The sequence below is a fragment of the Mobula hypostoma genome, chromosome 4 (genome assembly GCF_963921235.1).
Source record: "Mobula hypostoma chromosome 4, sMobHyp1.1, whole genome shotgun sequence".
Lineage (NCBI taxonomy): Eukaryota > Metazoa > Chordata > Chondrichthyes > Myliobatiformes > Myliobatidae > Mobula > Mobula hypostoma.
In genome coordinates, this window is record NC_086100.1 from 189,485,600 (window position 1) to 189,629,778 (window position 144,179).

The 144,179-nt window shown below is 44.2% G+C and overlaps 1 protein-coding gene across 1 annotated transcript; it reads left to right on the forward strand.

Annotated features, from left to right (window-relative positions):
* The first annotated feature begins 12,485 nt into the window (after positions 1-12,485).
* Positions 12,486-106,639, forward strand: LOC134345005 (sperm flagellar protein 1-like). Its single transcript, XM_063045138.1, has 9 exons — positions 12,486-12,669; positions 27,545-27,656; positions 46,938-47,097; positions 65,568-65,607; positions 78,004-78,076; positions 88,738-88,840; positions 92,726-94,021; positions 100,335-100,438; positions 106,523-106,639. The coding sequence occupies exons 1-7, from the start codon at positions 12,573-12,575 to the stop codon at positions 92,825-92,827; spliced, it is 687 nt and encodes a 228-aa protein (XP_062901208.1). The 5' UTR covers positions 12,486-12,572; the 3' UTR covers positions 92,828-94,021; positions 100,335-100,438; positions 106,523-106,639.
* Positions 106,640-144,179: the final 37,540 nt, after the last annotated feature.

The following is a 144,179-nucleotide window of genomic DNA, read 5'->3' on the forward strand; positions in this document are numbered from 1 at the left end:
GTGCTGTAGAACAAAAAGACCTGGGAATACAGATCCATAATTCATTGAAAGTGGTGTCACAGGTAGAAAGGGTGGTAAAGAAAGCTTTTGGCACATTTGCCTTCATAAATCAAAGTACTTAGTACAGGAGATGGGATGTTACGTTGAAATTGTATAAGACATTGGTGAGGTCTAGCTTGGAGTATTTTGTACTGTCTTGGTCACCTACCTACAGGAAAGATGTAAATAAGGTTGAAAGGCTACAGAAAAAAATTACAAATATGTTGCTGGGTCTGGAGGACTAGAGTTACAAGGAAAGATTGAATAGGTTAGGACTTTATTCCTCGGAATGTTGAAAATTGAGAGGAGATTTGATAGAGGGATACAAAATTATGAGGGAAACAGATAGGGCAAATACAAGCAGGCTATTTCCACTGAGGTTAGGTGGGACTACAATCAGAGGTCATGGGTCAAGAATGAAAGGTGAAAAGTTTAAAAAGAACATGAGGGAAACTTCTTCACTCAGAGGGTCATAAGAGTGTGGAATGAGTTACCAGGACAAGTGGTGCATGCAAGCTCAATTTCAATGTTTAAGAGAAGTTTGAATAGGTACATGGATAATAAGGATATGGAAATCTGTGGTCTTGGTGCAGGTTGATGGGAGTAGGCAGTTTAAATGGTTTTGGCATGGATTAGATGGGCTGAAGGGCCTGTTTCTGTGCTGTAGTTTTCCATGACAATAATGATGCTTCCTCTGGCTGGAAAGCTTATAACAACACACACAGAATATTGGAAGAATACAGCAAGTCAGGCAGCATCTATAACAGGGAATAAACATCTATCGTTTATTCCTGTCACACACATGCTGCCTAACTTGCTGAATTCCTCTAGCACCTTGTTTGCATTGCTCAAACTTTTCATTCTCTGTAAACTCTAGAGACTGTAGACCAGGGGTAGCCAACCTTTTACATTCCATGCGTCAATTTTTTTCACGCACGAGGTCAGATGCGATTTTTTCACGCACAAGTTCTATGTTAACATATTTTTACAAGAATCAAATGGGGGTACAAGAGCTGCATGGCGCATCTGAACTCGTGAGTGGAAAAAATTGACGCATGGACTGTCAAAGGTTGGCCACCCCTGCTGTAGAGCTTGAAACTCTCAGGGGTTAAGAAGTTTCTGAGATACTCAACCCACCCTGTCTGACACCAACAATCATTCCACAGTCACAGTTACTTAGATCACATTTCTTCCCCACTCTGATGTTTGGTCTGAACAACAGCCGAACCTCTTGACCATGTTTTTATGAGTTGCTGCCACATGAATGGCTCATTAATGCAAATGTCTAATGAGCAGCTGTAAAGGGGTACTAAATAATGGTTCAAGCTGACAGGAAGGCGACAGTAACTTCAATAATCACACATTTACAACAGTGGTGTGCAGAAAAGCATCTCTGAATGCACAGCGTGTCGAAACTTAAAGTGGATGGGCTACAGCAACAGAAAACCACTTTGGGCTCCACTCCTCTTCCTATCCCTCGCACCCACCTACACACTGACGTGCCTCCGGATCAGCATTCTTTTCCCTCAGATTCTCAGAATTGCGGACATTGGAACGTGGAACTGGTCTCCTCAGCACCTGTGACATGACTCTTGTAGTACAGATACCTGGGGATACGAATTGACAATAAACTGGACTGGTCAAAGAACACTGAGGCTGTCTACAAGAAGGGTCAGAGCCGTCTCTATTTCCTGAGGAGACTGAAGTCCTTTAACATCTGCCAGACGATGCTGAGGATGTTCTACGAGTCTGTGGTGGCCAGTGCGATCATGTTTGCTGTTGTGTGCTGGGGCCACAGGCTGAGGGTAGCAGACACCAACAGAACCAACAAACTCATTCGTAAGGCCAGTGATGTTGTGGGGATGGAACTGGACTCTCTGACGGTGGTGTCTGAAAAGAGGATGCTGTCTAAGTTGCAAGCCATCTTGGTCAATGTCTCCCATCCACTGCATAGTGTACTGGGTGGGCACAGGAGTACATTCAGCCAGAGACTCATTCCACTGAGATGCAGCACAGAGCGTCATAGGAAGTCATTCCTGCCCGTGGCCATCAAACTTTACAACTCCTCCCTTGGAGCGTCAGACACCCTGAGCCAATAGGCTGGTCCTGGACTTATTTCATAATTTTACTGGCATAATTTACATATTACTATTTAACTATTTGTGGTTCTATTACTATTTATTATTTATGGAGCAACTGTAACGAAAACCAATTTCCCCCGGGATCAATAAAGTATGACTATGACTATGACTCCTGGAATTGCTGACATTCAACCGCAGAGCTCTTTGACCTGGACTCAAACTCCTGCCTAGACTCTTCACTTACCTCTAACACCCTCTCATCCCTGTTGCTAAACACCTAACAGCCAAAGCTGTCCCCAAAACCATCCCTATGAATCAAAACAAACAACCACGTCTGAGGCCCGACATCGACAGAGGCCTCACCTTGGCACCATCTTGACCAGGAGTGAAGGTCTACATGCCCCCTAAGGGTAACCACATGCAAGAACACATCTTCTATAGGTGTGTAGTGGAGAGTATATTGACTGACCGCATCACAGCCTGGTATAGAAACACTAATGCTCTTGAACGGAAAATCCTATAAAAAGAAGTGGATAGGACCCAGTCCGTCATGGGTAAATCCCTCCTCACCATTGAGCATATCTGCATGAAATGCAGTTGCAGGAAAGCAGCATCCATCATTAGGGATTTACCACGCAGGTCATGCAGTCTTCTTGCAGCTGCCAACAGGAAGAAGATACAGGAGCCTCAGGACTCCCAGCACCAGGTTCAGGTACTTTATACTTTATTGTCGCCAAACAATTGATACTAGAACGTACAATCATCATAGCGATATTTGATTCTGTTATTACCCTTCAACCATCAGGCTCGTGAACCAAAGGGTTCACAGCAATTCTTTCATCTTTACTTGCCCCGTCACGGAAATATTCCCACAACCACTGGACTCACTTTCAAGGACTCTTCTTCTCAAAGTCTCAATTATTCTTGCTTATTTATTTATTTATTATTGTTATTATTTCTATCTTCTTGCACTTACACGGTTTGTTGTCTTTTGTATACTGGTTGAACACCCAAGTGGGTGGTCTTCCATTGATCCTGTTATTGTTATTATTCTGTAGATTTAATGAGTATGCCCACAAGATAATGAACTTTGGGGTTGTATATGCTGACGTATATGGACTCTGATAATAAATTTACTTTGAACTTCAACCTTTTAGAATACATTGTTGAAAGTGGTGCAGCAGTTAAACAGAGTGCTAAAAATGGCATCTAGCATGCAGAATTTCATTAGTAAGGCCGGTATAAGTCACTAACTCCGCCGTGGATTATCCCAAGAGTGGCTGTGAAAGGGGTAGAATTGGGCACGGGGCTATCAACTCCATACTACAAAAACCCAGTGTTACGGAAACACCAAATGAAGCCCCAAAGACCTCACTTCTGGGTAAGGAAGGCCCTTCAAAGACGGGCTACAGCTGGGGACGACTTGCAAGACTGGCCCAGGACAGAGGACTCTGCTGAACTGCTGTTGGTGGCCTATGTCCCAGTAGAAACGATGGGCTTAATGAACCAATGGCGTAGGTTATTGGTGAAGCCACACTTAGAGCACTGTGCACAGTTTTGGTCACTCTGTTTCGGGAAGACATGGTTAAACTGGAAACCTTGCAAAAAAGATATGGGAGGATATTGCCAGGTTATAGGGAGAGACTGGAACTTAGGAGAATGAAGGCCAACCTTTTAGGAATATTTTTAAGTTTTGAGAGGCACAGATAAGGTGGATGGTATCAGTCTTTTCCCCTGGGGAAGTGAGTCTACAACTAGGTGGCATAGTTTTAGGGTGACAGGGATAAGATTTAAAAGGGACCTGAGGGCAACCTTTCCATGCAGAGAGCGATGGGTAACTGGAACGAGCTGCCAGAGGAAGTGGTTGAGGCAGGTACAATAGTGTCGTTTAAGAAGCACTTCATAAGTACATAGAGGGGGCAGAACTCAGAGGGATATGGGGTGGAACACAGGAAATTGGGACTAGCTGGGTGGGCACATGGACAACCTGGATTGTTCAGATAAATAACCTGTATTTGTGCTGTATTGCTCTATAACTCTATCCTATTCTTTCCTAGAGTAAAAAGAGGAATTAATGGCACCTTGTACAGCAATAATCATGGAGGATTTTAATCCTCACATAACCTAGATGAAGAGATTGTGGAATTGATTTTCAGATAGTTTCTTAGAACAACCTATTTCACAGGTAACTAGAAAACAGATTGTGTTGGACCCATGACTGTGCAATAGGACAGAATTTAAGGTTTTATAATGGGTGGCATGGTAGCATACTGTTTGTATGGTGGTTTTCCACCGTGTCTGACGCTGACAGGAAAACTGCGCAGGAGAACGTTTAAAGTGGAAAAGCTCTTGCACTGAAGTATTTCCACTCTCTTGACCTCAGAAGTCGAATTCCAGTGGTACAAACAAGTGCCACAATCTGGGGTCTTCCTTGGTTGCAGTAGATGACCATGATGTCTTCTGTGCCTTGTTATACCCTTTGCTCTCCACAGAGCGTTGTAGAACTGCCTTCCTGGCCATTGGATTTCACTGTAGATCTCATCACCCCAACCACATGCTGACTTTGCCTGTTAGGATAGGCATGTCACTATCTCACTGGGGTATGGGGCTGCCAGCTACCCTCACTTGGTTAAGCCCACCTGTTAAAGTGCTGTACTGGGGTGTGGCTGCTGTTGCAGGTCACAGCTATTTGGAGCCACAGGCGAGAGCTGAGCGTCCACTGGGGACCAAAGGTGAGTGAGAATGGACATGATAAGCCCCTTCACCTCCCTAACCACACCATACACCTCTGCATAAATGCTATTAGAGTGCCAGTGATCAACAAATGGAGCTTAATTCCCACCCTGTCTGTAAGAAGTTTGTACATTTGCCCCACAATCATGTGGGTTTCCTCCAGCTGCTTCAGATTTCTCCCGTGTTCCAAAGACATACAGGTCAGAGTTAGTAAATTATGACCATGCTATGCACGAAGCATGGAGACACTTGTAGGCTGACCCCAGCATGTATTCGGACTGCGTTGGTAATTGACACAAATCACACACTTCACTTGTCTGTTCTGGTGTACATGTGACAAATAAAGCTAACCTTCTTTAATCTTTTAATCTCATGAAGTGTGCTGAGGTAACATCTCTACCTCGCTGATAATCAACACCGGCACAACTCAAGGATATGTGCTTATCCCACTGCTCTACTCTCTCTACACCCATAACTGTGTGGCTAGGCGTCTCAAATACCATCTATAAATTTGCTGATGGCACAAATATTGTTGGCAGAATTTCAGATGGTGAAGAGAAGGCAAGGTATATCAGCTAGATGATTCAGAATCAGAATCAGAATCAGGTTTATTATCACCAGCATGTGATGTGAAATTTGTTAACTTACCAGCAGCAGTACAATGCAATACTGTGCATAATATAGAAGAAAAAATAAAATAACAATAATAATAAATAAATAACTAAATCAATTACAGTATATGCATATTGAATAGATTAAAAAAGTGTGCAAAAACAGAAATACTATAATACTATAATAAAAGAGTGAGGTGGTGTTCATGGGTCCAATGTCCATTTAGCAATCGGATGGCAGAGGGGAAGAAGCTGTTCCTGAATTGCTGAGTGTGTGCCTTCAGGCTTCTGTATCTCTTACCCAATGGCAACAGTGAGAAAAGGGCATGCCCTGGGTGCTGAAGGTCTTTAATAATGGACGTTGCCTTTCTGAGACACCGCTCCTTGAAGATGTCCTAGGTACTTTGTGGGCTAGTACCCAAGATGGAGCTGACTAGATTTACAATCCTCTGCAGCTTCTTTCAGTCCTGTGCAGTAGCCCCCACCATACCAGATACTGGTGCAGCCTGTCAGAATGCTCTCCATGTACATCTGTAGAAGCTTTTGAGTGTATTTGTTGACATACCAAATCTCTTCAAACTCCTAACGAAGTATAGCTGCTGCTTTGCCTTCTTTATAACTGCATCGATACATTGGGACCAGGTTAGATCCTCAGAGATCTTGACACCCAGGAACTTGAAGCTGCTCACTCTTTCCACTTCTGATCCCTCTATGAGGATTGGTATGTGTTCCTTCGTCTTACCCTTCCTGAAGTCCACAATCAGCTCTTTCTTCTTACTGACGTTGAGTGCCAGGTTGTTGCTGGGACACCACTCCACCTGTTGGCATATCTCACTCCTGTACACCCCATGCCCCAGTGAGTGCTGTTCCAGCAACAACCTCAACCTCAACATTAGTAAGACCAAAGAACTGACTGTGGATTTCAGCAAAGGTAAGACAATGGCACACACACCTGTCCTCACTGGAGGACCAGAAGTGGAAAAGTTGAGCAAGTTCAAGTTTCTGGGTGTCAACATCTCTGAAGATCTATCCTGGCCCCAACATGTTGAAGCAGTTACAAAGAAAGCACAACAATTGCTATATTTCATTAGGAGTTTGGGGAGATTTGGTATGTCAGCAAAGACCCTCGCAGATTTCCACAGATGTACCGTGGAGAGCATTCTAACTGGCTGTATCACCATTTGGTATAGAGGAGAGGAGCACCGCACGGGATCGAAATAAGCTGCAGAATGTCGTAAGCTCAGTCAGCTCCATCATGGGCACTAGTCTCCATAGCGTCCAGGACATCGTCAAGGAGTGATACCAGAAAAAGGCGCATCCTTCATTAAAGAACCGTATTATCCAGGACGTGCCTTCTTCTCATTGCTACCATCAGGGGAGGTACAGGAGCCTCAAGACACACATTCAATGATTCAGGGACAGTTTCTTCCCCTCTTCCATCAGATTTATGAATGGACACATTGAACCCATGAACATTACCTCATTACACACACCCACACTTCTTACTGTAAATCAGTTATAATTATGTATTGCATCGTACTGCTGCCGCAAAAACAACAGATTTCACAACACGTGCTGTTAATATTAAACCTGATTATGATTCTGATTCAACGTTCAGGTATTATGTCATAAAAGCAATGTTAGCTAAGGCAAATTAGCTTTAAGGTAGCGGTCTATCAATATTAAGCGGCAGGTACTTCAAAGAATCTTTCAGACTACTCAGAATGGATTCAGAGAGTTATGGAGTCATAGAATATTACAGCGCAGGAACAGGCCCTTCAGCCCATCTACGAACTATTATTCTGCCTATTTCAACAACTTGCACCCAAACTCCATACCCCTCGCATCCATACACATCCACATTTCTCTTAAAAGTTGAAATCAAGCTTGCATCCACCACTTGTGCTGCCGGCTCATTCCACACTCTCTCTACTCTCTGAAGAAAAGATGTTCCCCCCATGTTCCCCTTAAACCTTTCACCTTTCACCCTTAGCTCATGATCTCTAGTTCTAGTCTCACCCAACCACAATGGAAAAAGCTTGCTTGCGTTTACCCTATTTCTACCCCTCTTAATTTTTTATACCTCTATAAATCTCTCCTCATTCTCGTACACTCTAGGGCAGGGGTCCCCAACCTTTTCTGCACTGCGGACCGGTTTATTATTGACAATATTCTTGCGGACTGGTCGACCTGGTGGGGGCGGGGGGGGGGTAGGGTTGCCAACAGACAAGGGTAGCAGTCAAATATTATGTGTTTACCCCGAGAAAGACTGCGATGACCATGAAGCCTTGCGCGGGCACCTGTGTGCGCATGCGCGTACGTGCCGATTTTTTTCTACAAATCGTTTTTGGCAATTCTGTTCTGGGGGGGAGTGTTAATCACGACTGGAATACAGGTGATAAGTGGCTAATACACTCAATTTCGTTTCTAAAAGGGTTTATCTAACAAATTTAATATTAAACACACAGCGCATATTTTCCTCACATGAATACAGTGATAAGTCAATTATCACGGGAGGACAGGGGAGCTTGAAGTAAGTATTGAACGAACTTCCAGTAGAAGTGGTAGAGGCAGGTTCGATATTATCATTTAAAGAAAAATTGGGTAGGTATATGGACAGGAAGGGAATGGAGGGTTATGGGCTGAGTGCAGGTCGGTGGGACTAAGTGAGAGTAAGAGTTCGGCACGGACTAGAAGGGCCGAGATCACCTGTTTCCATGCTGTAATTTAATTGTTATATGGTTATTAAAGTCACTTATAAGTCAATAGCATCATAATATTTTAAGTAACATTTGGATATTAAACACATAGCACATATTTTCCCCGTATTAACATATAAAATGACCAATACACCAACACACCAATATCGCTGAATCAGGGAGCTTGTTTCCCTGCAACAAGATGGTCCCATCGAGGGGTGATGGGAGACAGTGATACTCAAAGGGGGTTCCTTATGTCCAGTCTATTCCGCAATTTAGTTTTCGTTGCATTCATTGCAGAAAACTCCGCTTCGCAGCGATATGATATTGGAAATGGAAGCAACGTTTTCAGTGCTTTCATGGCTATCTCAGGATATTTAGCCTTGACTTTGATCCAGAATGCCGGCAGAGATGTTATGTCAAACATACTTTTCAGCCCGCCATCATTTGCAAGCTCGAGGAGTTGATCTCCTTCCTGCACTGACATGGATGATGCGTGGGTAATGACCTCGCATGCGTAATGACCTCGCGTGCTTTCAAGCTCAACAGTGGGCGTGACAGGGAATGAGGAAAGGTGCAGCTGACCCATATCGTTTCATATCGCCAAATCATATTGTTTCCTCACGGGCCCGGTAGCACATATTTTGCGGCCTGATGGTTGGGGACTGCTGCTCTAGGGAATAAAATCCTAGCCTATTCAACGTTTCCCTATATGTAACTCAGGTCATGAAGTCCCGGCAACATCCTTGTAAATTTTATCAGTACTCTTTCAATCTTACTGATATCTTTCCTGTAGGTAGGTGACAAGAACTGCATGAAATACTCCTAATTAAGCCTATCATCTTATACATCATCAAAACATCCCAATGACAAGGGAAATTTCAAAGGCAAGGACCCCACGTCAAGGTTACTGAATAAAAGTATAAAGCTTAAAGAAAAAGCATATTATTATGCAAACATCAGTTGCAATTCAGATGACTGGACAGAAAATAAAAAGTTTACAGATTAATAAAGAAAGAAATAAATGGTGAATGAGATAAAGTTAGTAAAAACTGTAAAAGAGAGAGCAAGAGAGCATTAGAGTACCTGGTCCATTCTTCTTGGAACATAAGAGAATGAGGGGAGATTTGATGGAGGTCACAATTATGAGAGGTGTAGATGGGGTTAATGGAAGCAGGCTGAGGTTGGATGAGACTACAACTATAAAGGTATCCGTTAGTCTTGCAAGACCATGGATTTGCGCCTGGAAAGTCTTCACTCTCCAGGGTGCAGGCCTGGGCAAAGTTGTATGGAAGACCAGCAGTTGTCCATGCTGCAAGTCTCCCCTCTCCATGACGCCAATGTTGTCCAAGGGAAGGGCACTAGGACCCATACAGCTTGGCACCAGTGTCGTCGCAGAGCAATGTGTGATTAAGTGCCTTGCTCAAGGACACAACACGTTCCCTTGGCTGGGTCTCGAACTCACGACCTTCAGGTCACTAGTCCAATGCCTTAACCACTTGGCCATGTGCCCACAACCAGAGGTCATAGGTTAAGGGTAAAAGGTGAAATATTTAAGGGGAACTTGACAGGGAACAGCTACACTCAGAGGATAATGTGAGTGTGGAATAGGATGCCAGCAGAAATGATGGATGAGGATTTGATTTCAACATTTATGAGAAGTTTGGATAGGTACATAGATGCGAAGGGTATGGAGGGCTATAATGCAGCAAAAGTCAACGGGACTAGGCAGAATAACAGTCCAGTATGGACAAGATAGGCTGAAGGGCCTGTTTTTGTGCTGTATTGCTCTATGACTCTTTGAGTTTACTTAAATGTCAAAAGTTAACAAAGGTTCCTGAATAAATATGTTTGTGGAGTTATAAATAGAATCATAGAGCTCTACAGCATAGAAATGGGCTTTTCAGCCCTATTTGCCCATTGCAACCATGATGACTATCTGTGTAAATCCCACTTGACTACAATAATCCAATATCCCTCTGTTCCTGGTTGCTCCAAGTATCTTATTATAACCTATTCTGGAGTTAGGATATATAGCAAATATTAAGTTAACTGCAGCTATTCTTCAGATTTGAATGTGGATTTCAGATTGAATTTAAAATACAGCTCAGAACAATGTGTTTCCTGGAGGTGCAGGTTAGGGTCAATCACACTCAGACTTCAAATACCTGCATAAGCATAAATGTGGCCTGGTCGGTGGGAATTCACATTCATTTTTGGTGTCTGGATGAGAAGAAGGAAGTGTCTGAAAACTATATGTAATTCAAAGGAAGCATTGTAGATGCATTGTAATTGTAGAAGTGTCCTGCTTTTACCTTTGATCTTTAGGATATGAGAATGTGATGTAATATTGGGACGAATAGGCCTCTTCTTCCAAGAGTATCTCATATGATGCTAGCTGCTTGTTTTTGCTAAATAAATAGTTCTATATCCACTAGCTCCAGTGTCTCACTGGTGATTTTGTTTGCGTCACAACATACCTATCCAAATGTTTTTAATTATATCTACCTCCAACACCTCCCCTTCTTAATTCCAGATAACCACCCATTTCTCGGAAAACTTGATATTCAACTTGATATGAGCTGCAACACCCATTTCTTGAAAAACTTGATATTCAACTTGATATCAGTTGCAACGCTGAGCATCACAGGAAGTCATTCCTGCCTGTGGTCGTCTAACTTTACAACTCCTCCCTTGGAGGGTCAGACACCCTGAGCCAACAGGCTGGTCCTGGACTTATTTCCTGGCATAATTTACATATTACTATTTAATTATTTATGGTTTTATTACTATTTAATTTTTTATGGCGCAGCTGTAACGAAAACCAATTTCCCCCGGGATCAATAAAGTGTGATTATGACTATGACTATGACTTTAAACTTCTTCCCTCTGCTTTAAAGCTAAGACCTCTAGCTTTATAGTACCTTATCATGGGAAGAGACTGTAACCATCTCCCCTATCTATGCCTTAGAGTCATAGTAATAGATTAAAACAGGAAGGAAACAAGCCCCTACAGCCTATCTGGTCCATGCTGACAATTGTATCCTCTCTGCTAGTTCCAGTTGCGATGTTTGGCCCATAACCCTCCAGACCTTTTCTCTCTATATACCCATCCAAATGTCTCTTAACTGTTGCAACTATACAAAAGCCCACTTTATTTTTCTTTAACAGCTGCACCAACCAACCATTGCTCTGAGCAGGAAATTTTTGCATGGCCTGAAATCAGTGCAATACTTTAATAAAATATTATATACAGTAAAATTTAAAAAGCAAATCAAGTTTAATTATTATTCAACTACACATGGCTACAGCCAAACAAAATAGCATTCCTCTAGGGCCAAGATGCAAAACATATGCAGCACATTCAAAATAGCGAGCAAAAAAAATATAGATGCTCGCAAAAAAAAAGTATACAACCCAAGACCCTGAGCAACATGTCCCGCAAATTGATGGTACAGTTCCTAAGAATCCAGGGTGTCATTCCACTGATCAAAGACTGGAGGGCAGCACCAAAGGGAGAGGTCAGCCCCCAACTGATCTGGGACGCCATGCTGTGCTGCCTCTTGTGTCTCCTCTCCCAGACTGCAGCAGCAAGCAAGCCCGCGGCTTGAGGCCTAGTCCTTGCTACAACTGAGACTATGCAGCTCCCACACCGGCTGTTGCACCATCAAACAAAGGAAACAGGCCTGCAGCATCTTACATTTTCAATGTCCAACAGGGACGCGATTGAAAGAGAAACGTCAAAGACAATTACCTGTGTCTGCACTGCACACTGCCTTTTCACACCATCTCCATTGCCATGAGTTGGATAGACACACCTGAGCTTCGTGTTGCTTTATGAATATATTTTCAACCTAGGTGTAGAAGCTATGTTATGTATTTATATTTATTTCATTTATTATTGTGTGCTTTACCTTCTGGTGCTGCATCAGATCTGAAATAACAGTTATTTCGTTCGCCTTGTGTACTACTGGAAATGACATTAGACAATCTTGAAAACGCTCAAGTTCACTATCAGCTGTGACAGCAAAGTGATTGGCGTCATTTCGCTTGTTTTGCATGGAGGACATTGATGAGTTAATTAGTAGTCAAACATCGACTAGTCTAAGAGATGGGCTGAATGGCCTCTTTCCTTCCTGTTGCTATCTCCCCGAGAGCCGCCGCCCGAGAAACGCCTGCTGGGATTTGTAGTTTTATGGCCCATCTCTCCAGAGGTCCGAGCGAGATTAGCCCAAAAACTACAACACCGAAGTGTCAGCACAAGCGACGCTTCCGTCAGCCTGGATGGTTTCCAGGGCGACGCAAGGCAAACAACATGGCGCGGCTGTGCGACTTGGCAGCGCGGTAGCGACGGCGAGCCGAGGGGAGAGTCGAGCTCTGGACGCGCTGAAGGCCCCACGGGTGTTGAGATGGACGACGAGAGCCTGCGGGAGCTGTACGCATGGGTGGACACGCTGCAGCTGTCCAGGACCAAACGTAACATTGCCCGGGACTTCAGCGACGGAGGTGATTCCGCAGCTCTTTCATACAAGGCTCATCGACCCCTGACACAGGCACCTCAACATACATTCTATCCCTTGACCTGTCTCCTTGATTGCTGGCTCAGACTTCGGCAGCCCGTACACCCTTTTGCTTTTTGCTCTGAAGCCCTGACTCTGGCTTCTGAACCTCAATGCACCCTCTGCTCCTCGAACCCTCATCTGGGATCCCACACCCCACATAAACAGCTCTGCAAACTTTTGCCCTTTGACCTCGCTGCCTTGACCCACACACCCTTTATGCTTTGCTTGGGTCCTGACCCACACTCCTGCACTCCGCATAGCCACTGCTGCCTGACCCCGGGCTCCCACAGCCCACACACCTCTCTGCTTTTGACATGGACAAACAATGGAATCTATAATCCCATTCTGACATGTCTATCCACGGCCTCCTCTACTGTAAAGATGAAGCCACACTCAGGTTGGAGGAACAACACCTTATATTCCGTCTGGGTAGCCTCCAACCTGATGGCATGAACATTGACTTCTCTAACTTCCGCTAGGCCCCACCTCCCCCTCGTACCCCATCTGTTACTCTTTTTTATGCACACATTCTTTCTCTCACTCTCCTTTTTCTCCCTCTGTCCCTCTTACTATACGCCTTGCCCATCCTCTGGTTCCCCCGCCCCCTTGTCTTTCTCCCCGGACCTCCTGTCCCATGATCCTCTCGTATCCCCTTCTGCCTATCACCTGTCCAGCTCTTGGCTCTATCCCTCCCCCTCCTGTCTTCTCCTATCATTTTGCATCTCCCCCTCCCCCTCCAGCTTTCAAATCCCTTACTCACTCTTCCTTCAGTTAGTCCTGACAAAGGGTCTCGGCCTGAAACGTCGACTGCGCCTCTTCCTATAGATGCTGCCTGGCCTGCTGCGTTCACCAGCAACTTTGATGTGTGTTGCTTTAATGGAATCTATAATCTGTGATAGTTCTTACATCAATACTGGACAAACTATTCGAGAGGATTCTTAGAGATAGGATTTACAAACATTTGGAGTGTGGTTAGGAATGTTTTTGTGAAGGGCAGGTCATGCCTTACGAAGCAGATTGACTTCTACGAGGAAGTTCAAAACAATATGTTGAAGACAGAGCAGTGGTTGTGGTGTATATTGATCTTAATAAGGCATTTGACAAGGTTCTCCATGGCAGGCTTTTTCAAAAAATCAGGAGGCATGGGATTCAGGGAAATTTGGTTACTTCGAATCAGAATTGTCTTGCCCACTGCAGGTGGTTTTTACTCAGAGAGTATTCTGGCTGGAAGACTGTGACTTGTGGTATTCCTCAGAGATCAGTTCTGGGACCCATACTCTTTATGATTTTTATTAATGATTTAGATGAGGATGGGGAAGGGTGAGTAAGTAAGTCGGCAGAAAACACAAAAGTGGGTGGTATTGTGGATAGTGTAGAAAGTTGTCATAGATTACAGTGGTACATTGACAGGAAGAGGTGACGAGATAAAGATATGTCTCTATCAAAGAAAGTGTAAGATGCCCTTGGGCAAGGTGTAGCACCTGCTTTGGCCCACCGCTCCCCCCAAATCAGGGTCACGTGAAGCCTTGGGAGCAGGTCATGGATGGTCATATGAGCAGCTGGTGCAAATAACAAGTCCTGGTTATGCGACCACTGATGCCAGGCAGACAATCTCTGAAGAGTATTAATAATGGCCGGGGTCACCCGTCTTGTAAAGACACTGCCCAGAAGAAGGCAATGGCAAGCCATTTCTGTGGCAAATCACGTGGCACATAATGATGATCATGTGACATGGCACATAACGAACAAATGATTGATAGGAAGCAGAGCTGGGCTGAGAAGTGCCAGATAGAGTTCAGTCTGGTGAAGTGCATATGGATAGATTTATGGTGAGCTGGGGGAAGCTTTAACTATTAAGTTTCTTTATTACAAAGAGAGTGGATGGTGTGTGGAACATTCTGTCAAGGGAAGAGGGTAGAAACAGACACAATACCAGCATTTAGGAAGCATTTTGGCTGGCAAATGAGTAGACAGGAATGGTGGGATATAGATTATATGCATGCACATGAGATTAGTTTAATTTGAGGTTCATGTTGTACGTGTTCCTGGATTCTGGTTACTCATTTTTTTGCTGTTTTTGAGCGGTTTGATGTGGACCGGCTGGCTTCGGCGAAGAATGGCCTTGCGGCCTCATTATCTCGTGGTATCCTATGTGTTGTCTGTTCAGTTTTTACCATTTGCGCAATTTGTTCTTTTTTTCACACATTGGGTGTTTGATGTTTTCTTGGATGGGTTGTTGCATGGTGTTCCTTTGTTTTGTGGCTGCCTGCAGGAGAACAAATCTCAGAGTTGTATTCTGTATATACACTTTGATACTAAATGTACTTTGAATCTTCGAATCATAGAATAGACATCGTAAACTGTTTCTGTGCTACGCTGTTCTATGTTCTTCTCTCTCTGTTCGCATTGTTGGTGATGACTACAATGGATTACGCTACTTCAATATTGTGGAGTGAAGCAATTGTTCTATAGAGAGTGAAATTTGCAATGGGAGCACATTTAAGTAACAAACTAACTTCGATACACGCAAACACGGGGAATTCTGCAGATGCTGGAAATTCAAGCAACACACATCAAAGTTGCTGGTGAACGCAGCAGGCCAGGCAGCATCTCTAGGAAGAGCTACAGTCGATGTTTCAGGCCGAGACCCTTCTTCAGGACTAACTGAAGGAAGAGCTAGTAAGAGATTTGAAAGGGAGGGGGAGATCCAAAATGATAGGAGAAGACAGGAGGGGGAGGGATGGAGCCAAGAGCTGGACAGGTGATTGGCAAAAGGTGTATGAGAGGATCATGGGACAAGAGGCCCAGGGAGAAGGAAAAGGCGGGGGGGTGGGGAACCTAGAGGATGGGCAAGGGGTATAGTCAGAGGGACAGAGGGAGAAAAAGGAGAGTGAGAGAAAGAATGTGTGTATATAAATAACGGATGGGGTACGAGGGGGAGGTGGGGCATTAGCAGAAGTTAGAGAAGTCGATGTTCATGCCATCAGGTTGGAGGCTACCCAGAACGGAATATAAGGTGTTGTTCCTCCAACCTGAGTGTGGCTTCATCTTTACAGTAGAGGAGGCCATGGATAGACATGTCAGAATGGGAATGGGATAGACCTTTGTTGAATCAAGCTTGTTCACAGTAATATTTTAAAAGGTTCTGAGGGCAAAACTCGGTCGTGCATGACAGTAGTGTTAAGGGTAACTCTCTTGATACACAAATAGTATAGTCATAGTAGTCATAGTCATACTTTATTGATCCCAGGGGAAATTGGTTTTCGTTACAGTTGCACCAGCTGAAATCCGAGCTGACCAGACTGTAACCTTATTGTAATCCATCTGTTTCTCAGGCTGCAGTTTGAATTGGGAGGCTTCCATAAGTTCCATAAAGTTTACGTGATATATAAGATTAGATTAAACTATTTCAGTTTGATGATTATGGATTAGAGTCCTGATGAAGGGTGTCGGCTTGAAACGTCGACTGATAAAAAGTTCAAAGTAAGTCTATTAACAGTCACTACATACAATGAGATTCAATTTCTTGTGTGCATTCACAGTAAATACAAAGAAACACGGTATCATCAATGAAACACCACACACAACAAGATGTCCAAACAACCAATATGCGAAAGACAACAAACTGTTTAAATACAAAAAGAAAAAAAAAATATCAGGAACATGGGATGAAGAATTCTTGAAAGTGAGTCCATAGGTTGTGCAAACAGTTCAGTGTTGGGGTGAGTGAAGTTATCCCCTCTGGTTCAAGGGTTGTGTGCTTAGCCTACTGCTCTACTGCCTCTGTACCCATGACTGCGTGGCTTGGCGTAGCTCAAGTGCCATCAATAAATTTGCAGATGGTACAACCAATCTTGGTAGAATTTCAGATGGAGATAAGAGAGCATACAGGAGCGAGATATACCAGCTAGTTGAGTGCTGTCGCAGCAGCAACCTTACACTCAACGTCAGTAAGACCAAAGATCTGATTGTGAACTTCAAGAAGGGTAAGATGAGGGAACACAAACCAATCCTCATAGAGGGCAAAAAAAGTGGAGAGCGTGAGCAATTTCAAATGACTGGGTGTCAAGATCCCTGAGGATTTAACCTAGTCCTAACATATCGATACAGCTACAAAGAAGACAAGAGAGTGGCTATATTTCCTTAGGAGTTTGAAGAGATTTGGTTTGTCACCTAAAACACTCAAAAACTTCCATGGATGTACCATGGAGAGAATTCTGACAGGCCACATCACAGTCTGGTATGGGAGGGGCTGCTACTGTACAGGACTGAAAGAAGCTACGAAAAGTTGTAAAGTTAGTCAGCTCTATCTTGGGTATTGGCCTCCGTAATATCCAAGAGATCTTCGAGGAGCAGTGCCTCAGAAAAGCGGCATCCTTTATCAAGGACCCCCCATCATCCAGGATGTGCCCTCTTCTCATTGTTACTGTCAGGAAGGAGGTACAGAAGCCTGAAGGCACACACTCAGCGATTCAGAAACACCTTCTTCCCCTCTGCCATCCGATTCCTAAATGGGCACTGAACCCATAAACATTACCTAATTTTTTAGTATTTCTGTTTTGCATTATTTTTAATCTAACTATTTAATATACATATGTATATACTCACTGTAATTGATTAACTTATTTTTTTCTTTCTATATTATCATGTACTGCATTGAACTGCTGCTGCTAAGTTAACAAATTTCATGGCACATGCCAGTGATAATAAACCTGATTTTGATTCTGATACAAATGCGTGCTGGTTGCGAGGTGTAATAATTGTTTATTCAATTCCATAGTTGCTGGCTGATCTGCAGAGTTCCTCAAGCAGATTGTGTGCATGGACTTCCAGCATCTGCAGAATTTCTTGTGTTTAGATCAAACAATGATAGTATTGGATTATTCTACTTTGGCAATGTAATTTGTTGTGGAAGTTCAAATTCAAGGTCATGTTTATCGTATTAGGCTATAGCTGACATGAAAGTCAGCCTTTTGCAGCAGCAACAGAATATATTACAAGATGAGAACAAGTAATACGTACACATAGTGGCAGGTCTCAGTCAGGTACATCCTTTCCCTAATGAAGTGGCCACTGAGTACATGTTCTTGGTCTCCTGCTTCTGAAGATCATTCACTACAAGGTCCGACATGTTGCATGTTCAAAGATACTCTTTTGTAGTCCCTTTGACCCATCTACTCCATGCTGATCCATTCAAAGCGCCTATTGACCTGCACCAGGACCATAGCCCTCCATATCCCAACTATCCATGTACCCATCCAAACTTTGCTTAAACGTTGAAATTGAGCTCACGTGCACCACTTCCGCTGGTAGGTCGATCCACATCCACACCACCCTCTGAGTGTCCCCACATGTACCCCTTAAACTTATCACCTTTCGCTCTCAACCCAGCCAACCTCAGTGGAAACAGCCTGCTTGCATTTACCTTGTCTATACCCCTCATAATTTTGTATACCTCAATTAAATCTCTTCTCAATCTTCAATGTTCCAAGAAATAAAGTCCTAACTTATTCAATCTTTCCTTGTAACTCAGGTCCTCCAGACCCAGCAACACTTATAAATTTTCTCTGTACTCTTTATACCTTATTTACATCTTTCCTGCCGGTAGGTGACAAAAACTGCACACGATACTCCAAATTAGGCCTCTCGACTGTCTTATACAACTTCAACATAACATCCCATCTCCTGTACTCAGTACATTGATTTGTGAAGGCCAATATGCCAAAAGCTTTCTTTATGGCCCTATTAACCTGTGATGCCACTTTCAATTAATTGTGGACCTGTATTTCCAGATCATTTTGTTCCACTGCATTCATTAATGCCCTACCATTTACTGTGTAAGACCTACTCTGGTTGGTCCTATTGAAGTGCAACACCTTGCACTTGTCTGCATTAAGTTCCATCTGTCATTTTTCAGCCCATTTTTCCAGCTGGTCCAGATCCCACTACAAGCCATGATAGTTTTCCTTGCTGTCCACTACATCCCCAATCTTGGTGTCATCTGCAAATCTGCTGATCCAGTTAAGCATATTATCATTCAGATAGTTGATACAGATGACAAATGATAACAAATCTAGTACTGATTCCTGGGCCACACCACTAATCACAGGCCTCCAGTTAGAGAGGAAACCATCTACTACCACTCCGTGGTTTCTCCCACAAAGCCGATCTCTAAACCAATTTGCTACTTCAACTTGAATGCTGAGTGAATGAAGCTTCTTGACCAACCTCCCATTCGGGACCTTGTCAAATGTCTTGCTAAAGTCCATATAGACAACATCAACTGCCTTGCCTTTATCAATTTTCCTGGTGACTTCCTCGAAAAACTCTAAACGATTAGTTAGACACAACCTACCATGCACAAAGCCATGCTGACTATCCTTAATCAGTCCATGTCTATCCAAATACTCATATACCCAGTTCCTTAGAATAACTTACAATAACATTTCCACTAATGATGTCAGGCTCATGGGCCTAAAATTTCCTGGTTTATTTTTGGAGCCTTTCCTAAACAGTGGAACAAATTGGCTATCCTCCAATCTTCCAGTCCCTCACCTTTGACTAAGGATGACTTAAATATCTTTGCTAGGGCCCCAGCAATTTCTGCACCTGCCTCCCGTACGGTCCAAGGGAACAGCTTGTCAGGCCCTGTGGGTTTATACACCCTGATTTGGTTCAAAACAGTAAAAAAGTCCTCCTCTGTAATCTGTATAGAGTCCATGAAGTTGATGTCGTTTTACCTCACTTCTATTAACTCTGTGTCCGTCTCCTGAGTGCAAAAAATGGTGCAAAAATGCATTTAAGATCTCCCCATCTCTGTTGGCTCGACGCATTGGTTATCATTACCAAAGGACCAATTTTGTCTCTTGCATACTTAACATATCTGTAGTATCCCTAAGGGTTCTCCTTTACCTTGCCTGCTAGGACAACCTCATTCCTTCTTTAAGCCATCCTAATTACTTTCTTAAGTGTTCTCTTGCATTTCTTATACTCCATAAATCACCTCATTTGTTCCTACCTGCCTAAATTAGCAGACAAGCAAATGGCAGATGAACTTAATGGGTACTTATTAGATTATGAAGACATGCAGTCCTCTTTTATTGCCGGTTAGTAATGCATGCATTAAGAAATGATACAATATTTCCTCCGGTGTGATATCACAAAACACAGGACAGACCAAGACTGAAAAAAACTAACAAAACCACATAATTATAACATATAGTTACAATACCATAACTTGATGAAGAAGTCCATGAGCACAGTAAATAGTTCAAAGTCTCTCAAATGTCCAACATCTCATGCAGACGGGAGAAGGAAGAAAAACTCTCTCTGCCATTCCCGACTACGGTCCAACTCTGAGTCATCTGAAAACTTCAAGCTCTGATCAGCTCTCCGACACTGAGTACTGAGTGCCATCTCTATCCGAACGATTTGACCTCCATCTCGGTCGCCAAAAGCAGGCAAAGCCGGGGATTTTGAGGCCTTCCCTCCGAAGATTCCTGATCACGCAGTAACAATAGCAGCGAACAGGCGTTTCAGAAATTTTTCCAGATGTTCCTCTGTGCTTTCACATCTGTCTCCATCAAATCAGAATTGTCCACGGCCCCTGTTTAACGGATACAATATCATTTTTCACCGGAGGGCTGCGCACGCGCGGCGCGCTGCTCTCTTTCCTCCTGCCAGTCTTCACTGTGGAAGACACGAGCGTTGTACCAGAGGTCCATGAGTGTCATGGAACTGGAGTGAGTACCATTGCTATTACAAAGGAAAAAGTACGAGGCAAACCCAAAGGTCTTAAGATGGATAAGTCACCTGGGCCAGATGGACTACATACCAGAGTCCTGAGAGAGGTTGCTGAAAAGATAACAGACGCATTGGTCATGATCTTTCAAGAATCAGTTGATTCTGGCGTGGTCCTGGAGGACTAGAAGATTGCAAATGTCACTTCACTCTTTAAGAAGGGAGGAAAGCAGAAGAAAGGAAATTATAGGTTGTTAGTCTAACCTCAGTGGTTGTTAATGTGTTGGAGTCTATTATGAAGGATGAGGTTTCGAGGTACTTGGAGTCAGTCAGCATGGTTACTGTAAAGGGAAATCTTGCCTGACAAATCTATTAGAGTTCTTCAAGGAAGTAACAAGCGGGGTGGACAAAGAAGAGGGAATAGCTGTCACTTACTTAGATTTTCAGAAGGTGTTCAATAAGGTGCCACACATGAAGATGAGCTGCTTAACGAGATAAAATCCCGTGCTGTTACAGGAAAAATACAGGTTTGCTATCGCATTCTTACATGATGTTTTGCAGCAGTAGTACAGTGCAGGCATAAGAAATTACTATAACTTAAAATAAAAAGTAAATACTGTAATTAGTGGAAAAAAAGGAATAGTGAGGTTCATGAACCATTTATAACTATGATGGCAGAGGGGAAGAAACCACTCCTAAAATGTTGAGTGTTGGTCTTTAGCCTCCTGTACCTCCTCCCCAATGTTAGTAATGACAAGACGTTCTGGAACCCTCTGCAGCATTTTTTTGATGCTATGTCTTGACATTTCCTTACTAGATGGTGATGCAACTAGTCAGACTGCTCTCCATAGTACATCCGTAGAAATTCGCATGGAACTACAATATGCCTCTCTTTCAAAATTCTCCGTCATTGAGGGATACAAAACGGAACTAGGTCCTTCAGTTCACTACGTCCACATGGACCAATAAACATCCATGTTTTAATTAAACTAGTCCTGTGCTAACTCATTTTATTCTCCCCATAGTCCCATCAGCTCTCTTTACCTCTTTGTCAAGTTTCCATAGGATCTTTTATAAAATCTTTCCTTATTCTTCTAAACTCCGAGGAACATAGGTCTTTTTTATAAGCTGTGCTCCTGATAGGACAATCCTTTCATCCCAGAAATTAACCCTGTGAATCTCTTTTGGACAATCTCAAAGTTCAAAAATCAAATTACATTTATTATCAAAGTACCCACATATCTGCATGTTAAACCCTGACATTAATTTTCTTGCTGGCATACTAAATAAATCCAATAGTCATAATAGAATCAATGAAAGAATGCACAAATAGGACAAATAAAAAGAAGTGAAAAAGAAATAATGACCATAACAATAATAAATGAATAAACAATAAGTATTGAGAACATGAAGAATCCTTGAAAGTAAGTCTATAGATTGTGGCGCAAACAACAGGAATTCTGCAGATGCTGGAAATTCAAGCAACACACATAAAAGTTGCTGGTGAACGCAATTCCTCCGTCTCCGCCGCATCTGCTCTCAGGATGAGGCTTTTCATTCTAGGACGACGGAGATGTCTTCCTTTTTTAAAGAAAGGGGCTTCCCTTCCTCCACTATCAACTCTGCTCTTAAACGCATCTCCCCCATTTCACGTACATCTGCTCTCATTCCATCCTCCCGCCACCCCACTAGGAATAGGGTTCCCCTGGTCCTCACCTACCACCCCACCAGCCTCCGGGTCCAACATATTATTCTCCATAACTTCCGCCACCTCCAACGGGATCCCACCACTAAGCACATCTTTCCCTCCCCCCGTCTCTCTGCATTCCGCAGGGATTGCTCCCTACGCAACTCCCTTGTCCAATTGTCCCCCCCATCCCTCCCCACTGATCTCCTTCCTGGCACTTATCCGTGTAAGCGGAACAAGTGCTACACATGCCCTTACACTTCCTCCCTTACCACCATTCAGGGCCCCAAACAGTCCTTCCAGGTGAGGCAACACTTCACCTGTGAGTCGGCTGGGGTGATATACTGCATCCGGTGCTCCCGATGTGGCCTTTTATATATTGGCGAGACCCGATGCGGACTGGGAGACCGCTTTGCTGAACGTCTACGCTCTGTCCGCCAGAGAAAGTAGGATCTCCCAGTGGCCACACATTTTAATTCCACATCCCACTCCCATTCTGACATGTCTATCCACGGCCTCCTCTACTGTAAAGATGAAGCCACACTCAGGTTGGAGGAGCAACACCTTATATTCCGTCTGGGTAGCTTCCAACCTGATGGCATGAACATCGACTTCTCTAACTTCCGCTAATGCCCCACCTCCCCCTCGTACCCCATCTGTTACTTATTTTTATACACACATTCTTTCTCTCACTCTCCTTTTTCTTCCTCTGTCCCTCTGAATATACCCGTTGCCCATCCTCTGGTTCCCCCCCCCTTGTCTTTCTTCCCGGACCTCCTGTCCCATGATCCTCTCGTATCCCCTTTTGCCTATCACCTGTCCAGCTCTTGGCTCCATCCCTCCCCCTCCTGTCTTCTCCTATCATTTTGGATCTCCCCCTCCCCCTCCAACTTTCAAATCCCTTACTCACTCTTCCTTCAGTTAATCCTGACGAAGGGTCTCGGCCTGAAACGTCGACTGCACCTCTTCCTAGAGATGCTGCCTGGCCTGCTGCGTTCACCAACAATTTTTATGTGTGTTGCTTCTATAGATTGTGGGGACAGTTCAGTGATGGGGCAAGTAGGTTGAGTGAAATTATCTCCTTTGGTTCAAAAGCCTGATGTTTGAGGGGGATAACTATTTCTCTGAACCTGGTGGTGTCACTCCTGAGTCTCCTGTACGTTCTTTCTAATGGTAGGAATGAGGAGAGAGCAAGACCTGGGTGGTTGGGGTCCCTGATGATGAATGCTACTTTCCTGCGACAATGTACTCAATGGTAGCTTTACTCATGATAGATTATCCACTACTTTTTGTAGAATTTTCCATTCAGGGGCATTGATGTTTCCATACCAGGCTGTGATGCAGCTGGTTAATATACTCTCCACCATACATCTATAGAAGCTTGTCAAAGTTTTAGATGTCATATCAAATCTTCGCAACCTTCTAAGTGGAAGCGCTGCTGTGGTTTCTTCATAATTGCACTTACATGCTCGATCCAGGACAGATCCTTCTGAAATGATAACACCGAGGAATTTAAACTTGCTGACCCTCTCCACCTCTGATTTCCCCCCAGTGAGGACTGGCTCATGTACCTTTGCTTTCCTCCTCCTGCTGAGTCAATAACCAGCTCCTTTGTCTTGCTGACATTGAGTAAGAGTTCGTTGTTGTGACACCCCTCAGTCAGATTTTCATTGTCCCTCCTATTTGCTGATTCGTCGCCACCTTTGATTCGGCCTACAACAGTGGTACCATCAGCAAACTTAAATACGACATTGGAACTGTGCTTAGCCACCCAGTGTACAGTGAGCTGAGTCGTGAGTTAAGCACACCGATGCTGATGGAAATTGTGGAAGAGACATTGTTGCCAATCCAAACTGACTGGTGTCTGCAAATGAGGAAATCAAGGATCCAATTGCACAAGGTGGCATTGAGACCAAGGTCTTGAAGCTTATTGATTAGTTTTGAGGGGATAATCTCCAATGCCAGTATATCTTAATTGAGAGGACCAAACTGTGAACTCTGGTCTCTCCAGTAACTACACAACCGTAACAGTACGTACCTGTTTCTAAACTCCAGCTCACTTGCCCAAAAAGCCATTTGCCTTGCTGTCTTCTGCCCCCTGCCTTTCCAATCCTGTTGAAGGGTCTTGGCCCAAAGCATCGATTGTTTATTCCCCACCATAAATGCTGTCTGGCGTGGAGTTCCTCCAGCTTTGAGTGCGTGTTGCTGAGCATTTCCAGCAACAGCAGAAACTCTTGCGTTTACCTTTTGCCTTTCTAACCACATGCCTCAACGGCCCATGAAGCTTTTGTTTGTACTCTGCTCGTCTACAAACTTTTTCCATTTACCGCATGACTTCAGGTTTTCCCACATAAAATTCCATTTATAAATTTTTAATTTACCTATTCACTCAACCGAGATATTCTTGTCACAACTTAGCACAGCACCTCTTTTTATGTCTTTGCTATATCTGACACTCTTCCTCCTCCAGGCCATTAATATAAAGAGCAATAACTTCGGACTGAGAACTGATCCTTTGGGATTATTTACACTCTTCCAGTCTGCCAAATACCTATTTATTCTGACTGTCATCTCTGTGATAACTAATCTACAGACCATGTTAACACTAGTGAGTGATGAATAAATAGACAAAATAGCAAATCATGATTATCATGTCCATGCAACATACATCAAAGTTGCTGGTGAATGCAGCAGGCCAGGCAGCATCTCTAGGAAGAGGTGCAGTCGACGTTTCAGGCCGAGACCCTTCGTCAGGACTAACTGAAGGAAGAGTGAGTAAGGGATTTGAAAGCTGGAGGGGGAGGGGGAGATCCAAAATGATAGGAGAAGACAGGAGGGGGAGGGATAGAGCCGAGAGCTGGACAGGTGATAGGCAAAAGGGGATACGAGAGGATCATGGGACAGGAGGTCCGGGAAGAAAGACAAGGGGGGGGGGTGACCCAGAGGATAAGCAAGAGGTATATTCAGAGGGACAGAGGGAGAAAAAGGAGAGTGAGAGAAAGAATGTGTGCATAAAAATGAGTAACAGATGGGGTACGAGGGGGAGGTGGGGCCTTAGCGGAAGTTAGAGAAGTCGATGTTCATGCCATCAGGTTGGAGGCTACCCAGACGGAATATAAGGTGTTGTTCCTCCAACCTGAGTGTGGCTTCATCTTTACAGTAGAGGAGGCTGTGGGTAGACATGTCAGAATGGGAATGGGATGTGGAATTAAAATGTGTGGCCACTGGGAGATCCTGCTTTCTCTGGTGGACAGAGCGTAGATGTTCAGCAAAGCGGTCTCCCAGTCTGCGTCGGGTCTTGCCAATATATAAAAGGCCACATCGGGAGCACCGGACGCAGTATATCACCCCAGTCGACTCACAGGTGAAGTGATGCCTCACCTGGAAGGACTGTTTGGGGCCCTGAATGGTGGTAAGGGAGGAAGTGTAAGGGCATGTGTAGCACTTGTTCCGCTTACACGGATAAGTGCCAGGAGGGAGATCAGTGGGGAGGGATGGGGGGGACGAATGGACAAGGGAGTTGTGTAGGGAGCGATCCCTGCGGAATGCAGAGAGACGGGGGGAGGGAAAGATGTGCTTAGTGGTGGGATCCCGTTGGAGGTGGCGGAAGTTACGGAGAATAATATGTTGGACCCGGAGGCTGGTGGGGTGGTAGGTGAGGACCAGGGGAACCCTATTCCTAGTGGGGTGGCGGGAGGATGGAGTGAGAGCAGATGTACGTGAAATGGGGGAGATGCGTTTAAGAGCAGAGTTGATAGTGGAGGAAGGGAAGCCCCTTTCTTTAAAAAAGGAAGACATCTCCCTCGTCCTAGAATGAAAAGCCTCATCCTGAGAGCAGATGCGGCGGAGACGGAGGAATTGCGAGAAGGGGATGGCGTTTTTGCAAGAGACAGGGTGAGAAGAGGAATAGTCCAGATAGCTGTGAGAGTCAGTAGGCTTATAGTAGACATCAGTGGATAAGCTGTCTCCAGAGACAGAGACAGAAAGATCTAGAAAGGGGAGGGAGGTGTCGGAAATGGACCAGGTAAACTTGAGGGCAGGGTGAAAGTTGGAGGCAAAGTTAATAAAGTCAACGAGTTCTGCATGCGTGCAGGAAGCAGCGCCAATGCAGTCATCGATGCAGCGAAGGAAAAGTGGGGGACAGATACCAGAATAGGCACGGAACATAGATTGTTCCACAAGCCCAACAAAAAGGCAGGCATAGCTAGAACCCATACGGGTGCCCATAGCTACACCTTTAGTTTGGAGGAAGTGGGAGGAGCCAAAGGAGAAATTATTAAGAGTAAGGACTAATTCCGCTAGACGGAGCAGAGTGGTGGTAGAGGGGAACTGATTAGGTCTGGAATCCAAAAAGAAGCGTAGAGCTTTTAGACCTTCCTGATGGGGGATGGAAGTATATAAGGACTGGACATCCATGGTGAAAATAAAGCGGTGGGGGCCAGGGAACTTAAAATCATCAAAAAGTTTAAGAGCGTGAGAAGTGTCACGAACATAGGTCGGAAGGGATTGAACAAGGGGTGATAAAACAGTGTCGAGGTATGCAGAAATGAGTTCGGTGGGGCAGGAGCAAGCTGAGACAATAGGTCGGCCAGGGCAGGTTTGTGGATCTTGGGTAGGAGGTAGAAACGGGAAGTGCGGGGTGTGGGAACTGTAAGGTTGGTAGCAGTGAATGGGAGATCCCCTGAGCGGATAAAGTCCTTACAACACCTTATATTCCGTCTGGGTAGCCTCCAACCTGATGGCATGAACATCGACTTCTCTAACTTCTGCTAAGGCCCCACCTCCCCCTCGTACCCCATCTGTTACTCATTTTTATGCACACATTCTTTCTCTCACTCTCCTTTTTCTCCCTCTGTCCCTCTGAATATACCTCTTGCCCACCCTCTGGGTCACTCCCCCCTCCTTGTCTTTCTTCCCGGACCTCCTGTCCCATGATCCTCTCGTATCCCCTTTTGCCTATCACCTGTCCAGCTCTCGGCTCTATCCCTCCCCCTCCTGTCTTCTCCTATCATTTTGGATCTCCCCCTCCCCCTCCTACTTTCAAATCCCTTACTCACTCTTCCTTCAGTTAGTCCTGACAAAAGGTCTTGGCCTGAAACGTCAACTGCACCTCTTCCTACAGATGCTGCTTGGCCTGCTGCGTTCACCAGCAACTTTGATGTATGTTGCTTGAATTTCCAGCATCTGCAGAATTCCTGTTGTTTTTATTATCATGTCCATGAAAGAATGGCCTAGTTATAAATAAATTCCTTAAGAGAGCAGGAAATAGAATTAATATTTCACTACGTCTTCTGGAGGAAAAAGCAGATTTTGTACCGCTGATCTGAATTCATTATCACTGTGAGGGTAATTTTCTCCCGACCTCTTGAAATTCTTTATACTGTGATTTCAGTTTTAATTGCCGAAGTGGTGAAGTGTCACTTTCCCAAGATGGTTGAAATGCACAACTATACTCCAGCCAGCTCAACACAGCAGAAGTTAAGCAACTGGGCTCATCTGAACAGGTAACATGTTATAATGCTTTACAGCACCAACGATTGGTTGGAAAATCAGGGTTCAATTCCCACTGTTGTCTGTAAGAAGTTTATATGTTCTCATGACCAAGAGGGCCATGGTTCCTCCCAGATTCCAAAGAGTTAGGATGAGTAAACTGGGGGCATGCTACATTGGCACCGGAAGCATGCTGGCACCTGCGAGCTGCTCCCAGTATACCATGTTGGTCACTGACGCATATTGAACATTTCACAGAATGTTTTGATGTACACGTGACAAAAAAAGCTGATTTTTAATCTTTAATGCACCAGCTATGATGCCTTTAGTGGGAATAATTTAATAAAACAATTCGTATGTATTATTTTATCTCCATATCAATCCTATCTACAGTATATTTCTTACTAAACTCAACTGTGTTTATATTTTTGATGTAATGTTACAGTTGTGTTAAGTTATCACATCCCCTTTTAATTTTATTTATTCAGGGATTTGTGCCAGAATTTAATTGCCTGTTGCGGTGGGGTGGAGATACATCTCTACCAGAGATGTAAAGCACTTCTTCCCTCTGCTAGCCTGCAGAGGGAAGGCTAACACAGGGAAGCGGTAGCACCCCCACAGTCAAAGTCACATGAAACCATGGAAGCAGGTGATGGATGGTCACATGGCCAACTGGTGCATATCCCAGTTCCTGGTTATGCGACTACTGACACAAGCAGACAAACTCTGAAGAGTATTGATAATGGCTGGGGTCACGTGTCTTGTAAAGACACTGCCCAGGAAAAGACAATAGCAAACTACTTTTGTCGAAAAATTTGCCAAGAATAATCATGGTCATGGGATCATGATCACCTATGACACAGCACATGATGATAATGATTATGTTCCTAAAAGCCCTTGAGAAGATGGTGGCAAGTTGCGTTCTTGAACTGCTGCCGTCCTAAATAGCTTTCAGGTTCCCCTCAAACTGTCCTGATGTGGGTGCATATGTTTTGGAATCAATGTCATTCTATTTTCGTTTACAGCATTTTGTGTGTGTTACTCTGGATTTCCAGTATCTGCAGAAACATCTGTGTTTGTACTTTACATAGGCTCTTACATTTGAAAAAACACACACATAATTCGGGAGGGATTCAGCAGATCAGGACATTATCTACAGAAAAGAAACAGCAATCACACGTTTCCGATCGGCGCCCGTCATCAGGCTTCCATATTCGCTGCCTGACCTGCTGAGCTCTGCAGACACTGCCTGGCCTGCTGAGTTCTATAGACACTGCCTGGCCTGCTGAATTCTGTAGACATTGCCCTAACCTGCTGAATTCTGTAGACACTGCCCTAACCTGCTGAATTCTGTAGACATTGCGCTAACCTGCTGAATTCTGTAGACATTGCCCTAACCTGCTGAATTCTGTAGACATTGCCCTAACCTGCTGAATCCTGTAGACACTGCCTGACCTGCTGAGTTCTGTAGACACTGCCCTAACCTGCTGAGTTCTATAGACACACCTAAGTGAAGTTGCCAACACTTTCTACTCATGTTTGCTCAATGACCTGGTGTTATGCTGTTGAGTTTACTGAGAAATTACAGACAGAGTTACACACTTTAGAAAAAATACTTAAGTAATTGTATTAACCCCAACAAATGTTCTGTATGCAATGAAATAACCTCATTAATACAATGAATTATTTTAACAACATAAATTTTAATCAGCTCATTAACTTTATTTTTTCAAATCAAGTAGTGAAGTAGACTGTTTTAGTTATATGTTAATAAGGATTTATTGATTAAAATTTAATTTTGCTGCCAATTAAGGGATCGTGATGAATTGCAGAGTGGGGAAATTACCTTTCGATGCTGCATAATTAGACTTTAAACAATTCAGTAGAAAGTGCTTGTTATGGAGAAATGCAGAATATGCCATTGACTCAACCAATTGAAAGAAAAGGTTAAGAAAAATTTGAGAAATCAGTGATGTTCTTTTTATAGACATAATGTTTTTATTATGTTATAAAGACCACATGTTTACAGTGGTTAAAATGTACTGCATATCTGAACAATTCAGAATATTGCTTTATCAGTATACACTTAGTGGCCACTTTATTAGATATCTCCCGTACCTAGTAAAATAGTCTCTGAGTATATGTTCACGGTCTTCTATATATTGGCGAGACCCGACACAGACTGGGAGATCATTTTGCTGATCACCTACACTCTGTCCGCCAGAGAAAGCAGGATCTCCCAGTGGCCACACATTTTAATTCCACGTCCCATTCCCATTCTGATATGTCTATCCATGGCCTCCTCTACTGTAAAGATGAAGCCACACTCAGGTTGGAGGAACAACACCTTATATTCCGCCTGGGTAGCCTCCAAACTGATGGCATGAACATTGACTTCGCTAACTTCCGCTAATGCCCCACCTCCCCCTCGTACCCCATCCGTTATTTATTTATATACACACATTCTTTTTCTCTCTTTCCTTTTTCTCTCTTTGTCTCTCTGACTATACCCCTTGCCCATCCTCTGGGTTTTTTTTCACCCCCTCCCTGTTTTCCTTCTCCCTGGGCCTCCTGTCCCATGATCCCCTCATATCCCTTTTGCCAATCACTTGTCCGGCTCTTGGCTCCATCCCTCCCCCTCCTGTCTTCTCCGATCATTTTGGATCTCCCCCTCCCCCTCCCACTTTCAAATCTCTTACTAGCTCTTCCTTCAGTTAGTCCTGACGAAGGATCTCGGCCTGAAACGTCGACTGCACCTCTTCCTAGAGATGCTGCCTGGCTTGCTGTGTTCACCAGCAACTTTGATGTGTATTGCTTGAATTTCCAGCATCTGCAGAATTCCTCGTGTTTGCAATACTGATACATATGACTTTTGCTTCTCCCTCTCAAATTGCAATATGAATTCAATATGATCACTGTCTCCTCAGGGTTCCTTTACATTAAGCTCCCTAATAAGGTCTGGGTTATTACACAACACCCAATCGAAGAGCAGGCTCAAGCACAAGCTGCTGTAAAAAGCCATCACATAGGCATTCAACAAATTCCCTCTCTTGCAATCTGACACCAACCTGATTTTCCCCAATCTTCTTGCATATTGAACTCTCCCATTACAATTGTCATTACCCTTATTACAAGCCTTTTCCAGCTCCCTTTGCAATCTGAACCCCACATCCTGGCTATGACTTGGAGGCCTATATATCATTCCCATAATGGTTTTTTTTACCCTTGCAATTTCTTAACTCCATCCACAAAGATTCAACATTCTCTGACCCTATGTCACCTCTTTCTAAAGGTGTAATTCCATCTCTTACCAACACAACCACACCACCGTCTATACCTTCCTGCCTGTCCTTTTGATACAAAGAATATCCTTTGATATTAAGTTCCCAACTATGGACTGCTTTCAGCCACGACTCAGTGATGTCTGCAACGTCATAGTGACCAATCTGTAATTGCAACACGAGTTCATCCACCTTATTCCGAATGCTACACACATTTAAATACAGCACCTTTGGTCCTGCATTCTTTACCCTTTTGAATTTTGCCTCTGTGGTACAATTTATCTCTTTGCTCTGTCTGCATTTGTACCCAATCATTGGCTTGTCCTTCCTTACATTCATGTTACAGCCATCAACTACGTGTAAACCTTCCGGCTCTTCCTCAACTCTATCATACTGGTTGCCATCCCCCTGCCATATTAGATTAAACCACTCCCAGCAGCTCTAGTAAATCTGTCTTCAAGAATATTGGTACCCCTCAGATTCAAGTGCAACCTGTCCCTTTTGTACAGGTTCCACCTGCTACAGAAGAGGTCCCAATTATCCAGAAATCTGAATCCCTGTCTCCGCTCCAATTCTTCAGCATTTATCAGCCATCTTATTCTATTCCTATCCTCTCTGTCGCGTGGCACAGGCAGCAAGCCCAAGATTACTACCTTTGAGGTCCTGCTTCTCAGCATCCTTCCCAACTCCCTGTATTCTTTTTTCAGGTCCTCCTCCCTTTTTCTTCCTATGGTATTGGTACCGAAACGTATCATGACTTATGGCTGTTCAGCCTTCCTTTTCAGGAAATTGTGGGCGCGTCCAGAAACATCTCCGATCCTGGCCCATGGGAGGCAAACTACCATCTGTGTTTTTTTTTGCATTTGCAGAATCGCCTAACTGTACTCCTGACTATATAGAGTCCCCTATTACTGCTGTCACCCTCTTCAATTCCCTACCCTTCTGAGACTCAGTGCCAGAGGCATGGCCCCTGTTGCTTCCCCCAAGTAGGTCATATTCCCCCCCCAACAGTATTCAAAATGGAAGTCTTATTGCATCCTACCTCCACAGGGTAGATGATGGTCTTCCAGTCAGCTTCTTTACATTTTAGCCTCTTTCACACGTGGGCAGCCTCCACTCTTTCCTCCCATGGAATAGTTAACTCAATGAGGAGGACTGTCTTGGCAGCCTTAGAACACAGTACCTAGTCTAGGCAGAGTGAGAAACTGTAGCTGTCTGCCGAGATCTGCCCTCGTGTTCCACTCCTTGCCCGATGAGAGGAGTCCTGAAGCAGCTTTTGGGCGGGTGCATTCAGCACTCTTATCAGCCTTAACAAATGGGATGAGTTGTTGTCCTGCTCAGAAAAGGCTGCTTCTCGCAGCCTGTTTGCAGGTCTCCAGGATCTCCATGAGAATCTGTCAACCTCCTCATTAAATACACCCAATGACTTGGCCTCCACAGCCATACATGGCAATAAATTCCACAGATTCACCACCTTTTGACTAAAGAAAAAATCCTCCTCATCTCTATTCTCAATTGTCTTTCCTCTATTCTGAGGCTGTGCCTTCTGGTCCTGGACTCTTCCACTATAGGAAACAACCTCTCCATATCTGCTCTATCAAGACCTTTCAATATTCAATAGGTTTCGAAGAGATCCCCCTCATTCTTCTAAACTCCAGCAAGTACAGGCCCAGAGCCATTAAACACACCTCAATAACCCTTTCATTCCTGGAACCTCTTGTGAAAAATGCCAGCACATTTTTTCTTAGATAAGGTGCCCAAAACGGTTCTCAATAGTCCAAGTGCAGGTGTGACCAATGCCTTATAACACATCAACATTACATCCTTGCTTTTATATTCTGGTACTCTCAAAATGAATGCTAATATTGCATTTGCCTTCCTCACCACTGACTTAACCTGAAAGTTAACATTTACTGAGATGCCTCTTGGCACATTTTTATTTGGATTGGCTTTATTTTGATTTTGATGAGAACAAACTCATAGACCAACACACACAAAATGCTGGAGGAACTCAGCAGGCCAGGCGGCACCTATGGAAAAAAGTTTAGTCTGTGTTTTGGGCTAAAACCCTTTAGCAGGGCTATGACCTGTATCATCATGCCTTGCAACAGAAAAGGTGCTATCTTTCCAAAGCACTTTCTGTGAGGAGCTTTCAGAGACTATTTGAGACACACACCACTGAGAACATTTAATAGGCAGTGGGAGCTTGTGCTCTACAATATGTTTACCAATCCTCATTGCCTTCCTATTTGTGAATACAACAATTTAAGAATCTTTGTACTGATTACAAATTCCCCCCTTATATTCTGCAGTCTGTTCAGTGATCTGTCCCTGTGTTGGAAGATCATTTTTCAATTTCTCACTTTCAAAAGACAGCACCCACATCTATTATTCACTCCATTTTTGACTCAGAAATCTCTTAGTTTAACCTCTCATGCTAGAATATTCAACCTAAGCTCCATTCACCCTTTAGCATTTAGAAGACTAAAAGGGGAATTGATTGAAATATCAATCACACTCTAGGAAATAAAGTCCTAACCTGTTCAACCTTCCCCAATAACACGACTGCTCATCCAACCTGGAAAATCTAGCAGTCCAATGTCATCCATTTTATCTGCTGAGGGGATTTCCCACCATTATCCTTGTCGTGCTGTACATTCCACCTCAGGTCAACGTTTTGCAATCACTGTAGAAGCTAAGCACTGTGATCCACAGGCACAAACTGTGCCTACCCTATCATCGTGGGGTTTTCAACCAGACCAGCTTGAAAATGTCTCTGAACAACTACCACCAACACATCACCTGCAGAACCAGAGGAGCCAACACACTTGACCGCTGTTATGCCACCATCAAGAATGCTTACTGTAAGATCACACACCCACGCTTTGGAAAGTCCAATCACCTAGTTGGACATCTACTCCTGGCATATAGGCAGGAACTAAAGTCTGCAACGCCAGTGGTGAGGACCAAGGAGATATAGGTGGGGGAACACTTATGGGACACTTATTGGACTGCCTTAAGTCAGTGGACTGGATAGTATTCAGGGATTCATCTTCAAATCTGAATGAATATGCTACGGTTGTCACTTACTTCATCAAGACCTGTGTGGACGAGTGCATGCCTTCGAGAACATTCTGGATATACTGAAACTAAAAGACATAGGTGAGCCAAGAGATCCATAGTCTGCTGAGGGCTACATCTGTAGCATTCAAGACTGATGTTCGAGAACTATACCAGAAATCCAGGGACAACCTATGGAAAGCTAATTTAGGAGCAAAATAAAAACAATTCCGAATGAAGTTAGAGATGGCAGAGTTTGCAGGCCATTACTTCCTACAAACCAAAACCTAATATCATGAATGGCTATAATGCTTTGCTGCCAGACAAGCTCAACGCCCTTTATGTATGCTTTGAAAGAGGGAACTAAACTACACCTGTGCGAATCCTTACAGCATCTGATGACCCTATGATCTCTGTCTCGGAGGGGTGCTGTCTGAACATCTTTCAAGCGGGTGAACCCTGATGTCATGCCTGGTAGCTCACTGAAAACCTGTGCCAAGCAACTGGTGGATGTATTCAAGGATGTCTTCAGTCTCTCGCAGCAGTAGTCAGAAGTTTTGACCCGCTTCAAAAGGGTGACAATAATACCATTGCCCAAGAAGAGCAGGGAGAGTTGCTTTAATGACTATTGCCCAATGTCGCTTACATCTACTGTGATGAAGTGCTTTGACAGGTTGGTCATGGTCAGAATCAACTCCTACCTAAGCAAGAACCTGGATCTGCTGCAATTTGCCTATTGCCACAATAGGTTCACAGTGGATGCAATCTCACTGGCTCTCCACTTGGCCTTGGATCACCTGGACAATAGCAATACCTATGTTAGGCAGTTGTTTATCGACTACAGGTCAGTGTTCAACACAATCATACCCTCTAATCAACAAAAGTCCAAAACCTGGGCCTCTGTACCTCCCTCTGCAAATGGATCTTTGAATTCCTCACTGAGAAACCACAATCAGTGTGCATCTAACATCTTCTCATTGACAATCAACACTGGTGCACCTCAGGGATGTGTGCTTAGCCCACGGCTCCACTCTCTCTACACCTACCACTGTGTGGCTAGGCACAGCTCAAATAGCATCTATAAATTTGCCAATGACAGAACTATTGTTGGCAGAATTACAGATGGTGACAAGGATACCTACAGAGGTGAGAAAAACCACCTGGTTGAGTGGTGTCGCAGCAACAATCTTGCACTCAATGTCAGTAAGACCAAGTAATTGATTATGGACTTAAGGAATGGGAAGTCGAAGGAACACACACCAGTCCTCATTGGGGGACCAGCAGTGGAAAGGATGAGCAGTTTCAAATTCCTGTGTATCAGCATCTCTGAAGATCTGTCTTGGGCCCAACATATTGATGCATTTACAAAGAAGGCCCAACAGTGGCTATATTTCATTAGGAGTTTGAGGATACTTTGTATATCATGAAAGACTCTCAAAAATTTCTACAGATGTACCTTGGAGAGAATTCTATCTGGTTGCATCACTGCTTGGTATGGAGGAGCCGTGATACAGAATTGGAAAAAAACTGCAGTAAATTGTAAACACAACCAGCTCCATCTTAGCTCTACTCTCTCCAGTATGGAGAACACTTTCAAAAGGCGATGTCTTAAAAAGGCAACATCCATCACCCAGGACATGCCTCTTCTCATTACTACCATCAAATAGGAGGTACAGGAGCCTGAAGACATATACTCAATGTTTCAAAAACAGTTTCTTCCCCTCTGCCATCGGATTTCTGAATAGACAATACCTCAGTAATTTTTTGCTCTATTTTTGCACTACTTATTTAATTTATTTTAAATATATTTACTTTTTATTGTAGTTTAAAAACCACGACATTACTTATTGCATCCAGTGCTCCTGTTGTGTCGTCCTCTGTATCGGTGAGACCAGGCGCAAATCGGGCAACCACTTTGCTGGGCATGTTCACTCTATCTTGTTGTGTATGTAATATTTTAGTAATATTGTAAATATATTGTTCGATTAAGCATTCTTGTTTTGTTACATGTAAAGTTACATGAATTGCATACATCGTGACGCTACCAAGTCATACATGTGTGTCTCATCAATGCAACATGGAAGATACATCCCAGCTTGGTGTGACAACAGCTCTGCCCATGATCACAAGTGTGTGTCTGGAACACGCTGCTAAGAGAGGTGGTGGAGCAGGTATAATAGCAGTGTCTAAGAGGCATTCAGACAGATAAGATTAGTTTAATTTGATGTCAAAGCCAGTACAGACATCACAAGCTAAAGGGTCTTTTCCTGTCCTGTACTGTTCTATGTTGTCTTGTGGTCATGTGCGGAGGAATGAGTTACTTTGTCAGTGACTTCACGTTCCATAAATGAACACATAAAAATATACTCCTGCATATTCCTGAGACCCATATAAAAACTGTAGCATTGCAACTTCACACTGATGCTGAATGTCCCCCATTAATCACAATGATTCCTTTGCTTCAGTATACACCAGGGAAAAGGACCTTGGCAATTGTGGGGATGACTTACAGCAGACTGAAATGTATGAGCATGTGGACATTAAGAAAGAGGATGTGCTGGAGCTTTTGAGTTAGATAGTCGCAGGCACTGGACAAGATATGCCCCAGGCTACTGTGGGAGGTGAGGGAGGAGATTACTGAGCCTCTGGCAATGATCTTTGCATCATCGATAGAGATGGGAGAAGTACTGGAGGATTGGAGGGTTGTGGATGTTGTTCCCTTATTCAAGAAAGGGATTAAACAACCAACCCAGGAAATTATAGACTAGTGAGTCTTACTTCCGTGGTGCACAAGTTGTTGGAGAAGATCCTGAGAGGCAGACTCTAAGAACATTTGGAGAGGCATAATCTGATTAGGAATAGTCAGTATGGCTTTGTCAAGGGCAGTTGGTGCCTTACAAGCCTGATTGAATTCTTTGAGAATGTAACAAAACACGTTGATGAATGTAGAGCAGTGGGTGTTGTGTATACAGATTTCAGTAAGGTGTTTGATAAGGTACCCCATGCAAGGCTCAATCAGAAAGTAAGGAGGCATGGGATCCAAGGAGATTTTGCTTTGCGGATCCAGAATTGGCTTGCTCACAGAAGGCAAAGGATGGCTGTAGATGGTTTGTATTCTGCATGGAGGTTGGTGACCAGTGGTGTTCCGCAAGGATCTGGGATCCCTTCTGTTTGTGATTTTTATAAATGACTTAGATGAAGAGGTAGAAGGGTGATAGGTTTGCTGATAACACAAAGGTTGGGGATGTTATGAATTGTCTGGAGGGTTGTCAGAGGTAACAGCGCAACATCCGTAGGCTGCAGAACTGGGCTGAGAAGTGGCAGATGGACTTCAACCCAGGTAAGTGTGAGTAGTTCATTTTGGTGGGTCAAATTTGAAGACAGTATATAGTATTAATGTTAAGACTCTTGACCGTGTGATCAGACAGATCTTGGGGTCTGTGTCCATTGGACACTCCAAGCTACAGCGCAGCTTGACATTGTTGTTAAGGCGTATGGTGTGTTGGCATTCATCAACCGTGGGACTGAGTTCAAGAGCTGTGAGGTAGTGCTACAGCTATATAAGACCTTGATCAGACCCCACTTGGAGTACTGCATTCAGTTCTGGTCACCTCACTACAGGAAGGATACTAGAGTTACAAAATACACGTGGACTAAGATGTTAACTGTCCTGTGCTATCACCAGTGGGATCATCAGTTGATCTGCCACCTGTCTTCAGGAGTTTCGGCCCGCTTATGATCAAGACTCCCTCAAGGTGGTGGGCCAGCAGTGCTAAAGCACCACCTCCCACTGGTGAGCTTAAAAATTTGGCTTCTGCTCTATCAGATTTGTTGGTCACTTCCATCCAACAGATAGTCTACTCTTCAGGTGTCTATGCAACTACTGAAGGGTTTGCAAGATGTGTGTACACTGTCTGACTATCTGCCCCTCTGGACATACTTGGTCCACACCCATGCTGATCCTTTCTCTGCTGCCTCAGCTGCAGTCCTGCTGGTTGACTTGATCTCTCTTCTAGTGAAGCCAAGGTCACGCAGCCACTTCTGGAGAGTGAACGCAATAAATCCACGGCAGCTTACTTCGAATGGATAGCATGAGACCTTCCACCCTCTGTCTCTGCACTCTGATCTTAATTCTGCATACTTGGTTAACTTGCGCTCATGGGCTTCATCGATGTTGTCTTCCCAGGGGACTGTGAGTTCACCAATAACCACTTCTCTACTGGTGTCAGACCATATGATTATATCTGGACGCAATGTTGTCAAAGCTATTTGCTCCGGGAAACTGCCTTTCCCATCCAGGTCAGCCTTGACACACCAATCATTGGCTGAAGAAAGTATGCTTGATCGTGAGCCTGTGCTGTACACCCTTGACTTGGAGCCCTCTTTCACAAACTATATGCGATGTTCTGTGCAACATGGGACATGAGATAAGTTGTGCTGCAGTACTCTCCGCTCAACTGCTTCTGTTACAACTTTGAGAACGTTGTTATGTCTCCAAGTGTACATGCCGCTGGAAAGATTGACTCTGCATGCACTCAAGATATGTTGAAGTGTTCCCTTCTCGCCACAAGCAGCACACCTGTCTGTCTTATCTTCATACCAGGTGCTGAGGTTGGCAGGTGTTGGGAGCAGATCGTACGCTGCTCTGCATAGAGAAGAAATGCGGGGCGGTTCCATCTGCCACAGAACATTCCAAGATAGATGTTGTTGTTCAACACTTTCCCATCAGGTCCAAGCCCCTTGTTTGGCCAGGCCAGCTGTTTTAGTTAACCTCTTCTCCTCTTCTACCTCTCGTACTTCTTGTGTTACAAGCTCACGGCACTCCTTACCCGTAGAAGATGACCACCACTTGCGGGTTGTCCATCCAGGTCCCTGGCGGCCTAGCTGGATAGCCCCAACCGTCTCCTTGTGCTTCAATCTAGACTCTGCCTCATCAACTGCTACACGGGCTGACCGCTTCCTGCCTGATCTCACGTCCGGCTGGGTGTTCTTGATGACAGCGTCTTTTGAGTCTCAAAGCATCAAGAATGATCTTACCTTGGCTACCTTGACCTCCTCAACAAGGGATTGCACTGGGATGGTAAGCTTTTTCTGGCTACTGTGGATTGCAACATTGGTGAGGCTGCTCGGTACTCCAAGCCGCTTCTTCACATACTTGTTGATCTTCCATTCCATTGCCTCAACATGGGACATTGCCACTTCATAGACAGTTAGTGGCCACATTATCTGTGGCATCAGTCCGTACTGCAAGCACCACAACTTCAACTTGCCGGGCAAGCCACACTTGTCCACAGACATCAGACCTCTGCTGATCTGTTCCCCTGTCTCTTGAACCCTCTTGGTGTCTCTCAGCTCCTCTGCGTACCATCGCCCGATGCTCTTAACTGGTTGGTCCTGAATGGATGGAATCTCCTCTCCACAAAGGGTGAAATGAAAGTCAACCAGCTTTCCTCTCCTAAGAACAAGGCTCCTTGACTTCCTGGTATTGAACTTCATTCTTCCCCAATCCATTAGCTCCTCAGGTCTAGATAGTACATTTTCCACTGCCTCCGTGCTGGGACCCAAAAGGGTAAGGTCGTCCATGAACGCTCGTATAGGTGGTAACTCCTCTCCGCCATCAAGTGCGACACCTGGTCCCACTGATTCTGCAGCCCTCACAATGACCTCCATGGCTAACACAAAAAGGATGGGTGAAATTGCACATCCCATTGGGATTCCAACATCCAAGCTCTGCCACCTAGTTGTAAACTGCTGAGTGGAAAACCTCATCTGGAAATCGTTGTAGTACTGCATAACAAAGTTCCTCACCTTAGCAGGAATCCATAGGAATTCCATCACAAACTCAACCAGGACATGGGGAACAGAACCATACGCATTTGCAAGATCAAGCCAAACTACAACCAGATTTCTTCTCAACTTTTTTGACTCCTGGATGGTATGCCATCCATACTAGAATGTTCAATTCTCCTGCCTTCTGCACAGATGTATTTACTAATCCATTCTCTATCACAAATGAAGATATTCTTTCTGCCAGAATACCAAACATAATCTTCCCCTCTACATTCAGGAGTAAAATTGGTCGGAACTGATTCAATGTAGAAGAATTCTCTTCCTTCGGGATGTATACTCCTTCAGCCTCACTCCATGACAAAGGAACAACACCTTGTCTCCACACCACCTTTAACAATCTCCACAAGTATTTCCTCAGCTGTTCACACTTCTTGAACACCTTATACGGCACTCCATTAGGTCCTGGCACTGAGCCTGACCTTGCCTTTCTGATGAACTGTTCAACTTCTGCCAGTTTGGGTTCTGACAGATCGAAGTTCAGTCCTGGATTGGTAGGCTTCACAAGCTCTGAAATGTCAAGCAAAAGGGCGTCCTGCTGTTCATTAGAGTAAGTGCTTGCCAGGTGATCCTATAGAAAAAGTGCAGAGGAGATTTACAAGGATGTTGCCTGGATTGTAGAGCGTACCTTATGAGAATTGGTTGAGTGAACTTGTCCTTTTCTCCTTGGAGCGACAAAGGATGAGAGGTGACCTGACAGAGGTGTATAAGTTGATGAGAAGCATTGATCGTGTGGATAACCAGAGAATGAAAACCCCAGGGCTGAAATGACCAACATGAGGGGCATAGTTTTAAGGTGCTTCAAAGTAGGTACAGAGGAGATGTTTTTCACACAGAATAGTGAGTGCGTGGAATGCACCGCCGGCAATGGTGGTGCAGGCGGATGCGATAGGGTCTTGTAAGAGACTCTTAGATAGGTACATGGAGCTTAGAAAAATAGAGGGCTATGCGCTAGGGTAATTCTAGGCGGTTTCTAGAGTAGGTTACATGGTCAGCACAATGTTGAGGGCCGAAGGGCCAGTAATGTGCTGTAGATTTCTATGCTCTATGTTCTAATAAGTTGACCTAACTCCAGGTCTGTGGTGATGAGGATATGATTTTCATGTGCTATGAAGTCAGTCCGGTATACTTAAAGTGGAGGTTGATTTGTAAGTGTGTCAAAGGGAGTAGGCAGTAGAGGAGGCTAATAAATCAGCCATGATCAAATAGTAGAGTAGACTCAATGGGCCAAATGTCTTAATGCACTCAACATCAGTAGGACGAAAGAGCTGATTGTGGACTTCAGGAAGGGTAAGATGAGGGAACACAAACCATTCCTCACAGAGGAATCAGAAGTGGAGAGAGTGTCTCGGTGTCAAGATCTCAGAGGGTCTAACCTGGTCCCAACATATCAATGCAGCTGTAAAGAAGGCAAAACAGTGGCAATATTTCATTAGGAGTTTGAAGAGATTTGGTTTGTCACCTAAAATTCTCAAGACCTTCTACAGATGTACTGTGGAAAGCATTCTGACAGCTGCATTAATGCATGGTATGGGGAGGTGGTCTACTGCACAGGATTGAAAGAAGCTACAGAAAGTTGTAAAATTAGTCAGCTCCATCTAGGGTACTGGCCTCCATAGTATCCAGGACATCTTCAAGGAGTGGTGCCTCAGAAAGGCAGCATCCATTATTAAGAAACCCCCATCACCCAGAACATGCCCTCTTCTCATTGTTACCGTCAGGAAGGAGGTACAGGAGCCTGAAGGCACACACTCAGTGATTCAGGAACAGCTTCTTCTTCTCTGCCATCCGATTCCTAAATGGACATTGAACCCATGAACACTACCTCACTTTTTGTTTATATTACTTGTTTTTGCACTGTTTTAAATTTAACTATTTAGTATATAATTTAGCTGTGGAAAACGGCCAGTGAGTGAGTGGGCCAGTGAAGCAGTGGAACTTTGAGGCTTTGACGAGGGAAATGCCTTGTGAGAAAAGTGCAAGTCTTTGACTTGAGAGTCTTTGGCAAGGAGGCTGAGAGAGGAGACTACGCCACAGTTGGAGAGGGGGAAAAGTAGTGAAGAAATTACCGCCAGGCTGCGTGCATGATGTGGGAGGTCAGGGACACTGATGGTGCCTCTGGCTCCTACAACTGTGGAAGGGAGAGAAGATGGCGGCGTGATGACAGCGCGCGCAGCCACTTCGGTGATGAATATCTGTTATCTATCAAGTAGGGAACCGTGCTCAATCCTGATTTGATGGAGACAGACGTGAGAGCACAGCGCTGCTACTGTGCGGTAACCGGAATCTCCGGAGCTGAAGGCCCCGAAATCCTCGGCTTTGTGTGTTTCAGCAGCCGGGGAGAGGTCGAAGGCGCTCGGCAGAGGATGGCGCTCGGGAGGCTGTATCGGAGAGGCTGGTAGGAAGCTCGGAGTTTTCAGACGAATGGATTCAGGGTCGGCTGGGGTCGGCTGCTTCCAAGGTATCGGCGAGTTGATGGTGCCTGGAGGTTTATGGCAGGGAGTGTCCCCCTTTTGCTGCCTGCTATCGGGGACTCGGGAGTCTAACACCTCGGGACTTTGAGACTTTTTTTTACTGTGCCTATGGTCTGTTCTTTATCAAATTATGGCATTGCTTTGCACTGCTGTAACTATATGTTATAATTATGTGGTTTTGTCACTGTTAGTCTTTGGTCTGTCTTGTTTTCTGTGGTATCACTCCGGAGAAACATTGTATCATTTCTTAATGCATGTATGCATTTTTAAATGACAATAAAAGAGGACTGAGTGTTCTTATAATCTAATCTAAATGTGTCCAGATTCAGCTTCTGAAGGACCATGTTGCAGCACTGGAGAAGCAACTGGATGACCTCAGGTTCATCTGGGAAAACGAGTGTTTTCTGGACAGGACCTACAGCGAGGTTGTTACACTGAGGATACCGGAAGAGAGAAGGGGGAGCGACGATGAGGAAGGAAAGGATGCTTGGAGTACAGGAGACTCCGGGGGATGTGCCTCTCGTAAACAGGTTCACCCTCTTGAAAGCTGTCGGGACAGAAGACACTGCCAGCCTGAGAGGCGGTCAGGTCTGCGAGTCGAAAATTGGCTCTGAAGCAAAAGCCGAGGATACAGATGTCAGGCAGAGCTGTGGTAGTAGGGGACTCCATAGTGAGAGGTACAGAAAGGGGTTTCTGCGGCAACAGGCAAGATTTAAGGATGGTGTGTTGCTTCCCTGGTGCCAGGATCCAGGATGTCATGTCCCGGGTGCAGGGAATCCTCAAGGGTGAAGGTGAACATCCGGAAGTGGTGGTGCATGTCGGCACAAATGACGTGGGGAAGAACAGGAAAGACATTCTACAGAGTGACTTCAGAGAACTCGGAAGAAGGCCGAAAAGCAGGATTTCCAGGGTGGTTATCTCCGGTTGCTTCCAGTTCCTCGTGCTGGAGTGGTCAAGAACAGGGAGATAATGGATCTGAATGTGTGGCTGAGGAACTGGTGCAGGAAGCAAGGATTTACATTCTTGGACCACTGGGGTATGTTTTGGGGTAAGGATGAATTGTACAAAAGGGACGGGTTGCACCTTAATAAGCGGGGCACCAGCATTCTGCCAGGCAGGTTTGCCTCTGCAGCATGGGTGTGTTTAAACTAAATAGTGGGGGCGGGAGGGGATGAACTGGAAACATAAGGATGGAGATAAAGGGAAAGTGAGAATAAGAAAAGTTAAGAATGACAGCAGAATCAACAGAGCAGAAAGCTCAAGAAGGGATCGTACAGTATGGCCAAGTGAAATAGGAATTGATATGGGAGGTGAGGGGAGTAATGAATTAAAAGTATTGTATATGAATGCACGGAGTATAAGAAATAAAGTGGATGGGCTTGAGGCACAGTTGGAAATTGGTAAGTGTGATGTTGTGGGAATAACAGAGACATGGCTTCAAGTGGACAGGGCCTGGGAAATGAATATTCAAGGGTATACGTCCTATCGAGAGGACAGACTGATGGGCAGAGGGAGTGGGGTAGCTCTGTTGGTGAGGAAGGATATTCAGCCCCTTGTGAGGGGGGACATAGAATCAGGAGATATAAAGTCAGTACGGATAGAACTGAGAAATTCTAACGGTAGAAAGACCCTAATGGGAGTTATCTACAGGACCCCAAACAGTGGTCTGGATGTAGGGTATAAGTTGAATCAAGAGTTAAAATTAGCATGTCGCAAAGGTAATGCTACAGTTGTTATGGGGGATTTCAACATGCAGGTAGACTGGAAGGATCAAGTTGGTACTGGAGGCATCCGTTAGTCTTGCGAGACCATGGATCTGTGCCTGGAAAGTCTTCACTCTCCAGGGCGCAGGCCTGGGCAAGATTGTATGGAAGACCAGCAGTTGCCCATGCTGCAATTCTCCCCTCTCCACGACACCAATGTTGTCCAAGGGAAGGGCATTAGGACCCATACAGCTTGGCACCAGTGTCATCACAGAGCAATGTGTGATTAAGTGCCTTTCTCAAGGACACAACATGTTCCCTCGGCTGGGGCTTGGTACTGGACCCCAAGAAAGGGAGTTTGTGGAGTGCCTCTGAGATGGATTCTTAGAACAGCTTGTACTGGCGCCTACCAGAGAGAAGGCAATTCTAGATTTAGTGTTGTGCAATGAACCGGATTTGATCAGGGACCTCAGGGTAAAGGAGCCATTAGGAGGTAGTGACCATATGATAAGTTTTAATCTACAAATTGAGAGCGAGAAGGGAAAATCAGAAGTGTCAGTATTACAGTTGAACAAAGGGAACTATGGTGCTATGAGAAAGGAGCTGGACAAAGTTCAATGGAACAGTACCCTAGCAGGGATGACGGTGGAACAACAATGGCAGGTATTTCTGGAAATAATGCAGAAGGTGCAGGATCAGTTCATTCCAAAGTGGAAGAAAGATCCTAAGAGGAGTAAGGGCAGGCCGTGGCTAAAAATAAAAGAGAAGAAGCATAACATAGCAAAGATGAGTGGGAAGCCGGAGGATTGGGAAAAGGAGCAACAGAAGATGACTAAACAGGCAATACGTGGAGAAAAAATGAGGTACAAAGGTAAACTAGCCAAGAATATAAAGGAGGATAGTAAAAGCTTCTTTAGATATGTGAAAAGGAAAAAAAAATAGTTAAGACCAAAATTGGGCCCTTGAAGACAGAAACGGGTGAATTTATTATGGGGAACAAGGAAATGGCAGACAAGTTGAACATGTACTTTGGATCTGTCTTCCCTAGGGAAGACACAAACAATCTACCAGGTATAATAGTGGCCAAAGGACCTAGGGTAATGGATGAATTGAAGGAAATTTATATTAGGCAGGAAATGGTGTCGGATAGGCTGTTGGGTCTGAAGGCTGGTAAGTCCCCGGGACCTGATGGTCTGCATCCCAGGGTACTTAAGGAGGTGGCTTTAGAAATCGTGGACGCATTGGTAGTCATTTTCCAATGTTCTATAGATTCAGGATCAGTTCCTGTGGATTGGAGGGTGGCTAATGTTGTCCCTCTCTTCAAGAAGGGAGGAAGAGAGAAAACAGGGAATTATAGACCAGTTAGCCTGATGTTGGTGGTGGGAAAGATGCTGGAGTCAATTATAAAAGATGAAATTACAACACATTTGGATAGCAGTAACAGGATAGGTCTGAGTCAGCATGGATTTACGAAGGGGAAATCGTGCTTGACTAATCTTCTGGAATTTTTTGAGGATGTAACTATGAAAATAGGCAAGGGAGAGCCAGTGGATACAGTGTACCTGGACTTCCAGAAAGCTTTTGATAAAGTCTCACATAGGAGATTAGTGGGCAAAATTAGGGCACATGGTATTGAGGGCAGGGTACTGACATGGATTGAAAATTGGCTGGCTGGCAGGAAACAAAGAGTAGCGATTAACGGGTCCCTTTCGGAATGGCGGGCGGTGACCAGTGGGGTACTGCAGGGTTCAGTGCTGGGACCGCAGCTGTTTACAATATACATTAATGATTTAGATGAGGGAATTAAAAGTAACATTAGCAAATTTGTTGATGACACAAAGCTGGGTGGCAGTGTGAAATGTGAAGAGGGTGTTATGAGAATGCAGGGTGACTTGGACAGGCTGGGAGAGTGGCTGGATGCATGGCAGATGCAGTTTAATGTGGATAAATGTGAGGTTATCCACTTTGGTGGTAAGAGCGGGAAGGCAGATTATTATCTAAATGGAGTCAAGTTAGGAAAAGGGGAAGCACAACGAGATCTAGATGTTCTTGTAGATCAGTCACTGAAAGTAAGCATGCAAGTACAGCAGGCAGTGAAGAAAGCTAATGGCATGCTGGCCTTCATAACAAGGGGAATTGAGTATAAGAGCAAAGAGGTCCTTCTGCAGCTGTACAGGGCCCTGGTGAGACCACACCTGGAGTATTGTGTGCAGTTTTGGTCTCCAAATTTGAGGAAGGACATTCTTGCTATTGAGGGAGTGCAGCGTAGGTTCACAAGGTTAATTCCCGGGATGGCAGGACTGTCATATGTTGAGGGATTGGAGCAACTTGGCTTGTATGCACTGGAATTTAGAAGGATAAGAGGGGATCTGATTGAAACATATAAGATTATTAAGGGATTGGACATGCTGGAGGCAGGAAGCATGTTCCCGCTGATGGGTGAGTCCAGAACCAGAGGCCACAGTTTAAGAATAAGGGGTAGACCATTTAGAACGGAGTTGAGGAAAAACTTTTTCACCCAGAGAGTGGTGGATATGTGGAATACTCTGCCCCAGAAGGCAGTGGAGGCCAATTCTCTGGATGCTTTCAAGAAAGAGATGGATAGAGCTCTTAAAGATAGTGGAATCAAAGGTTATGGGGATAAGGCAGGAACTGGATACTGATTGTGGATGATCAGCCATGATCACAGTGAATGGCGGTGCTGGCTTGAAGGGCCAAATGGCCTACTCCTGCACCTATTGTCTATATATATATCTGACTGTAATTGACTTTTTTCTATATTATCATGTATTTCATTGTACTGCTGCCACTAAGTTAACAAATTTCACGACATTTGCCAGTGATATTAAACCTGAATCTGATTCCGATTCTAATTCTGCTCCTACGCATATTTGAAAGCTTTAAGTTTGTAAAATATATTCTTAATGCAGGAAGGTGTTGAACAGGCTCAACTTCTTTGTACCTGATGACGTGGTCCGCAAGGTGGTACAGTGCTCACCTGGAGTTGTAGAGTATGTGCTGAGCAGCCTGAAGCTAAGAATAGACGAGAAGTTGAAACAGAAACACAGCAAGATGACTGTATCACCACAGGTATGGAGAAATATCTGAAAAGTTCAACCATCAGTTCCTTACTTGCGACTTGGTGGCGCAAATAGAATGGCTTCTTTAAACGCCAGTCATTGTTAGTGTACTGTTATATAGAGTCATAGAGCATGGAAACCGGTGCTTCAGCCCAGTGCTTCTATGCAGACTGTGTTTCCCAATGAGGAAGTCACATATGAATGCTTTCGGCCCATAGCCATCAAGTCAAAACCAAAGTAAATTTTTTATCAAAGGACCTACATATCAGCATATATAACCTTGAGATTCATTTCCCCGCAGGCATTTACAGGGAAAAAATAAATACAAGAGAATTTATGAAAAACTGTACATAAATATCTGTTAAATAGGGGCCGTGGACAATTCTGATTTGATGGAGATGGATGTGAAAGCACAGAGGAACATCTGGAAAAATTTCTGAAACGCTCGTTCACTGCTGTCGTTACTGCGCAGTCGGGAATCTTTCAGAGGGTAGGCCTCAAAATCCCCGGCTTTGCCTGCTGTTGGCAACCGAGGAGAAGGTCGAATCGTTCGGATAGTGATGGCGCTCAGTACTTGGTGTCGGAGAGCTGATCAGGGCTCGAAGTTTTCGGATGACTCAGAGTTGGACCGTGGTCGGGTATGGCAGGGAGAGTTTTTCTTCCTTCTCTCCGTCTGCGTGAGATGTGGGACATTTGAGTGACTTTGAACTTTTACTGTGCTCGTGGACTTCTTCATCAAGTTATGGTATAGTTGCACTGTTGTAACTATGTGTTATAATTATGTGGTTTTGTTAGTTTTTTTTAGTCTTGGTCTGTCCTGTGTTTTGTGATATCACACCGGAGGAAATATTGTATCATTTCTTAATGCATGCATTACTAAATGACAATAAAAGAGGACTGCATGTCTTCATAATCTAATCTAAAAAAAATAACATCTGACCTGTCTAAACCTCTACTATCCATATACTTACCTGAATGTCTTTTGAATGTTGCTGATATTCCCTCCTCAAACACTATTTCTGGCAGCTCATTACAAATATGCACCACTGTCTGTGTGTAAAAGCTGTCCCTGATGTCTCTTCTAAATCACTTGCCTCTGATCTTAAACCTATGCCTTCCTGGGAAAAAAAGTTAATGTGCTTTCACCCTTTCTCTGTCCCTCATGATCTAATGTACATTTAGAAGGTCACCTCTTTATCTCCAGTGTTTCAGGGAATAAAGTTCCAATCTACACAATCTTCCCTTGTAGCTAGGACCCCAAGTCCAGGCAACATTCTGTTAAATTTTTCATTCTTTTATTCCAATCAATCAAAATAATAATAATAACTTATTTATAGAGCACTTTTCATGCAGACGATGTAGTTCAAAGTGCTTTACAGCACGATGAAGTGCAAACAGGAATATAAAAGATGAAAAGGTACTAGCCAAAAGCAACGATAAATAACTAGGTTTTGAGCTGCGTTTAAAAGTGTCAGCTGAATCTGCAATCCTTATAGCTTTAGGTATTGAATTACACATTACAAAAAGGCTCACCTGCCAATTATTTTTCGAGGGACTTATTTTTAAAATTACTAGACCAGCAAAACAGCTGAGAGCTTGAGCAGGATTGACCATGAAAGCAAATCTGTGATGTAGACCTTAAGACCGTAAGACATAGGAGCAGAATTAGGCCATTCAGCCCATTAAGTCTGCTCCACCATTACATCATGGCTGATTATGGATCCCACTCAACCCCACACACCTGGCTTCTGGCCATATCCTTTGCTGCCCTGACTAATCAGGAAACTGTAGACTTCCACTTTAAATACAGACCTGGTCTCCACTACATTCTGTGGCAGAGTATTCCACAGATTCACTGCTCTCAGGCTAAAATACATTCCTTCTTCCCTCTGTTTTAAAAGGTCACCCCTCAATTTTTGAGGCTGTGCCCTCTAGTTCTGGATACTCCCACCTCAGGAAACATCCTTTCCACATCCAATTTATCCAGTCCTTTCAACATGTGGTAGGTTTCAATGAGGTTGCTACGCATCCTTCTAAGTTCCAGAGTGTACAGGCTCAAAGCTGCCAAACACTCCTCATATGTTAACCCCTTCATACCTGGAATCATTCTCGTGAATCACATCTGAACTCTCTCCAATGACAACACATCCTTTCTGAGATATGGGGCCCAAAACTGTTGACAATATAAGTGCCGCCTGACTAGTGTCTTATAAAGCCTCAACATTATCTCCTTGCTTTTATATTCTACTCCTCCTGAAATAAATGACATCATTGCATTTGCCTTCTGTACCACAGACTCAACCTGTAAATTAACCTTCTGGGAGTCTTGCACAAAGATTCCAAAGTCCCCTTGCACCTCTGATGTTTGAACTTTCTCCCCATTTAGATGATAGTCCGCACTATTGTTCATTTTATCAAAATGCAAAATGCATTATCGTATTCCATCTGCCGTTTTTTTGGACATTCTTCCAATTTGTCTAAGTCCTGATGCAATCGCATTGCTTCCTCATCACTACCTAACCCTCCACCTATCTTCATATCATCAGTCCCAGACTAGTGAGAGCTTTAAACAGAAGTAAGAGAACCTTAAAATCAATTCTAAACGATACATGAAGCCGATGCAGAGTAGTTAACATTGGAGTGTTATGCTCCCTCATCCTGGTTTTAGTCAAAAGTCTAACAGCAGCATCCTGAATCATAGCCATTTTTCATCTTGAGGGGAAGAAGCAGTTCCCGAATCGTAGAGTGTGTGTCTTCACACTTAAGTATCTCATCCCTGATTGTAGCAATGAGAACAAGGCATGTCCTTAATGTTGGACACTGTCCTTTTGGGACATCACTTCTCGAAGATCTCCTGGATATTACGGAGGCTAGCGCTCATGATGGAGCTGACTAAGTTTACAGCTCTCTCCAGCTTACTTCAATCCTGTGCAGCAGCAACCACCCCCCCCCCCCATCCCCATACCAGACAGTGATGCAGCCAGTTAGAACATTCTCCATGGTACATCTATAGAAATTTTCTAGTGTTTGAAGCAGGTATTTATTTAGAGATACAAGGCGGAATAAAGTCTTATGGCCCTTTGAGTTGCACTGCCTAGTAACCCTCCAATGACCCCTGATTTAACCCTCACCTAATCATGGGACAATTTATAATGACCAATTAACTAACCAGTACATCTTTGGATTGTGGGAAGAAACCAGAACACCTGGAGAAAATCCATGCATTTCACGGGGAGAACATACTGTTACGTACCCCGTAACTGGGTTGCCAAACCAGCAGAAATGAATCACTCAGTTGGAGTCTGGAGTACTAGAACTAAGAAAGTTTTATTAAAGAAACAAGCAACACATTAATCGAAAGGATAATAAATGCAACAGTTCAGCGATGATAAACGCACATGTGCACAGAATTAAGATAACAGCATCAATCAAGCTCTATCGTTGTCTAGGGGTAAATGACCAATTTCAAAATGACTCAAAGTTCAGTCCAGTTAGTAGTTCAGTTCGCAGTAATCGTTGCCATGGCGATGGACAAGGTGCTGGAAGAGAGACAGAGAGAACAGGAACAACTCATCATTCAGCACAGCTTCACTCACAAATCAGCGAGATTGCTCACAAGCAACTTTTGGGCGGGTCCTTGGTGATGTCACCTGAGGTCACCGACTGTGACCCCTCCTCCAGATGCGGTCGATCCTCTGCAGTGAACCCGGCACCCAGGCAAGGGCGGACACACACCGGGTTCCCGCTGATCGTACCTTTCCACCCTTGTCGTTGTCTGGTACTTCTCACCCACTCGTGAGAGGCGCACCGCTTCCAGGGTCTCGTTACCTCGGGTGGCGTGTGTGTCCTGTCTTAGCGAACCTGTCCCCTTTTTATCCCCCTGCTGGGGTATCGCCTGTCCATCACTTCAAACAGTTCAGGGTTCAAAGGGGGAGCCGCTCCAGACAGCTCTCTCTCCCACATCCCTTCATTACACATCTCCAGTCGCTGGTCCATTGTTCCTTATCTCTCCTTCCCCTGAGGGCAGGTGGCAGACCAACTGCTGATGCCACTGATGCTAGCCCAGGCCAGCAAACATCTTAATTTTATGTGTATTCTCGTAACAATACAAACTCCTTACGGAGGTCATCGGGGTTGAACTTTGAACTCCGACACCCTGAGCTGTAATAGCATAGCGCTAATCGTTATGCTACTGTGGTGCCCCAGGTACGTTAATTACCTTTAAAAGAAACTTGGATAGCTCCAAGGACAGAAAAGGTTTATAAGGATATGGGTATATGGGGCTAGTTTAGATTGGAATCTTGGTTGACATGAATCAGTTGGGCTGAATGGCCTGTTTCTATGCTCTATGACTCTATGAATCTATGACCAGAACCATTGTCCTAGGTTGAATATACGCTGCGGCTGTAGGGGTTGTTTCAATCTATAATGGTAAGAAGATCCAAATGCAGATCTATTTAGGTTCATGAAAATGATTTTGGGATTGAAAGCCTTATCGTACGAGGAGCATTTGATGGCTCTGGGGCTCTTAGACTTTATAAGGCATTGGTCATATCACACTTGTAGTATTGTGAGGAGTTTTGGGTCCCATATCTAACAAAAGATGTGCGAGTCTTGCAGTGTTCAGAGGAGATTCACAAGAGTTATCCTAGGAATGAAAGGGTTAACCAATGAGGAGTGTTTGATGGCTCTGGGCCTGTACTCGCTAGAGTTTAGAAGAATGGGTTGGGGGGGTTCTCATTGACACCTATCGAGTATTGTAGGGCGTTGATATAGTGGATATGTAGAGGATGTTTCCTATGGTGGGAAAATCTAAGACCAGAGGACACAGCCTCAGAATAGAGGAACATTCATTTATAACAGATATTAGGTGGAGTTTCTTTAGCCAGAGATTGGTGAATTTGTGGTATTCATTGCCACAGGCAGTTTTGGAGGCCAAGCCATTAGGTATCTTGAGGGGAAGGACGAGGCTGATTGATTCTTGATTAGTCAGGGCATGAAGAGGTACAGGGACAAGGCAGGAGATTGGGACTGAGAGGAAAATGGATCAGCCATGATAAAATGTTGATGGGCCAAATGGCTTAATTCTGCTCCTATATCTTATGGTTTTATGGTCTTATTTATCACATGTACATCTTTTCTTTTTAAATCTTTTTATTGAGTAAGTATACAAAAAAGGTAAGCCATATAAACATTAATACAATGTTAAAGTATAATAAAATTCCAAAAGGTATCAATACCAAAAAAAAATACTACAAACAATGTAATTTAAACATAAGAAACCAAGATAACATAATAGTATACTAAATTTTATATATATCAATGGAAAAAAAGAAAAAAAAAACCCAAAAAAAAACCCACCGTGCAACTAACTAAAAGCAAGGCAAAGCAATGGGCTAACTTGAAACCAAACAGAGTTAAACTTAAAATCACGTCCTCAATCCCGACCTCCATTAAAAACAGTGAAAAAAAAACAAGAAGGGTAAATATTACATTAAATGAAAATATCGAATAAAAGGTCCCCAAATCTGTTCAAATTTAAATGAAGAATCATAAAGGTTACTTCTAATTTTCTCCAAATTCAAACATAAAATCGTCTGAGAAAACCAAAAAAAGGTAGTTGGAGCATTAAGCTCTTTCCAATGTTGTAAAATACATCTTTTCGCCATTAAAGTAAGAAATGCAATCATTCTACGGGCTGAAGGGGAAAGATTACTAGAAATTTTAGGTAGTCCAAAGATAGCAGTAATAGGGTGAGGAGAGATATCTATATTTAATACCTTAGAAATAATATTAAAAATATCTCTCCAAAAAGTTTCCAAAGTAGGGCAAGACCAAAACATATGAGTTAAAGAGGCTATCTGCCCCGAACATCTATCACAGAAAGGATTAATATGCGAGTAAAAACGCGCTAACTTATCTTTGGACATATGTGCTCTATGAACCACTTTAAATTGAATTAGGGAATGTTTAGCACAAATAGAGGAAGTATTAACTAATTGTAAAATCTGCCCCCAATCATCCACAGAAATGGTAAGCCCCAATTCCTGTTCCCAATCTACCCTAATCTTATCAAATGGAGCTTTCCTAAGTTTCATAATAATATTATAAATCATAGCCGATGCACCTTTCTGACATGGATTGAGGTTAATTATCGAATCTAAAATATATGTAGGAGGAAGCATTGGAAAGGAAGAAAGTATAGTACTTAGGAAATTTCTAACTTGTAAATATCTAAAAAAATGTATTCTTGATAAGTTATATTTATTAGATAATTGTTCAAAAGACATAAGGGAACCATCTAAAAATAAATCCAAAAACCGTAAAATACCCTTAGTCTTCCAAGTTTGAAAAGCGCGATCCGTAAAAGAGGGAGGAAAAAATATGTTACCTAAAATAGGAATCGCTAACCCGAATTGATTAAGATCAAAAAATTTTCTGAATTGAAACCAAATGCGCAAAGCATATTTAACTATCGGGTTAGAGACCTGCTTAAGGCGTTTCGAATCAAAAGGGAGAGAGGAGCCTAAAATAGAGCCAAGTGTATAACCCTGAACAGATTGTAATTCCAATGCTACCCATTTAGGAATAGATAGTATGTCCTGGTCAAGTAACCAAAATTTCATATGTCGAATATTAATAGCCCAATAATAGAATCTAAAGTTAGGTAATGCTAAACCTCCATCTCTCTTAGCTTTCTGTAAATGTATTTTACCCAGTCTCGGATTCTTATTCTGCCAAATAAATGAAGAAATTTTAGAGTCAACTTTATCAAAGAAAGATTTTGGAACGAAAATTGGTAATGCCTGAAACACATATAAAAATTTTGACAAAAAAAACATCTTAACTGCATTAATACGACCAATCAAAGTTAAATATAAGGGAAACCATTTAGATGAAAGTTGAGTAATATGGTCTATTAATGGTAAAAAGTTAGTCTTAAATAAATCTTTGTATTTACAAGTAATTTTAATCCCAAGATATGAAAAATAATTATTAATCAATTTAAATGGAAATTTATAATATAAGGGAAGATGTTTATTAATCGGAAAAAGTTCACTCTTACTAAGATTTAATTTATAACCTGAGAAAAAACCAAATTGTGCTAATAACTCTAAAACAGCAGGAATGGATTTCTCAGGATTAGAAATATATAAAAGTAAATCATCAGCATAGAGTGATAATTTATGGGACTTTAATCCCCGAGTTATCCCAGTAATATTTGAAGATTCTCGAATAGCAATTGCAAGAGGTTCTAATGCAATATCAAATAATAGGGGACTAAGAGGACAGCCTTGTCGAGTACCACGAAAGAGAGGAAAAAAAGGTGAGTTTAAAGAGTTAGTACGAACCGAGGCTACAGGGGAATGATATAACAGTTTAATCCAGGATATAAATTTCAAGCTAAAATTAAACATTTCAAGCACCTTAAATAAATAAGGCCATTCTACTCTATCAAAAGCTTTCTCGGCATCTAAAGAAATAACACACTCAGGAACATTTTGTGAGGGAGTATAAACGATATTTAACAATGTACGAATATTATAAAAAGAGTAACGACCTTTAATAAAACCCGTTTGGTCTTCCGAAATAATAGAAGGAAGTACTTTTTCTAGTCTATTTGCTAATAACTTAGAAAAAACTTTAGAATCAACATTTAATAAAGATATTGGTCTATAAGATGCACATTGAGCAGGGTCTTTATCCTTCTTTAGTATTAGAGAAATTGATGCTCTATTAAAAGATTCAGGAAGTTTACCAAGTTTCAGAGAAGCCTCAAAAACCCTACAGAGCCAAGGAATCAATAAAGAAGCAAAACATTTATAAAATTCAACGGTAAACCCATCCGGGCCAGGAGCTTTCCCCAGATTCATAGAAAAAATAACATTCTTAATCTCATCCATTGTAATGGAAGTATCTAATAAAGAAGACATATCCTGTGAAATCTGAGGGAAGTCTAACTTATCTAAAAAATCATTCATATATTTAGAATCTCGAGGAGACTCTGATTGATATAAAGACTTCCGGTAGCGCTCATGGAGTGAAGTCGCGTTCTTGACTCGCTCCATTACCTCTGAGTTTTTTTTTCTCTATGGTCAGCTATACTTTAATTAACCATTAAGGCATCAACTCTTACAATACTTTGAATTAAACTGAATTCTCCGACAACTGGATGATACTTAGATCTGCTATGTCTAAGAACGGGAAAAACGGCAAGGATGGTAAACCTCCGGTTAAACCGAAAGGTACGGATCTCCCCCCGACTGAATCACCGGTGACTTTGAAAGCTATATCGGAGTTAATTCAGAGGGAAATTTCAACCTCTGTTAGGGAGATGATTCGTACGGAAATTGCAGACTCTGTTAAAGACCTGATTCATACGGAAATCTCAACTAATCTCCAGAAAATTGCCGATTCAATTGATAAGATGCAAACATTTATTGCGGAATATCACATGTACATCAAAACATACAGTGAAATATGTCAAGCAACACACATCAAAGTTGCTGGTGAGTGAAATATGTCATTTGCATCAACAACTACCACACCTAAGGATGCGCTGGACCTAGCCGAGGGGTTGCCACACATTCCAGCACCAAAATAGCATAACCAAAACGCTTAGCAAAACAATACAGAACCCATCAATCAACAAAATAGCAACAAGCCCAGTTCCTCCTTCCATGCACCCACCCACACAGATAGACCAATCCTCCAACCACAGAGCAGGCCTCATGACTTCCAATCTCAGGATTTGCCTATTAAGCTTTGACTTCTGGACCTTTGTTCGACCTTCAGGCTTCAATATTTGGTACTGACCCCCAAGCTAGCCAATGACAGACCCCAATCTACAGGCTGAAACTCAGAACTCATTAACTCACCAGCCCTTGTACTACCTTATGCCTTCTCCTCACACAGACATCCTATCCCAGAAGCTACTGACCTGGGACAGCCTGATATCCATGTGTGATCTTCGCACCTGTCCACTTTGGTAGCCTTCCAGCATGGAGCAGAGGCCTGGACTCCAGATGTCCTTTGTCCCATGTCCACATCCCTGGCCTTTGAGCAGAGGCCTAGACTCGACATGGAACAATTGGGTTGAATGGCCTGTCTCCATGCTCTGTGACTCTACCACCAGGACCATTGTCCAAGGATGTGTTGGCTGGGGCTGTAGGGGCTGGTTCAATCTATAATGGTAGGAGTTTGGGAACTGCATAACACTTTACAGCATACAGGAGGGAGACTGAAAACTTTACTGAGTGCTGTAATAACAACAACCTCTCACTCTGTCAATCAGACCAAGGAACTGATTGTAGATTTCAGGAGGGGAAAATCAGAGGTCCATGAGGCAGTAATCATCAGAGGATCAGAGGTGGAGAAGGTCAGTAACTTTAAATTCCTGGGTGTCACTACCTCAAAAGACCTGTCCTGGACTCATCATATAAATATAATTGCAAAGAAAGCATGACAAGGTCTCTACTTCCTCAAGTGTCTGTGGAGGTTCAGCACGGCATCAAAAACCTTGGAAAACTTCTATAAATGTGTGGTGGAAACTGTGCTGACTGGCTGCATTATGGCTTGGTGTGGGTAAACCAATGCTTTTGAGAGGAAATTTTCTACAAACGTAATGGATTCGGCCCAGTACATCACAGGAAAAACCCTCCCAACCATTGAGCACATGAAAATGAAACATTGCCATAAAAAAGCAGCATCCATCATCAATGATCCTCACCATCCAGGCAAAGCTATTTCCTCACTGCTGCCATCAGGTAGAAAGTACAGGTGCTTCAGGACTTGGTCTGCCAGAACAGTTACTACCGCTCAACCATCAGGCTCTTGAACAAAAGGGGGTAGCTACATTTAATTAAGAACTCATTTAAGGACACTGTTATGCTGTTAGTTATTTCTTGCTCATTATTTATTGCTATTTATTTATATCTGCATTTGCACAGCATATTTACAGTTTATCATTTCTGATGTTTGCAATTTACAGTTACTGCTCTATAAATTTGCTAAGTATGCCCATAGATAAAGAATCTCAGGGTTGTATGTGGTGACATGTATGTACTCTGATTATAAATTTTACTATGAAATTTGAACTTTTGTAAAATCAGGGTTTAATCCTGCCACTATCTGTAAGGAGTTTGTAAGTTCTTCTCGTGACCATGTGGGTATTTTGCTTTCCTCCCACATTCCAAAGAAGTATGGGTTAATGTTAGTAAGTTATTGGCACCAGAAGTGTGCTGACAATCCTCGGACTGTGCTAGTCATTGACACGAACGGTTTAATGTTTTGATGTACACGTGACACCCTAACAGATAATTCTCGTCTTTAATCTTCTGGGCATGCTTTGTTGGCACCAGAATGTGTGACAACACACATAGCATCCTTAAGTTATGCTGGTAGTTAATGTAAATGTCACATTTCACTGCATCAATGTACACATGATAAATAATCTGAACCTAAAGTTAGGATATAAATTAAAAGAAGTTAGCATCACACTGCAAAATTATGCCAAGACCAAGAATTTTAAAATAACAGGTTCAAAGGTCTTGAGTTCATTTATGACACAGAGCATCTTCACTGACTATGAAGTTATTGTTGTGACATCACTCCACCAGCCAAATTATCTCACACTCCTGTAAGCCTCCTCATTGCCATTTGAGATTCTATCAACAATGGTGTCATCGGTAAATTTATAGGTGGGAACCATATTCAGCGATTCATCCTCGGATCAGAATATGCCTCAGCATCACTGACTTTATCAAGACCAAAGTGGATGAGTGTGTGTCTTCCAGAACATACAGTTTTTTTCAAGCCAGAATCCTTGGCTGAACCAGGAGATTCACAGTCTGCTGAGGGCTAGATTTGCAACATTTAAGACCAGTGATCCAAAATGCTACAAGGAGTCTCGGCCATCACAAGAGCAAAAAGGTCATTGAGGTTAGAGACACAGTCGGGTGCACAACAGCTGTGGAAGGGTTTGCATGCCATTATTTCCTATGAGATGAAACCCAACAGCATAACTGGCAGTGATGTTTCACTCCCTGATGAGCTTAATGTCTTTCATGCACACTTTGAAAGGGAGAATAACGCCTGATGTCCGAACATCCCTTGATCACTTTGTATAACGACTTTTTCAATATATTTTTTTTAATTTTATTTTTATTTGGATAAGGAATTCACAAATATCATGTGCTTTTTTCACACATATAACCTTTTCCATTTTTTTATATGTATAAAACTACAATTATTTATACATTCTTAAGTACACATTGAGATGATATAAAAGGAAAATAAACATTTAAATAGATAATTGTGTACTGTAGTAAATCTAACCTATTAGGCTAAGTAATGGAATTAGTTGTTAAGAAAAATGGTAATAATAGTTTCCATATAACCCTTCTGGACCATTTCCACTGGTCCAAAATGTTGTATATAAGCCTATGTACCAACCATTGTAGGTGTTTATATCCTAATTTGTTCATGCTTGCTCCTGCCCGCAGACATAATTATCCAATCCCTATGTACTTATTTGCTTAATTTTTTCATTTTTTTATCCCTTTCCCAAATCTTTCCCTTTACTTGGGTTAATTTTCTATTTTCCAAAAGAAAACAAAAAAAACAAACATTTAGACTAGGGGTGCTTACGTTAGCAATATTACTGTGTTGATGAGAAGAGCAGTATAAATCATTAGGAGAGTCATCTAAAGTCTGCTCGCATTGGGGTTATATATTCAATCCATTTATTCCAGATTTGATAAAATTTTTCTTTTTGAGTTCTCAGGGAGTAAGTCAACTTTTCCATTTTAAATATTTCCAAGATAATTTCGTACCAATCTTCTAATGTAGGTGGTATTGGATTTAGCCATTTTCTAGTGATTGATTTCTTACTTGCCGCTAAGAGGGCCTGCAGCAACTTTATATCTTTCTTCTGTTCAAGAAACAATACATGCCCCAAATAGAGCGTCTCAAAGTTCAGAGGTATCTGGGACCTAAGTACCTTAACTAATGTTCTATGAATACCTTCCCAAAATAGACTTAATTTAGGGCAATCCCAGAAAATATGAAAATGATTTGCCTCCTTGGAGCCGCACCTTCTCCAACACGTCACGTTTGTGTCTTTATATTTTTCCTGATATGGGGTCTTGAAGTATCTTATAATGTTTTTCCAACAATGTTCTCTCCAAGTCAAAGAATTAGTCGAGGACCATTGAAAGCTGCAGATTTTCCCCCAAGCCTCCTCTGAAAGTACCAACCCCGCTTCTTTCTCCCACTTCTCTTTAATATACAGTGTATTTACATTTTTAGCATGGGAGAGTGCATTATATAATCGAGAAACTGATTTACTAGGTATTGAATTGCAAGCCGAATTCAGAATCTTGAAAAATTCTAATTCTACTGTTGATAGGTCTGTATATCTACAACTCTGGTTAACATAGTTTCGTACTTGAAGGTACCTAAAAAAGTCATTATGTTCTAGGCCATGTTTGTCCTGCAGGATTTGGAAACTTTGTAATACTCTTTTATCTATAAATGAGAGGTAGGTTGTAAGACCTTTCTTTATCCATAGCTCAAATCTTTTATCTCCTCTGTTGGGAAGGAATTCGGTATCATATGCACACCATCTAAAGAGTTTTAACACGTTATTAATTCCATATGAATTAACCACCTTCTGCCATACCTTTAATGTAAGATTTATCCAAGCGTTTTTAAATTTTTCCAACTGGGCCATCAATCCTTTGTCAGCTATTGAGGCCTGAAGAGGAAAACTGTCAACTAATCCAAATTCTATTTCCTTCCATCTAGCCTTATATTCCCTATTACACCAATATAACAGAGGGGTTATCTGTGAGGCATAAAAATAATTTCTCAGGCAAGGAAGAACCATACCTCCTCCTTCCTTCCCTAACTGTAAGGTGTTATATCAAATTCTAGGTTTCTTTCCTTGCCAAATGAAGCGGGAAATCCATTTGTCCCATTCCCTGAATTGATTATCATCCACCTCCACTGGTAAAGTATGGAAAAGATACAATAACCGAGGAAGAATATTCATTTTTATAGTATTTATCCTTGAATTTAAACTTAAAAAGGGGATAAGATTCCATCTATGCATATCTGCTTTTATCTCTGAGATTAATGGCCCATAATTTACCTGTGACAGTGTTGAAAGATCCTTCGGCAGGATTATTCCTAAATATTTTAATGATTTAGCTTCCCACTTAAGATCGTATGTATCCTGTAATTTTTTGGATGGTGTATAATTTAGGGACATAACCTGCGTTTTCTTTACATTTATTTTATCACCTGATATTTTCCCAAAGTCATCCAACAGTGTAAACAATCCTATAAATGATTTTTCTGGTTCACTCAGATAGACCAAAACATCATCTGTGAATAACGCCACTTTCTGTTCAATCCCTGCCACCTTGATACCTTTTACGATTTTGCTCTGTCTTATTAGTTGGGCAAGTGGTTCAATATATAGCGCAAAAAGGAGAGGAGAAATTGGGCATCCTTGTCTAGTGCCTCTCTCTAAGATGAAGGAGTCAGAGAGGTCCCCATTTATCTTAATTCGGGCTGTAGGGCTGTCATATAGAGTCTGAATTACTTTAATAAACTTTTCTTGAAAGCCGAATCTTCCTAACACTCTGTATAGGAATGCCCAACTAACCGAATCAAAAGCTTTCTCAGCGTCCAATCCTACTACCATTGTCTCTGTCTCGTTCTTATTAACCTGTTCTAATATGTGCAGAGTTCTCCTTAAGTTGTCCTGTGTTTGTCTTTGTTGAATAAATCCAGTCTGGTCTAAGTGGATTAGGCCAGGTAAAAGCTTTTCCAATCTGCGCGCTAATATAGATGTAAATAGTTTGTAATCTAAATTAAGAACACTAATTGGCCGATAATTGCCACATTCTAGTTTATCTTTACCCTCTTTAGGAATAACTGAAATAATCGCTTCTCTCCAGGAAGGTGGAGTTTCTCCTCTCTGCAAGATCCAATTAAAGGTGTTAAGTAGTAATGGGGCTAACTGTGTCTTCAGGGACTTGTACCACTCTGAGGTAAACCCATCAGAACCCGGGGACTTTCCAGCCTTTAACCTGGAGATGGCCACGTTCAGTTCTTTGACAGTCACTGGTTCTAATAAACTTTCATTTTGTAAATCTGTAAGTTTAGGTAGATCTAAAAAATTCAATACACTGTCTATATAGGGCTCATTGGGGGCCCGGGGTTGGGAGTACAGCTCTCGATAATATGTTTCAAAATTCTCTTGGATTTTCCCTATTGTACTCTCCACAAGCTTTGTCTTTGGATTCTTTATTTTATGAATTGTATTGTCTGCTTGTTGTTTCCGTAATTTATATGCTAATAATCTAGCTGATTTACCTCCTACTTCATAATTCTTTTGTCTCAGGTAAAGAAAATTTCTTTGAGTTTCCAACGTATAAATATCGTCAATTTCACTTTGCAATTTCCTAATTTCCTGTTTTCGATTTGAATTACTTTTGTTGCTATCTACAACTTGAAGTTGTTTTAATTTTCCTTGAAGGTCTGCTAATTTTTGTGCATTGATTTTTTTCATATGAGTGGTAATGGAAATAATTTTTCCTCTCAGTACAGCTTTCAATGTATTCCATAAGATCACTGGTGATGTTTCTCCCGTGTCATTAAGGTCTAGATATTCTTTGATTTCTCCCCTTAATCTCTCCATTACTTTCGGGTTATTGAGTATATGTGAGTTTAGCCTCCATAGTGTTTTCCTTATTTTCCTTTCCAGGATTAGAGACATAGAGACTGGGCTATGATCCGACAGATCAATTGTTGCAATATTACAGTTTTTTATCCTGAGTCTATCTGTATTAAAGATAAAGAAATAGTCTATCCTTGAATAGGCTGAATGAGGGAAAGAGTAATATGTATAATTTTTACTAGTAGGGTGTAATTCCCTCCAGACATCTATAATTCCCAACTCCTCCATCAATGAATTCACTTTCCGAGTCAGAGGTTTATTCTGAGTAACTATTCTTGAAGAATCTAATATAGGATTTAATCTAATATTAAAATCCCCTCCACAAATTACTACCCCTTGAGAACTGACCATTAGGTCAAAAATGTGTCTATAAAATGACCATTCACAACCTGGAGGAGCATAAACATTCAGCAATGTTATTTCTGTACCTTCTATTCTTCCTGTGATTTTTACGAACCGTCCTTTGTCTCTAGTCTCTGAAATATGTTCATAATTAAGAGTACTTGATATTAAAGTAGCTACCCCTCTTTTGTGACTCAATTTATATGATGAATAAAATACATGCTTAAAGCTCATTCTTTTTAATTTTCCATGTTCAGATTGGCTCATATGTGTTTCCTGGAGGAAAGCTATTTGTGCCCTCTCTTTTTTCAATTTAGGCATAATCTTATTTCTTTTAATTGGATTCAAAACCCCATTAACATTATGGGAAATTATTTTTACCAATTCAGTTTGCATTTTTCTCTAGTAGAAAAAAAAACACTCTCCTTTTCTAACCAAACTGTAAGCAATCCCTTCTCAACAGTAAACCAAGACATATAACCACACCCTAGACATTTTTGAACGTGTAACATTTGAAAATTTTTCCCGACTTCCCACAGTGAGGCCTGAGCACCGACCCGCCTCAGTTCAGAGGGATAACCTGTATCTTCACCCTGTGTTAGAGGGCCCTCCGCAGTGTGAATAATCATAGAGAATTTTCTCCTATTTATGTCTCAACCATATTGCTATCATTCAAGTTATTTCGCCTAGTTTATTTTCAGTTACCAGCTTTCATTTTACCTTTAAGTCCGATTTACTCTTTTCAGTCATTTCTCTTAATTAATCTGTGTTCTCTGTACATTCGCATCTGAATATTTGCAGCTTTTCCTTGTAGTTTGACACTCTGGTTCGTGTGGAGCGTCCTCGCCCCACTAACTGCCACGACTTCTGCCGAATCCTCTCCAGTAGCAACTCCGGTTGGGTGATAACTTTAATAGGTAGTCCCCGGTCCGCCAGGTCCGACATTGCCTCCTCCACCGTAGCGTAAGTTTTTGTCCCTTCGTCATAAAAGACTTTCAGCCCAGCTGGATACAGGGTCTGGAATCTGATGTTGTTTTCCTTCAGGACCCTCCATGTTTCCGCATATTCCTTCCGTCTGGCAAGAATCCCCGGTGCGTAGTCGTGGTCTAAACTGATTTTACAGTTGTTCCACATGAAACCTTTCTTTTGCCATGCCCTTTTAAGCACCTCTTCCTTCGTTCTGTAACTGAGAAATCTGACCAGAATCGATCTGGGCTGGGCTCCTGCTGGAGGCTGTGGTGCCAACGCGCGGTGGGCCCTTTCTATCTGGGCCCTTTCTATCTGTAGGCCTTTTGCGTCCGGTATATCAAGGTTCTCTCTAAGCAGCTTCTCTATGAAGGGAATCATCAGTCCGGATTTACCTTCGGTTCCTTCGGGAACTCCGTAGATCCTCACATTTTCCCTTCTCGAGCGGCCTTCTTGATCTATTAGTTTCCACTGGAGCTGGTCTTGCAGCTTCAGCATTTCTGCTATCATCTCCTCTGCGTTTTGTAGCTTCTCTTCAATTCCAACAATCCTCGCCTCGGCTTCATCTATCCGCGAGTTAGTTTTTACTATTTCTCCTTTAATATCTTCCAGCTGTTTGCTGTTATCTTGTCGGAACTCGCGAATCTCTCCGAGAATCAAAGACAGAGTCACCGATTCCCCCTCATTATCTCCGTCCTGGCTTGCCGTGGGGGAGCTAGGCCTGTCGCCTTGCTGCGTCTCTTTATGTTTATCAGCCTTCAGAGCGGACTTTTTAATCTTGTTCTTAGACATCATCCTTGCCTCTTTTATTAATATAGTTATGCAATATTAAGTATTTGTCTAAATTCGATTATGGGGCAGTTTACCTTTTTTGTCGAGAGACCTTTTCCTTACGCCGCCATTCCCTTGATGACCCGGAAGTCCCTCTTTTCAATATTTTTAATATTATTTTTCCTCAACTGCACTCTGATAATGAATTCCACAATTTCACTCCTCACTGGGTAAAGAAATGTCTCCTCAGCTCAGTCCTAAATGACCTACACCTCAGAAGGCGACATCCATCATTCGGGACTCCTCATGATCTCAAGAGGGTTGTATGGACTCAACCGGCTCCATTACAGACACAACCCTCGCCACCATTGAAGACATCTTCCCCATGACCCCAAAGAAGTACCGTTAGGTAGGTTGATTGGTCATTGTAAATTGTCCTGTGATTAGGGGTTTGGTGCAGCTCAGAGGGCCAGAGAGCCTACGCTGTGCTGTATCTCAATAAATAAGTAAATATCTTCAAGTGGCAATGCCTCAAGAAGGCAGCATCCATCAGTAAGGACCCTCACCATCTGGGACATGCCCGCTTCCTGATACCACCATCAGGGACGAGGTACCGGAGCCTGAAGACCCACAACTCTCGGTGTCGGCATTTGGACTTCAGTTCCAACGTCATGTAAGGAGTTCTTGGAATGTGTGGGTTTTCTCTGGGTGGTCTAGTTTCTTCCTACAGTCCAAAGATGTACCATTTGCTAGGTTAATTGGTCCTTGTAAATTGTCCCGTGATTAGGTCAGGGTAGAATCAAGAGTTGCTGGGGCAGTGCAGCTCAAAGGGCCAGAATGGCCTATTCTGCACTGTATCTCTGAATAAATACATTAATTAGGTAAATAAATACTTCTGTTTTAAATACATTTTCTTATTGTAAAGTAATTTTTAATGTATTCCACTGTACTACTGTAGACAGTGTGCCTTCAGGCTCCCTAATGGTAGCAATGAGAAGATGGCAAATCCTGGATGGTGAAGGTCCTTAATAATGGATGCCGCCTTCTGGAGTTATCACCTATTGAAGGAAGATGTCTTCAATGATAGGATGGCTAGTGCCCATGATATAACAAATTTCATGTCATATGCCAGTGATAATAAATTTTACTCTGAATCTGATTAGCCAAGAATTTGAAGCATGCTGAAGGGCCAGATCTGCTCAATCCCTTTCTGCTCCCTTAAAGTCTAATGCAAAAACACAGAATGTTAGAAGAACTGAGAAAGTGGGGCAACATCCCGTAGAGGGAAAAGAGTCAATACTAAAAACTGGAAAATTGAGAAAACGGCATGTTTATGGAGGCAAAATGGGATAATGCTTTTCCAGTCCATGCACACAGTTAGAATCCCTTCGCACTTGTACTAAATCTCATTTGCACCCGCCCCATTTTGATCTTTTCAAACATGCAGCTCCCAAAACCAGACACAATACTCTTGTGGTTAACCAGTGTTTCATCACGAAAAAACTTTATTCAGAGTAAGTTTAAATCCCAGCTGAAACCATCATAATCTAAACTAGATATAGATTTAAATCTCCAATTTGAACATCTGTCTTAACATAGCATATATAACTGAAAGATGTTTGCAGTAATTGTTTTCGTTACTTTTCCTATAGGACCTTGAATATTACAGCATGGCGGTAGAACAGGACATGGGTAAGAGTTTATGTCAAATCTAGCTAACCTTGAAAAGATACAAAATATCACCGAGCAGAATAAAAAAAAGGAGCAGGAGTCGTCCATCTGGCCCATCGAGCCTGCTCCATCACTCAGTAATCATGGTTGATCTTTCTCTAGACTCAGTTCCAACTACCTGCCTTTTCTCCATAACCTATAATTCCCCTGCTATTAATCCAAATATGTTTATATGTCTTTAATGTCTTCACTCTGAGCCAATAGGCTGGTTCTGGACTTATTTCATAACTTACTGGCATAATTTACATATTACTATTTAACTATTTATGTTTCTATTACTATTTATTATTTATGGTGCAACGGTAATGAAAACCAGTTTCCCCCGGGATCAATAAAGTATGAATATGACTACTAATGAGGCAGTCTCCACTGCTTCTTCAGGCAGAGAATTCCACTGATTCACTGCTCTCTGGGAAAGGCAATTTCTCTTCATCTCTGTCCGAAATTGATTCCCCCGAAACTTGAGGCTATGTCTCCTAGTTCTAGTCTTACATAGCAGTGGAAACTGCCTCTATCCTATCTATCCCTTCCACCCACCCACTTCAAGGTTCAATGTGTTGTGAGTTCAGAAATGCTCTTCTGCACACCCCTGTTGTAACATGTGGTTGAGTTACTGTTGCCTTCCTGTCAGCTTGAAGCAGTCCATCCATTCTTTTCTGATCTCGCTCATTCTCAAGGCATTTTCTCCTACAAAACTGCCACTAACTGCATGAATTTTGGGTTTCTGTGCACTATTCTCTGTAAACTCTAGAGACTGGTGTGTATGAAAATCTCAGGAAATCAGAAGTTTCTGAAATACTCAAATCACCCCGTTTGGCACCAACAATTATCCCATAGTCAAAATTACTTAGATCACATTTCTCCCCCATGCTGATGTTTGGTCTGAACAACTACTGAACCTCTTTACTATGTTTGCATGACTTTATGCAGTGAGTTGTTTCCACATGATTGGCTGATAGCTTTTTGCATTAAAGAGCAGGTGTACCTAATATAGTGGCCACTGAGTGTAGAATATAGAACATAGATACTGTCTAACCCACTGAGGTCCTCCAGAGGTTTGTGTGTTGATCCAGATTGCAGCATCTGCAATCTCTTATGTGTCCATGGAGGACAATAACCAGGAGTGATCCATTGATAATCTGGAACATGTCATTATTCAGAAGGTGAAGGCGTTACATGTTATGGAACACAAGACAATAGATACATTCTCAGAATGCCACAAGAAACAAGGGAGAAGATTACTGGGACCATGGCAAAGAGTTTTGTATCATTCACAAAATGCTGGAGGAGCTCAGCAGGACAAGATGCATCTATGGAAAAGAGTACAGTTGATGTTTCAGGCCGAGATCCTTTATCGGGACTGGAGAGAAAAAAAAATGAGGAGTCAGAGTTAAAAGGTGGGGGGAGGGGAGGAAGAAACACAAGGTGATAGGCAAAGCTGGGAGGGGGAAGGGGTTGAAGTAAAGAACTGGGAAGTTGATTGAGATACGGGGCAGGAAAAGGGAGATTTGATAGGAAAAGAGCATGGAAGCACCTGTTGCCTTCCTGTCAGCTTGAAGCAGTCCATCCATTCTAGGCTGGGGCTAGCTAGGGGTACTCAGCATAAAAATGTGGCGATTCAGGTGTCAAGTAACATTTATAGTCAAAGTGTATATGCAGTATACAACCAACACACATCAAAGTTGCTGGTGAACGCAGCAGGCCAGGCAGCATCTATAGGAAGAGGCGCAGTCGACGTTTCAGGCCGAGACCCTTCGTCAGGACTAACTGTAGGAAGAGTGAGTAAGGGATTTGAAAGCTGGAGGGGGAGGGGGAGATGCAAAATGATAGGAGAAGACAGGAGGGGGAGGGATGGAGCCGAGAGCTGGACAGGTGATAGGCAGAAGGGGATACGAGAGGATCATGGGACAGGAGGTCCGGGAAGAAAGACGGGGGGGGGGGTGACCCAGAGGATGGGCAAGAGGTATATTCAGAGGGACAGAGGGAGAAAAAGGAGAGTGAGAGAAAGAATGTGTGCATAAAAAGGAGTAACAGATGGGGTACGAGGGGGAGGTAGGGCCTAGCGGAAGTTAGAGAAGTCAATGTTCATGCCATCAGGTTGGAGGCTACCCATACGGAATATAAGGTGTTGTTCCTCCAACCTGAGTGTGGCCTCATCTTTACAGTAGAGGAGGCCGTGGATAGACATGTCAGAATGGGAATGGGATGTGGAATTAAAATGTGTGGCCACTGGGAGATCCTGCTTTCTCTGGCGGACAGAGCGTAGATGTTCAGCGAAGCGGTCTCCCAGTCTGCGTCGGGTCTCACCAATATATAAAAGGCCACATCGGGAGCACCGGACGCAGTATATCACCCCAGTCGACTCACAGGTGAAGTGATGCCTCACCTGGAAGGACTGTTTGGGGCCCTGAATGGTGGTAAGGGAGGAAGTGTAAGGGCATGTGTAGCACTTGTTCCGCTTACACGGATAAGTGCCAGGAGGGAGATCAGTGGGGAGGGATGGGGGGGACGAATGGACAAGGGAGTTGTGTAGGGAGCGATCCCTGCGGAATGCAGAGAGAGGGGGGGAGGGAAAGATACACATGCCCTTACACTTCCTCCCTTACCACCATTCAGGGCCCCAAACAGTCCTTCCAGGTGAGGCATCACTTCACCTGTGAGTCGACTGGGGTGATATACTGCGTCCGGTGCTCCCGATGTGGCCTTTTATATATTGGTGAGACCCGACGCAGACTGGGAGACCGCTTCGCTGAACATCTACGCTCTGTCCGCCAGAGAAAGCAGGATCTCCCAGTGGCCACACATTTTAATTCCACATCCCATTCCCATTCTGACATGTCTATCCACAGCCTCCTCTACTGTAAAGATGAGGCCACACTCAGGTTGGAGGAACAACACCTTATATTCCGTATGGGTAGCCTCCAACCTGATGGCATGAACATTGACTTCTCTAACTTCCGCTAGGCCCCACCTCCCCCTCGTACCCCATCTGTTACTCCTTTTTATGCACACATTCTTTCTCTTACTCTCCTTTTTCTCCCTCTGTCCCTCTGAATATACCTCTTGCCCATCCTCTGGGTCACCCCCCCCCCGTCTTTCTTCCCGGACCTCCTGTCCCATGATCCTCTCGTATCCCCTTCTGCCTATCACCTGTCCAGCTCTCGGCTCCATCCCTCCCCCTCCTGTCTTCTCCTATCATTTTGCATCTCCCCCTCCCCCTCCAGCTTTCAAATCCCTTACTCACTCTTCCTTCAGTTAGTCCTGACGAAGGGTCTCGGCCTGAAACATCGACTGCGCCTCTTCCTATAGATGCTGCCTGGCCTGCTGCATTCACCAGCAACTTTGATGTGTGTTGCTTGAATTTCCAGCATCTGCAGAATTCCTGTTGTATGCAGTATACAACTCTGAGATTCATCTTCTCCAGACAGCCATGAAACAAAGAAAACCATCGAAGCCATTCAAAGACCAAGATCAACTGCTCCCCCCCCATGCACAAAAAAAAACAAATCGCAGGAACGGCAACAGGAATATCAGCCCCCCCCCAACCCCAGCTCAAAAAGCATCTTGTAGACGGCAACAAGAACATCAAAGCCCAAACTCCCCACTCATGCAAAAAAAAACAAGCAAATCGCACATAGGGCAACAAGAACAGCAAATCCCCAACACCCAACACTCCATGCAAAAAAACAAACAGATAATGCAAATGACAACAAGAACAGGTGAAAGCACAGAATATAGAGTGCCTATAAAAAGTATTCACCCCCCCCCTTGGAAGTTTTCATGTTTTACTGTTTTACAACAGTGGTCCCCAACCACTGGGCTGCAAAGCATGTGCTACCGGGCTGCGAGGAAACGATATGATTTGGCCATATGAAATGATATAGTCAGCTGCACCTTTCCTCATTCCCTGTCACGCCCATTGTTGAACTTGAACGCACGCGAGGTCATAACCCATACGAGGTCATGCCCCACGTGTCATCCATGTCAGCGCGGGAAGGAGATCAACTCCTCGAGCTTGCAAATGACGGCGGGCTGAAAAGTATGTTTGACATAACATCTCTGCCGGCATTCTGGATCAAAGTCAAGGCTAAATATCCTGAACACGAGGAAATCTGCAGATGCTGGAATTTCAAGCAACACACATAAAAATTGCTGGTGAACGCAGCAAGCCAGGCAGCATCTCTAGGAAGAGGTACAGTCGACGTTTCGGGCCGAGGGGGAGGTGGGGCATTAGCGGAAGTTTGAGAAGTCAACGTTCATGCCATCAGGTTGGAGGCTACCCAGACAGAATATAAAGTGTTGTTCCTCCAGCCTGAGTGTGGTTTCATCTTTACAGTAGAGAAGGCCATGGATAGACATATCAGAATGGGAATTCCACGTCCAGCTCTTGGCTCCATCCCTCCCCCTCCTGTCTTCTCCTATCATTTCGGATCTCCCCCTCCCCCTCCCACTTTCAAATCTTTTACTAGCTCTTCTTTCAGTTAGTCCTGACGAAGGGTCTCAGCCCAAAATGTCAACTGTACCTCTTCCTAGAGATGCTGCCTGGCCTGCTGTGTTCACCAGCAACTTTTATATGTGTTGCTGAATATCCTTAGATAGCCACGAAAGCACTGAAAATGTTGCTTCCATTTCCCACATATCTCTGCAAAGCGGGGTTTTATGCAATGAATGCAATGAAAACTAAATCGCAGAATAGACTGGACATAAGGAACCCCCATTCGAGTATCGCTGTCTCCCATCACCCCTCCATAGGGGTCTTGTTGCAGGAAAACAAACCCAGGACTCCCACTGATTCGGCGATATTGGTGTGTTGCAATGATTTTATATGTTCATACGAGGAAAATATGCTCTGTGTGTTTAATATCCAAACATTACTTAAAATGTTATGATGCTATTGACTTACAAGTTATAATTGACATCATTATATTCAGGCGAGGGAAATATATGCTGTGTGTTTAATATTAAATTCATTAGATAAACCCTTTCAGAAACGAAATTGAGTGTATTAGCCACTTATAAGTGACTTATAGTTGACTTATCACCTATATTCCGGTCGTGATTAACACCCCCCCCCCCCTCAACTAGGGTTGCCAACTGTCCCGTATTAGCCCAGGACATCCCGTATATTGGGCTAAATTGGTTTGTCCCATACGGGACCGCTCTTGTCCCGTATTTCCTCCACTAAGGTAGAGTGTTCCTATGAAATCTTTCGTGCCGAAATGGCATGAAGCGAAGAAGCAATTACCATTAATTTATATAGGAAAAACTTTTGAGCGTTCCCAGACCCAAAAAATAACTTAACAAATCATACCAAATAACACATAAAACCTAAAATAACACTAACATACAGTAAAAGCAGGAATGATATGATAAATACACAGCCTATATAAAGTAGAAATAATGTATGTACAGTGTAGTTTCACTGAGCAGAATCGCCAAAAAACAATTTAGAAACCATAGAAACCATAGAAAAACTACAGCACAGAAACAGGTCTTTTGGCCCTTCTTGGCTGTGCCGAACCATTTTCTGCCTAGTCCCACTGACCTGCACACGGACCATATCCCTCCATACACCTCCCATCCATGTATCTGTCCAATTTATTCTTGTGTTAAAAAAGAACCCGCATTTACCACCTCGTCTGGCAGCTCATTCCATACTCCCACCACTCTCTGTGTTCTCTGTGTTCTCTCCCCCCAATATTCCCTTTAAACTACCCCCCCCCATCCTTAACTCATGTCCTCTGGTTTTTTTCTCCCCTTGCCTCAGTGGAAAAAGTCTGCTTGCATTCACTCTATCTATACCCATCATAATTTTATATACCTCTATCAAATCTCCCCTCATTCTTCTATGCTCCAGGGAATAAAGTCCTAACCTATTCAACCTCTCTCTGTAACTGAGTTTCTCAAGTCCTGGCAACATCCTTGTAAACCTTCTCTGCACTCTTTCAACCTTATTTATATCCTTCCTGTAATTTGGTGACCAAAACTGAACACAGTACTCCAGATTCGGCCTCACCAATGCCTTATACAACCTCATCATAACATTCCAGCTCTTATACTCAATACTTTGATTAATAAAGGCCAATGTACCAAAAGCTCTCTTTACGACCCTATCTACCTGTGACGCCACTTTTAGGGAATTTTGTATCTGTATTCCCAGATCCCTCTGTTCCACTGCACTCCTCAGTGCCTTACCATTAACCCTGTATGTTCTACCTTGGTTTGTCCTTCCAACGTGCAATACCTCACACTTGTCTGTATTAAGCTCCATCTGCCATTTTTCAGCCCATTTTTCCAGCCGGTCCAAGTCCCTCTGCAGGCTCTGAAAACCTTCTTCAGTGTCTACTACACCTCCAATCTTTGTATCATCAGCAAATTTGCTGATCCAATTTACCACATTATCATCCAGATTATTGATATAAATGACAAATAACAATGGACCCAGCACTGATCCCTGTGGCACACCACTAGTCTCAGGCCTCCACTCGGAGAAGCAATTCTCTACTGCCACTCTTTGGCTTCTTCCATTGAGCCAATGTCTAATCCGATTTACCACCTCTCCATGTATACCTAACTAACCTCCCATGCGGGACCTTGTCAAAGGCCTTACTGAAGTCCATGTACACAATATCCACTGCCTTCCCTCCATCCACTTTCCTGGTAACCTCCTCGAAAAACTCCAATAGATTGGTCAAACATGACCTACCACGCACAAAGCCATGTTGACTCTCCCTAATAAGTCCCTGTCTATCCAAATGCTTGTAGATTCTGTCTCTTAGTACTCCCTCCAATAACTTACCTACTACCGACGTTAAACTTACCGGCCTATAATTTCCCGGATTACTTTTCGATCCTTTTTTAAACAACGGAACAACGTGAGCCACTCTCCAATCCTCCGGCACCTCACCTGTAGACAGCGACATTTTAAATATTTCTGCCAGGGCCCCTGCAATTTCAACACTAGTCTCCTTCAAGGTCCGAGGGAACACCCTGTCAGGTCCCGGGGATTTATCCACTTTAATTTTCCTCAAGACAGCAAGCACCTCCTCCTTTTCAATCTGTACAGCTTCCATGATCTCACTACTTGTTTCCCTTAATTCCATAGACTTCATGCCAGTTTCCTTAGTAAATATAGATGCAAAAACCCTGTTTAAGATCTCCCCCATTTCCTTTGGTTCCGCACATAGCCGACCACTCTGATCTTCAAGAGGACCAATTTTATCCCTTACAATCCTTTTGCTCTTAATATACCTGTAAAAGCTCTTTGGATTATCCTTCACTTTGACCGCCAAGGCAACCTCATGTCTTCTTTTAGCCCTCCTGATTTCTTTCTTAAGTATTTTCTTGCACTTCTTCTACACCTCAAGCACCTTATTTACTCCCTGTTTCCTATACATGTCATACAACTCCCTCTTCTTCTTTATCAGAGTCGAAATATCCCTTGAGAACCAAGGTTCCTTATTCCTATTCACTTTGACTTTAATCCTGACAGGAACATACAAACTCTGCGCTCTCAACATTTCTCCTTTGAAGGCTACCCACCTACCGATCACATCTTTGCCAGAGAACAACCTGTCCCAATCCACACTTTTTAGATCCTTTCTCATTTCTTCAAATTTGGCCTTCTTCCAGTTAAGAACCTCAACCCTAGGACCAGATCTATCCTTGTCCATGATCAAGTTGAAACTAATGGTGTTACGATCACTGGAACCAAAGTGCTGCCCTACACAGACTTCCGTCACTTGTCCTAACTCGTTTCCTAACAGGAGATCCAATATTGCATCCCCTCTAGTTGGTCCCTCTACATATTGATTTAGAAAACTTTCCTGAACACATTTTACAAACTCTAAACCATCTAGACCCCTAACAGTATGGGAGTCCCAATCAATATATGTAAAATTAAAATCCCCTACCACCACAACTTTATGTTTCCTGCAGTTGCCTGCTATCTCTCTGCAGATTTGCTCTTCCAATTCTCGTTGACTATTGGGTGGTCTGTAATACAATCCCACTAATGTGGCCATACCTTTCCTGTTTCTCAGCTCCACCCATAAGGACTCAGTAGACAAGCCCTCTAATCTGTCCTGCCTGAGCACTGCTATAATATTTTCCCTAACAAGCAATGCTACTCCCCCACCTTTCATTCCTCTGCCTCGATCACATCTGAAACGTCGGAACCCTGGAATATTAAGCTGCCAGTCCTGCCCCTCCTGTCGTCATGTTTCACTAATTGCTATAACGTCATAATTTCACGTGTCAATCCATGCCCTCAACTCATCTGCCTTCCCCGCAATACTCCTAGCATTGAAATATATACACCTCAGAAGATTTTTACCACCACTCACAACCTTTCTATTAGCGGATTTGCTTGAATTTTTAACATCATTTATTTTCACCCCAGCCACACTGTCAGCTCTGGCACTCTGCTTCCCATCCCCCTGCAAATCTAGTTTAAAGCCTCCCCAATAGCACTAACAAACATCCCTGAAAGGATATTGGTCCCCCTGTAGTTCAAGTGTAACCCGTCTCTCTTGTACAGGTCCCACCTGCCCCAGAAGAGGTCCCAATGATCCTGAAATCTGAAACCCTGCTCCCTACACCAGATTTGTAGAAAAGAATCGGCACGTACACGCATGCACGCATGCGTACAGCATGTACGCACACATAGGTGCCCGCGCACGGCTTCATGGTCATGGTAGCCTTTCTTGGGGTAAACAGTGAGAAAGTTGGCACCGGTCCACGGTGCAAAAAAGATTGGGGACCCCTGTTTTACAACATTGAATCACAGTCGATTTAATTTGGCTTTTGTTGACACTGATCAACAGAAAAAGACTCTTCCATGCCAAAGTACAATCACATCTCTACAAAATGATGTAAATTAATTACAAATACAAAACACAAAATAATTGATTGCAGAAGTATTCACCTCCTTTGATATGACACACCAAATTATCACTGGTTGGTTTTAGAAGTCACATAATTAGTTAAATGTAGATCACTGTGTGTATTCAAGGTGTTTCAATTGATTGTAGTAAAAATACACCAGTATCTGAAAGGTCCAATTACTGGTTAGTCAGTTTTATATAGGCATCCGTTAGTCTCATGAGACCATGGATTTGCGCCTTGGAAGGTCTCCAGGGCGCAGACCTGGGCAAGATTGTATGGAAGACCAGCAGTTGCCCATGCTGCAAGTCTCCCCTCTCTATGCCACCGATGTTGTCCAAGGGAAGGGCATTAGGACCCATACAGCTTGGCACCAGTGTCGTCGCAGAGCAATGTGTGGTTAAGTGCCTTGCTCAAGGACACACACGCTGCCTCAGCCAAGGCTCGAACTAGCAACCTTCAAATCACTAGACGAATGCCTTAACCACTTGGCCACGCGCCAACACAGTATCCTGGCAGAAACTACTCCATGAAGACAAAAGAACACCCTTAGAAACTCTGCAAAAAAGGTTATTGAAAAGCACAAGTCAGGAAATGGATACAAGAAAATTTCCAAGTCACTGAATATCCCTTGGAGTGCAGTTCAGTCAATCATCAAGAAACGAAAAGAACAGCTGTAAATCTGCTTAGAGCAGGCCATCCTCAAAAAACTGAGAGACCATGCTAGAAGGGGACCAGTGAGGGAGGCCACCAAGGGACCTATAACAACTCCGGAGGAGTTACAAACTTCAGTGGTTGAGATGGGAGAGACTGCGCATACAACAACTGTTGCTTGGGTCGTAGTACCAGTCATAGCTTTGTGGGAGAGTGGCAAAGAGAAAGCCACTGTTGGAAAAAAAAACTCACAAAAAATCTCAGCTAGAGTGTGCCAGAAGACATGTGGGAGACTCTGAAGTCAGCTGAAAAAAGGTTCTATAGTCTGATGAAACCAAAATTGAGCTTTTTGGCCATGAGGCTAAATGCTATGTTTGGCGTAAGCCAAACACTGCACATCATCAAAGACACACCATCCCTATCATGAAACATAGTGATCGCTGCAGCATGCTGTGGGGATGCTTCACTGCAGCTGGCCCTGGAAGGCTTATGAAGGTAGAGGGTAAAATTAATGCAGCAAAATACAGGGAAATCATGGTGGAAAACCTGATGCAGTCTGCAAGAGAACTGTAACTCAGGAAAAGATTTGTTTTCCTGCAAGACAATGACCCAAACTTAAAGGCAAAGCTACACAGGAATGGCTGAAAAACAACACCAAGTTAATATACTGCCTCCGGTGCTCCCGATGTGGCCTTTTATATATTGGCGAGACCCGACACAGACTGGGAGACCGCTTTGCTGAACATCTACGCTCTGTCCGCCAGAGAAAGCAGGATCTCCCAGTAGCCACACATTTTAACTCCACATCCCATTCCCATTCTGACATGTCTGTCCACGGCCTCCTCTACTGTAAAGATGAAGCCACACTCAGGTTGGAGGAACAACACCTTATATTCCGTCTGGGTAGCCTCCAACCTGATGGCATGAACATCGACTTCCCTAACTTCCGCTAATGCCCCACCTCCCCCTCGTACCCCATCTGTTACTTATTTTTATACACACATTCTTTCTCTCACTCTCCTTTTTCTCCCTCTGTCCCTCTGAATATACCCCTTGCCCATTCTCTGGGTCCCCCCCTTGTCTTTCTTCCCGGACCTCCTGTCCCATGATCCTCTCGTATCCCTTTTGCCAATCACCTGTCCAGCTATTGGCTCCATCCCTCCCCCTCCTGTCTTCTCTTATCATTTTGGGTCTCCCCCTCCCCCTCCAACTTTCAAATCCCTTACTCACTCTTCCTTCAGTTAGTCCTGACGAAGGGTCTCGGCCTGAAACGTCGACTGTACCTCTTCCTACAGATGCTGCCTGGCCTGCTGCGTTCACCAGCAATTTTGATGTGTGTTGACCAAGTTAATATCCTGGAGCGGACAAGTCAGAGTTTCGACCTTAATGCAATTGAGAATTTGTGGCAGGACTTGAAAGGGGCTGTCGACTCATGATCCCCATGCAAACTGACACAGCTTGAACAGCATTGTAAAGTAGAATGGGGAAAACTGCAGCATCCAGATGTGCAAAGCTGATGGAGACCTGTCCACACAGACTCAAGGCTGTAATTGCTGCCAAAAGTACATCTACTAAATACTGACTTGAAGGGGGTGAATACTTATGCAGTCAATTAATTTGTGTTTTATATTTGTAATTAATTTATATCACTTTGCAGAGATCTGCTTTCACTTTGACACGAGTCTTTTTCTCTTGAACAGTGTGTAAAAAAAAATGCCAAATTAAATCCACTGAGATTCAATGTTGTAAAACAATAAAACATGAAAACTTCCGGGGGGGGGGGGTGAATAATTTTTATAGGCACTGTAAAACACAAAAGTGAAAGAGTCCAAATGAGCTATAGTCCCAATCCATAAACGGTACACCCAGATCTTTGGTAATAACATCCAACAGTATCATGGGAGAGAGAGACCACCTGAATGCAGGGGCCTTTCCTAGGGAGCAGCGAGACCATCACACACAGACAACCCCCTTCGGTAGCAGTGAGCGAGAGGCTGGCATACAGCGCTGAATACCCGCCTGCCTTTCACATTCACCTCAATGTCCCAATATTCCTCGATGCTTTAATCAGTGAGAAACGCCCCATTTCTAAGCTTCCAGACCTCGTGTCCGCTCTCCTGGAATCTTCATGGAGACAACAAGGTGCCAGTTCACTCAATCAACATTCAAACTATAGATCACAGGCTCCAACAGTACCAGAAACACATTGAAAATACAGAGAAGATGTAGAAGAAGTGAGAGAAACAGGTTCCTGGATTATTCGCTCAAGGTAGCATTGTTCGCTGGCGCCATCCTGACCAGAAGGTTTCAAATGTCTCTGAATTTTAAAAACTATTTAAATAGTTGAAAATTCACAGGGTCAGTGACCCAGGTTCATTCTTGATCTCCAGATCAATAGTTGTTCAATATTCTATCGCACTCATGTGAGGGAAAATGAGTTGCTTTGCCAGTCGCTCCACAGTCCATACATATTTGATTAAAATATGTCCTTTATAGTCAGAGAAGGCACTACAGCACCAAAAAATTGGATCATCTAGTCCATGCCGAACTGTTATTCTGCTCAGTCCCATTGACCTGCATCTCCATAACCCACCCATCCATATAACTATCCAAACTTCTCTTCAATGTTGCACAGATCCACTTCCACCACTAACACTGGCAGCTCGTTCCACACTTGTACTGAACCCTAAAACAAAATGAATGCAGGTACCATTTCAGAGTCCAAAGTAATTCAGCCCATTTGTTTGAATTCAGCTGTGTTGTTGAAAATCTTACTTTACCTCTGTATATTGACATTCCATTCTAATTTTGTACCCTCAGGTCAGTTTCCAGCATCACTGCAGTCAAAGGGGAACCATCACTGCATTCAGCCACAAGCTGACCACTCCACAAGGTACTGTCAGTTCATAAGGGGCATGGAAGAAATGGAGGGTATACATCAGACCGAGCCACCAAGCTGTCTGATTCATTGAGTATACAAGGGAAAGGAAGTCGTCAAAAGAGAATTGATAGATTGGCTGAGTAGGCAAAATTCAAATTAGTTTTCTCCACAGTGGACTAACACAGCACAGAATGATGATTGCTTTCTGTAGCATATACATTCAGTCCACAGGCTTGTCTCTAAGTTTCCAATTGCCTGACACATTTATTTCCTATCCCATTCTCACTCTGACCTTTCTCTCTGTGGCCTTCTGTGGTATGACATTGAAGTCCAGTGTAAGTTTGAGGAACGGTGCCTCACCTTCTATTTGGGCATATTGCAGCCTTCCAGACTCATCATCAAATTCTTCAACCTCAGGTCATTTGTTTTCTCTGTCTACATCAGAACTAGCTACTTCTGCTGTGAGATCCATCTGTGATAGTGGTTGAGATTTTCTCTGTCCATTAGCATAGCCTGATCTGCTGAACATGCCCTGCAGCCCTGCTGTTACCAGAACATTTAATATCTTTGTCTGTGTTATCACTCTCGAGCTGCCCCATTATCCCATTGATTATATGGTGCACAGGCTGATAGGGTTGCTGAGAAAATATATGGTGTGTTGGCCTTCATTGGTCGGGGGATTAAGTTCAAGAGCTACGAGGTAATGTTGCAGCTCTATAAAGCCTTGTTCAGACCACACTTGGAATATTGTTCATTTCTGGGCATCTCATTGTAAAAAGGATGTGAAAGCTTGAGAAAGGATGCAGATGAGATTTACCAGGATACGGGAGCAGAATTAGGCCATTTGGCCTCTCAAGTAAGCTCCACTATTTCATCAAGGCTGAAACATTTTCCCCCTCAACCCCATTCTCCTGCCTTCTTCCCTTAACCTTTCATGATAGGGAATTATAGACCGGTTAGCCTGACGTCAGTGGAGTCAATTATAAAAGATGAAATTACGACACATTTGGATGGCAGTAACAGGATAGGTCCGAGTCAGCATGGATTTACGAAGGGGAAAACATGCTTGACTAATCTTCTGGAATTTTTTGAGGGTGTAACTATGAAAATGGACAAGGGAGGGCCAGTGGATGTAGTGTACCTGGACTTTCAGAAAGCCTTTGATAAAGTCCCACATTGGAGATTAGTGGGCAAAATTAGGGCACATGGTAATGGGGGCAGAGTACTGACATGGATTGAAAATTGGCTGGCTGAGGAAACAAAGAGTAGCGATTAACGGGTACCTTTCGGAATGGCAGACGGTGACCAGTGGTGTACCGCAGGGTTCAGTGCTGGGACCGCAGCTGTTTACAATATATATTAATGACTTAGATGAGGAAATTAAAAGTAACATTAGCAAATTTGCCGATGACACAAAGCTGGGTGGCAGTGTGAAATGTGAGGAGGATGTTATGAGAATGCAGGGTGACTTGGACAGGCTGGGAAAGTGGGCAGATGCATGGCAGATGCAGTTTAATGTGAATAAATGTGAGGTTATCCATTTTGGTGGTAAGAACAGGAAGGCAGATTATTATCTAAATGGAGTCAACTTAGGAAAAGGGGAAGTACAACGAGATCTAGGTGTTCTTGTACATCAGTCACTGAAAGCAAGTATGCATGTACAGCAGCAGTGTAGAAAGCTAATGGCATGCTGGCCTTCAAAACAAGGGGAGTTGAATATAGGAGCAAAGAGGTCCTTCTGTAGCTGTACAGGGCCCTGGTGAGACCACACCTGGAGTATTGTGTGCAGTTTTGGTCTCCAAATTTGAGGAAGGACATCTTGCTATTGAGGGAGTGCAGAGCAGGTTCACAAGGTTAATTTCTGGGATGGCGGGACTGTCATATGTTGAAAGATTGGAGTGACTGGGCTTGTATGCACTGGAATTTAGAAGGCTGAGAGGGGATCTGATTGAAACATATAAGATTATTAAGGGATTGGACATGCTGGAGGCTTTGGAGTTTCTGGATGCTTTCAAGAAAGAGGTGGATAGCGCTCTTAAAGATAGTGGAATTAAAGGTTATGGGGATAAGGCAGGAACTGGATACTGATTGTGGATGATCAGCCATGATCACAGTGAATGTCGGTGCTGGCTCGAAGGGCCGAATGGCCTACTCCTGCACCTATTGCCTATTGCTCACAGTACTCCAGGTGAGGCCTCACCAGTGCTTTAAAAAGTCTCAGCATTATATCCTTCCTTTTATATTCTAGTCCTCTCAAAATGAACGCTAACGTTGCACTTGCTTTCCTTGCCACCAACTCAATTTTCAAGGTAACCTTTAGGGAACCCTGCACAAGGATTCCCAAGTCCTTTTGCAGCTCGGATTTTTGAATTTTCTCTCTGTTTAGAAAATAGTCTACACAATTATTTCTGCTACTAAAGTGCATGACCAGACACTTCCCAATACTGCATTCCACCTGCCACATCTTTGCCCATTCTCCTAAGTCCTTCTGCAACCTTCTTGCTTCCTCAACACCACCTGCCCCTCCACCTGTCTTCATATCATCTGCAGACTTAGCCACAAAGACATCAATTCCATCACTTAAATCATTGACATATATCATTAAAAAAAGCGGTTCTAGCACCAAACCCCTGCAGAACCCCACTAGTCAATGGCAGCCAACCAGGAAAAGCTCCCTTTATTCCCACTCTTTACTTCCTGCCAATCAACCAATCCTCAATCCATGCTAGTATCTTTCCTGTAATACCACAGGCTCTTATGTTGTGAAGCAGCTTCATAAGCGGCACCTTGTGAAAAGGCCTTCTGAAAATCCAAGTAAACAACATCCAACGAATCTCCTTTGTCTATCCTGCTTATTATTTCCTCAAAGACTTACAAGATATTTGTCAGGGAAAATCTTCCCTTAAGGAAACCATGCTGACTACCGTCTATTTTATCATGAGGGCAGACATTGAATGTGAGAAGGGAGGGAGCATTCCCCATCAGCATGCACACCAAACACATTATCCTCCACAACTTCCGCCATCTCCAAAGGGTTCCTCCACCTAAACATACCTTTACCTACTACCCCCTCCACTTACCACAAGGATTTCTCCCTCCATGATTTTCTCTTATATTCGTCCTTCCCCACTAAGTGCCCTCCTGCCACCTATTCCTGCAAGCAGACGAAGTGCTACATCTGCCCATACACCTTCTCCCTCACCTCCATTCAGGGCCCCAAACAGTTATTCCAGGTGAGGCAGGGTCACCCATTGCATCCAGTACTCCCGATGCGACCTCCTCTAGATTGGTGAAACGCATCGTAAATTGAGGGACTGCATTGTGGAGAACCTCCACAACGTCCATCACAAGCAGGACTTACTGGTGGCCAAACATTTTAATTCTGATTCCAATTCTGACACATCGGTCCATGGTCTCCTCCTGTGCCAAGATGAGGCCACCCTCAGGGTGGAAGAGCAACACTTTATATTTCATCTGAGTAGCCTCCAACCTGATGGCATGAATATCGATTTCTCCTTCTGGTAAACAAATTTCCCCCCACCACCTTCCTCTGTTCCCCACTCTAACTTTTACCTCTTCTTATCTGCCTATTACCTTCCCCCGGGTCCCCCTTTCCTTCCCTTCCTCCTATAGTCCTCTCTCCTCTCCCATCAGATTCCTTCTTTCCCAGCATTTGACCTTTCCTATATGCTTGGCTTCAGGATTATAGGTGTAGATAAAGCCACAGCTCGTGAGAAGCTAGCCATCAGTAGCTTACACCACAGACGACAGGTTGCTGCAGCTACTGTACTATACAAAATGCACACCAGCCACAGCCCTGCAGACCCTCGCGCCATGCTGGCTTCATCTTATGAGAGACGGCGCACCACACGATCAAGCTTATCTATGCCTGTTCATGCTGTTTCTATGCTTGATGCGAGAACCTACACACTGGATAGAAGCTACCTTCACTGTGCTATCAGAATTTGGAACAGCCTTCCAGATGCTGTGGTTGGAAACATCTGCGGCGATGGGGTCCAAGCCTTCAAGAGTCGAGTGCACAAACACCTATCATCTCTGGGAGGGAAGTCACAGGCTTCTTCATAAGCTATCATGAAGGGGACCAGGATGGCAATGCTTGGTTGTTGGTAGGTAGGGTTAATACCTGACTTTCAGGAGCACTTGTGAGTTATGTTCTGGCTGAACTTAGTCCTTAATCTGCTGGAGAACAGTGTGGAAAGAAAAGGTGCTGCTTCCTCCCGGTAGGGATTAGTTTTTAGTTCCAAATGCTCCTGCCACGTTTTGTCACCCTGCAAACTTATCCTTCAATCTCTTTGAATTATGGAGGACAGCATGTGTATAAATGTCTCTCTCCAGCAGACTTTATCATGATCATCATGACTCCAGTATTTCTACTATTCTTTAATGTTTCTTAATTGTACACGTGATTTTTTTGTGCTCTATCACTGAGCAGCAGTGAACCATCTGATTGGCCGATAAGAGTTCTCTTTGGGAACTAGTTGACTTGATCAGCATTTCTGATCTGGCTATTGTTCACGATTGCACTTAATAAAAAAAAAACCTAACACCTTTCAGTTAGCCTCCTTTCCTCATCCCACCTTTTTAATCTGCCATCTTCCCCTTCCTTCTCAATTCTGAAGAAGGATCTTGGCCTGAAACGTCGACTGTTTCTTCATTTCCAGAGATGCTGCCTGACCTGCTGAGTTCCTCCAGCATTTTGTGCATGTTGTTTTGGACTCTGTTATTGTGTCATTTGTTATTGTGTTGTTCATTATCAGTTTTGTGGTTGAATAATTTGCATTCCAAAAACTTCAATAAAGGTAGTAACTGGAGAATTGAAATCATCATACAAAAGCAATCTTGCTTAGTCACATACCACCTTGTTAACATCTTTCGCCAGAAAACTAATGTAGATAAACACATAATTTCAAAAACAATTTTATTTAACCTTCTTGAGCTTCTAAACATTGTTTGCTTAACCTACTCACATCATCTTTGTCAGTGGAAATGAATAAAAGTTTTCAGGCCGACACCCTTCTTCAGGACGTGAAAGGAAGGGTGAAGACGCCACAGTGAAAAGGTGGGGGGAGGGAAAGATGGAAGATGACAGCTGGAGCCGGGTTGAGCAAAGGGCTGGAGAGGAAGGAATCTGATAGGAGAAGAGAGTGGACCATGGGAGAAAGGGTAGGAGGGGCACTAAGGGGAGGTGGTAGACAGGTGAGAAGAGTTAAGAGGCCAGAGTAAGGAATAGGGGAGGGGGAGGGATTGAGGTGGTATCCAACTCATCATTCTTTCTCCACACCACCCCAGAATTCGCTCGTGCAGTGTATTGGGTTTTTCTTGTTCTGGAATCAGATGGACATGAGACATGGTCCACATCAATCTTCAGGCTATCGTTTACACCAATTTCAATATATTCTGCTCACAATCCCATCAGGGTTAACATATGAGGTGCACCTGATGGCTCTGGGCCGGTATCTGCTGGAGTTCAGAAGAATAATAGGGGATCTTATTGCAACCTATTGAATACCAAAAGGCCTAGATAGAGTGGACACAGAGAGAATAATTCCTATAATGGAGGAGTCTAGGACCAGGAGGCATCAGAATAGCCTCAGAATAGAAGGATATCAATGAAGAGCAATTTCTTTAGCCAGAGAGTGGTGAATCTGTGAAATTCATGGCCATGGACATCTGTGGAAGCCAGGTTATTGAGTACATTTAAAGCAGATATTGATAGTTTCTTGATTAGTAAAACACTACGGGGGGGAGGCAGAGAATGGGGTTTGAGAGGGGTAATAAATCAGCAATGATGGAATGGCAGAGCAGACATGTTTGCTCAAGTAGCCAAATTCTTCTCCTATCTCTTATGAACTTATATCTTATCGACTCTCCTCAGACTTAACCATTTGCCTGCACATAATGAACAATTTACACTGACCAACTATCCTACCAATTTCTTTGTCTTGGATGAATGTGCAAACTCTGCACAGAGAGAACAGAGGTTAGGATTGAACCTGGGTCGCTATAGATGTAAAGTTGTTTGTACGTCACTCTTATCACTTTGTTCTGTGCAGTATGACCTAACTCCTCAGTCCAGGAGCAGGAAGAGCTCAACTGGATTTGTGTTGCATTGAATTGGAACACAAAAGCCTATGTCCAAGTTGCTCTGTTAACTTAACTAGACTGTTAATGGCTTCAGCCTGTTAACTTGCACAACCAATTCCTCCACAGTGCCTTCATCAGGATATTGTCCAGAAACCCGTAACAAAGTGCATGAGAACAGGAATTCTGCAGATGCTGGAAATTCAAACAACACACATAAAAGTTGCTGGTGAACGCAGCAGGCCAGGCAGCATCTCTAGGAAGAGGTGCAGTCGACGTTTCAGGCCGAGACTCTTCGTCAGGACTAACTGAAGGAAGAGTGAGTAAGGGATTTGAAAGTTGGAGGGGGAGGGGGAGATCCAAAATGATAGGAGAAGACAGGAGGGGGAGGGATGGAGCCAAGAGCTGGACAGGTGATAGGCAAAAGGGATACGAGAGGATCATGGGACAGGAGGTCCGGGAAGAAAGACAAGGAGGTGGGGGGGGGACCCAGAGGATGGGCAACGGGTATATTCAGAGAGACAGAGGGAGAAAAAGGAGAGTGAGAGAAAGAATGTGTGTAAAAATAAGCAACAGAAAGCAGGATCTCCCAGTGGCCACACATTTTAATTCCACATCCCATTCCTATTCTGACATGTCTATCCACGGCCTCCTCTACTGTAAAGATGAAGCCACACTCAGGTTGGAGGAACAACACCTTATATTCCGTCCGGGTAGCCTCCAACCTGATGGCATGAACATCGACTTCTCTAACTTCCGCTAATGCCCCACCTCCCCCTCGTACCCCATCTGTTACTTATTTTTATACACACATTCTTTCTTTCACTCTCCTTTTTCTTCCTCTGTCCCTCTGAATATACCCGTTGCCCATCCTCTGGGTCCCCCCCCCCACCTCCTTGTCTTTCTTCCCGGACCTCCTGTCCCATGATCCTCTCATATCCCTTTTGCCTATCACCTGTCCAGCTCTTGGCTCCATCCCTCCCCCTCCTGTCTTCTCCTATCATTTTGGATCTCCCCCTCCCCCTCCAACTTTCAAATCTCTTACTAGCTCTTCCTTCAGTTAGTCCTGACAAAGGGTCTCGGCCTGAAACGTCGACTGCACCTCTTCGTAGAGATGCTGCCTGGCCTGCTGCGTTCACCAGCAACTTTTATGTGTGTTGCTACAAAGTGCATGAGGGCTGTTTAATGCAGGTTACCTGTTTAAGGGCCTTTGGTTGCTTGAATCACGTGGGAAATGGCTGATGTAATCTCAATTTACTGAAATTTTGATGTATAGTTTTGTTTTTCATAAATCTGTGGCTGCCTTTGTCATCTAGGTTTGTAACAATGAACTCCAGAAATTCTGAAGATGCTGGAAATCCAGAGTAACTCACACAAAATGCTGGAGAAATTCAGCAGGTCAAGTAGCATCTTTGGAGCTGAATAAACAGTTGATGTTTCAGGCAGAGATGCCCTTGTATATCCTGATGAAGGGTCTTGGCCCAAAACCTCGAACTATTTCTTCCTCTTCGTAGATGCTACCTGAACTGCTGAGCTCCTCCAAAGCTTTGCATGTGTTATTCGTGTTACAATCTCAAGATGGAATGTGTTCTAATGTGGGATTCTGTCTGATAACTGAAGTTGGATTTCAAAATCTGCATCGTGGTTTATTTTGTAAGTTTGTACAGAGGCAAGAAGAATTGTTTAACTTTTGAAGATCCAGTAAGCTGCCTTGATAGAAAATGTACACTGCTGGCTCAGGATAAAGATTTTACTATTTATTTAAAAAGTAATTATAGTGTAATGCCAATATACATAGTTTATTCTAAAAATATGCTTTATTCATTATATATAGTATGTAGTATATATATATTATAAATAAAGTACATTATACTTTAAATATATAGTTTATGATGTATATAGTGTATATTTTGTATGAAATCAGGCTCACGGGTTCAGTGATTGGGAAAAGAAGAGACACACTACTGGTTAGTAAATTAACTATTTATTTGCAGGACAAGACAGAAACTAAACGTACACACATTGGCCCTCTTTACTGCAGCACACCTCCACTGTTTACCATTCCCGTGGCACCCTCGACTACCCAGTCCGCAGCGACCCACAGAGTGGAAAGAGGCCACATGGTTACTGTGTGCTAGATTTAAACACTACCGGCAATGTGATGTCATCAGCTAAATGGTAGGTAGTGGGTAGGACTGCAATGCTGATTACATGGGCCAATCCCTGCCTCCCACAGGGGAGTGGCTTTCAATGAGTAGGTAAGTTAGACACTTACGGCAATATCCCACCCATCGAAAGACACAACATTGTGACACTTAGCCCTCAGGCTTGTATAACCCCCCGTGGAGACCCCACAATACTGCACAGAAAACATAACTGGGAGCCGCTGCTTTAACTAAATACCCCACCACGGTCGAGGTTAAACTATGATTCTCTGGTGAGCTGTCACTGTCGTGATAGATCCCTTTGACTAGATTACAGTGGCAAATGTCTCTAGTCCTTTCCTCCACTGTGTTCCATTCCTTCTGGGGCTGTAAATCCCACTCAAAGAGGGATACCTGACCTTAACTACTGCTGTCACTCTGCATTCCTCACCCTCATGGAAGGTGAGTGACATTCTAAGGGCGTTGTTCATCACATGATGGGACAACACCCTCCCTCTCACTGCCTCAGGGCACCCATCTCCCTGTCTGATAAGCTCATTCCAGCACTATCTGCACCACAGATCCTTAACAGCCACATTAGCAGAGGATTCCCCTGGCTTCTGCCTATACCTGTCTCCCAGCTCTACCAGTTCCTTTGCAGAGAGCTCCCTGATGGTAGTCATTTCAGTGAGGTCCATTGTGCTATCATCACCAGGTCCCTCTGCCCTAACCCGCTGCTCTTCTTCACCCTGTTCCATGGATTCCGGAGGGGCAATGGGCTGGTGGACCCCTTGCCAGTTCTGGGATGGTGTGGCCTCCGGTCTGGCCTGTACTGGTGCAGCCACATAAGGCAAAGGGTGCTCACTTAGAGGGAGAAACCCAAGGCTCTCTTCTAACCTCTCTCCCCATCCTCACTATCTAACCACATGTCCACAATCCCCATCCATGTGTCGAATTCGCCTCCCCACAACATAAGGGATGGACCTGCGGGCGGCCTCTAGCTACCGCACCTTCACTGGCCAACAGGCCACCTCTGTGCTCTTATCCTCTAACTCTAACCCAAATGTGTGCTGACTGGGCAACCTCTCCCGTGGTAACACATCGCTGATTTAGCAACTCCATTCCTTCATTCCTCAAACTGTCTACTTTCTCCTTCTGTGAAATTGTCTCATGTTGCTGTCTTACTTTGGCTGCCAGTAGCCAGAAGGCACCCCTCTAGTTACCCTAGCTCTTGGGGAGTCCTACCTTAATATGCACAGACACAATGTGGTGTTCCATTTTCACCCTGCCGAAGTCCAACTTGTCTGACCAGTCTATGGACATCCATAGCCACTGTTGTTGGTCCAACCTAGGACTCGGCACCCCTCACAAGAGGGGGGTTCTCTCTCTTATTTTTCCTTCTAAAGATATTCAGCTTATGTTCAATCACTGCACCTTGCTTGCAGCTCCAATTGTTGTGTGAAATCGGACTCACAGGTTCAGAAAGTGGGGCAGAAGAGACTCACTACTGATTAGTAGGTTGGCTATTCATTTACGGGACAAAACAGTCACTGAACATTCAGTAAGCCCGTCACGCTGCGCTTGATTACAAATACATATCTAAACTGAGCACCTGAACTGGCAGGACAAGACAGACACTAAACATACTGTTCACGCTGGCAAATACTTACCTAAAGTGTGTGCTGGGCCCTCTTTACTGCAACACACTACACTGTTTACTGTTTCCATGGCGTCCTCACCCTCCTAGTCCATGGCAACCCAGAGAGCAAAAAGTGATGTGTGTTTTAAACTCTACCACCACCATGACAGCATCAACTAAATGGCAATTAGTGAGAGAGGCTGCTCCTTACACAGGCCATTGCTCCTTATACGGGCCAATCCCCACTTCCCATGGGGGAGTGACTTTCAATGAGTGGAGTTAGACACTTACTGCAATAGTATGTAGTGTACAGAACACTCAGTGGTTGTATTTTTGTCTGTTCATGATCTTCTGCTGCTTTAGCCATTCCACTTCAAGGTTTGACATGTTGTGCATTCAGAGATGCTCTTCTGCACACCACTGTTGTACCACATGGTTATTTGAGCTCCGGTCCCCTCTCTGTCAGCTTGAACCAGTCTGGCCATTTTCCTTTGATCTCTGTCATTAACGAAGTGTTTTTGCCCACAGAACTGCCTCTCACTGGATGATTTTTGTTCTTCGCACCATTCTTCATAAACTCGAGATGTGAGGCAGAATCTACAGAAGGAAATAAATGTCAATGTTTCAGTTCCCAAGCCCTTCATCAATTAAATCTTGTTTAATTTCTGTAACTTCTTCTTTATTAGTCTTGATTAGCAACACATTCCAGTGTATTCCGATAAAAACGTGACAAATAAAGCTAGTTTCAATCTCTAGATTACTGTTTGGAATTTCGTTCTTATTTTCAGTCCAGCGAAGGCACATCCTGGATGTCCACAGCTAAGGCCGGAGGTGAGGATCTTGTTGGAGGAAAAAGAACAGGCTGTGCTGGTGTTTCGGGAAACTATCCAGGTAAGAACACAAGGAGCATTTCTTTCATACATATGTTTTCACGCAGCTCGGTTATGTTTACCTTAACACAATCTGATCACATGTTTTTGTATTCCCAAAGTGGTCTGCTAAGTAAAATCTATCACCTCAGTTGCCTTGTCTCTTCTTGTGCAGTCTCATTTTGTTGGCTAGCCAGGTGGCCCAGCTCAATCAGTGTACCCTTTCTCCATTTCTTCCCAGTGGCCACTTTATTCAGTACACCTGCTCGTTAATGCAAATATCTAATCAGCCAATCATGTGGCAGTAACTCAATGTATAAAAGCAGGCAGACATGGTCAAGAGGTTCAGTTGTTGTTCAAATAAAAATATCAGAATGGTGAAGGAATGTGATCTAAGTGACTTTGATGTTGGTGCCAAATGGGTTTGGTTTGAGTATCTCAGAAACTGCTGATTTCCTGGGATTTTTAAGCACGACAGTCTCTAGAATTGACAGAAAATGGTTCGAAGAACACAAAAACATTCATTGTGCAGCTCTTCTGTAGACAGAAATGTCTCCTTAATGCGAGAGGTTGGATGAGAATGGCCATGGTGGTTCAAGCTGACAGAAAGGCGGCAGTAACTCTAATAACCAGGCGTAACTACAGTGGTGTATCAAAGAGCATCTCTGAATTCACGACACGTTGAATCTCGAACTGGTCTGCAGCAGAAAACCATGAACATACACTCAGTGGCCTCTTTATTATGTACAGGAGATAGCTAAAAAAGTGGCCACTGTGTATAAATTTAGAAAGGTACATAACTATGCAGGGAATGGAGGGGATCATGTGCAGGCATACGGGATTATTGATTGAATGAATGAATTGACTTTATTACTTAGATCAGAGATGGCCAACCTAAGGCGCATGTGCCAAAAGTGGCACATTGGATGATTAGAAGTGGCACATTGCACCCCAGTGATAATAATAAAAAAGTAAGCCTACTCATGCAAAAAGTATTAACCAAAAACCGATTTGTAGAAAAAAACTATAACAGGAATTCAAGTAGCTTAGAGCTAGATTGGAGGAACAACACCTTATATTCCGTATGGGTAGCCTCCAACCTGATGGCATGAACATCGACTTCTCTAACTTCCGCTAGGCCCCACCTCCCCCTCGTACCCCATCTGTTACTCTTTTTTATGCACACATTCTTTCTCTCACTCTCCTTTTTCTCCCTCTGTCCCTCTGAATATACCTCTTGCCCATCCTCTGGGTCACCCCCCCCCCGTCTTTCTTCCCGGACCTCCTGTCCCATGATCCTCTCGTATCCCTTTTGCCAATCACCTGTCCAGCTCTTGGCTCTATCCCTCCCCCTCCTGTCTTCTCCTATCATTTTGCATCTCCCCCTCCCCCTCCAGCTTTCAAATCCCTTACTCACTCTTCCTTCAGTTAGTCCTGATGAAGGGTCTCGGCCTGAAACGTCGACTGCGCCTCTTCCTATAGATGCTGCCTGGCCTGCTGCGTTCACCAGCAACTTTGATGTATGTAGCTTAGAGCTAGAAATGGGTTTTACTGAGAATAAATCTAAAACTTAGCAATTATTTTTAGCGATTTTATTATTTCGTGCACATCTTTTGGTGAATGTTATCTTCTTTCATATTAATCTGTTTTCAATTTTAAAAAATGTTCAATGAGTCAAACTAGGAAAGGAGGACTTTTGTTCTGTAGTGGTTCCATAACTGTTCAATACAGGTTTGACACTTGTTTGATCCTGAGGCGCCAGGCGTCTGCACCAGAGGTGCGTCGCGGGTTTTTGCCAGTCGGTTTGCAATTGACACTCGTGCGCTATGGAGTTGTGCTTTGTTCGTGCTTTGTGAACATTTGCAGTTTTGTACTTTTTGAAAATTAAGCCTTGTTTTTACATTCAGTTACCCATCACAGTGCAAAAGAACATGAGCAAAAGAAAAGCAGAAAGTGAGAGTAAGTGTGAATTCAATGAACAGAGGGAAAACGAGTTTCTTATTTATAGCGGGTCCGTCAGGAAAACCGTTGTGCATTGTTTGTGAAAACATTTCCTCACATAATGGAAGACATGATCTTAATAGACACTATAAAACACAATATCAGACTGAAATAGAAGGAAAACTGAAGCTAGTGCTTGGGTCTGAGTTACGGAAAGAATATGTGATTAAGAAAAAGGAAGAAATCAAAAGAAGACAAAATATATTTGTTAAAAGTCTCATTAAGGTAAGTAATGTTTATCTTGTTTTATATCAAATCAATATATCATGTAAAAATGCGAAATATGTCTATATTAACATATTTTTACAAGAATTGAATGGGGGTACAAGAGTTGTATGGCACATGTGAACTCATGCGTGAAAAAATTGATGTATGGAATGTAAAAGGTTGGCCACCCCTGACTTAGATCCTTCATATTCATGAGCAGTAAAAATCTTTAAGTTATGTCTCCATCTAAATGTGCAATGTGCAATTTGTAGTCATTTGTAATAAATAGTGGGTACAATAGAATAGTCAATATAGCATAGAAATATGATTGTATCAGCATGAATTAATCAGTCTGATGGTCTGGTGGAAGAAGCTGTCCCGAAGCCTATTGGTCCTGGCTTTTATACTGCAGTACCGTTTCCCAGATGGGTACAGCTAGAACAGTTTGTGGTTGGGGTGATTCAGGTCCACAATGATCCTTCAGGCCCCTTTTACACACCTGTCTTTGTAAATTTCCTGAATAGTGGGAAGTTCACATCTACAGATGTACTGGACTATCCGCACCACTCTCTGCAGAGCCCTGCAATTTGAGAGAAGTATCGTTCCCATTACCAGGCAGTGATGCAGCCAGTCAGGATGCTCTCAATTGTGCCCCTGTAGAAAGTTCTTAGAATTTGGGGGCCCATAGCAAACTTCTTCAACCGTCTGAGGTGAAAGAGGTGCTATTGTGCTTTTTTCACCACACAGCCAGTACGTACAGACCACGTGAGATCCTCAGTGATGTGTACGCCAAGGAACTTAGAGCTGTTCATCTTCTCAATCCCAGATCCATTGATGTCAATCGAGATTAGCCTGTCTCCGTTCCTTCTGTATTCCACAACCAGCTCCTTTGTTTTTGCGACATTGAGGGAGAGGTTGATTTCTTTGCACCACTGTGCCCGGGTGATGACTTCTTCTCTGTAGGCTGCCTCATTATTATTTGAGATTAGGACAATCAATGTAGTAATGTCAGCAAATTTAATTGGCAGATTGGAGCTGAGGGTGGTGACACGGTCATGGGTATACAGAGAGTAAAGGAGGGGCTTAGTACACAGCCCTGAGGGGCACCTGTGTTGAAGGTCAGAGGGGCAGAGGTGAGGGAGCCCACTCTACCACCTGCCAGTGATCTGACACCAAGTCCAGGATCTAGCTACACAAGGCAGGGTGAAGGCTGAGGTCTCTGAGCTCCTAGTTGAGCCTGGAGGGAATTATGGTGTTGAATGCTGAACTCCAGTCCAAGAACAGCATTCTCATATGAGCATTCTTCTTCTCGAGATGTTTAAGGATGGTGTGTAGAGCTGTGGCTAATGTGTCATCTGTCAATCGGTTGTGTCTGTAGTTGGATTGTAGGGGTCCACTGTGGGTGGTAGCAAGCTGCAGATGTAGTCCTTGACCAGCCTCTCAAAGCTTTTGCTTATTACTGAGGTGAGTGCAACAGGACGCCAGTCGTTCAGACATGTTACTTTGGTCCTTTTAGTTTTGGATTAGTACCTTGGATTAGTTTTCATTTGGTATCACTCGCGGCACGGATGACATGGAACAGAGGGCCTGTTCCTGTGCTGTACTGTTAAGTGTACTTTGGTAACTGTGGTGTTATGGTAGACCTGAAGCATGATGTCAAGGATGTAATTTTCAAATCCTCCTGAATATTATGTTTCAGATCCTTCAGGTGAAAATCCGCCGTCTTGAGCATCTTCTCCACTTGAAAGATGTCCGAATTGATGATCTTACTCGCCGCCTTCAGCAAGCTGAACAGAGATGAAAGGCCTTCACCCTCTCTTCCACTCCAAGCTTGTCGTGACAAACTAGTCAAAGTGTTTCTTTTTTACAGATATTTTAGTTAAAAAATTAATAATGAAAATTAAAGTGAGTCTCTGATACTTAGCAACTTGTCAGAAATATATGGCAGTCACACAGATATAAAACAAGAAGTACAGGAGGTATTCAGCACACAAGAGATGCTAGAAATTTTGAGCAACATATGCAAAATGTGGAGGAACCCAGCAGGACAGGCAGCATTTGTGAAAGAGAATAAACAGTCGATGTTTTTCATCAAGACCCTTCATTCGGTCCTGATGAAAGGTTTTGGGCTGAGACATTAACTGTTTATTCCCGTCCATAGATGCTGCCTGTCTTGCTGTGTTCCACCACCACTTTGTGAGTGGAGATATTCAACAGTACAAGAAGCATCTATGGAAGGGAATAAACTATCGACATTTTGGGCCAAGACCCTATATCAGGACTGTTTATTCCTTTTCATAGATGCTGCTTGACTTGCAGTACAGGCAGCATCCACAGAGAGAGAAAATATAGGGATAGAATTACAGGATGATAGTTTTTCATTAGAACTGGCTTTTACATGCCAGGTAGGAAGATGAGGTGACTTTCCTCAGCCTTGTGATGGGTCAAGTCTTACTGGAACCACGCAGGAGGCTGAAAGAGAGAGAAGTAAAGGAGGCACAAGACACCACAGATCTCACCTTTCCCTCCTACAAAGCCCATAATCCTCCATTTGTCTTTCATCCATGTGCCTATCTGAGTCATTTAATCTCCCTAATGAATCAGCCTCTACCATCACCCCAAGCAGTGTATTCCACGCACTCACCACTCTCTGTGTAATAAAACTTACCCCTAACATCTCCCTTATACTTCCCTCCACTTACCTTAAAAGAATCGTTCATTATGTGCCATGTTGTATGACATAGGCAATCATTGTCTTTCCACAACCATGATTGTTCTTGGCAATTTTTTCTGCAGAAGTGGTTTGCCATTGCCTTCTTCTGAGTGGTGTCTTTACAAGACTGGTGACCCCAGCCATTATCAATACTCTTCAGTGATTGTCTGCCTGGCAACAGTGGTCGCATAAGCAGGACTTATGATATACACCAGCTGCTCAAACAACCATCCACCATCTGCTCCCATGACTTCACATGACCCTGATCGGGAGTCAATGCAGGTACCACAACTTGCCCAAAGATGACCTGCAGGCTAGTGGAAGGAAGGGAGTACTTTACACCTCCCTTGGTAGAGACGTGCCTCCACCCGATCACCCCACTTAAAAAGATATCCTCTGGAATTAGCCAATGCTGCCCTGGGTAAAGGGGGCCTACCGTCCATTCTATCTATGTTTTGTATTATCTTCTACGCCTCTATCGTCACTTTTGCTCCAAAGAGAAACGTTCTAGATTGCTCAATCTTCCCTTATATGACATGTTCTCTAATTCAGGCAGCATGCTGGTAAATCTCCTCTGCATCCTCTCTAAAGCTTCCACATCCTTCCTATAATGAAGCAACCATAACTGCAAAAAAACAGCTTTACCCCTGTCTTCAGGCTGCTCCTCCGCACTCTTCTTAACATGTGTACTGAAGACTGAACCTTCCTTGTATCTTTGTTCACTTGTTGACTTCCAGCAAGTGTACATTTATCAATTATTTGACTGGATAGCCTGGAGCTCGAGCACTGCATCAGTTGTTGCAAAAGCAGAGACTCACTCTTTCTCTGTGATCTCATCCACTCAGATTTTATAGGGATCCATGCTCATTACTGGGTGATAGAAAAATGTCAATGTCAGCTAGAGGTTACCATGATAATTCCAATCAAATTCACTAACCTTCTGACCTAAAGTATAGACTTATTTGTGTGTGTAATCTATTTTTCCATGACAATGCGCACTCAGTTCTCTAGCCTCCTGTCAAATATAGTCCTTCTTGCCTCGAGTATATCTACACTATTTTACCAATCAGCATCAATATCTTGGTCACTCTCATTTTCTTAGCTTCAGTGTCAGTCCATCGTGCTGCCAGTGTCCGCATCTCATCCCCACATCCCAGAGCTGAGTTAGGAAGGTCATACATCTAGCAGAGAAGACATCCTGGACTTCTCTTTTAGCCTACGGACATATGCAGAGTGGGCTAAAGGGTTTGCTGTGCATTGAAAGCTTCCCAAGAGTGTAGGCATTCTATGTTATTCCTTAGGGAGACTTCCTGCCAAAAGCAGCAGGCTGAAGGGCCTGGAGGGTCTCGTTGGTAACCTTGCCCAAAGAGCATGCTCTTGGTGGCAAAAATAGGAAAACAGATTATTTGGTGGCAAAAATAGGAAAACAGATTATTTGGTGGCAAAAATAGGAAAACAGATTATTATCTGAATGGTGGCCGATTAGGAAAAGGGGAGGTGCAACGAGACCTGGGTGTCATTATACACCAGTCATTGAAAGTGGGCATGCAGGTACAGCAGGCGGTGAAAAAGGCGAACGGTATGCTGGCATTTATAGCGAGAGGATTCGAGTACAGGAGCAGGGAGGTACTACTGCAGTTGTACAAGGCCTTGGTGAGACCACACCTGGAGTATTGTGTGCAGTTTTGGTCCCCTAATCTGAGGAAAGACATCTTTGCCATAGAGGGAGTACAAAGAAGGTTCACCAGATTGATTCCTGGGATGGCAGGTCTTTCATATGAAGAAAGACTGGATGAACTGGGCTTGTACTCGTTGGAATTTAGAAGATTGAGGGGGGATCTGATTGAAACGTATAAGATCCTAAAGGGATTGGACAGGCTAGATGCGGGAAGATTGTTCCCGATGTTGGGGAGGTCCAGAACGAGGGGTCACAGTTTGAGGATAGAGGGGAAGCCTTTTAGGACCGAGATTAGGAAAAACTTCTTCACACAGAGAGTGGTGAATCTGTGGAATTCTCTGCCACAGCAAACTGTTGAGGCCAGTTCATTGGCTATGTTTAAGAGGGAGTTAGATATGGCCCTTGTGGCTACAGGGGTCAGGGGGTATGGAGGGAAGGCTGGGTTCTGAGTTGGATGATCAGCCATGATCATAATAAACGGCGGTGCAGGCTCGAAGGGCCAAATGGCCTACTCCTGCACCTATTTTCTATGTTTCTATGTTTCTATGTTTCACCTGCCTGTCAGGGAAACCCTGTACCCCTGCTCCCTTTTTCTCCCACAAACTCCTCTTTGGGAGCTCTGTGCATCTCCTGTGCTGTCATTGTATAATTCATTCTTGAAGCAACATCACTATCCAGTAACTAGAGAGCGTTTCTTGAATTGAATGTACATGTCTCAGTAAAAACACATTCCCAGGATTGCAACAGTCAAGTACTTGCAATAGAAAACTATACAACTGTGCCCATTCAATGTCAAAATAAATTTATTATCAAAGCACGTACATATCTCCATGAGATTAATTTTCTTGCAGACACTTACTGGGAAATAAAGAAACACAATAGATAAGTTGTGTGAAAAATAAATAGAGTAAATTTCAGGTTATCCACGCCGATTCAGGAGCATGACGGTTGCAGGGTAATAATTGTTCCTGAACCTGGTGGTGTGGGAGTTAAGACTCCTGTATCTCCTGCCCAGTGCCAGTGGAGAGAAAAAATCAAGGATTGGACACAGAGGGTCCGTGACAATGGACACTGCTTTCCTGTGGCAGCACTCCTTGTAAGTGAACTTCCTTCCAGTACACCTTTACATTTATCTGTTGCAAGAACATGAAAATGATGCATTCTTGGGAGCCAGTCTTTACGGAGACATGTGCTCAATGCAAGAAACACTCTTCCGAACACTGGAGAGTGATGCTGCTTTAAGAATGAATCCTCCAATAATGCTGCATTAAGATGTGACAACACTATTTTGGATTTCTTGTTTTGGAAAATCCCTATCTCCCTGGGATTTTACACTATTGGTATAACACACAATGATATTTTAGTGATGATTTAAAATAGAGAAATTTCTAGGCTATGACGTTCTTTTGAATAGAAAATGTTCCTTGGTTTAATGACATTGATTTGCATTGTAATTATTAGGAATAATCTTATCAGTATCCAAAAATTTACATTTGCAAGCATGGGACTTAAAGTTTTACGAACACAGTTAAGATTAATGTTATTTCATGTATTTGATTTAGAACTGGTTATTATTTCTCATGACTGATTTAGAAGCATTTACCAATGTTTTTAAAACGAAATGATTTGGTTATAAAATAGCTGTACCCATACTGTATACTAAATACTTGTAATAAATATGTTTGCTAAGTACAAAAATAATTTCTTCAATCACAAGTTATTTAGTTATAATTAATTAATTTCATAATTTTTTATTTAACTGGCAATTTTTATTTCAAGATTCAAGATTCAAAAAACTTTATTGTCATTCTAACCGTACATCAGCTCTGCAGGGCAGAATGAGACAGCGTTTCTCAGGAGCAGTGCAATCGTAACATAATAAACGCAACACTAAATAATAAACATAACAATAAATAGTAAAACACAACAGACACATGTCAGTTAAAATCAAGTTATAAGTGTCCAGTGCAAGTTAAAAGTGTCCAAAGCAGAGTCAGGTGGAGCAGCTATTTAGCAGTCTGACTGCCTGTGGGAGGAAGCTGTTTAGTAGCCTTGTAGTTTTAGTTTTGATGCTCCTGTAACGTTTGCCTGATGGCAGAAGAACAAACAGTTCATGGAGAGGGTGTGAGGGGTCTTTAATGATGTACCGTGTCTTCTGGAGGCATCGACTCTGAAAGAGGTCTTGGACAGAAGGTAGGGAGACCCCAATAACCTTCTCTGCTCCCCTAACCACCCTCTGCAAGGCTTTTTTGTCGACAGCACTGCAGCTGGAGTACCAGGTTGTGATGCAAAAGGTCAGCACACTCTCAACCACGCCTCTGTAGAATGTAGTTAAGATGTTAGTGGGGAGTGATGCTTGTTTAAGCTTCCTCAGAAAGTGCAATCTCTGCTGGGCCCGTTTCACAATCCCAGTGGTGTTCCTGGACCAGGTGAGATTGTCTGAGATCTGCACCCCAAGGAACTTGATGTTTTCCACTCTCTCCACTGTGGTGCCGCTGATGCTGAGGGGTGTGTGCTCAGGCTGAGACCGTCTGAAATCGACGATCATCTCCTTGGTTTTGGTGACATTAAGCAGCAAGTTGTTATCCCTGCACCAGCTCTCTAGGTGTTTGACCTCCTCCCTGTACATTGTTTCATCATTTTTGCTGATGAGCCCCACCACTGTGGTATCATCTGCAAATTTAATGATCAGGTTCTCCTTGAATCTGGCTGCACAGTCATGTGTTAGCAGTGCAAACAGCAATGGGCTAAGCACACAGCCTTGTGGGGATCCAGTGCTCAGTGTGATGGAGTCAGAGATGTTCCTGCCAACACGGACTGACTGTGGTCTCTCTGTCAAGAAATCCAGAATCCAGCGACACATGGCAGTGTTAAGGCCAAGCAGCGACAGTTTCTCCACTAGTCTCTGCGGGATGATGGTATTGAACGCTGAACTGAAATCAATGTACAGGATTCAGGCATAAGTGTCTTTGTTGTCCAAGTGAGAGAGAACTGTATGCAGTGTGGTGGATATTGCGTCCTCCATAGAGTGATATGGACGATAAGCAAACTGTAGAGGATCCGGCGATGAGGAGAGGCTGGCTGTGATATGAGGCTTGACAAGCCGTTCAAAGCATTTCATCACTATGGGGGTCAGGGCAACGGGACGGTAATCATTCAGACAGGCAACAACTGATTTCTTTGCTACAGGGATCATTGTGGAGGTTTTGAAGCATTTGGGGACAATAGCAGGGTAGTATATGGTTACATATGCATTCAGTGGCCATTTTATTAGATATCCCTGTACACCTGCTTGTTAATACAAATATTTTAATCAGCCAATCATATGGCAGCAACTCAATGCATAAAAGCATGTAAACATGGTCAACAAGTTCAGTTACTGTTCAGACTAACATCAGATTGGGGAAGAAATGTGATCTAAGTGACTTTGACTGTGGAATGATTGTTGGTCCCAGATGGGGTGGTTTGAGTATCTCAGAAACTGCTGATCTCTTGGGATTTTCACACACAACAGGCTCTAGATTTTACAGAAAATAGTGCCAAATAAAAAAAAAATCCATTGAGCGGCAGTTCTGTGGGCGAAAATGCCTTATTAATGAGAGAGGTCAGAGGAGAGTGACCAGACTGGTTCAAGCTGACAGGAAGGTGACAGTAACTCAAATAACCATGTGTTACAACAGTGGTGTGCAGAAGAGCATCTCTGAATACACAATCCAATGAACCTTGAACTGACACACACAAAATGTTGGAGGAACTCAGCAGGCCAGGCAGCATCTATGGAAAAGAGTAAACAGTCAATATTTTGGGCCAAGACCCTTCATCAAGACCAGAGAAAAAAAAAGATGAGAAGTCAGGATAATTGAACCCTGAAGTGGATGGGCTACTGCAGCAGAAGACCATGAACATACACTCAGTGGCCACTTTATTATCTTTCAGCAATGGAGCTGGCAGAAGATGACATATCAAATGGCAGTGAAAGCGGAGGAAGACTGCAGCAGTGAAGATTCCCCAGTTGTCTTGCATTCTGGACCCTGACTCCAATCTGTCAAGGACCATGTGGTGGCATCAGCCTTCCCACGTTACACAACGTATTCTGTGCAATGTATTCAATGCATTCTTCAGCAAGGGAATCCACCATAACATCCTGGAGTTATACGGATCCCTGATCAACACTGCAGCCACCTAAGGATCCACCAATAGGCAACCCCTTAGGAGAACATCATACCCGACTCGAGTGTAGTACTACTACTAGAAAGATATGAGCTCTGGAAATGATTCTACTGAGGCCTCAGACACACAATTACTTCACAACTCCATAACTGTGATTGTGCTGGAATGTAAAAAGCTGCAGGGGGTAGTGGACTTAGCCCAATACACCACAGGCAAAACCCTCCCACCAAGTGAAAAGTCTACATGAGGGTGCTGCCAGCAGAAGACAATATCTATCATCAGAGAGCGCAAACATCCAGGCATGTAAGTTTTCTTCCAACGGGCAGGAGTTACACAAACGTGAAGTCCTGCGCCACCGGATTCAGGAAAAGCTATTTCCCTTCAACCAACCTGCACCACCTCAGCAGAGCAACATTATGACAGCCTTAACTGCTCTGTACGACAATGGACCTTTTTTTTTGACATTGGTACCAAAAAGGGCTAAACATGTTCAATAAAAACTATGGCCAGAATGCAGATGAGACACAAAAGACTGTAGATGCTGGGACATGGAACAAACAAAATGCTAGAGGACATGCAGGACACGCAGTGCCTACAGCACAAAATGGGCTGTCAACATTTTGGGTGAAGACCCTTCATCTAAATTGTGTGGGAACTTAAATCAGAGGATTGAAAAGGAAAGGAAAAGTAAAACAGGAAATTGTTAACAATCCGCAAGTTTGAAGCAAATTTCTGTATTGTTTCCAGGAAATCAGCGGGTAATTCCGAAAGTCAACTTGTGCACTGCAGTGAAAATGACGGCTAATGAAGGAAAGAAGAGATTAAACATTTCCTTGAAAGAGGCGTCACAGGTGAGTGGGGTCATGAAGAGTGATTTTGACACACTTGCCTTCATAAATCAAAGTACTGAGTACAGAAGTTGGGATGTTACATTAGAGTTGTATAAGACATTGGTGATCATAATATGTGGCTCAGAAGGCTCCAAGTAGTTCAAATGGTTCCGTTTATCATCACAGAATGTGTACAGTATACAACCTGAAATACCTAGTCTTTGCAGACATCTGTAAAAAATAGTAGAACCCTGGAAGAATAAATGACAGGACAAATGTTAGAACACCAAAGCCTACTCTTCCCTCTCCCTGTGCAAGCAACAGCAAAACGTCAACACATGATCTACTGTTTGCTACTGTTGTTCAGGAGGATGGAAACTAATGTAGCAGGGGGATGGGAACAAGTGCAGAGAGACAGAGGGGTGTAAAATGAGGGTAGAAACAAAAAGTAGTAAGGTGAAAAGTAAAAGCGGCAGGCTGGCAAATCCAGGGCAAAAATCAAAAAGGGCCACTTTTCAACATAATTGTATGAGGGCTAAGAGTGTTGTAAAAGCAAGCCTAAAGGCTTTGTGTGTCAATGCAAGGAGCATTTGTAACAAGGTGGATGAATTGAAAGTGCAGATAGTTATTAATGAATGTGATATAGTTAGGATCACAGAGACATGGCTCCAGGGTGACCAAGGATGGGAGCTCAACATTCAGGGATATTCAATATTCAGGAAGGATAGACATGAAAGAAAAGGAGGTGGGGAAGCATTGCTGGTTAGAGAGGAGATTAATGCAATAAAAAGGAAGGACATTAGCTGAGAGGATGTGGAATTGATATGGGTAGAGCTGCGTAACACTAAGGGGCAGAAAACACTGGTGGGAGTTGTGTACAGGCCACCTAACAGTAGTAGTGACTTTGGGGATGGCATTAAACAGGAAATTAGATATGCGTGCAATAAAGGAACAGCAGTTATAATGGGTGACTTCAATCTACATATAGATTGGGTGAACCAAATTGGTAAGGGTGCTGAGGAAGAGGATTTCTTGGAATGTATGCGGGATGGTTTTCTGAACCAACATGTCGAGGAACCAACTAGAGAACAGGCCATTCTAGACAGGGTATTGAGCAATGAGGAAGGGCTAATTAGCAATCTTGTCGTGAGAGGCCCCTTGGGTAAGAGTGACCATAATATGGTGGAATTCTTCATTAAGATGGAGAGTGACATAGTCAATTCAGAAACAAAGGTTCTGAACTTAAAGAAGGGTAACTTTGAAGGTATGAGATGTGAATTAGCTAAGATAGGCTGGCAAATGATACTTAAAGGGTTGACGGTGGACATGCAATGGCAAGCATTTAAAGATCGCATGGATGAACTACAACAATTGTTCATCCCAGTTTGGCAAAAGAATAAACCAGGGAAGGTAGTGCACCCGTGGCTGACAAGGGAAATTAGGGATAGTATCAATTCCAAAGAAGAAACATAAAAATTAGCCAGAAAAAGCGGCTCACCTGAGGACTCGGAGAAATTAAGAGTCCAGCAGAGGAGGACAAAGGGCTTAATTAGGAAAGGGAAAAAAGATTATGAGAGAAAACTGGCAGGGAACATAAAAACTGACTGTAAAAGCTTTTATAGATATGTGAAAAGAAAAAGATTGGTTAAGACAAATGTAGGTCCCTTACCGTCAAAAACAGGTGAATTGATCATGGGGAACAAGGACATGGCAGACCAATTGGAATAACTACTTTGGTTCTGTCTTCACTAAGGAGGACATAAATAATCTTCCAGAAATATTAGGGGACAGAGGTACTAGTGAGATGGAGGAACTGAGGGAAATACATGTTAGTAGGGAAGTGGTGTTAGGTAAATTGAAGGGATTAAAGGCAAATAAATCCCCAGGGCCAGATGGTCTGCATCCCAGAGTGCTTAAGGAAGTAGCCCAAGAAATAGTGGATGCATTAGTGATAATTTTTCAAAACTCTTTAGATTCTGCACTAGTTCCTGAGGATTGGAGGGTGGCTAATGTAACCCTGCTTTTTAAAAAAGGAGGGAGAGAGAAACTGGGGAATTTTAGACCGGTTAGCCTCATATCGATGGTGGGGAAAATGCTAGAGTCAGTTATCAAAGATGTGATAACAGCACGTTTGGAAAGCGGTGAAATCATCGGACAAAGTCAGCATGGATTTGTGAAAGGAAAATCATGTCTGACGAATCTCATAGAATTTTTTGTGTATGTAACTAGTAGAGTGGATAGGGGAGAACCAGTGGATGTGGTATATTTGGATTTTCAAAAGGCTTTTGACAAGGTCCCACACAGGAGGTTAGTGTGCAAACTTAAAGCACACAGTATTGAGGGTATGATATTGATGTGGATAGAGAATTGGTTGGCAGAAAGGAAGCAAAGAGTGGAAATAAATGGGACCTTTTCAGAATGGCAGGCAGTGACTAGTGGGGTACCACAAGGCTCAGTGCTGGGACCCCAATTGTTTACAATATATATTAATGACTTAGATGAGGGAATTAAATGCAGCACCTCCAAGTTTGCAGATGACACAAAGCTGGGCGGCAGTGTTAGCTGTGAGGAAGATGCTAAGAGGATGCAGGGTGACTTGGATAGGTTAGGTGAGTGGGCAAATTCATGCAGATGCAATTTAACATGGATAAATGTGAAGTTATCCAATTTGGTGGCCAGAACAGGAAAACAGATTATTATCTGAATGGTGGCCAATTAGGAAAAGGGGAGGTGCAACGAGACCCGGGTGTCATTATACACCAGTCATTGAAAGTGGGCATGCAGGTACAGCAGGCGGTGAAAAAGGCGAATGGTATGCTGGCATTCATAGCAAGAGGATTCGAGTACAGGAGCAGGGAGGTACTACTGCAGTTGTACAAGGCCTTGGTGAGACCACACCTGGAGTATTGCGTGCAGTTTTGGTCCCCTACTGTGAGGAAAGACATTCTTGCCATAGATGGAGTACAAAGAACGTTCACCAGATTGATTCCTGGAATGGCAGGACTTTCATATGATGAAAGACTGGATTGACTAGGCTTATACTCTCTGGAATTTAGAAGATTGAGGGGGGATCTTATTGAAACATATAAAATTCTAAAGGGATTGGACAGGCTAGATGCAGGAAGATTGTTCCCGATGTCGGGGAGGTCCAGAACGAGGGCTCACAGTTTGAGGATAAAGGGGAAGCCTTCTAGGACCGAGATGAGGAAAAACTTCTTCACACAGAGAGTGGTGAATCTGTGGAATTCTCTGCCACAGGAAACAGCTGAGGCCAGTTCATTGGCTATATTGAAGAGGAAGTTAGATATGGCCCTTGTGGCTAAAGGGATCGGGGGTATGGAGAGAAGGCAGGTACAGGGTTCTGAGTTGGATGATCAGCCATGATCATACTGAATGGCGGTGCAGGCTCGAGGGGCTGAATGGCCTACTCCTGCACCTATTTTCTATGTTTCTGTGTTTCTTTGAAGCTCCCCCCTCTCCCTCTCCCCCACCCATTTCAGCAGAAGTCATCAGTGCCCACCACCCACCAAGCAATAGCAAAGCCCCCAAAGACAGACTATGATCTGCAGTCAACGAAAACTATTGTTTACCTATAAACAATAGTTGTGCTCTCTCTCCTTTTCTCCTCTCTCTCTCTCTCTCTCTCTCTCTCTCTCTTCTTCTCTTCCCCTACCCCCCCCCCCACCCACCGCCCCGAGAGATGGTCCTTCTCCTGTGACGCCTCAGTCGGCAACACCAGCATGGAATCAGTTGACATCAGGGCCACTCCCCAGAGGCACCATCTTCCATGCCATGCCTGGAGAATGTTGCAAAACGGCTGGTTGGTCTGCACCAGGAGTGGAAATTCATCCACCACAAAAATACACAGCTTTGAGTGCCATTGAAGGTCAGGAACCTTGATAGAACCCTATCCACCTTGAAAAGGGAAAAAAAAAACATTATAGAGAGGAATTTAAGCAGTTTCCATGGATGAGCTCAAAGAAGCAAGCATTTGGTGGTATCTTAGCTCAATCTCAGTTGTGTGGTTGAATAGTTTAGGATTTTATGCCCTGGAGCATAGGAGAATGAGGTGAGATTTGATAGAGATACAGTATATAAAATTATGAAGGGTATAGATATGGTAAATGCAAGTAGGTTTTCCCACTGAGGTTAATTGAGACTAAAACAAGAGGTCATGAGTTGAGTGAAAAGTGATATATTTAAGGAGAACATAAGCGAGAACTTCTTCACTCAGATGGTGGTGAAAGTGTTCTATGACTCTATGAAGTAAGTCATGCATGGATTGCATGTGAGAGGTGGCGGGGAGTGGCATTCAGCTAATTCCTCCTATTTCTTAAATACAAAACATCCTTGATGACAAGATAAACTCTGATGAAATCCCAACTGTCTCAACTTGAATCAACACCAGAAAGAAAATGAAGCTTCTGTGAAATGCAACCTTCACTGGCATTCAAATATTGTGTATTTACATCTTTCATCAGTACGATTACGGATATTAAAAAAGTATTTTATAAAGGTTGCAGGAATATCTGTTGATCTTTCTCTCTGCAGTTGTGCCAGAGGGAAAGCCATAGAGATTAACTAGCATTAATCCTTATGCCACTCCCAGCAGCATTGTGGAATCTGCCAACAATCTTTAATACAGTAAGATGTGACAATTATCAAAGAATTGTCCAATTTGTTTTGATGAGGTAGGAGAAGAGAAAACTGACCGACCTAACTGAAGAAATGTTCATCATGTTGTGACTGACTAAAACTGAGCCAGATAGAAGCTGTAACTGGGAAATATAAATGTCTTTATTCACACAGTAAATCTTCCTTCAGTTAGTCCTGACGAAGGGTCTCGACTGTACCTCTTCCTAGAGATGCTGCCTGGCCTGCTGCATTCACCAGCAACTTGGAATAATATGTTTTCTTGATTTATTCATGGATAATTGTCTCATGTCCTTTGAACAGTTGTCTAATAAATATAATTTGCCTAGATCACATTTTTTCAGATATTTACAGATTAGAAACTATTTGAAGGTTATTTTACCTACTTTTCCACTATCACATCAAACTGAAATTACAGAAAATATTTTAGGTTTAAACCCCTATCAGAAGAGATTAATAGCGATTGTTTATCATTTAATTACGAAAATACGTTTAGGTATGTCTGATAAAACTAAGAATGAATGGGAAAGAGAACTTCAGGTATCTTTACCGATAGAGAAATGGGAGAAAATTCTCAAACTAGTTTACACTTCTTCAATGTGTGCTAGATGCACTTTGATACAATTTAAGGTGGTTCATAGGGACCATATGTCTAAGGATAAGTTAGCTCGTTTTTATGGTCCTATAAATCCTGTCTGTGACAGATGTAATTTTGAGGTAGCTTCTTTGACACATATGTTCTGGTCTTGCCCTCTTTTGGAAAAATATTGGAAAGACATTTTTGATACTATTTCAGTAGTTTTGCATATTGATTTACAACCTCATCCTATTACTGCAATTTTTGGACTACCAGTGACATACTTTAGTCATTTATCCCCTTCAGCTTGTCGTTTGATTGCATTTGTTACATTACTAGCCAGAAGATCCATTTTAGTTAAGTGGAAAAATCCCAAACCCCCAACTACATTTCAATGGTTTTCCCAAACTTTAACATGTTCAAACTTGGAAAAATTAGGAGTGGTACCACTGATCCTTTGGTTAAATTTTTAAGAAACATGGAAGCCATTTATTCAACATTTTCATATGATGTAAGCTGACCTTTTCCGAATCCTTTTTAATAACTTTTTGTTTGTGTATCGAGGAGAGAGTTAATGACAAATAATGATCTTAACCGATGAAATATGGCAGCCCAGTCTTTGTTTTGTTTAAGTGTAGGGGGTAAAATTTCTTTTGAATTTTTTTCATGTTCAGTTATTAAGAGATCAGAAGGTTTAAATTAAATATGTTACTCGGATTCTGTGTCTGGATATGTTAACCGTTATTAATGTGATCCCGATCTCTTTGTGTTATTATCATTGTTATGTTTATCGATTTGAGGGAGGAGAAGATGGCGGTGCGACGGCAGCGCACAGCGGCCACTCCGGTGATGAATATCTGTTATCTGTCAAGTAGGTGCCGTGCATAATCCTGATTTGATGGAGACAGATGTGAGAGCACGGAGGAACATTTGGTGAAACTTCTGAAATGTCTGCTTTGCTGCCGCTGGTACTGTGTGTTCCAGAATCTCCGGAGGGGAAGGCCCCGAGTCCTCGGCTTTGCTTGTTGCTCGGCGGCTGGGGCGGGGTCGAAGTGCTCAGCAGAGATGGTGCTCAGTGTTCGGTGTCGGACGGGCTGGTCGGAGGCTCGAAGTTTTCGGACGGTCTCAGAGTCGGCTGCGGTCAGGTACTTCCAATACATCGGCAAGTTTGCAGCGCTTGGAGGTTCATGGCAGGGAGAGTTTTTCCCTTTTTCTGTTTGTGTGAGATGATGGGGCTATTGGGACTTGAGATTTTTTTCCGTGCTCATGGTCTGCTCTTTATCAAATTACGGTATTGCTTTGCACTGTTGTAACTATATGTCATGGTTATGTGGTTTTGTCAGTTTTAGTCTTGGTTTGTCCTGTGTTTCTGTGATATCTTTCTGGAGGAACATTTTATCATTTTTTAATGCATGCATTTCTAAATGACAATAAACGAGGACTGAGTGTCCTCATAATATAATCTAATCAATAAAAAAGATTGAAAAAGAGAAAAGATAGGGGCCCTTGGTGATGGATGCTGCCTTCCTGTGACAGTGCTCTTTGTACATGTGCTCAGGGGTCGGGAGGGCTTTACGCATGACAGACTAGGGAACATCCATTACTTTTTGTAGGCTTTTCTGTTCAAGGCCATTGGTAGTAAGTCCTTTCGACCACTACCACTTCTCTGGGCAAGCCAGTTCTGAATCCAAACAGCCAATGCACCATTGATCCCATACAACATAATCTTCTAGATAAGACTCCAATGAAGGATCTTGTCAAATGTCATACTAAAATCCACATAGGCAACATCCATAGGTCTTCTTTCATCAATCACCCTCAGCACCTCATCAAAAAACTCAATGAAGTTAGTGAGATACAACTTGCTCTGCAAAAAGCTATACTGGCTCTCCCTAATTAGGCCACTGTTTTCCATATGCTCATGAATCCTATCCCTCCAAAGTCTCCCCAGTAACTTCCCTTCCACTGACATAAGACTCACCGGTCTGTAGTTTCCAGAATTATCTCTGGTCCACTTCTGAAATAATGGAACAACATGTACATGGAAATGTCAAGGTATAGAATGAAATGTGTTGAACAACTCTGTCCGAAGATGTACTGGGGGCAGTTCGCAAATGTTGCCATGCTTCTGACACCAAAATAACATGCCACTAACTTACTAACCCTGTACTCTTTTTGGAAAGTTGGAGGAAACCCACACTTTCACAGAGAGAAGGTACAAACTCCACGCAGACAACGGCAGGAATTGAACCCAAATCTTCTGACCATTGGCGCTGTAAGGCATTACGCTAATGGCAATGGTAACACGTCACTACGTTACCGTCCTACTTCGTTACTTACTGCCTGCTACGCTGCTGGCGTTTAGAACAGCAATGTAGGTCCTCCGTCTCCAGTGGCGTTCAGGGTTTTCTTCATTGTGTCAGTAGCTCCCTCTCGGTTTTCGCTACTCTCAGTCATGCAAGTTTCAAGTGGAGACTCAGGAATATCATCGCACTCAGATGTAGAAGGATTCTTCACTGCTGCTTCCATAATAATTTTGTTTGGCCAGTCAGGGCTGTTAACCCTGAGATGAACCCTGAACCTGGAGGACCGGCAGACCACTGTTAGTCTGTCCTCTACCCTATGACCTGTTTAGCATGGGTGACCCTACCATGAGCTGGGAGCCCTGACTTCTGCCAACATTGCTCTCCAGATCACTGAGGCACACAAGCCTCCAAACCACAAGGTTGTGGTCCTCTTGGAGAATGCTAATGCCCTGCTATGCGCCAAATGAAGGGAAATTGGTTTTGCCTTATATGAACAAATTGGGTCTGTTTCTGTGCTGTATGACTCTATAAGTCTAAAAGTATCAAAAAGAAATATTTTTTAAAAGTATGTCAAAGTTGACAGATCAGCTAGTTACTGCTTGTCATGAATTGAATTAAATTTCCTTCCAAAAAGTAACTACTCAATATTGTACAAGTTTGAACAAGGCACAATCTCACAATGGATAAAGGGAAATTCAATTTCAGCACAATTTCAGGATTAACATGGCCAGGAGGCACAACAGAAACGACACGTGGGATTCTTCACAGAGGTCACGTTATTAGGTCCAGAAGGTATTTCCATATGTTTGTGGTCTTCTGGGGCTCTGGCCCATCCATTCAAGGTTTGACATGTTGTGAATTCAGAGATGCTCTTCTACACACCACCGTTGTGATGAGTGGTTACTTGAGTTAATCTTGTCCTCCTGTCAGTTTGAACTAGTCTGGCCATTCTCTTCTGACTTCTCTCTGACAAGGCGTTCTTGCCCCAGAACTGCTGTTCACAGTGCATTTTCATTTTGTTTTTTGTACCATTCTCTGTAAACACTAGAAACTGTTGTGCATGAAAATTCCAGGAAATCAGCTGTTCCTGAGATACTCAGACAACCCCATCTGGCACCAACAATCATTCATTCCATGGTTAAAGTCATTTAGATCACATTTTTTCCCCATTCTGATACTTGGTCTGAACAACAACTGAACCTTTTGACCATGCCCGCATGCTTTTATACATTGAGTTGTTGCCACATGATTGGCTGATTAGTTAGTTGTATCAGCATGCAGATGTACAGGTGTACCTAGTAATGTGGCCACTGGGTATATATGCTATTGTAATTTACTGGCCTATTAACAAAAACTGCTGGGACAAAATTAAAAATAGACAGTACTGCTTCTTCCTCGATCTCTGAGGGGTTTGTAAAACACAAAAAAACAGCTGGAAGAACTGGCAGCAGGTCAGGCAGCATCAATGAGAGGAATAAGCAGTCAATGTTTCAGGCTGAGACCCTCCGGGGCTGAAACATTAACTGTTTATTCCCCTCCATAGATGGCGCAGAGTTACTGCAGTATTATGTGTGTGTCTTGCTTTGGGTTTCCAGCATCTGCAGAATCCTTTGTTTTTGTGAGTTTGTAACAATACTGCACAATTCAAGTACCTTTCATGTTAGAAATCCAGAAATGTAAAGGAGTTGAATTAATTTACTCAAGTTCCATGTGATGTCAAACTATTCTGGGTTTATGCATATGACTATCACACCTTGTAAAAACTGCAGGCTATTGAATCATTGGAGAGTCTCACTCACATGACCTGAGAAGTCAGTGCACAGAGACTGATCAGAGAACAAACAGCACCCCCGCATTCTCATGTCCCTGAGTCACATTCCATTGCCTTACGATATGACGCAGGCAACAAAGATTAGCATCTGCCTCTCTGAATCCAACACTCCTCTCTTCGCATTGTGCAACTCAGAGATGAGATTGGGCAGTGCAGGAAGTTTCATATTAAATTCCATGTGCAGACAAGTATAGATGTGCATTGTGCACAGGCCTGTATGTTTGCACGAGTGAAATGCTCCTTCAACAATACATTCAGCTTGAACTTTGATCTTTGTGACTCTAAAGTCATGAAGTCGAACATACAGATGTAGCACACAGTGGGAAGGTCAAATAATTCTATAACTCTAATAATTTACCAGGAAGTAATTGAGGATCTGTGTTGATGAGATTGAGTGCCAGCATAGACCCAGTGAGTTGAATGGTCTCCTTTAATGTCATGATAAATAAGTGAGGTTGGGTTAATGAACCTGGCATTCTTGTGACAAGGTAGAAGAGAGACATTATGGAACTTTGTACGAACTCAATACAGGTTTGGAGAGGCTACAGAAGGGAGGTACCCTCATTGCTTCAGTGGTGGGGCAGGGATGTGAGGATACTTTTACAGAGAGATAGACAAATAAGATGCAGTAGAGCCAGGATAGAAAAGGCCACGGGGGTTATGGGCCAAATGGAGGAAAGTGGGGCCAGCTCAGGTCGCTGTCTTAGTTGGTGTGGACAGGATGAGCCAACGGGCCTGTCTCTGTTCCGTGAGCTGCGTTCAAGATTTCACGAGCCACACGGTAATGTCACAGCCCTAAAAAACCTTGGTTAGACCACATTTGGGATGTTGTGTTCAGTCTGGTCGTCTCATTTTAGGAAGGATGTCGAAACTTTAGAGAGGATGAAGAGGAAATTTACCAGGGTTCTGATTGGACCAGAGAGCATGGCTTATGAGGATAGGCTGCGTGAGCTGAGGCTTTTATCTTTGCATAAGGAGGATGAGAGGTGACTTGATATAGCTGTACAACATGATGAGAAGCATAGATCGAGTGGACAGCCAAAGACCAGATTCTTCTCAGAGCAGAAATGACTAATATGAGCGGGTGTAATTTTATGGTAATTGGAGGAAAATATGGGGTGGAGGGGATGTCAGAGGTAAGTTTTTTACACAGAAAGGGGAATGTGCGTGGAACAACCTGCCAGGAAGTACAGCACATTTGACAGTGAGCATCTCAGTCTCTATCTGTGCAGAGTGTGAGAGGTTTTTGATTATGTTGGCTGCTTTGTACATACGAGAGTACATAAGAAATAGGAGCAGGAGTAGGCCATCCGGCCCATCAAGCCTGCCCCACCATTCAATAAGATCATGGCTGATCTGACCGTAAGCTCAGCTCCATCTACCTGCCTTTTCCCCATAGCCCTTAACTCCCCTACTAGGTAAAAATCTATCTAACTGTATCTTTGTAATATTGTTTCACTGTACACATTAAATAAATCAGGGGAGAAAACATACCCTTGTCTAACGCCTCTCTTGATTTTCGTAAACTGACTCACTTCTCCATCCATTCTTACAGCGTCATTTTGTTCCCAGTTAAGATTTCTGATTAGATGGAGGTCTTTTGAATCTAGATCTAGAGTTTCCTGTAATATTTCAAATAACTTATTGTGCTTCATTTTATCAAATGCTTTTGTGTAGTCGATAAAACAAGCAAAGAAATCTTTTTGCAATTGAATAGCTCGTTCTGATAGTATCCTTAACATCAATATTGCGTTTCTTGTACCTTTGTCTTTCACAAAACCACATTATTTTTTACCTATTTCAGCTTGTATCTTACTTTTATCTCTTTTCATCAAAATTCTTAGAAGTATCTTGGTGATATGACTCATTAAACTATGGTTTTATGTAATTCACATTCTATCCATCCAGGTTTCTTAGGAAGAGTGATAAATACTGATTTTTTTCATCTCTTCTGGTTTTATTCCTGTCTCATAAATGTCATTGATTAAATCAGTAAGTTTTTCAATTCCATAATCTTCAAGGGCGATAAAAATAAGAGACATCTTGGGAATCAAAGTTGGCGGTGAAAACATCAATAGTTTCAGATATGCAGATGACACTGTGTTAATTGCAAGTACGGAGGAACAGCTACAAAACTTAATTGATATACAGTAGTTGTTGAAGAAAGTGCAAAAATGGGTCTATCTATCAATTGCAAAAAGACAGAATGTATGGTGATATCCAAAAAGAAGGAGAATCCTATCTGCAGGCAGAGAAAAAACGGGGAAGACATAAAACAAGTACAGAACTTTTGTTACTTAGGAAGCTGGGTGACATCAGATGGCAGGTGCGACATGGACATCAAAAGAAGAATAAGGATGGCAAAAGACACCTTTACGAGAATGAAGAGTATACTGACCAACACTAAACTAGGCATGACAACCCACCTCAGAGTACTGAAATGTTACGTTTATCCAGTTATGTTATATGGCTCAGAATGTTGGACAATATCTAGTAACATGAGGAAATGAATTGAAGCAGCAGAGTTGTGGTTTTTGAGGAGGATGCAAAGAATATCATGGACAAAACGAATATCTAACGAGGATGTCATGAACACAGCAGGCACAAAAAGAGAAATACTGTATGAGATCATGAAAAGGCAATATAACTTCATTGGACATGTGATTAGGAAAGAGGAGTTAGAATGCACGGTAATTATGGGAAAGATAGAAGGGAAGAAAGCAAGAGGAAGACAAAGACAAATGATGATGGAGGCAGAAGCCAGAGAATTGGAAATGAATACCAATGAATTGATCCACTTGACCCGAAACAGGAGTGTGTGGGGCCATGGCAGTCAAAGCTCAAACTGGGCACGGCACCTGATGATGATGATGATGAGCTGTATCTTAAATATATTTAGTGAAGAAGCCTCAACTGTTTCCCTGGGAAGAGAATTCCACAGATTCACCACTCTCTGTGAAAAACAGTTTCTCCTCATCTCCATCCTAAATCTTCTCCCCTGAATCTTGAGGCAACGTCCCCTCGTTCTAGTCTCAAACAGAGTCCATAGAGAAGCAGGTTTCTGTGAGCTGTCCTCAACCATCTCCTGTTTCTTGCGGTGAGCAGTTGCCATACCAAACCACGATGCATCCAGAGAAGATATATTAGAATCAGTTGTTCTTTATGCTTCTAATAAGGCATATAAAACAACTATTACCAAGAATTACTAAGATTTAGCAAGGTTGAAATTGTAGTTTCATTAATATATAATTTGTATTTTTAACTTGTATTTTTCACAGTATGTGGTGTTGGGCCCCACCTACTGGTGGTAAAGCAATATAACAGTTACATAAGAATTTATCGTCTTGTGGCGACCCACTTTCTGACACCCACGAACCGGCTCACGAAACAGCGCGCGCAGGCAGAGGGCCGGCAGCAAAAAGGGCGGGAACGGGAAGGCTTTAAAAGCGGGCCGCGAAGTTTGAATAAGCCTCTTTCATCGCAACTCCAACTCACCGACTCCGTGTGGTTATTCTAGCGCTGTGTGTAGCACATCGCTACAATTGGTGACCCCGACGGCCCAAACGATATTTGGACCAGAGATGACCGACGCTGCATCTGTTCATGCAGTTTCGTTAAAACTGCCAAGCTTCTGGACGCTGCGACCCCATTTATGGTTCGAACAAGCAGAAGCGCAATTCCACATTCGACAGATAACCTCGGAGTCCACTCGCTACTAATACGTGCTGAGCTCCCTCGACCAGGAGACTGCTGCACAAGTTGAGGAGTTTATACAGTCGCCCCCGGAGGTCAGCAAATACACAGCATTCAAAGCCCTGCTCATAAGGACTTTCGGACTCTCACGGCGCGAACGAGCACGCCGCTTAATGCACCTGGATGGTTTGGGAGACAGGCCGCCGTCAGCATTAATGAACGAGATGCTGGCCCTGGCTGAAGGACACAAACCCTGCCTCATGTTTGAGCAGGCGTTCCTAGAGCAACTGCCCGAGGACATATGCCTGCTGCTGTCCAACGCAGATTTCAGCAAACCCCGGGAGGTGGCGGCCCGAGCAGATGTGCTGTGGAATGCCAGGAAAGAGAGAGGGGCATCCGTCGCTCAGATCACCAAGCCGCGTGCCCAACGACAGACCAGACCGGGCCCGGCAGCAGAGCCTACAAAACCCGGCGACGGGAGTGAGGAGCCCAACAAACAATGGTGCTTCTACCACCAGCGGTGGGGCACGGAAGCCCGCCGCTGCAGACCGCCCTGCAAATTCCCGGGAAACGCCAAGGTCCAGCCGCTGCCGATCGCTACAGCGGCTGGCCATCAGGACAGCCTCCTGTACGTCTGGGACAAGCAGTCGGGACGCCGCTTTTTGGTCGACACCGGAGCGGAGATCAGCGTCTTACCTCCAACGAGTTACGACACCCGCAACAGAGAACCGGGACCCACCCTGAGGGCCGCTAATGGCAGCACAATACGAACCTACGGCACCCGCACGGTGCGGCTACAGTTCAGCTCCAGCCGGTTCACGTGGGACTTCACACTGGCCGCCGTGGCCCAACCACTGCTGGGGGCAGATTTTCTACGAGCCCACAGACTGCTGGTCGACTTGCAAGGGAAGCGATTAGTCCACGCCAAGACTTTTCAAACGTTCTCCTTGGGTGAAGCACAGTTGCCAGCCCCACACCTGGACTCCATCACGCTGTCCGACGATGAATTCACCAGGGTCCTGGCAGATTTCCCATCAGTACTGACACCGCAGTTCACGGCAGCCATGCCCAGACACGGAGTACAGCACCACATCCCGACCCAGGGACCACCCCTCCACGCCCGTGCTCGAAGGCTTCCCGCGGACAAGCTCCGACTGGCGAAGGAGGAGTTCAAGAAGATGGAGGAATTAGGGATCATACGACGGTCCGACAGCCCATGGGCCTCCCCCCTTCACATGGTGCCCAAGGCAACGGGGGGCTGAAGACCATGCGGTGACTACCGCAGACTGAACGAGGCTACAACGCCAGACCGCTACCCTGTGCCGCACATTCAAGACTTCGCAGCAAACCTACACGGCGCAAGGATCTTTTCCAAGGTAGACCTCATCCGGGGTTACCATCAAATCCCTGTACATCCAGACGACATCCCCAAAACAGCACTTATCACCCCGTTTGGACTTTTCGAATTCCTCTGAATGCTGTTTGGTCTAAAGAACGCCGCACAGACTTTCCAGCGGCTAATGGACACGGTGGGACGCGACCTGGACTTTGCATTCATCTACTTGGATGACATCCTCATAGCCAGCAGTAGTCGGCAGGAGCATCTGTCCCACCTCCACCAGCTCTACTCCCGCCTGAGTGAATTCGGCCTTACAATCAATCCAGCCAAATGCCAGTTCAGACTCGACACCATCGACTTCCTGGGCCACAGGATTACTAAAGACGGGGCAACCCCGCTGCCCGCCAAGGTAGACGCGGTCAGCCACTTCCCCCGACCCAACACAATCAAAGGCTTGCAGGAATTCGTGGGTATGGTGAATTTCTACCACCGTTTCCTCCCCTCAGCAGCCCGAACCATGCGCTCCTTGTTCACTCTAATGTCGGGTAAGGGCAAGGACATTACCTGGAACGAAGAGGCCGCAACCGCTTTCGTTAAAACCAAAGAAGCCTTGGCAAACGCCGCGATGCTAGTGCACCCCAGAACGGACGTTCCTACTGCCCTCACGGTGGACGCATCCAACACAGCAGTCGGTGGAGTGCTGGAACAACTCATCGAGGGTGGCTGGCAATCCCTGGCATTCTTCAGCAAACACCTACGACCACCCGAACTCAAATACAGTGCTTTCGACCGGGAGCTATTGGCACTATACCTGGCAATCCGGCATTTCAGGTACTTCTTAGAAGGTAGGCCCTTCACCGCATTCACAGACCACAAAGCTTCCCTTTGCGTTCACTAAGGTGTCCGACCCCTGGTCGTCCCGCCAGCAGCGACATCTGTCCTACATCTCCGAGTACACGACGGACATCCGGCATGTCTCTGGAAAGAACAATGTCTTGGCAGACGCACTTTCCAGACCTACCATACAGGCCCTGTCCCAGGGGGTGGACTATGCAGCACTGGCAGAGGCACAGCAGGCAGACGCTGAGATCCTCAGTTACAGGACTGCAGTCTCCGGTTTGCAGCTCCAAAACCTCCCCGTAGGCCCAGGTGAGAGGACCCTACGATGTGACGTAGCTACTGGCCAACCCCGCCCCGTCGTCCCAGCAGCCTGGCGCCGGCGGGTGTTCGAATCCATTCACAACTTAGCACACCCCTCCATCAGGACAACCGTCCGGCTGGTCTCCAACAGGTTCGTGTGGCATGGACTTCGTAAACAGGTCAGTGAATGGGCCAAAACGTGTATGCAGTGCCAAACGGCCAAGGTGCAGCGGCACACCAAGGCTCCACCGCAGCGGTTCGAACCCACCCGCCGGAGATTCGACCACATCCATGTGGATATCGTGGGGCCCCTGCCAGTGTCACGAGGAGCGCGGTACCTCCTAACTATGATAGACCGGTTCACCAGATGGCCAGAGGCAGTCCCGCTCAGCGACACCACCTCCGAATCCTGCGCCCGAGCACTGACCGCAACCTGGGTAGCACGCTTCGGGGTACCGGCCCACATTACCTCCGACAGGGGCGCCCAGTTCACCTCCAGCCTGTGGTCGGCTATGGCCAGACTTTTAGGAACACAGCTACACCACACAACTGCCTACCACCCACAGTCGAACGGACTAGTGGAGCGCTTCCACCGTCACCTGAAATTGGCTCTCATGGCCCGCCTGGAGGGGCCTAACTGGGTGGACGAACTTCCCTGGGTCCTGCTCGGAATCTGCACGGCGCCCAAAGAGGATCTACACACCTCGTCGGCCGAGTTGGTGTACGGCGCGCCCCTGGTCGTCCCAGGAGAGTTCATACCAGCCCCAAGGGGGCAAGAGGAAGAACCCACAGCAGTCCTGGACAGACTACGGGAGAGGCTCGGTAACCTGGCCCCCATACCCACTTCACAGCACGGACAGAGCCCAACCTGCGTACCCAAAGACCTGCAGAACTGTAAGTTTCTTTTTGTACGACGGGGCGGACACCGGGCACCGCTACAGCGGCCCTACGAGGGGCCGTTTAAGGTGATCAGCAACAACGGGTCCACGTTCGTGCTGGACATTGGGGGGAGAGAGGAGGTTTTCACGGTGGACAGACTCAAACCGGCCCATGTGGACTTGGCGCAACCGGTCCAGGCTCAGGCACCGCGGCGCAAGGGCAGACCTCCCAAACAGAGGCCGATCCAGACTGCGGACATTGGGGGAGGTATCGCTGGTTCTGGGGGGGGGGTTATGTGGCGACCCACTTTCTGACACCCACGAACCGGCTCACGAAACAGCGCGCGCAGGCAGAGGGCCGGCAGCAAAAAGGGCGGGAACGGGAAGGCTTTAAAAGCGGGCCGCGAAGTTTGAATAAACCTCTTTCATCGCAACTCCAACTCACCGACTCCACGTGGTTATTCTAGTGCTGTGTGTAGCACATCGCTACAGTCTTTAATTTTTCATTGGCTGAGTCTTATACATGCTATGCCTGTTTCTCAAACAAGAGAAAATCTCAAGATGCTGGAAATCCAAGCAACACACACAAAATTCTGGAGGAGCACAGCAGGTCAGGCAGCATCTATGGGAAAGGGTACAGCTGATGTTTCGGGCCGAAACCCATCTTTTAATTGGCCCTTATATAACTTCAGAATATGCCCTTCTTTGGAATAAGTGTCAGTCTCTGAAAAGGTTGTCATCTTGTCTTCGTCTTTTCCTTGGGTTCCTTCCTTTAGTTCCTGTGTTCTGCACCTACTTCTTCACTTAAACTTTAAGCCAAAAGTTTTCAACTCACTCTTGGACTCCTAAAATAATCTGTGGATTGGAAAATCACCAGATCTGACAGCTACTTTGTATGATGCATCAGTAATAAAATGGTGAGGGTTAATGAGGACATTTGGAATTTCTATAGTTTCCTGAAGAAAGGGAGGCATTGGTGTCCTTCTTTTGTCAAGGTGTCTACATGTTTAGACCAGGATGGGCTCCAAGCACCATACCCCGGTAAACCGCTTCAGCTGGCGGTTGGGGGTGGTGTTAACATGGCACCACTGGGCGAATGACTTCCATGATGAAGTCACCGGCTGGGATGGAAAGGTTCTCAGATGAACTATAACGGCCGCGTGTTCACAACCAAGGCGAGCCACCTAGTTGGAGGAAATTGGCTGTGGTCAAACCTGGAGAGGGATGGGCTCTGCCAGGTTTCAGATGCCCAAGACACGCCGCATGATGAGCACACCAAAAAACAACTTCATACCGGATCGGTCACAGCCCAGATTACCAATGACCGCGCTATCCGCCTCACACCAGGGCGGACGCGATAAATGTGCTACTGGTGATTCGACACAGAAGATCCGTGGCAGAGAGAACATCACAATCGCCACACGGAATGTAAGAATGCTGAACCAAGCAGGAAAACTCAAGGAACTCATGCATGAGATGGAAAAATACAACTGGCACCTCCTCGGACTCTGTGAAGCCAGATGGAAGAACTCGAGAGAAGTGCATACTGAGGAAGAACATGTACTCCATTATAGTGGAGAAGAGAACAAACATGAAAATGGCATAGGGCTCCTAGTCAACAAATCCATCGAGAACACTGTCCTAGGATGCCAACCAGTGTGAAGCAGGCTCATGACCCTCCGCCTGTGAGTAAAGCCACTCAACATCACAGTGGCACAAGTCTACACCCCAACAACAGACACGACGATGAACACATTGAAGAATTCTATAAGATGTCATTGACAGGGTGGAGAAAAAAGATATTTTGATCATTCGGGGTGTCTGGAATGCCAAGGTGGGCAGAGGCGCACAAGATGAGTGGGAAGATGTCATCGGCTCCTCATGCAATGACACCTCCAATGAGAGGGGACTACGCCTGCTGGAATTTGTTAGTTATATCAACATGGTGCTGTCGAACACACTTGGAGAGCACAAAGCATCCCGAAGATGGCCCTGGCATGGCCCCAATGGTCAATATCACCAGATTGACTACATCCTAGTGCAAAGACAGCACAAATCTGGTGTGAGCAGACTGAAGACCAGAACATTCCCAGGAGCAGATGTGGACAGTGACCATGACCTTGTCATGATGAACATCAGAGTGCACTTGAGGAGAATCAACAAGCCAAAAAATATTCGGCTGAGATTTGAGCTTGAAAAACTGAAAGACCTCGCAACTCTGAAGAATTTCAAGCAGCATTAGGGAGCATGTTTGCACCAATAATTTAAAGGGACCCCGATCCGGACCATGACATAAATGGTGTTGGGTAAACTGATGGGACTGAAGGCTGATAAGTCCCCAGGGCCTGATGGTCTGCATTCCAGGGTCCTTAAAGAGGTGGCTCTAGAAATCATGGACGCATTGGTAATCATTTTCCAATGTTCTAGAGATTCAGGATCAATTCCTGTGGATTGGAGGGTAGCTAATGTTATCCCACGTTTTAAGAAAGGAGGGAGAGAGAAAACAAGCAATTATAGACCAGTTAGTCTGACATCAGTGGCGGGGAAGATGCTGGAATCAATTATAAAAGATGTAATAGCGGCATATTTGGATAGCAGTGGCAGGATCGGTCCGAGTCAGCATGGATTTACGAAGGGGAAGTCATGCTTGACTAATCTTCTGGAATTTTTTTGAGAATGTGACTATGAAAATGGACAAGGGAGAGCCAGTGGATGTAGTGTACCTGGACTATCAGAAAGCCCTTGATAAGGTCCCACATAGGAGGTTAGTGTGCAAAATTAGAGCAAATGGTATTGGGGGTAGGGTACTGACATGGATAGAAAATTGGTTAGCAGACAGGAAACAAAGAGTAGGGATTAATGGGTCCTTTTCAGAATGCAGGCAGTGACTAGTGGGGAACTACAAGGTTCAGTGCTGGGACCACAGCTATTTACAATATACATTAATAATTTAGATGAAGGGATTAAAAGTAACATTAGCAAATTTGCAGATGACACAAAGCTGGGTGGCAGTGTGAAATATGAAGAGGATGTTATGAGAATGCAGGGTGACTTGGACAGATTGGGTGCGTGGGCAGATGCATGGCAGATGCAGTTTAATGTGGATAAATGTGAGGTTATCCATTTTGGTGGCAAGAACAGGAAGGCAGATTACTATCTGAATGGTATCAAGTTAGGAAAAGGGGAAGTACAATGAGATCTAGGTGTTCTTGTTCATCAGTCACTGAAAGTAAGCATGCAGGTACAGCAGGCAGTGAAGAAAGATAATGGCATGCTGGCTTTAATAACAAGGGGAGTTGAGTATAGGAGCAAAGAGGTCCTTCTGCAGTTGTACAGGGTCTTGGTGAGACCACACCTGGAATATTGTGTACAGTTTTGGTCTCCAAATTTGAGGAAGGACATTCTAGCTATTGAGGGTGCAGTGTAGGTTCACAAGGTTAATTCCCGGGATAGCGGGACTGTCATATGTTGAAAGATTGGAGCGACTGGGCTTGTATACACAGGAATTTAGAAGGATGAGAGGGGATCTGATTGAAACATATAAGATTATTAAGGGATTGGACATACTAGAGGTAGGAAACATGTTCCCGATGTTGGGGGAGTCCAGAACCAGAGGCCACAGTTTAAGAATAAGGGGTAGACAATTTAGAACGGAGCTGAGGAAAAACTTCTTCACACAGAGGGTTGTGGTTCTGTGGAATGCTCTGCCTCAGAAGGCAGTGGGGGGCAATTCTCTGGATTCTTTCAAAAAAGAGTTAAATAGAGCTCTTAGAGGTAGCAGAGTGAAGGGATATGGGGAGAAGGCAGGAAAAGGGTACTGATTGTGGATGATCATCCATGATCACAGTGAATGGTGGTGCTGGCTCGAAGGGCTGAATGGCCTACTCCTGCACCTATTGTCTATTAGCTAATGAGGAAGACTATACAATCATGCGTGAAGAATTTGAAGCCACAATACAATCAATGAAGTGCAGAAAGTCAGCCAGAGTTGACAACATCCCTGTTGACCTGCTGAAGCATGGAGGAGAGGCCATGATAGACATACTTACCACCATCTGCAATAAGATCTGTTAAACAGGTGAATGGCCGACACCTTGGACTCAGTCACTGATCATTGTGCTTCCCAAGAAAGGCAATCTCCAACTTTGCCAGAATTACCGTACCATCAGTTTGATCAGCCGTGTAAGCAAGATAATGCTCAGAATCATCTTGAACAGACTGAGACCTCAGGCAGAAGACATCATTGCCGAGGAACAAGCAGGCTTCCGTAAGGGCAGGAGCACCACTGAGCAGAAGTTCAACCTCCGCACCCTCCGTGAGAAATACCTTCAGCACCAGAGAGAGTTCTACCATGTCTTCACAGACTTCAAGAAGGCATTTGACAGAGTCTGGCATGGTGCCTTATGGGCCACCATGAAGAAATTCAACATGGGGCACAAGCTGATTCATACAATCTATCAGCTTTATACCAAGACAACCAGTGCAGTGCTCGCTCAGGGCACCATCGGGGAGTGGTTCCATACCTCTGTAGGAGTCCATCAGGGCTGCCTCCTCTCCCCCACTCTCTTCAACGTCTTCCTGGAACGAATCATGAGTGTTGCCCTTGAAGATCATGTGGACACAGTCAGCATCGGAGGGAGGAACATCACAAACCTAAGACTTGCTGATGACACTGATGGACTTGCAGGAAAAGAGGACGAACTGGCCAACCTGGTCAGCCATCTTGACAGAGCCTCCACAAAGTTTGGAATGGAAATAGGTGCCGAGAAAACTAAACTCATGGCAAATGCCAACGGTGCCATCACAACATACATCTCAGTCCATGGTCAGAAACTTGAGACAATGCAGCAGTTTAAATACCTGGGGGCAATCATCAGTGATGATGGATCAAGACCAGAAGTCCTGGCAAGAACCGCACAGACAATGACTGCACTATCCAAACTCAAGGCAATATGGAGGGACAGCAACATCACCATGAAGTACAAGATCAGACTCCTGCGTGCATTGGTATTCTCCATCTTCCTGTACGCATGTGAGACATGGACCCTCACCGCAGAGCAACAGAGGAAGATACAGGCGTTGGAAATAAAATGCTGTCGCAATATCTTGGGCATCTCATACTTGGACCACATCACAAACAATCAGGTCTGCAAGACCATCCAGCACCACATTGGCCCCCATGAAGACCTTCTCACAACGGTGAAGAAAAGAAAGCTGAGATGGTACGGCCACGTAACAAGATCCAGTGGCCTTGCAAAGACCATTTTACAAGGAACTGCGGAGGGGAAAAGAAGGAGAGGCAGACTGAGGAAAAGATGGACGGACAACATTAAAGAATGGGCAGGGAAAACATCTGGCACACAGCCGCGACAGATGTAACAGACTGCTGCAAAGTTTATCATGACGATGCCCCAACGACTCCACCAGGAGTTTAGGGCGCAAGGCAAGGCAAGTCAAGGGCTGTTGGGTGAGTTTACTCTTAGGAACTTAACGCTCTCAAACCCCCTTGACCTCAGCATCATGGACGTAAACAGGAGCATGTGCACGACCACACATCCATCCATGCCTCCCATCCAAGCCCACCAACTTCCCTTTGATTCGTATTTTCAGTATCCCCTTTTAAAGCAAACCTAGCATTGAGTCTTACAATGGCCACTTAGCCCAACTCATCCATGCTGAATAAGTTGTCTAACTAAACTTGTCCCACTTGCCTGAGTTTGTTCCATATCCCTCTAAATATAAATGCCTTTTAAATGCCATAATCTTACCCTTTACCATATCCTCTGGCAGCTCATTCCATAAGTTCTTCATTCAGATGTGTAAGTGTGGAAGAAGCTGCCAGCGGAAGTGGTGGATGTGTGTTCAATTTCAACTTTTAAGAAAAATTTGGATAGGTACAAGGATGGGATAGGTGGCAAGGTGGAGATACATCTCTAGCAAAGGAAGTGTAAGGCGTTTCTTCTGTCCGCTAGCCTGCAAGTCTATAAGACCATATGTCATAGGAAGAGTATGAGGCCATTCAGCCCGAGTCTTCTCCGCCATTCCATCGTCAATCCCAGATCCCACTCAGCACCATACACCTGCCTTCTCGCCATATACTTTGATGCCCTGACCGATTAGGAAACTATCAACCTCCGCCTTAAATTTAGCCATGAACTTGGCCTCCACCACAGTTTGTGGCAGAGCAGTCCACAGATTCACTACTCTCTGGCAAAAAAAAAATTCCTCCTTACCTGTGTCCTAGAAGACTGACCCTCAATTCTGAGGCTGTGCCCTATAGTTCTGGATACCCCTACTATAGGAAACATCCTCTCCACATCCACCCTAAATAGTCCTTTCAACATTCGGGAGGTTTCAATGAGATCCCCCTGCATTCTTCTAAATTCCAGTGAGTACAGGCCCAAAGCTACCAAACATTCCTCATCTGTTATTCCAGGAATCATCTTCATGAACCTCTTCTGGACGCTGTCCAATGACAACACACCCTTGGGCAAGGTGTAGCACCTGCTTAGCCACCAATCAGAGTCACGTGAAGACATGGAAGCAGATGGTGGTGCATATCGCATGTCCTGGTTATTCAACCACTGACACCAGGCAGACAATCTCTGAAGAGTATTGACCATGGCTGGGGTCACCCATCTTGTAAAGACACTGCCCAGAAAAAGGCAATGGCAAACCACTTCTGTAGAAAAATTCGCCAAGGACAATCATGATCATGAGACCATGATGGTCCACATCACACGACACGGCACGTAATGATGGTGATGATGACATGGATGGAAGGGGTATGGAGAACTACGGTCCAGGTGCAGTTCAATGGGACCAGACATAGACTAGATGGGATGATGGGCTTGTTTCTTGCGATGTTCCATGACCTTATGACTTTATAACATATATAACTACCACCCTCTAATGTGAAAAGCTTGCCCCTCAGATCCCTTTTAAGTCTTGCCCTCTTCCTTTAAACCTATACCCTCTTGGGAGGAGAAGATGGCAGTGCGACGGAGCTCGCAGCAGCCACTCCAGTGGTGATGTCTGTTATCTGTTAAGTAGGAGGCCATGCACAATCCTGATTTGATGGAGACGGACGTGAGAGCACGGAGGAACATCTGGTGAAACTTCTGAAATGCCTGCTTCACTGCTGCTGCTACTGTGTGGTCCAGAATCTCCGGAGGGGAAGGCCCCGAGTCCTCGACTTTGCTTGTTGCTCGGTGACTGGGGCGGGGTCGAAGTGCTCGGCAGAGGTGGTGCTCAGAGAGGCTGTGTCGAAGGGGCTGGTCGGAGGCTCGAAGTTTTCGGACGGACTCAGAGTCCGCTGCGGTCGGGTGCTTCCAGTGGTGCTGCATCGGCAAGTTTGCGGCACTCGGAGGTTCATGGCAGGGAGAGTTTCTCCCTTCTACCGTCTACGTGAGATGATGTGTCTATCGGGACTTTGTGACTTTTTTTTTACCGTGCCCATGGTCTGCTCTTTATCAAATTACGGTATTGCTTTGCACTGTTGTAACTATATGTTATAAATATGTGGTTTTGTAAGTTTTAGTCTTGATCTGTCCTGTGTTTTTTTGTGATATCATTCTGGAGGAATGTTGTATCATTTTTTAATGCATGCATTTCTAAATGACAATAAATGAGGACTGAGTGTCCTCATAATCTAATCTTGTTTTGATCTCTTCTGTCCGGGGAAATAGATTTTGACTACCCACCTTTTCAATGCCCTCGTGATTTTATAAGCCTCTATATGGTCACCCCTTAGCCTCCAACTCTCCAGAAAAAAGACATGTCCCAGCCTGTCCTTTTTCCCCTTATAACCTAAGCCCTCCAGTCCTTGTGACATCCTCATGAATCTTCTTTGCATGTTCATCAGCATCATGACATCCTTCCTACAGCAAGGCAGGTGTAGCCTTACCAACATCTTGTCTGACAACATGACATCCCACCTCCCGAACTCAGTACTCTGACTGATGAAGGCAAGAATGTCAAATGCCTACATCACCACCCTGCCTACCTGGGTCATCACAACCTGCCTCATTTTAACCCGGCACAATGACGAATATATCCTTGTTCGGGTAATAAGGCCAGTGAACTGTCCCAACCCTGATGGACAGGGCTCAAATATCTCTGTGTCAGATAAATATAAAGATCTACAGAGGAAGGTAGACCCCAGGTTAGATTTGAGTGTCTGTGTAACCTGACACTGTCCAGAAGAAGGCAATGGCAAAACACTTCCTTAGAAAAATATGCCAAAAACAATCATAGTCACGAGATGTGTGTGTAAGTGTGTGTGTGTGTGTGTGTGTCTGTCTGTCTGTATGTGTGTATGAAGTGTCTATCTATATGTACGTGTGTGGGGCTTTGTGTATATGAGAGTGTCTGTATGTGGGTGTGTAGCTGTGTGTGTCTGTGTGTAAGTGTGTGTGTGTCTGTCTATCTATATGTGTGTGGGGTTGTGTGTGTATATGAGAGTGTCTGTATGTGAGTGTGTAGCTGTGTGTGTCTGTGTGTATGTGTGTGTGTGTCTGTCTATCTATATGTGTATGGAGTTGTGTGTGTATATGAGAGTGTCTGTATGTGGGTGTGTAGATGTGTAGCTCTGTGTGTGTGTGTGCATGTGTGCGCGTCCACTAGGGTCTGACGTGCCCTTCTCTTTGCCTCAGTGTTATACTGTAAATCACCTGGGTAAAGCACACTTGAAGGGACATTGGTCGGTCTGCTCAGGAAGTGCAGGAGCAATGCAGGTGAGAAGACAAACCGAGTTAATATCTCAGGTCAAGAGCCCTTCATCAGAAAGGGCTTCTCTCATTCTCTGTAGTAGTTTGTTGATCAGAAATATGAACTGCTTCTCTTTTGACAGATCACGTCTAACCAGCCGAGATTTGTTCCCAATACTTTCTGCTGTGAAACATTAGTTTGATTTGTCACATATATACATTTAATTATACAGTGAAACGTGTCATTTGCATCAATGACCAAAACAGTCTCTTTGCGTCGAGGGCAGCCTGCAAGTGTCACCTGACTTCCAGCCTCAACATAACAATCCCGGAACTTACTATCCCTAACCCATACATCTTCAGAATGTGGAAGGTGAAGCACCTGCGTGAGCCCTGCAAAATCATGGGGAGGATGTACAGACTCTTTACGGTCAGCCACAGGAATTGAACCCCCATTGTCGATCGCTGGCACCGTAACAGCTTTGCACCATCATTCTGTGCTTCAAACTTCCAACATCTGCATTTGTTTTTTTTGATTCTCAAACTGCTGTTGACTGCTGATGGGGCGGACAGGGGAACAACAGCATTGCAGCTCAATTCGCCACTGTCATTCACTCCAAAGGTAAACGAAAATGAGCTGTTATGCGGTTGACCTTGGCAACAGATCCTTATGAATTGAAGCTAATATTAGAAGTGACTGATTGCCCACTGGGCTGGATTGGAAAAGCATGGAACAGGACTGATTTTCGGTCACATTGACGGTGCGTACACTCAGTGGCCATTCTGTTAGGTACACCTGTACACCTGCTTGTTAATGCAAATAGTTACTCATAATCATAGTCATACTTTATTCATCCCGGGGGGAATTGGTTTTCGTTACAGTTGCTCTATAAATAATAAATAGTAATAGAACCATAAATAGTTAAATAGTAATATGTAAATTATGCCAGTAAATTATGAAAATAAGTCCAGGACCAGCCTATTGGCTCAGGGTGTCTGACCCTCCAAGGGAGGAGTTGTAAAGTTTGATGGCCACAGGCAGGAATGATTTCCTATGACACTCTGTGCTGCATCTCGGTGGAATGAGTCTCTGGCTGAATGTACTCCTGTGCCCACCCAGTACATTATGTAGTGGATGGGAGACATTGTCCAAGATGGCATGCAACTTGGACAGCATCCTCTTTTCAGACACCACCGTGAGAGAGTCCAGTTCCATCCCCACAACATCACTGGCCTTATGAATGAGTTTGTTGGTTCTGTTGGTGTCTGCCACCCTCAGCCTGCTGTCCCAGCACACAACAGCAAACATGATAGCACTGGCCACCACAGACTCGTAGAACATCCTCAGCATCGTTCGGCAGATGTTAAAGGACCTCAGTCTCCTCAGGAAATAGAGACGGCTCTGACTCTTCTTGTAGGCAGCCTCAGTGTTCTTTGATCAGTCCAGTTAATTGTCAATTCGTATCCCCAGGTATTTGTAATCCTCCACCATGTCCACACTGACCCCCTGGATTGAAACAGGGGTCACTGGTGTCTTAGCCCTCCTCAGGTCTACCACCAGCTCCTTAGTCTTTTTCACATTAAGCTGCACATAATTCTGCTCACACCATGTGACAAAGTTTCCTACCGTAGCCCAATCATGTGGCAGCATCTCAGTGCGTAAACACATGCAGACGTAGTCAAGTTCAGTTGTTGTTCAGACCAAACATCAGAACGGGGAAGAAATGTGAATTCAATGACTCTGACCATGGAACGATTGTTAGCGCCAGACGGGGTGCTTTGAGTATCTCAGAAACTGCTGATCCTGTAGGATTTTCACACACAACAGGCTCTAGATCAGGGGTTCCCAACCTGGTGCCCACAGACCACTCGGATAATGGTAGGGGCCATGGCATAAAATAAGGTTGTCAATCCCTACTCTAATGTTTTACAGAGAATGGTGCGAAAAACAAAACAAAAAATCCAATGAGTGGCAGTTCTGTGGGCGAAAGCACTTTGCTAACGAGGAGTCCTGACGAAGGGTCTCGGCCTGAAACGTCAACTGTTTACTCTTTTCCATAGGTTCTGCCTGGCCTGCTGAGTTCCTCCAGTGTCTTGAGTGTGTTGCTTTGTGTTTCCTGCGTCTGCAGATTTTCTCATGTTTGTTAGTGAGAGAGGTCAGAGGAGAATAGCCAGACTGGTTCAAACTGACAGGAAGGCGACAGCAATTTCAATTAACCGCAGTGATGTGCGAAAGAGCCTCTCCGAACACACATCACATTGTACCTTGATGGGGATGAGCTACAGTGGCAGAATCCATTCCTGCACCTTTTGAAATGGCCACTGAGTGTACATTCAAACATTGTTTAATTCGCATTGTACTGGCTCTGTAGTTATTGCTGCTAATTATGTGAGCACAATTGATTGATGCCCTTTACAGTCAATTAGGTGATGCTTTAACAGTACAGGCTTGACGTAGTTAATGACTGGTGGGAGGTTAATGTTAGCTCACATCTGGTGCACCATACACAGTGCTGGTCACCGGGGATGCGCAGTAATTATATCACAGAACATGCAGAGGACATTTACGGGAAAGTACCCAGGGACGGGCAACAGTTGCTACGAGGGAACAGAGTGGTTTTGCCAAAAACACAAGACATTCTGCGGACACTGGAAAGCCGGAGCAACACACACAAAATGCTGCAGGAACTCAGCAGGTCAGGCAGCATCTACAGAGGACAGTAAACAGTCGACATTTTGGGCTGAGTGGGGGGGCGGGGGGCAGGAAAAGCCAGAATATGAAGGTGGGTGAGTGGTGAAGGGGGGTAAGAGTCTGGACGGTGATAGATGAGAGAGGTCAAGGGCTGGGGAATAAGGAATCTGATAGGATTCCAGACTCTATACTCCACGTTCTATGCTCATGAATCACCAAGGCACAGACAGTAATGGACCACAAGCAAGTAAATTTATTTATTTTATTTATTGAGTTACAGCACAGGATCAGGCCCTTGCAGGCCTTCGAGACTTCGAGCCACGCCACCCTGCAATTCACCATTTTAACCCTAGCCTAATCACAGGACAATTTACAATGACCAATTAACCTACTGACTGGTACATCTTTGGACAAGGAAGCTGGAGTACCCGGAGCAAACGGACGTGGTCAAAGGGAAAACGTACAAACTCCTTACAGGCACAAGAGATACTGCAGCCCTGAAGACGGGTCTCAGCCTGGGTCACCGGATGTTTATTGCTATCCATAGGTGATCTCTGACCTGCTAAGATTGGTGTTGTTTCCTGATGAGCAGAGAAGGCTGAGGGGAGATTTAATCGAGTTGTTTGAAATTATGCATGGGGCTAAAAAAAAAATACTCTTTACACGGCTGGACAAGGTGGATGAAGGGGCTCATTCTCCTGCTGTACAGCTCTTTGATGTGACAAGATCAGATGCCGTCATAACCATCGGCATAGACTTAGCTGATCAGTGAGGAACTGAGGGAAACTGCTTCATCAAGTTGAGGGTTGTGGGAAACTGGCCAAGGAGGAGGGGTATGGATAGGGCAAATGCAAGCAGGCTTTCTCCACTGAAGCTGGGGGAGACTAGAACTAGAGGTCATGGGTTAAGGGTGAAAGGTGAAATGTTTAAAAGTAACATGAGGGAGAACTTCACTCAGAAGAGGGTGTGAGTGTGGAGCGACTGCCAGCATAAGTGGTGGGTTTGATTGTAACACTTAAGATAAGTTTGGATAAGTACAAGTATGGGGGGGGGGTAGGGAGGGCTGTGGTCTGGGTGCAGGTCAATGGGACGAACTAGATGGGTTGAAAGGCCTGTTTCTGTGCTGCAGCCCTTTGCGACTCTGACTCTAAGGAGAGTGGGGGGGGGCAATGTAGATCAGCTAAATTCAATGGTGGGGCAGTATTGAAGGGCTGAGTGGCCTGCTCCTACTCCTTTCACATTGAAGAGCTGGTCGTTGGCTTTAGGAAGCGAGGTAGAACACATGCCTCCATTTGTGTCAATGATGCTTAGTGGAGAGGTGAGTTGAGATCTCTGAGTTCCTAGGTGTACATACAACTTGGTCTGGTCCAGAAACTTAGACACCACAGCTCAAAGAACACTTCAGATCCTCAACTGTGGGACCTTATGGCTCCCTTACCTCCTCCCCATTGGTAGTAGTGGGAAGAGAGCATGCCTGGATAGTGGGGTTACTTGATTATGGATGCAGTACTCCTTGTACAATAGTGTGCCTAGTACACTCAGATGTATATATTCGTATACATCTAAGGGTGCCTAACACTTTTGCACGGTACTGTCTTTGTCAATATGGAGCGGAAAGTGAGTTTGTAAATCTGGTGGGAGTAAAGGATGTTGGGAATGGTGAGGGTGGAGTGCCGCAGGAGGCGTGTGGGACAGGGGGCAGAGAAGGAGTGCCAGGGTGGGGGGTGGTGCAGGTGCAGACACACCCAGTCCTGAAACACCAGGCAAGGTCATTTGATTCTAAACAATTGGTTTATTGATCATTACAGGATGTCTCTCTGGTGCTTCCTGCTCCCTCCCCTCTCCCGTTCCCTTTTCCCAACCATGATTCCCCTCTCCCTGTCCCCCTTCCCACTCTCAGTCCACAATAGAGACCCATATCAGACTCAGATTTATCACCACTCGCATGTGATATGTCACATATATATGTGCCTAAGACTCTTGCACAGTGCTGAAAATGTGCTCAGTGGTAGGGAGAGTTTTGCTTGAGATGGACTGACTGTATCTATCATTAGAGTCAACTGCCTGAATGCGTAGGAATGGCAGAAACCTTTAGGACAAATAAAGTATCCACTGATGACTGGGTCAAGAACTGGGAGGTGACTCCGTTTTATTATTTAAGTCATAATAGTCACATTATTTGTTCGCCACAGTAGTGTAGCGGTTAGCAGTTCACGAGTTCGGAGTTCAATTCTGTAAGAAATCTTTATACGTCCTCTGATGGAATGTGTGGGTTTCCCCAGGTGCTCTGGTTTCCTCCCGCAGTCCAAAGACATACTGGGTAGGTTAATTGGTCATTTGAAAATTGTCCCGTGAGTAAGTTACAGTCAATCGGGGTTGAAGCAGCGCAGTTCGAAGGGCCAGAAGCATCTACTCTGCACCTAAATAACTAAATAAATAAAATTAACAATGCAAAAACTCCGAATAGTGCTGGATCAGCAGAGCCCAGGAGGAGCCGCAGAGGGAGCAGTGTACCTGCTACACCTGAGGCTCGCGCTCGCAAAGGTAACGCACAATCTGTTCTGCAGCAGTCGCCGCTTGGGCACAGCACTCCGATCCCAAACTGGAGTGAATGGGACAAGGACAACTAATCATGAGCCTTGAAGAAGGCTCTTGGCCCAAAATATCAACTGTTTATTTCCCTCCATAGATACTGCTGACTTACTGATTTCCTCCAACATTTTGTGTGTTTTGCCCGACTAAACTAATCCCTTCTGCCTACACACTGTGTATATCCCTCTATTCTCCAGATTCTGTGAGCTACTTGAATGGTGAATCTACCTTCACCACTTTAGCATTCAGATCTCCCATGACAATAACAATATCTTGAGATTTGCATCCATTCTTTGCTTGTTCAAGCTCTTCATAGAATTTATCTATATCTTCATTTTTTTCCATCTGTTCTTGGTGCATATACCTGTATAATTGCTAAATCAAATGGTTGTCCTCTGAATCTAACAAGGAGCATTCTTTCTGATATTGCCCGATGTCCTAAAACACTTTTTGCCATGTTTTCATCCATAAGAATTCCTACTCCATTAGTATGGGATGTTAAAAACCAGAAATTAAGAAAAACATTGAAGGTTCAAGTATTTCAAAATCTGAAGTTTGTAATGCAATAAATAAGATGAAGAAAGGAAAGGCAGCTGGTCCTGATGAATTAGTAATAGAACAAATTATTGCCTTGAAGATTATGGAATTGAAAAACTTACTGATTTAATCAATGACATTTATGAGGCTGGAATAATACCAGAAGAGATGAAAAAAATCAGTATTTATCACTCTTTCTAAGAAACCTGGAGCAATATAATGTGAATTACATTGGACCATAAGTTTAATGAGTCACTAGACAGCGGGGTGACCTGTTGGGGCACCCTTTGAGAGAAGGGTAGTGCAGTCTGATGTGACCAGAATGAACATTAAATTTTCCTGAATGCTATTGGTATCGCTTTGCTTTGGAAACTGAAGTAGAAAACCTCAGTTTATGAAAGAAGAATGATGCGTAGCAAAGCAAATATAGCTGCTCCTCATTTAACGAAGGACACTATTGATGGCATCATTTCTGGCTTATCTGCCATCCAGGACATCTCAAATGTCCTCTTTCTTTAAGGATCGTGGTTTCCCTTCTGCCGTCATCAATGATGCCCTCACCCGCATCTCCTCCATTTCCCTCACTTCGGCCCTCACCCCATCTTCCTGTTACCACAACAGGGATAGAGTTCTGCTTGTCCTCACCTACCACCCCACCAGCCTCCGGATCCAGCACATTATCCTCTGCAACTTCCGCCACCTCAACAGGACCCCATCATTAAGCACATCTTTCCCTCTCTACCCCTCACCGCTTTCTGCAGGGATTGTTCCCTCCCCACGGATCTCCCACCCGGCACTTATCCATGTAAGCATGTGCTACACCTGTCCCTACACCTCCTCTCTTGCCACCATTCAGGGCCTCAAACAGTCCTTCCAGGTGAGGCAACACTTCATTTGTGAGTCTGTTGGGGTCATCTATTGCATCCGGTGCTCCCGGTGTGGCCTCCTCTACATCGGTGAAACCCGAAACAGACTGGGAGACCACTTCGTCGAGCACCTCCGCTCCATCCGGTACAACAGACAAGATCTCCCAGTTGCCACCCACTTCAACTCCGCTTCACATTCCCATTCAGATATGTCCATACATGGCCTCCTCTACTGCCATGAGGCTAAGCTCAGGTTGGAGGAGCAACACCTCATATACTGTCTGGGTAGTCTCCAGCCCCTTGGTATGAACATAGAATTCTCCAACTTCCAGTAATTTCCTCCCCGTCTCTTCCCCTATCTCTATTTCACTCTGCCCCCTCCCCCAGCTGCCTATCACCTCCCTCTTGGTTCCGCCTCCTTCTACTACCCATTGTGCTTCCCCCTATTCCTTGTTTACCTTTCCTGCCTATCCCCTTCCCCACCCCTTTGTCTTTCCCCTTACTGGTTTTTCCCCTGCCACCTACCAGCCTTCTCCTTCCCACCCTCCCCTCACCTCCTTTATAGGGCCTCCGCCTCCTCCCTCTTCAGTCCTGACGAAGGGTTCCTGCCCGAAATGTTGACTGATCATTTCCACGGATGGTGCCCGTCCTGCTGAGTTCCCCCAACATGTTGTGAGCGATGCTCTACCACCCTTGTGCCTCTCGTTGTCATTCTGGAGATGTGCAGCCCTTTCATCCCCCATCTCTTCATCTCTTCTGCTATTTGTTGTTTGTCTCTGATCCTGAAGACATGTGTAGGGCTCTCAGTATACTAGATGGACTGTTAGCTATTGATCGTTTATTACCAAAATGGCTTCTCTGAGGAGTTATATTAAAATGGCTTCTCGTACTGTTAACTGCTGAGCAAGAGGTTCTCTGTGACAGCAATGTTTGGGTTATACAATGTGATAATAGAAACTGAATTCATTTGTTAGCCAATGGAAGTCACGTTCTGTTATCTTGTATATGTGCTCTGAGTTGAGGAGCGCGGGCTTTTCGGGAGGCGAGCGGAGAGGACAGACGTGTGAGGAACGGACGGCAGTTCCAGGGCGGCGGACACCAGACCTCGGGGGTTCGGAGGGTGGCCGGAGTCTCGGAAGGACATCGTGGATGGAATTGGAGGCGTGAGCTCCAACATATTAAAATATTATGTGCACAAGACTGATAAGTTACTTATGTGGCACCTTTTCTGGTAGTTGTTTCTACTAACCCAACACCAAAAATTTGCTATAAAGTATAATTCTTCACTCACACTTTGTATATTGTTTCACATTTGTGTCGTGGCTGATCATTGGGCGACTCACACCTTACCCGCACCAAAGCAATTGCACTGTTTGACAGGGTTGACGGCTATTCATCCTAGGCAACGGGGGGGTCAGTGGGGCAAAGACCCTTACACATGCGTGCCTCTCCTCCTCTGTCTCTTCTTCCCTCATCTTTTTTTGTACTTGATCCTGGAGTCATGCGGCTCTGGCCTCATCTGATTCTTGTTCTCTCCCTGTCTTCGCCGCTTCCCAACGACGTTTAGTGTCATCTCTTGACCATAATGTCCTCCTTCCCTTTCCACGCAGCATAATTAGGCTGACCATTATTTTTTACCCTAATGCTGGATTGAAGATACGAAGCACGAACACCAAAGGATGCTGATTATTCTTGCTGATGCGGTTGGCACTCTCCTAAGTGGATGTGATATAGTCACCGCTGTCCTTTGACTGCAGCAAAGGGTTTTATGGGTGTCTCGGAGTACGTCATTACAATAAGATTTAATTATCTCTTATTGATGGGTGGCAGTTAGATCTGTCCCAGTCCTGCATATGCTGATGGTGATTAGCAGAATGTAACCCCTCGAAATAGAGCTGCCCTGCCCTTTTGCTCCAGTAGGTGTCGCTGCTGAGGCTGGCCGTGTGCATGTGTCAGGCTGTCGCGTCCCGGTTTCCATGATGGCCGGTCGGGTGTCAGGTGAAAGCCAGTTTGTTGATTTTTGGCGAATGAGCAATTTTATAGGAATATATAACCCTGAACTTTTCCTGCATTCTGTAAGTTAGTGCATTTTAATTTGACTTAGTCAAAAAAAGTGCCGCTGTAATGCACCGTTTGTGCTAATTGGAGGTCACAAACAGACAAGCAGACAGACAGAGCATGAGAGTTTTAGTAGTATATAGATATAACTGAAAAACCTTTCAGTATCCTGCTTTATTTTATCAGCTAGTTTGCCATCATATTTCATATTTTCCTTTCTTATAGCTTTTCTCGTTGTCATTTGTTGGATTTTAATAGCTTCCCAATCATCCAACTTCCCACTCACTTTTGCTACCTTATATGCCCTTTCCTTGGCTTTTATACAGTCCTTAGCTTCCCTTGTCAGCCCTAGTTGCCTACCCCTGACACTTGAGAACTTCTTGTTCTGTGGAACATATCTATCCTGTGCCTTGTGAACTGTTTCCAGAAACTTCAGCCATCCCTGCCAGTATTCCCCTCCAATCCACCTGGGCAAGCTTCTCTCTCATGCCTCTGTAATTCCCTTTATTCCATTGTGATACTGATACATATAACTTTGGCTTCTCCCTCTCAAATTGCAGTATGAATGTAATCCTATTATGATCACCTCCTCCTAAGAGTACCTTTATGTTAAACTCCCTAATAGGATCTGGGTCATTACACAACACCTAATCTAAGATTTCCTTTCCCCAGTAGGCTCAAGCACAAGCTACTCTAAAAAGCCATCACATAGGCATTCAACAAATTCCCTCTCTTGCAATCCGATACCAACCTGATTTTCCCAATCCCCTTTCATATTGAAGTCCCCCATTACAATTGTGGCATTACCCTTATTACATGCCCTTTCCAGCTCCCTTTGCAATCTCAACCCCACATCTTGGCTATGTATTATTTGGTGGCCTATATATGATTCCTTTATGTTTTTTTATCCTTGCTGTTTCTTAACTCCACCCACAAAGATTTGACATTCTCTGACCCTACATCACCTGTTTCTAAATATGTAATTCCATCTCTTACCAAGAGAGCCACACCACCACCTCTGCCATAGGTAAAGAACAATGTGGTTTTGTGAAAGACAAAGGTACAAGAAACACAATATTGATGTTAAGGATACTATCAGAATGAGCTATTCAAATGCAAAAAGAGTTGTTTGTTTCTCTTATCGACTACACAAAAGCATTTGATAAAGTGAAACACAATAAGTTAATTGAAATATTGCAGAAAACTCTAGATCTAGATTCAAAAGACCTCCGCCTGATCAGAAATCTGTATTGGAAACAAACTGCCGCTGTAAGAATAGATGGAGAAGTGAGTCAGTTTACGAAAATCAAGAGAGGCATTAGACAAGGGTGTGTTTTCTCCCCTGATTTATTTGTGTACAGTGAAACAATATTACAAAAAATAAGGACATCTTGAGAATCAAAGTTGGCGGTGAAAACATCAATAATTTCAGATATGCAGATGACACTGTGTTAATTGGAAGTACGGAGGAAGAACTACAAAACTTAATTGATATAATTGTTGAAGAAAGTGCAAAAATGGGTCTATCTATCAATTGCAAGAAGACAATGTATGGTGATATCCAAAAAGAAGGAGAATCCTATCTGCAGGCTGAGAATAAATGGGGAAGACATAAAACAAGTACAGAACTTTTGCCACTTAGGAAGCTGGGTGACATCAGATGGCAGGTGTGACTTGGACATTAAAAGAAGAATAGGGATGGCAAAAGACACCTTTACGAGAATGAAGAGTAATACTGACCAATACTGAACTAGGCATGACAACCCGCCTCAGAGTACTGAAATGTTACGTTTATCCAGTTATGTTATATGGCTCAGAATGTTGGACAATATCTAGTAACATGAGGAAACGAATTGTAGCAGCAGAGATGTGGTTTTTGAGGAAGATGCAAAGAATATCATGGACAAAACGAATAGCTAACGAGGATGTCATGAACAGAGCAAACACAACAGGAGAAATAATGTATGAGATCATGAAAAGGCAACATAACTTCATTGGACATGTGATTAGGAAAGAGGAGTTAGAATGCACGGTAATTATGGGAAAGATAGAAGGGAAGAAAGCAAGGGGAAGACAAAGACAAATGATGATGGAGACAGCAGCCAGAGAACTGCAAATGAATACCAATCAATTGATCCACTTGACCCAAAACAGGAGTGTGGGGCCATGGCAGTCAAAGCTCAAACTGGGCACGGCACCTGATGATGATGATGACCTTCACCACAAATCCAGGCAGTGCAATCCAGGAACTCACCACTCTATGTGTAAACAATTTGCCCTGCATATCTTACTTTGCACTTACCTCCTTGTGACTTACTCTTCGGTATTGGATATTTCAAAACTGGCAAGAAAGGTACTGTCTGTCTACTCTAACGATGCCTCTCGTAATCTAATAAACCTCTATCCGATTTCCCCTCAGCCTCCACTGATCCAGAGACAATAACCCATGGTTATCCAAGGTAGCCTACAACCTGATAGTATGAACGTTAATCAGACTTCTGCCCCTTTTCTTTCAGAGTGTCACAATGGGAGCATTGGTGGACCCAAATGCAAAACAGAACAACAACACCTTGACTTTAGGCTGACAAGAGTTTGGAAACACAGCGTTTGTGTCTGCTGGGTCCATGTTTGGCGAGAGCATTCTGTCACAATGGTGGGGCATTGGGAGCAAAGGTGGACCCAAATGCAAGACACATCTTGTGAGGTTACTTAGATTTAGTTTATTGTTTGATACCAGGAGAGCAAGGCAGGAGCAGGAAATAGCAAACTGGACAAGGACTCAGGACTACGACTGGGCTGGGACCAAGGGTCTGGGCTTGGACTCGGAATCGGCTCCCAAAACTAGAGGAGACATGAAGAGGCTAGGGTATGGACTCCGAGCCAGAGACTGGGCCTTGCCCCGGGCTCGGACCCCAGAACCAGGCAAGGACATGACATGGGCTAGGGAGAGGAGGAACATGGAAACACAGAGCCTTTGTCTCGGGAGAGCAGGTACATGGAACCATGGACAAATACACACAACACAGAGTCGGGACCCCTCTTTGGGGACAGGACATAGGGCTGGGACTCACCTTCTTCAGGACAGGACAAGACAAGACGTGACCCCCCGTGGGGAAACGGCAAGACGGCCTGACTTACCCCACGGAGGCGAGGACAAGACAAGACAAGACATGACCCCCCGCGGGGCAATGGCAAGACGGCCTGACTTACCCCACGGAGGCGAGGACAAGACAAGACAAGACATGACCCCCCGCGGGGCAAGGGCAAGACGGCCTGACTTACCCCACGGAGGCGAGGACAAGACAAGACAAGACATGACCCCCCACGGGGCAATGGCAAGACGGCCTGACTTACCCCACGGAGGCGAGGACAAGACAAGACCAACACGAAAGAACTCCTTACAGTACCTATCTAGCTCTGGCGATAGAACTAGACCGAGGTGCAGGCGAGGGATGCAGATGAGGGCTAGAGGCGAGGGGGCAGAGAAGGGATTCAGACAGGGGGGTAGGACAGGAATCACAGACCGCCAGGGCCAGGACTTGACTGGGAACTCGGATGCCGCCAGGGCCAGGACTCGACTCGGAACTTGGATGCCGCCAGGACTGGGACTTGACTTGGAGCCTCCGGGTAGTGGCGAGCTCTCCACTCGGCCCGGGAACAGTTGATAGCGGTTCTTGATTCCGCCCGGCAGGTTAACTGATGGACCCACCTCGGTGAGGAACTTTGCAGGTTCGCTTTGGTGAGGTAACGACAGGGTTGCTCCGGTGAGGAAGGGTGAATTACCGGCACTCTCTTTGGGCAGAGACTAGGCTTGCTCCGGCCAGATGACACTGGCATGCCGTACCTTGGTGACTTTGCAAACGCTCTCACGCCGAACAGCTGAAAGCCGGAGACTATAAACTACCGGTTCAGCCAAGTGTTAATTGCCTCTAATCACCAAAGCCAAGGGACACGGGAAAACAGGGAACCAAAGGGAAAACAAGGAGTCAACGGTCCGGATCGTAACATAAACAAAGTAAATTTAAAGAGACTGCAATCCGGACCATGACACAGAGCTAAAAGTTCAAAGTAATTATCAATGTACATACATATATGTCACCATATACAGCCCTAAGATTCATTTTCTTGTGGGCATACTCAATAAATCCATAATAGAATAATAAGCATAATATAATCAATGAAAGACCGCACCAACTTGGGGGTTCAAACAGTGTGCAAAAGACAGCATACTGTGCAAATACAAAAATAAAAAAATAATAAGAAGATATAACTAAGCAATAAATATCAAGAACATGAGATGAAAGGTCCTTGAAAATGATTTCATAGGCTGTGAGAACATTTCAATGATGGAGTAAGTGCGATGGAGTGAAGGTACCACCTCTGATTCAAGGACCTGATGATTGAGGGGTAATAACTGTTTAAAAGCTGGTGGTGTGAGTCCTAAGGATCCTGTACCTTCTTCCTAGTGATGGCAGCAAGAAGAGAGCAAGACCTGGGTGGTGGGTTCCTGATGGTGGATGCTGCTTTCCAGCGTTCAGTGCTTTGTGCTCAATGGTGGGGAGGGCTTTACCCATGATGGACCGGGCCATATCCCACTACTTTTGATAGGGTTTTCCACTCAAGAGCATTGGTGTTCCCATACCAGGCTGTGATGCAGCCAGTTAATATTCTCTCCACTACACATCTATAGAAGTTTGTCAAAGTTTTAGATGTTATGCCAAATCTTCACAAACTCATAAGGAAGTAAAGGCACTGTTGTGCTTTCTTTGCACTTGGACTTAGGTGCTAGCTGGTTCCAGTCCTGATGAAGGATCTCAGCCTGAAACCTCAGCTACAAGAAATGCAAAGCGTTGTGAACACATTCCCGGTCCCCTCCACTGACTCTGGTTATACTTCCCCCTTCCTTGGGAAAGCGCCTCTCAAGGTCCAACCCTGCATCCCCACCGTGAGAGGTGGAAACAAGTAAGGCTGAACAACAGGGCTCTGGTGGAGTTGTATGGGCCAATCCCCTGTACAGTGGATACAATGGATTACAAAAACATTGATGAAGAACTCCAACCAAAACATCGACTTTGGACAATGGAGACAGGAGCTCATCAATGGCCTATGCTCCATTGAGAGCTAAGGGCCCAAGAAGAAGAAGAAGCTTTGGGAAAGCAGCCAATATAATCAAATATCCCACCCACCCCAAACATTCCCTCATTTCCCCTCCTCTGTTGGGCAGAAAATACCAAAGTTTGAAAACACATACCTCCCTGGTTCTAGAACTGTATCAATTCCACTGTTAGAGTCATAGGATACTACAGCAAAGAAACAGACCCTTCAGCCCATCTAATCTGTACCAAACTATTAATTTGCCTAGTCCCATTGAGATGCACCTGCACCATGGCCCTCCATAGCCTTCTCATCCATGTATCTATCCAAAGATGCAAACATGAGGAAATCTGCAGATGCTGGAATTTCAAGCAACACACATAAAAGTTGCGGGTGAACGCAACAGGTCAGGCAGCACCTCTAGGAAGAGGTACAGTCGACGTTTCGGGCCGAGACCCTTCATCAGGACTAACTGAAAGAAAAGCGCTTTTCTTCCAGTTAGTCCTGACAAAGGATCTTGCCCGAAATGTCAACTGTACCTCTTCCTAGAGATGCTGCCTGACCTGCTGCGTTCACCAGCAACTTTGATGTGTGTTGCCTGTCCAAAGACGTACTGGTTGGTAGTTTAATTGGTAATTGTAAATTAGGCTAGGGTTAGATTGGAGGATTGCTGGGCAGCACACTTGAAGGGCTAGAAGGGCCTACTCCGTGTTGTAATACAATAAATAAATAAATAAAATAATCCTATCTACCTGTAACACCACTTTCAAGGAATTATAGATCTACATTCCCTGATTCCTCTGTTGTACCACACTCCTCAGTGCCTTACCATTTACCATGTAAATCCTACCCTGGTTTTTCCTTACAAAGCGCAACACCTCACACTTATCAGCATCACACTTGTCGAGACTTTTCATCAGCCGACTGTCCCTCTTCCTCTACAGATCTGCCTGATACATTGAATTCTTTTGGCAGTTTGTATTTGCTCTTTTCTCTCAGATGCACCGTGCATCTTTGACATTCATTGCTCTCTCTTCGGATTTACAGCCTATGTGGCTTTGTTTAGTTTTCATCTCTCACAGTAAAGGAGCCCTGGGAAGAATTTCTTTGATGTGATTCTTTGAATTAATCTTTTCCCAAAAGGCAAAAAGGAGCAAATTAGTCTCATCATGCAATCATAGTGCACAGGATGCAGCCCATCAATTTTACAATGTAAAAACATTAAAAATGGAAATTGGTGATAGACAAAAGGGGTATGCTGTTGTAGAGTAGCAGCCTGACTTCTACCTCGCTGTGGCCAGACAGCAACTCTCAGACTTACCCCTTATTTACATACCCCTTGAAAAGGACCCCACTCCAGACCATCAAGCCATTTTCTCCCACACCAGCACCAACCTCATCATCTCTGGAGATCTCCCATCGACTGACATCAAACTCATAGTTCACTTATCCCACACTGCTCATTTCTACCTGCTACCCAAGATCCACAAGCTTGACTGTCCAGGTAGGCCCATTGTCTCTGCCTGCTCCTGTCCCACTGAACTCATGTCCACATACCTCTACTCCATTCTATCCCCTTTGGTTCAGTCCTTTCCCACCAACAGTACACTTAACATGCTCTCGATCTCCTCAACAACTTTCAATTCTCTGGCCCTGACCACCTTATTTTCACCATGGATACAAAGGCACCTCTATCCCCCATAAGAAAAAAAGCCCCCTGTTTCGTTCTCAACAAAAGACCCAACCAGTTCTCCTCCACCACCAGCCTCCACCATTTGGTACAACTGGTCCTCACCCTCAACAATTTCACCTTCAGCTCCTCCCATTTTCTCCCAACTCAAGGGGTAGCCATGGGTATCCACACGAGCCCCAGCTATGCCTGCCTTTTCATTGGCTACCATACATGGAACGTTCCACATTCCAAGCCTTCCCTGTTAATGCTCCCCAACTCTTTCTGCACTACATTGACAACTGCATTGGTGCTTCTTCAAGTGCCTATGCTGAGCTTGTTAATTTCATCAACTTTGCTTCCAACTTCCACCCTGCCCTTAAGTTCTTGGTCTATTCCTGACACATCTCTTCCCTTTCTTGATATCTCTGTCTCCATCTCTGCAGACAAACTGTCAACCAACATCTTTTATAGATCTACTGATTCCCATGGCTATTTTGACAATACCTCTTCCCACTCTGCCTCCTATAAACATGTTATTCCCTCTTCTCAGTCCCTATGTCTCTGCCACATCTGTTCACAGGTGATGCTCTACATTCCAGGACATCGTAGATATCCTGCTTCTTCAAAAAAGGGGATTTCCCTCAGCCATTGATGCTAACCTCACTCATATCTCCTCCATTTCCCAGATATCCATGCTCATCCCATCTTCCCGCGACCTTAAAAGGAATAGAGTTCCTTTTGTCCTAACTTGAGCCTCTGCATCCAACACACTGTTCTCCACGATTTCCGCCATCTTCAACAGGATCCTTCCACCAAGCACATCTTTACTCCTCCCCGCCCCCCAACTCTCTGTTTTCAACATGGATTGCTCCTTCCATGACTCCCTCGTCTATTTGTTCCTCCCAGTAATCTCCCTCCTGGCACATATCCCTGCAAGCAAAAGAAGTGATATAACTGCACATTCACCTCATCCCTCATCTCCATTCAGGGCCTCAAAGAGTCCTTCCAGGTAAAGCAACACTTTACTTGTGAATTTGGTGAGGTTGTCAATTGTATTAAGTGCTTCTGGAGCAACCCCATCTACATTGGTAGACTGCTTTGTCAGGCAACTCTGTTCCATCCGCCCAAAGAGGAATTAACCAGTGGCCAACCATTTTAATTTCTATCCCCATTCTCATTCCAACATGCTGGTCCATAGTCTCCTTTTGTGCCATGATGAGGCCACCCTCAGGGTGGAGGAGCAACAACTTATATCCTATCTGGGTAGATTCCAACCTGGCCGCATGAACATCAATTTCTCCTTCCAGTAATTTTTCTCCTTTTCCCCTCCCCATTCCCTCTTCTTCCATTCCCCACTCTGGTTCTTATCTCTTCTCCTCACCTGCCTATCACAGGCCCCTGGTGCCTCTCCTTCTTCTCTTTCTCCAAAAGTCCACTCTCCACACCTATCAGACTCCTTCTTCTCCAGCCCTTTACCTCTTCCACACACTTGGCTTCACCTATCATCTTCCAGCTACTCCTCCTTCTCCTCCCTCCACCTTTTTACTCTGGTGTCTTCCCTCTTCCTTTCCAGTCCTGATGAAGCGTTTCCGCCCGATATGTCAACTGCTTATTCATTTCCAAAGATACTGCCTGACCTGCAGGTTCCTCCGGCATTTTGTGTGTGTTGCTGTGTCATTGGTAACTGGTTTATTATTGCAGTGAAAAACTTTGCTTTGCATACTATCCATACAGATCATTTCATTACATCAGGGCACTGACGTAGTACAAAAAACAAGAATAAAGTGTTATACTCATAGAGAAAGTGCAGCACAGACAGACAATTAAGCTGCAAGGTGATATCAGGGGTACAAACTGACCTTGAGCTTGGCAGTACTTTTAGACGGGAGGAGGGAGAAGAGCAAAGGTCGGGGGCGGGAGATCAGTGAAGACCAAACCAACCCTTCGGTTTGGCACTGCCACGGCATTCAACACTGATCATGGTGATTCAGTAGTTTCAGCTATCAAATTACCAGGATGGCACAGTAATGAGATGGCATGGTAGTGTAGCAGGCACTGTGACGCTTTATAGCACCGGCTGTAAGATTGGGGCTGGTTCAATTCCCCCTGCCGTCTGTAAAGAGCTTTACATTCTCCTCAGGACTGTGTGGGTTTCCTCCGGATACTCCTGTCCCTCCCACATTCCAAAGACATACGGGTTTGGGTCAGTGAGTTGAGGCCACACTACGTTGGCACTGGAAGCATGGTGACACTTGTGAGCTGCTCAGTCCTCGCTGATCTGATTTGATACAAATGGTAAACACAAAATAATCTGGGTTCAAAGCAACACTCACAACGCGCTGGAGGAACTCAGCAGGTCGGGCAGCATCCGTGGGAACGATGAGTCAACGTTTCAGGCCGGAACTCTTCGTCAGGACTGTAGAGGGAAGGGGCAGAGGCCCTATAAAGAAGATGGGGGAGGGTGGGAAGGAGAAGACTGGTAGGTTCCAGGTGAAAAACCAGTAAGGGGAAAGATAAACGGGTGGGGGTGGGGGAGGGGAAGCAGGGAGGTGATAGGCAGGAAAGGTGAAGAAGGAATAGGGGAATAGGTTGGAGGAGTAACACCTCATATACCATCTAGGTAGTCTCCAGCACCTTGGTATGAACATAGAATTCTCCAAATTCCGGTAATGCCCTCCCCCTCCCTTCCTTTATCCCTATTTCACTCTGCACCTCCCCCAGCTGCCTACCACCTCCCTCTTGGTTCCGCCTCCTTCTACTACCCATTGTGTTTTCCCCTATTCTTTCTTCACCTTTCCTGTCTATCCCCTCCCTGCTTCCCCTCCCCCACCCCCACCCCTTTGTCTTTCCCCTTACTGGTTTTTCACCTGGAACCTACCAGCCTTCTCCTTCCCACCCTCCCCCATCTTCTTTACAGGGCCTCTGCCCCTTCCCTCTACAGTCCTGACGAAGGGTTCCGGCCCCGAAACGTCGACTGATCGTTTCCACGGATGCTGCCCGACCTGCTGAGTTCCTCCAGCGTGTTGTGAGTGTTGATAGAAATGGTGCTTTTCAGTGAACGCTTCAATGTACGTGACAAATAAAGCTAATCTTTATCCTTTAATTGCCTTTTAATCAGTATTGATA

Bases quoted from the DNA above. Each gene is read 5' to 3' on its own strand.
- LOC134345005 (XM_063045138.1), top strand. From the start codon at position 12,573: ATGGACGACGAGAGCCTGCGGGAGCTGTACGCATGGGTGGACACGCTG. The intron at 65,608-78,003 runs GTAAGAGTTTAT...TTGTACCCTCAG, and splicing joins GGCGGTAGAACAGGACATGG to GTCAGTTTCCAGCATCACTG. The intron at 78,077-88,737 runs GTACTGTCAGTT...TCTTATTTTCAG, and splicing joins CAAGCTGACCACTCCACAAG to TCCAGCGAAGGCACATCCTG.